The sequence below is a fragment of the Hypomesus transpacificus genome, chromosome 9, assembly GCF_021917145.1.
Source record: "Hypomesus transpacificus isolate Combined female chromosome 9, fHypTra1, whole genome shotgun sequence".
NCBI classification, from domain to species: domain Eukaryota; kingdom Metazoa; phylum Chordata; class Actinopteri; order Osmeriformes; family Osmeridae; genus Hypomesus; species Hypomesus transpacificus.
Genome location: NC_061068.1, coordinates 17,647,155 through 17,791,333, shown reverse-complemented (window position 1 = coordinate 17,791,333; position 144,179 = coordinate 17,647,155). Strand labels below are relative to the sequence as shown.

At 42.2% G+C, this 144,179-nt stretch overlaps 5 protein-coding genes across 11 annotated transcripts in view; all 5 read left to right on the top strand.

Moving 5' to 3' along the window:
- chia.2 (chitinase, acidic.2) overlaps positions 1-5,768 on the top strand; it is a 7,453-nt gene extending 1,685 nt beyond the window's left edge. Inside the window, exons 1-12 of one of the 2 annotated variants that reach the window (XM_047026424.1) lie at positions 1,519-1,587; positions 1,732-1,758; positions 1,916-2,120; positions 2,260-2,316; positions 2,396-2,561; positions 4,119-4,243; positions 4,400-4,523; positions 4,674-4,856; positions 4,932-5,048; positions 5,162-5,294; positions 5,370-5,408; positions 5,561-5,768. In XM_047026424.1, coding sequence (XP_046882380.1) covers positions 1,563-1,587; positions 1,732-1,758; positions 1,916-2,120; positions 2,260-2,316; positions 2,396-2,561; positions 4,119-4,243; positions 4,400-4,523; positions 4,674-4,856; positions 4,932-5,048; positions 5,162-5,294; positions 5,370-5,408; positions 5,561-5,676 — 1,317 coding nt within the window. In that variant the 5' untranslated portion in view covers positions 1,519-1,562 and the 3' untranslated portion in view covers positions 5,677-5,768. Of the gene's footprint in view, positions 1-1,518; positions 1,588-1,731; positions 1,759-1,915; positions 2,121-2,259; positions 2,317-2,395; positions 2,562-4,118; positions 4,244-4,399; positions 4,524-4,673; positions 4,857-4,931; positions 5,049-5,161; positions 5,295-5,369 lie in introns of those variants that run through there. The other variant, XM_047026423.1, reaches the window with a different exon arrangement.
- A 17,229-nt stretch (positions 5,769-22,997) lies between these two features.
- On the top strand, positions 22,998-58,562 carry LOC124470632 (chitotriosidase-1-like). The gene is made up of 8 exons (XM_047024576.1): positions 22,998-23,066; positions 23,160-23,183; positions 23,505-23,709; positions 23,906-23,962; positions 24,178-24,343; positions 48,956-48,981; positions 58,120-58,191; positions 58,538-58,562. Exons 1-8 carry the CDS (start codon positions 23,039-23,041, stop codon positions 58,560-58,562), a joined length of 603 nt encoding a protein of 200 aa, XP_046880532.1. The 5' UTR covers positions 22,998-23,038.
- Positions 55,976-85,638, top strand: zc3h11a (zinc finger CCCH-type containing 11A). Of its 6 annotated transcripts, XM_047024711.1 has the most exons (20): positions 55,980-56,231; positions 56,654-56,704; positions 58,120-58,191; positions 58,316-58,423; positions 58,538-58,860; positions 59,028-59,147; positions 60,833-60,956; positions 61,627-61,815; positions 61,927-61,983; positions 62,251-62,331; positions 62,468-62,575; positions 62,921-62,995; positions 63,089-63,184; positions 78,965-79,474; positions 79,649-79,719; positions 79,844-80,014; positions 80,168-80,492; positions 80,611-80,768; positions 80,862-81,022; positions 83,994-85,638. In XM_047024711.1, exons 5-20 carry the CDS (start codon positions 58,807-58,809, stop codon positions 84,172-84,174), a joined length of 2,481 nt encoding a protein of 826 aa, XP_046880667.1. In that variant the 5' UTR covers positions 55,980-56,231; positions 56,654-56,704; positions 58,120-58,191; positions 58,316-58,423; positions 58,538-58,806; the 3' UTR covers positions 84,175-85,638. The 6 variants fall into 6 exon arrangements, with proteins under 6 accessions (XP_046880669.1, XP_046880667.1, XP_046880663.1 ...); XM_047024707.1 differs by lacking the exon at positions 58,316-58,423; XM_047024708.1 differs by having other exon boundaries at positions 56,654-58,191.
- A 2,365-nt stretch (positions 85,639-88,003) lies between these two features.
- On the top strand, positions 88,004-91,164 carry LOC124470881 (zinc finger protein 112-like). Its single transcript, XM_047025065.1, has 2 exons — positions 88,004-88,243; positions 88,727-91,164. The coding sequence occupies exons 1-2, from the start codon at positions 88,063-88,065 to the stop codon at positions 89,641-89,643; spliced, it is 1,098 nt and encodes a 365-aa protein (XP_046881021.1). The 5' UTR covers positions 88,004-88,062; the 3' UTR covers positions 89,644-91,164.
- A 369-nt stretch (positions 91,165-91,533) lies between these two features.
- LOC124471022 (zinc finger and SCAN domain-containing protein 12-like) lies at positions 91,534-93,665 on the top strand. Its single transcript, XM_047025312.1, has 2 exons — positions 91,534-91,796; positions 92,073-93,665. The coding sequence occupies exons 1-2, from the start codon at positions 91,616-91,618 to the stop codon at positions 92,876-92,878; spliced, it is 987 nt and encodes a 328-aa protein (XP_046881268.1). The 5' UTR covers positions 91,534-91,615; the 3' UTR covers positions 92,879-93,665.
- The last annotated feature ends 50,514 nt before the right edge of the window (positions 93,666-144,179 follow it).

Genomic DNA, 144,179 nt, shown 5'->3' with positions numbered 1-144,179 from the left:
AGTAGGCTATTTATTTAAAACAATGTCAAAAAAGTAAATTCACGTGTTTAGAGGGTGTCTGGTTTTTAATCAACGAAGTAACTAAAGGTCTAACAAAGGACCACGACCTACGTAGCCTATCGATCACGTCAATCATGGCATGTCGTTTCATTTTGATGAAGCGGTGGATGAGGGAGCTGTCATAGTACAAGGCTTAAAGGGAACGTTCTTTCTGGAAGAAGTCACGTGGCCATGTGCATTGCTTTTGCCGTGGTGGATTGTATGATCCATGTTTTACCTCTCGGGCTGCTTAAGTATTATGGAACGCTGAGTTAGTCAAAATTAAATAAGTAAATGGGTAAATAAATAGATAAATACATACATAAATAAATATGGTTATGAAATTAACTCTGAAATAAAACAAACATGGCAATAGATATATAAATAATTATATAGCTGAATTCATTTACCGACATCAATAAATACATTTATTTATTTCAAAATGTATTTTTGTAATGACATCATGTATTTATTTCAAGGGACTTTTATTTCCTAATGCCACATTTAAAAATTTTGGGAGACTTTTACACACCACATTTATTTCCACACATTTATTTCTGTGCTGTTTTTATCTCACATGCAAACGAGTGGGGCGTGGTTATCTTCAGACCAACGCAGCTGCTCACCTAGATTACTAGATAGCAATGCTACCTGTATGGGGGGTGTATAAATACAATACAGAAATAAATGTGGTGTGGAAATATATGTGGAAATAAATGTGGTGGGTAAAAGTTAAAAAAAAATGAATAAATGTGGCATTAGGAAATAAAAGTCCCATTAAATAAATAAATGTTGTCTTTACAAAAACGTCATTTTGAAATAAATAAATGTATTTAATTATTGATGTCGGTAAATGGATTCAGCTATATCATTATATAATGTTATATTTATATATTTATTGCAATTTTTTTTCAGAGTTTATTTCATAGCCATATTTATTTATGTATGTATTTATCTATTTATTTACCTATTTATTTAATTTTGACTAACTCGGTGTTCCATAAAGAATAGGGTGCACGCGCAATTAGCTTGACTACTTAAATCTGACTTGAATTAGTAGGACTGTGTGAGCTGAAATTGGCCTTTATGGAACCTGGAGTCTGATAGCTGAAAGGAAGAAGCTGTTATTGAGGTGCATCATTCCAGATCGCATAGATCTGTAGCGTCTTCCAACGATAGGACCGCTTTCTGAACCCGACGATGGTATCGGAGGGGCGTTGCTGTCTATAGTCACTCATTGAATTCCCAGGTGTGTCCCGACTTTGTGCTGATGTCTCTCTTCCGCATCTCACTCTCTCTCCAACTCTGGTACCTCTTCTGTGCCTTCGTATCTCCACAGGAATATTCAGCAGGGGAGCGCTCACAGCCTGGCATCTTAAAAGCCATGTAACAATCTTATGCTATCTTATGCCATGTAACAATCTAGAAAATCTTAAAATGTACTGAATATTAGTATACCTCTCTGCACTTGACTTTCAGTATCAAACAAAAGGGTGTCTGCCATTAAGAGCTTGGAGATCAAGATGGCCAGACTTACAATCCTAGCAGGTAACTGATCTACAAAAGCACAACATAACAACACCGCATGGTAACGATGAGTGTTGTCAATGCATTTTATTGTCACCACTTCTGCCTCTCTATTAGTAGAACAGTGTAACTCAGATGCTTACTTCTCTTTTCTCTTTGTTACAGGCTTGTGCCTGGTGATGTGCCATATGGGTAAGTAAAAATAATAATATTAGCATTACTTGCATTAGATGCCTCATGTTTTACTAGATGCAAAAATGTAAACATTGTTAAATTGATTTTAATTTGCAACCAGTCTTTTCTAAATGTTCTTTAGGCTCTGACCTCAGATCTGTTCTTTCCCTCAAAGCAACATCCTCAAAGATGGTTTGTTACTTCACCAACTGGTCCCAGTACAGACCCGGGACGGGGAAGTACATGCCTGCCAATGTGGACCCTTTCCTTTGCACACATTTGATCTACGCCTTTGCTATGATCAACCATGCTAACGAGCTAGTCACCTATGAGTGGAACGATGAGACCCTCTATCAGGCCTTTAATGCTTTGAAGCAGAGGTGAGCTACCCTAATCCTAAACACTGTGTTGAGGTGTTTACAACCAGATGCTGCCAGACAGTTTTTCCAATGCTATATTTCTATTTGAGAAATGAATGACTTGTTCATCTCCATCGCTCTCGTCTTCACTACTGTTTAGGAACCCACATCTAAAGACTCTGCTGGCTGTTGGTGGGTGGAACTTTGGTTCAACCCAGTGAGTACCGTACACAACCACAATACTGCCTCTATTGATGTTGTTCGTGTTTTTTTTAGAAACATTTAATTTTCTTCAGGTTCTCGATCATGGTTTCCAATGCTGCCAACCGCCAGAAGTTTATCCAGTCATCCATCAGCTTCCTGAGAATGTACGGCTTTGATGGTCTGGACCTGGACTGGGAGTACCCGGGATCACGCGGAAGCCCTCCTGAGGACAAGGAGAGGTTCACTGAACTCTGCAAGGTGCGTTCAAATGAAATCAAACTTTATTTATATAGCGCATTTCTTACCAGAAGGCAACACAATGCGCTTCAGAGGGGAAAGGGGTGGGGGAGTCAAACTCTTATGTTTAACACTAATTTTCCAGAGGGAAGAAAGAGAAGGATTGTACATACATAACAGAATTCTATATACTTCCCTGACCTCCCTGAAATAAGACGGATCGAGCACTCTCCTGGAGATTGTGAGGTGCCAACATATAACAAAGCACACACATAGCATGAATGAATACTACCTCATGAAAAACATGAGGTGTTATATAAACAAAAAATTAAGTGAATAAATAAAATAAATACAACATTTTACAATGAATGGTATGTTGAAAATATGTGCATTAAGAGTATTTACATTACAAAACACACTAAGCATTTAAAAGTAAGCTACTGGAAAATATTGGATTAACAAGAGGCCTTTATACTTACCTGCCTAGAAGTGCCTATATTACCTGAAAACCAAACAGAATTATAGAAAGCGAAAAAAACATTTAACAGCAAGCTTGTAAAGCTCATTATGCAGCAGAGGTAAAGAGCTAGTGGAGATGCTACTGGCTTGTAAATCCCACTCAGCAGCAACAGTAAAGAGACAGTACAGACTACAAAGTATCTATCCGCGCTGCTGGTTTTTAGATCCCGCTCAGCAGAATGGTGAAATGACACTGAAGACTACGGCATCCCTATCTATGCCGTTTTTTTTTTTTTTTTTTTTTGCAACAATGCATATCAAAGGGAATAATAGGTGAGATCGAAGAGGTATGTCTTAAGATTTCGCTTAAAGGTTTCTACAGTTGTATCCTTTCTTAGAATCTCTGGTATAGAGTATTCCAAAGGCTGGGAGCATAAAACCTGCCTTACCATATCTCTTGGTCCTGGCCTTTGGAACTGTTCAGTGCCAAAAGACCTCAGGGATCTACTGGGTGCATATCTTGAGAGTTTACCGGAAATATAATCAGGTGCATGACTATGGAGTGATTTATAGACTTGTAAAATCATCTTAAAATCTAATTCTGCAAGTAACAGGTAACCAGTGCAGGGATTATAAAATGTGTGTGATGTGCACCTTCCATCTAGTCTTGGTGAGGACTCGTTCAGCAGCATTCTGTATCATCTGAAGTTGACTAATAGCTGTCTTTGGAAGACCAGACAAGAGAGTGTCTGCCTGCTTGTGATAAAAGCATGCATCAGTCTTTCAGTGTCAGCCTGAGAGAGAAAGGGTGGCACCATAATACCTCTGTTTTATCTTTATTGAGCTGAATAAAGTAGTGTGACATCCATTCATTCATATTCATATCAGCCACGCAATTTACCAAACAGTCAAAAGAGCTATAATTGTTGGGTGTCATAGAAATATAGAGCTGGGTGTCATCTGCATAGCCATGGTAATTAATGTTGTGCCTCCTAATGACAAGCGTTATCTTTCAACTCTCATCCTGTTTTGTAGTTTTCAGACCCAAAGGTGGTCAATACATGTTCCACACCCTTAAAAAAGCACTAACCCATAATTCTTTGTGGCGTATGTTTGCAGGAGCTCAAGGCCGCTTATATTGCTGAAGCAAAATCCACAAAAAACTCACAGCTGTTGTTAACAGCTGCAGTGTCTGCTGGCAAGGGAACCATTGACGCAGGATATGAAATCTCTGAGATCGCAAAGTGAGTGTAGCGGACAATTTAAATGTCTACCTTTCTTGCTATAAGATTCGAGTGACAAGTTCATTGCCTACATCTTTGGAAATTCTGTTCACTTTGCATCCAAACATTATATCTCCTTAGTGGTATTCCTTAATATGTTTCTTTGTTAATCTCCAGGTATCTGGACTTCATCAATGTGATGACCTATGACTTCCATGGAACTTGGGAAAAGTTCACAGGACACAACAGCCCCCTGTTCCGTGGCGCTCATGACAAAGGAGACCTCATCTACTTCAACACTGTAAGGCAAAAAAAAGCAGTAAAGATATTCTTATCTCACAATGCTACTACTTTAAATTATTATTAACTCTCAACCACAACTACTTTATTTTAGCAATCACCAGTCCCCTCTACTCCTGTCTTTCCTTTTCATCAATTTTTTCATTCTCAGGACTATGCCATGAAGTACTGGAGAGACAAAGGCACCCCAGTTGAGAAGCTGAACATGGGTTTCGCTTCCTACGGCCGCACGTTCCGCCTGACATCTACAGAAAGTGGTGTGGGAGCCTCAGCAAGTGGCCCGGCCTCAGCTGGACCCTACACACGCGAAGCTGGCTTCTGGTCTTATTATGAGGTAGGAGACTGAATGACCTAAAGTCAATGGATCATGTGGACCACCACTCCAAACTCATAATTTGGTTCTCTACAGATCTGCAACTTCTTGAAAGACACAAAGATACAGTGGATTGAAGACCAAAAAGTTCCCTATGCTACTAAGGGCAACGAGTGGGTAGGATTTGACACCAAGGAGAGTTATGAAATCAAGGCATGTATATCTTGGACATTAACCATATTTGTATTGCTGACAGACTTGCCAGTTCGGGTGAAGGTCTTGCAGATATTACATTTGTCTTTTCTTGTTTCCATGTCATCCTACAGGTTCGCTACATGAACGACAACAAGTTCGGAGGTGCCTTCGTTTGGGCTCTGGATCTGGATGACTTCGCTGGGCAGTTTTGTGGAGATGGCAACCACCCTCTCCTTGGTCACCTCCGCACCCTCCTGGACATTGGTAAGTCTCTGGGACATTTCGGTCCAACACAGGTCATTGACCACCGCAATTCTCTCAAACTGTTTTGTCTTCCAGAGCTGCCCCCACTGCCTCCAACCACCACTCCCAAGCCTGGTGCTAGCACCACCCGACCAACCACCACTGCCACCACCACCACCCACGCCCCAGGACCGGGATTCTGCAACGGCAAACCTGATGGCCTGTATGCCCACCCAGATGACGCCAGTAGCTTCTACATGTGCGCCGGAGGCATCACCCACATCAGGCCCTGCGGCACTGGCTCTGTTTTCGACGACAGCTGCAAATGCTGCGTTTGGCCCTGAGCATAACAGAAGGGATGGCTGCTAGAGCTAGCGTTGATGGTGTTTATATCCTTCATTAAAAAAACATGCAAACAGTAGTATTTTTGACTGATGTCAACTCCAGTGCTAAAAGTTTTGTTAAAAATAAAGTCCTGCTTGAGAAGAAGGTGAATAAGATGCTTTAATCTTGTGCTTCCTTTTCAAGCTTTATTTCCTCTTATTTACTGTGCATTTCTTATTTTTTCCTATAAAACCCACCCACCCAAGTTCAGTATTTTGAACTCACAATGTAGTCAACCGGACAGTCAAACACATTTGTTTTTAAAGGCAGTTAAATTCAATTATGATTAACATCTATTTTGTCCCTAGTCCTTGTGACAACACCTAAAGCATTAACCATTAAGTTTGTCTATGTCTATTAGTGAGATGTAGAAGTACATTTCCGACTTGGAAATGCAGTATGATGTCAAAGTGCCTTTATATTCTATCCTCAAAAGCAATAATGTCTGAATACAGGAATTTGGTGGAGAAAATTATCAACAAAATGGGCTTTCTTATTTTAACTCTCACGCCTGCTTACCTAGTTTTATCTGGTTATCTTACTAAGGAGAATTTCATATATATATATTTTTTTTTACTTTTAAAGTTTAAGTTCCTTGACAATGAGTCTCACACAGCATGTCATACAATATTATATAGATTTATAATAACAATTTAGTAATATTATAATAATAATATATAATACAAGTGTAGACCAAATAAAAAGAAAACGCAAATGGCCGAAGGGTTATCCCAATGGGTTCACATTGTTTCATATTTAATCCAGCTTGTCCAGTCAAATGTCAACTGAATGTTAATTTTAACAGATACATTATAACTGGTGTCCATTTTGCTAAGTAAATGTCCATCCGGAGTCGTAGGCTTGCAGTTTTCATACTTTCCATACAATTCACAGCCTGGAGCCTCTGGGCCCACTGGTCCACGGTAGGTGGGTGGGTGGGGCCTGAGCCAGTTTACTGTGATCATTTTGTGGGCAATTAACATCATAACTGCTCATATAAAATTAGTTTTTCCCTAGTCCCCTTGAAGGTGTAGTTCCCAAAATCAGCTGTTGTGGGTCAATCAAACTGTCTTAAGTTCAAGATCTCACGTATCTCCCTCTTCACCTCCTCCCAGAACTTCTGCAATTTAGGGCAATCCCAGAAAATGTGAGAAAAGTCCCCTGTTAGACCACAACCTCTCCAATAGAGAGAGGAATACTTCTTGTCATACTTAACTATTACTATGGGTGTTCAAAATATTAGCTTCCAACTAAATTCTCTCCAGCTTGGACTACTTAAACATTTTTGCCAGGACACCCAAGAGCTTTCCCATTTATCATCTGCAATTATGGTGTTAGCCTCCATTTCCCATTTACCTTTTATATCCAATGTGTCGATAGATGTATCCATATGAATTCTACTGTATACACAGGATATGATATGTTTTGTTTAAATTCGATACTCAGCTATCTCCAGTACTGTTCAAAATTGCCTGGTGATTCCTTAATTTTGTCCCATTCCTGTGTGGTCAAATAGTACAGAAGTTGGAAATATTGGAATAGCTCATTAGCTTCAATACCATACTTTGCTTGAAATTGTGCGAAAGCCTTGAGAGTTGTTCCTTCAAATAATTGACTTATTGTGGTCAAACCCTTTTCCGCCCCATCTACTAAACCACTGTCTAATTTAGCAGGCAGAAAGTCACAAAGAGCAGATATTGTTGTTGCCCTAGATACAGATAACGGTAAGTTTAATAACAGTCTTATTTTCTTCCAAACCTTTAATGTATACTCAACCCATTCATTTTGTATCCTGAGTTTACGCAATGCATTTGTCGTCAGAAAGGGTAGGGCTGAGAGTGATGTGTTTACTGAACTTTGCTCTATATGTACCCATTTTGTATCCATATCCAATCTCATATAGGACACCAGGGGCCTGTTCCATAAAGGCTGCTCAAATAAGTTGGACTTAGACTTGAACCAGACTTGAATTAGCTTAACAAGTCAAGCGGGGCTAAAGCGGTTCCATAAATGCCAAGTAGTCAAGCTAATTGCGCGTGCACCCTATTCTTAAGCAGCCCGAGATGTAAAACATGGATCATACAATCCACCACGGCAAAAGCAATGCACACGGCCATGTGACTTCTTCCAGAAAGAACGTTCCCTTTAAGCTTTGTACTATGACAGCTCCCTCATCCACCGCTTCATCAAAATGAAACGACACGCCATGATTGACGTGAACGATAGGCTACGTAGGTCGAGGTCCTTTTTTAGACCTTTACTTCGTTGATTAAAACCAGACGCCCTCTAAACACATGTAAATGTACGTTTTTGACATTGTTTTAAATAAATAGCCTACTATTAATCAATACATTACCCAGTGGCCCAACTTTAAAACATGGTTGTTGTGTCGGGAAAATGTAGGATAGAGATGTAGCTAATGGATTTAAGTTAGTTTTGCAAATGTAGACTACTGTTAAAAACTAGGCATATATAGCCATGATAATTATACTCGGATAATTTAGATTGAGATAGCCCTATGCCAGATGTCTCAACATTTGAAATCACAAACTATGCTACAGACCAATTATTTGTTTGTAAACATTCGGGATGCGCGCGCAATGTGGTTGCAGAAAACCAGGAAAAGATAGCATTTTAAATGGCAAAAGGACCACACGGATAATACAAATAGTTAGATTTAAAAAGACCAAAAAGGTAGAGGAAAACAGCCTTAAAGAGAGAAAGCGATTACCCATTGATCTGTCGCATCAGAATTTTGATTTGGGTCACGTAAGTCTTTTGCAACCGACATGCGCAGTTGAGCCTGCTTGACAGTTGTGTGAAGTAGGGTAATAATTGATCTATATAGCCATATGTTTAACGTGGCGTGTTTCAAATCATTGTTCATCATCGTTAAATGCATTAGGCTAAATGTTGTAGCCTATGTAGGCTATTTAAGTTGATTTTCTAAATTGAACTGATGAGAATAAGAACATTAGAATATACCTGATAAATCATTGTTTTTCCCGTTGGGTCAGTGTTACAGGAAGGTCTGTTTAAGCACCAAGTCGCAAGGGCGTAATTATATGGGGGGACAAGGGGACACGTCCCCCCCAATATTTAAAGAAGAACAATTTGTCCCCCCCAATTTGTTCATACTGTATGATTATGCGGGCAATATCGATGGCTGCTAGCCTACGTCTTTCTGTCCAGCTCCGAAAAGATCAAACCCCGGCCAGTTCATTTCCGAAATCCATTTGACTTGCCTCACACATTAACGAAATTTCTCCATGTCATGTTTTCCCTATAGCTTATACGTCAATGAGTGAGTTAGCAGTGCGACATCAGACATCAGATGTTTAGCACATATTTATGGATGGTAAATATCCAGTATTTGGCTAACATAATCCCTGAGATAACGACTATGTGAATTACACTAGAATTTTGAATAAGTGCAAATTTAGATTGCAATACCTATACAGGATGTTGCTTTACAGCAAACTGCGATAGCAGTCAGTGACAGGCTAGTCAAACTACCAAAGCTTTGACAGAGTTTTGGGCTACGTTCCTGTTCTCTGAATTGGGCTATCTAGCAAGTTATGCCATTTGTTATTTACATTTAGTCATTTAGCAGATTCTCTTATCCAGAGCGACTTACAGTAAGTACATGGACATTCCACCCGAGGCAAGTAGGGTGAAGTGCCTTGCCCAAGGACACAGCATCATTTGGCACGGCGGGAAATCGATCCGGCAACCTTCTGATTACCAGCCCGACTCCCTCACCGCTCGGCCATCTGACTCCGGCCTTCTTTCTTCCTTAATCATTTTCATCCCTATGGAATTACGTTGCTGTTGTATTTCGCAGTATAGTGGCCAAAAATGAACGAGACTTCAACAGCTGACGTCTGTAATATCTTTGTAAAGAAAAAAAAAGTATGTTTCTGGAGATGTTAGACATTATTAACAGAGTAGTAGTTAATTTAACATGTTTTAAGGTACAGGACACCAGACTGACATTAATAGCTCTTAACTGACATTGTGAGTGAATGAATATGGGTGGGGTAAGCCCAACACAGAAAGTCCCACAGCTGTCCCCCCCAATGTTTGATTGACTATTTCGCCCATGAGTCACACTAAGCCTGACAGTTAGCCTGACCCTGACTAGACTAGTTTTGCAGCCTAAGTTGCCATAGTAACCGAGTTCGAACTACGTTGAGCTAGCTTTATGGAACCGAATGAACTAGAAATTAGTCCAACTAACTGACATAAGTCTGTCTTATTCGGTAAACTCGCTTTAAGGAACAGGCCTCTGTATTCTAAGTTGTGCTGCCCAGTAATAACTTCTGAAATGAGGCAAAGATAAGCGGCCTTCTCTTTATGTAAGCAAATTACTTTGAGTCTCACTCTAGGCCTCTTGTTCTGCCGAAGGAGGGATCAGATGACTGGTTAGGGAATCGGGCTATTAATCAGAAGGTTGTTTGATTCCTTGTTGTTTGATTGCCAAATTAAGTTGTGTCCTTGGGCAAGGCACTTCGCCCTACTTCCCTCGGGGAGAATGTCCCTGTACTTACTGTAAGTCGCTCTGGATAAGATATCCAGATATCTGATAACTGCTGGTACAGATGACAATGGATTTCTTATAAACAAAATTATATAATCCGCAATCAACGATATGTTATGCATCATGCCCCCCTCATATGCTATACCTTCAATTTGATCATTACCCCTTATTAACCCAACCAGGGGTTCGATACTCAGTGCGAACAAAATAGGAGTCACTGGATTTCCTTGCCAAACCCCCTTCTTAAGTTTGAAGAATTGAGAGCAGTGTCCGTTAACTCTAACTCTTGATATTGGGTCTTTATTTAGTGTTAATCCATCTAATATGTCAAATTAAATCCCATTTGTTCCATTCGTTCCATAGTATAATTTAAATACGACCATTAAACCATATCAAACGCCTTCTCAGCGTCAAGACTGAGAAGCATTGAAGGACGAGCAGAGTCTCTTGCTACTGATTGTATATGTAGAACTCTTCTAATATTATTTGCAACTTGACGGCCCTGTACAAACCCAGGCTAAGATCTTTAAAAATTCCCTCAATTTTCACCGTGCTTGGTGCTTCCTCTGGTGCATCGTACAGATTATTGTAAAAAGTTTGAAATGCCTCTGCCACTTTTAATGGATGTGAAACCTCAGCTAAGGATGTTGGATGCCTTATTTTTGGAACAATAGGGTTTGACTGCTCTTTTCTCAACTGAAAGGCAAGTAGCCGACTTGCTCGATTCCCCGTCTCATAATATATTTAAATAAATAAATATTCAATCTCCAGAATTTAAAATGCCTTTCGAAACCCAAGTTCAATTTCAGATTTACTGGGTCATGATCAGATAGCATAATAGGTTCTATAAGACACTCCTTAATTTTATGAAGGCTCTGCTTTGAAATGCAAATCAGATAAATTCTGGAGTAGGACCCATGAACCGTAGACAGAAAAGTCAAATCTATTGTCGTTGGAGTCTTGGCTCTCCAGCCATTTACAAGCCCCAACTCTTCTAACATATGTTTTGCAGTTTTATATTTCCTGCTAATTTCGCCAATTTCGCATTTAAGACACAATTAAAGTCTCCTCGTAAAATGATGGTAGCTTTAGCTTCCCTTGCCAATATGGAAGCAATGTCCTTAAAAAACAAAGGATCATCTTCATTCGGAGCATAAATATTCATGAGGGTCAGGTCTATCCCACCTATTTTTCCTATGATTGCTTTACACCTGCCCTGAATATATTTTAGTTCCCTATGTACTGCAAATCTGCTGGATCAACTAATCAAAATTGCCACTCCTCTCTTTCTGCTATTTGTACAAGATGCATAGAACACCTGCTCCACCCAATCTCTTCTCAATTTCTTGTGTTCAGCCTCATTTACGTGAGTTTCCTGTAGTAACCATACTGAACAACTGATTTTTTTCAACTAAGCTAGAATCTTTTTCCTCTTTATGGGATGATTGATAATTTTAATATTGTAACTGACAACCTCTAAATCAGACATAAATAATCTTTCTCGTTTTTTCCTTCCCCTAAAATCCCCTGTGTTTAAAATAAAAGGCTATACTTCAAAAATTACCTGATGTACTTGTGTGAACTCAACAGCCAAGTCAAGGATATAAGAACTAAGAACAAACACATTTAAATGAACCAAATAAACACCTTTGACTTCCAAGAACCCAACTGGCTGAAGAAATGTGTCTACCAGCCCCTGCTGTATTATAGGCAGAGAGTTGTGACCTCTAACTCTCTGGGAAATATGCACAGTGCCAATAAAACCACAGACCAAAGAAGAAAAAATCTTCTTCCCATCTTGGGTATTATCATAACAAAGAAAATAGGAGCCTCTCACTCCCTCTTACCTTCAATATCACTCACATATACTCATCATTTATATTCAGTGTGACTAGCTGTTTCAAGTGTCATATGAGGGGATAGATACAATGTCTTATTCCTGTCAACCGTTAACTTAGCACCGACTTTCAAAAGTCTGTTAACGTTACCTGAGCACAAATGTCATTTTCTCAATCCTGCAGAAAAGACTGTAAATCAGTGTCCCTCAGAGATGCGGCTCCTCTTCCTCTCCTCCCGTCCTCCTGCCTTTGCCATGTCACCCTCGAAAGCTCCCGTTCCATCTTCTCTTTCTCACTCACCTGCACAACAGTTCCCAACTCCCCAAGAGTCGACAGAGCCTCGACCAGCGTTGGAAAAGTTTTCCAACGATGGTCCAAGGTAACTCTCAGCTGCGCAGGGAAGCGACATCTGGTGCAAATCCCCCTTCTCCAAAAACTAGGTAAAAACAAATATGAAATTACATTATATATCATATAAACCATCATCATTAAGTAAATATATATTTCAAATATAATAATACAATTAATGATCTCTTAGTTTTTACTTGTTTGGCAATAATAGTTAAATATCCCCATTGACCAAAAAGTTAACATCCATATTGACCGACCACCCCCCTGTATCGGCATGATATGGTTTGTTCCTGCCTTACGGTGCGTTCACACTGCAGCGTTTTTTACCGCTCTGCACCGCTGGCCTTCCCACAGTACACCACGCTCGGGGGCGTGTCAGACAGATTAATTCAGAGTTGTAGTTCGTATAATGTCATGGCAAATGTGCAGACAAAATACAACTTTTACACACATTAAGCAAAAATCCGATATGCTTTCTAGATCTGACATGATCTTATCTACAGCACACAACAGGTTATCTTTCTCCATACTTTTTTTAGCCCGAGTGAAAGATTAAATGCCACCCGCACACTATGTAACGGGTCTTGTGCCCAGCTGGAAAAAAGATGCATCAGACATTAACGTTGACATGTGTAACATTTTATTATATTACTCGAAATCTCTGCAAATCAATCGGTAGCTTATGACTTACACATTCACTGTATGGATAGCGAGTGGCTGCCAGACAGCATTTCAGCATTGAATGTCAATCGTGTGCCGGGTGAGCTAGCTAGACTATGCAGCTGGCACAGAAGAAAGTTACGTAATGTGAAGAAACTGAATGAAAGTACAAAGTACACACCAGGGACGCCGACAACCTCAGCAACCCTGAGCCAGGCATCATTTATTTTGTTTACGTCTCTGTAATCGAACATAGACGTATCATACAATACTGGGTATGAAGACACATACGATGAGTTGCTCTTCCATCTTGAAATTGTCAAACCAAGAAATGTTTACCATGACCAACACTTGCTACGTTACAAGAAACAAGAAACCAACCCGATTGGCCATCGCTAGCGTTTTCACGCTCCTCATTTACATACAGTTGAGAAAATCAAACTTTCGACGCCCCGCTCGCCTTCCCACAATTCCTTACGCCTTCCTTATGCCTTCCTTTCCTCGCCTTCCCACAATGCCCTACGCGAGCGTCAACGCCTGGTTTCATTTCAAATGAATTGGAAGCCGATGCCTCGCTCTGCCCGCCCCGCTGGAGTGTGAACGCACAGTTAGCGCACTAATCACTGACGGTGTTTAGTTGTAGTCAGTAGAAACGCTAGTCCCCAGAAATAGTGATCACAATGTCGCCTAGTAAACATAAATCAGATTTTCATAAAAGGTCAGAGAAAAAAGAGAGTCAGGAAAGACTACAAAGCAGAGATTTTCTATCTGTAACCCAGTTTTAAAGTCTGTGGTATTAACAGAGCCTGTTTAAGGAGAGCCTGCCCACTCCCTATAAAGCCCCATTGTACCAAATTTTGTTGCAGTTCCACCAGAGTTCCACTGGGAGTGATCGTGGTCGAGTGCAAAATGAATGGGAGTCTATGGAGCTAAACGGCTAAATTTGTCTCTTTCGCCTGATTGTTGTTGATAAATCTCAGATTTGATTGTAGTTTTTGCATGTTCAACATAGATTACAAGTCAAAAGTTGAATGAACAAGTACTTATGTCCTTTCGATTTCTTACATGGTAAGTCGTTGTGGCCCATAACACGCTAGCATTCTGCTAACGAATGCTGATTGGTTAGTGAAGGACTGACTACGACCAGAGATCCCGCTTGATGGCATCCGAAGCAGAACCAGAATGTCAGAGCATTAGCAATATTAGCAACAACATTAGCAAGCCAAAACTATTTCTAGCATGTGTATTGACAGGGAGAGCCTAACATGTCAGCTGTGTTGTCGATGCCTCGAGAGAAAAGTGGAAGTAACCAGAGCTTGCCGTCAAGCAGTAGCTCTGTTTTTTTTAGAACAGAAAGGCGACTTTAAAAAATCCAACACCCCGCTAATGTCTGCACTGAGATGCTAGCTAGGTTATCGACAAATCGGAGCAAATTTACAAATTATTATTTGTATTTTTATACATTTGTGTTTTTTGTTATGTTAAAATTTGAGAATGTACATATATTTAAACTAATGGCTTGAAAATTAATAAAAGTATTTTATTTGAAAATCTTCGTTTTTTTTTTTCTTACTGAGAACTATATTGAGCGTGAACTAACATATATGGGGAATATAACCTAAATAATCGTTGCCGTTTTGGAACTGGCCCAGTGTCGGTCCGGATGTGAACCACATCCGTAAAACGGATCCGCGCCGGTATTGGCCCATTGTGCCGTTGGACACCGGCCCGAGTCCGTTTTACGGATCTGGCCCAGACTTTATGGAGGCTCTGGCCCGGATCTGGGCCAGATGATTTTTGCTATCTGGGTAGCCGTTTCATCAATAAAATAAGTAAGTTTTCAGCGACTGAACTGCTTATTTCTTGTCACATTTTAATTCAGATGCTGATTTACACTTACCGTTTAGCTGAAATATGAAAAGTAAAAAATTACAATTGTGAGGTTTGTCTGCCTCGCTTGACATCTTAAAATGACTTCTGGGAAATCAGAAGCGTTCTCTCTGGTCAAGTCACCATCCGATGCATCCTCGATAAAAGGGGCGGATCAGGAACATTTCCGGGTATTTTTGGCGTTCTTGTGTTCTTTGGATTGGAACCGTACTTGGGCAATAAAAGATGACGTCAAACGAGTTCGCAAGAACACAAGAACGGAAAAAAACGTGGATTGATAAACAGCCATTCTCTGGACAAACCTCACAACTATAATTGTTTACTTTTCATATTTCAGCTAAACGGTACGTGTAAATCAGCATCTAAATTAAAATGTGACGAGAAATAGGCAGTTCAGTCGCTGAAAATGTTCTTATTTTATTGATGAAACGGCTAATTAGTAAATTTGCTCCGACTTGTCGATAACCTAGCATCTCAGTGCAGTGCAGACACTAGTTAACAGGTAACCTACTGTAAGTTAGCAAGGGCTACAGAAAACGTAAAATTACAGGTAGACGGACCATTTTTTAGCTTTGTTATGTAGTTTTTGTAGTGAGTCGGTGTTATCATAATGCTGCGAGTCCAGGAAAACCCTAACCATCTCAATTCATCTCCGTCCTTGCGTACTTGCAAGACCATTCTCGCAAGGAGGCTTGCCAGAACGTTCAAAAGAATGTACTTGCGTTCTCAGCGTTCTTCGGATTGATAAACAGCCAAGATACAGCGCGCACAGCATTAAGGCCTACATGAAATTGTGTTGGTCATTAAGCACTATTTGAGCCAGCCCTTGCGGCACTATTCACGTTATTGTGCACAATGACGTTGTGTTGGTACCTACAGATTGACCGGTCATTCTGCTCAATACTATATAGTTAGGCTCTCAAAAGCTTTGGTTTTCTGCACAAAATTTAGTTCTGGTGTAGGTCTACCTTTGCCGATGAACTCCAACTTTTCATTAAAAGTTAACCTAGAAAACGGCGCATAACAAATATGAAACAATGTCCTCCTCACTAGGGGTAACGTTACTTGCAGCTTCACTTCTGAAATGAACGAACAGGCTAATTAGTTTATTAGGCTTGTGATCGCATTTCTCCGTTCCCACAGCGGGCGGAACTTGTCATAAAGTTAGCGATAACAAGGCCCACCCATTAGAGGGAAGATATGAATGGTCAATTTTACTGTTAATGGAAATGAGTCATTAAATTTCTATTAAGCGGCCTTCTGTAGAATTCATAGCTGGACCACCAATCACAGAGCTAGCTGCATAGCATTTTCCTCCCAACAACAGAGGCAGCTAAATTCTGATCGGGTGACAAAACTGGATTCTTTCATTTAACTCTTCACATTACAACATAAACTGAATAGGGCAGGATTGAAGGGTTTATTTCAGAAATATTATCAATTTATGGATTGATAAAATACAATTATAACAGATTACTTTTAAAATATATATTTTTAGAATATATTGGGCCCTCTCTGAGAGCCTAGAGGGCCCTGACGGTTCCCCACTGCTGTTGGCTTAATGTCCATAGTGAAATAAGATAGCTAGCTACAGACTAGTTTAAGCCTACATTTCATCAACATTTAATCAGTACAGGGAAAGGTTTAATAAGATATTCATATAAAATCATTGTCCAGACTCCCTGCCCCTTTCAGCAGACTTAACAACAGATGACTCAGCAGCACCCCAGTGTCCCATAACTGTACCCCTCCCTGTCCTAGTGAAGAATGTGAGCAACATGTGTTAATGACATGCCAGTTAGCATCATTCCAAGGAGTCTGTGAGGATTTCTGTCTCTCTTGCTCTTTTTACCAGAACAAAAAAGAAAATTATTTTCTCACATAATGATCATTATGAAATCATAAAAAAATAAAGTACTGTCTGTACTTGATGATGGGCAGTTTGAAACAGTGAGTATCTTACCTCAGCCTGCATGTAAATTACAGACAATATTAAAATAATCCAGTTTTATACGTTCATTTAGATTGAATTATGGCCGTTAAATGCCATCTATAGCTACAGACTTTATTATTCCCAGCATGAAGGGCAATTTATTTGAGAAACTTGCACACACACACACCAAAGAAATTGATCTAATTTATGTAATTAAGTGGTGGTGATACAGAACTGTATGTCATTTGGGTCAATGTTCTGTACTGTTAGTGTCATTTATTGGTATATGGCATATTTTACATACTGTATATATCACAGTATATATGACATGCATTCACATGCACAATACATCCTACAGGGCCAGGGCCCTCTCAGGGAGAGGTAGAAGGAGGAAGAAGTGTGGAAGCACAGGAAGAAGGGAAAGAAAGTTACAGTGATGATGAGGATGAGAGATGCATGGTGGAAAAAGACAGAAGTCATAAAAAGGATGTTGACCCATGTTTGTGGCCGGCAGATTTGACTGATAGGGACAGGGAGGCTTTTGTGAGGGCACTGACCAGCAGAGATGATGATGTACACATGCAGACTTGCATGTACAAATCACCAGCAGTAAATATTGTGCTAGTATTGAACTACAAGAAGCAAGACAGTTGCAAGCCTTTAATTAGAGTTATGTAAAGCTTTTGATGGGACAGTTAGGTCCTAGATTTGTGTTGACAACAGCTGTGCAGAGGGGGCCCAATTAGATTTTTTGTCATGGGGCCCAAAACTCCTGGTGGCTTTAATAGGTTGTTTACCAAATCCAGCCATATCTCCTTTTCCACTTCCTTCAGGGACTTGATAGATTCTCATATTGTTGCGGCGCATTCGGTTCTGCAAGTCATCAGCGTCTCACCAGGTGCCGGAGCACCCACTCATGTCGTTGACTAGTGTCTTCAGCTACGCCGATTCTGGTCTCAGTCTTTTCAACCCTCTGTTCAAGTTTCTCCATCCGTTGTTTAAGGTCCGTTACCGACGTTTCCAATCTAGACAGCGAGGCCTTGGTGTCGGTAAACGACTCCTGATTTTCTTTCCTTAATTCTTTCAGTTCTCAAAGTATCTCCGCCATGTTCATTGCTCTTTCTTCCCCTCTAGCTTCGCCTGGGGCAACATTAAACAGCGGCCCTTTTTTTCCTTTTGCATCTTTTGGGGATTTTGCTGCTTCCCTACGTTTCTTGTATCTCTGAACGTGCTCATGTCTTCCCTTATGACTAAACTTATCTCATTTATCGTCACAATATTATTATAATCTTGCAAACAGAAAAACAGTTCTGCCGTCCTCCAGAACTACAGACCGGTATCACTGCTACCTTTCTTCTCAAAAACAATTGAACGTGCTGTATCTAACCAACTGTCTAACTTTCTCTCTCAGAACAACCTGCTTGACCCCAACAAATCGGGCTTTAAGACTGGCCACTCCACAGAGACTGCCCTTCTTTCAGTCACCACTGCCCTCCAGTCTGCCAGAGCGGCTTCCAGGTCATCCGTCATCATTCTGCTGGACCTTTCTGCAGCGTTTGACACGGTTAACCACCAGATCCTGCTCTCCAGACTTTCTGAGATGGGCATCACTGGCACTGCACTCCAGTGGATCTCATCTTACCTGTCAGGAAGATCCTACCAGGTCTCCTGGGGAGGCAAACTGTCAGGCCCTCGCCAGCTCTCCACTGGTGTCCCACAGGGCTCCGTCCTTGGCCCCCTCCTCTTCTCTCTGTACACCACCTCACTTGGACCAATCATCACCTCCCATGGCTTCTCCTACCACTGCTACGCTGACGACACGCAGCTGTACCTGACGTTCCCCCCGACTGATCCGGGGATCTCAGCTAGGATTGAGGCCTGCCTCGCAGACATCTCTGCCTGGATGACCGAGCACCACCTCCAGCTGAATCTCGCCAAAACAGAACTTCTCATCATCCCGGCTAAACCCTCCATCTCCCATGATCTGTCAATCACCCTGGGATCTGCGACGGTGACCCCTTCATCCTGTGCCAGGAACCTTGGGGTTACCATGGATGACGAACTCTCCCTCACGGCCCACATTGCCGCAGTCTCCCGGTCTTGTAGATTCACCCTTTACAACATCCGGAAGATCAGGAGATACCTGTCTGAGCACTCCACCCAGCTGCTAGTCCAAGCAATGGTCCTCTCCAAGTTGGACTACTGCAACTCGCTGCTCGCTGGTCTCCCAGCATGTGCAACCCGCCCTCTTCAGAGGATTCAGAATGCAGCGGCCCGCCTGGTCTACAATCTACCCAGACGCTCCCATGTTACCCCGCTCCTCATCTCTCTCCACTGGCTACCCATCAACGCCCGTATCAGATTCAAGACCCTAGTACTGACCTTCCGAGCAGTGAACGGGACTGCACCCGACTACATGAAGTCTCTCCTGCAACCTTACACCCCCACCCGTCACCTACGGTCTTCCTCAGACAACCGCCTAGTGGTCCCACCGCTCAAGACTGCCAGGTCCCAACACAAGCTCTTCTCCTGCCTGGCCCCCCAATGGTGGAACCAGCTCCCCACCTCCATCAGGGACACCGACTGTCTCCCCACCTTCAAGAAAAGGCTCAAGACACACTTGTTCCGGGAGTACAATGGCACTTAGGAATGCTTGGCTAGACCTGTTGTTAGGTTCCTCCAGGATCACAATGACTCTTATTGAGTGACTTGTTGCTCTTGTAGGTTAGTTATAACGAAGTTAAGTCTTGTACTCGCTGTGAAATATTTTACTATTGATTGTTCTTCCACAGGTACAGTCCTGCACTTTTTTGTGGTTCATGTTGTTTTAATTTGTAAACTTGTATGACTGCATGCGCTTATGGGTCTTCCCTTTTGGCACTTGTTTTGTTTTTTCACAATGTATGATTCATGTTTTGGCTGCTTGCAATGTTTGGGACTACCTCGTTGTTATGATCAGTGACCTATGCTCTTTTGTAAAGCTCTCTCTTGGAAGTCGCTGTGGATAAAAGCGTCTGCTAAACGCATAAATGTAAATGTAAACAGCCAAGCCACACCGAATTTTGAGGGAGCCAACAGTCCCTGCGACCTTCTCAGAACATGGCGTCACCGGAAGTCAGAATTTTAGATTTTAATTTAGCTTTCCCATTCCAGGGTTGCTGTTAATAAGAAAGGGCACTACCGCTTGGAATGGTCTACTAAAACATTTGCATTATGTTTACCAGACTGGATGGATCATGTCTAGTCTGGAACTAATCGGAGTTTGGTTACATTATACATTGCAAGGGCGTAGGTTTGGTTTCAGCTTTGGTAGGGACACTACTACTACACCAATCTCCACTACCAATTGCAAGACAGCCACCTCAAGGGTTCAGATACCATGGTCACCCCAGGGTTCAGTCACCATGGAGCCCCCTAGGGTCAGTCACTATGGTGTCCCCCAGGGTTCAGTGCCTTGTCATCTCCTCTTCATTGTGGCATTCTTCATTTCCACTGCTACTCTCATGACACTCAACTCTCCTCCAAAACTATCACCTCAGCCACTCACTATCCTCATCTCGTGCCTGGCAGACTTAAAATATTGCATGCATCAGAATCAACTGCCCTAAATCTGAAATTATCGGCGCACATTCTCTCACCCACTCCCCCCAGACCTTCCGGTTAGTGTTAGCCCTATCCCTAGCTCACGGTTAAACACAGTATTCGCTTAAAAATATTACTCACCACTTACAAATACAAAATAAACTATACAAATCTAATGTACTATTATTATTTTTGTTAGCTAGCTGTTGAGTTATTTAAATAGGTTGTCACATGGTAAAAAACAAATAATTAATTGAAACTGTCTTTGAGGCAAAACAAAATGTAATGGAATGTTTTACATGTAATCTTGCTGGCTCTAATTTTATGACAAACAAAACAAGTCTTAATGCAATAGCCAACTCCACGAAGGTACATTATAAAATAAACAATGCAGTGTATAAAAAGTCATCATCCAATGAATGTACTGAAATACATATTATCCCGCCTCAGGTTTTAAAGACAAAGTTGAAATTCCTGTTATCCAGAACAGATCTAAACAGAACTTAGCATTTCTTAGCGGTTTAGAGGGGAACTGTGCAATGTTCAGGACACATTCTGTTCCTGTTTCTTGTTTCTCATAACCATGCAGTCACAGTGACTGGAGAACAGAGAAGTGACAGCATGATGCCAGAAGCACTCAGAGGTGTTACCTAAGGAAGTGACGAGATATGAAGACAGCATCACCCAACACTACGGAAAGTAGGAGACCTATTCAACAAGAGGACAGGCGGCCTCAAGGCCGGCTCCAGGTTACAAAATACAATACCAGTTATACATATTGACATAATTCTAGGAGGTTTTATATCCTGTGCTTTACAGTTGTGGTATTTGAGAGCATTATCAGAAGTTATGCATTTTATTGATCTATTAATCGATTTCAGATTCAAAAATACAAAATGACCATTACTGAAAATCCAAATCTATTTAAGAGAAAGGCTTAATAAAAAATTGTGGAAAATGAAAAGGAATTATGGTTTAGTGGTACTTGATTCACTGTATGTTATGTACATCATGTAGTTTTTTACTGTATATCCATGGGTGAGATGTTGCAAGCATCTCTATGATGAGACCCTGTAGCTGAAGGTGTCTACGTTTAGTGTGACACTCCCTTTGTTTAACCTGTCTTTCCATCTCTGATACTGTGTCACCAAAACAGATCAAATTTTTCACTGACAATAACAAAAGATGGAGCTACAGTGTCATATTGGGTTCCCCCTGCTTTTAAAAAGCCGTTTGTGCCCTGGGTGTAAAAGAAAAAATAGGTCACTCTGACACTTTTAAGAGAATTCAGAGGAAAAAGTGTGTATAGCTCTGTTGACTGTATTGTAGTATGCACTAATACACCATGAGAAAATCTGCAGCACATAGAACATTTTACTCATAGGAATATAAATGGCTTTACTTGACAAAATGAAGACTTCCAAATCCCAACATTTTGTGGTGGCCCGTTATCGGCGTTAACGCGCTGCTTTAACGTGAGACTCTTTTTTTTGCCATTAATCTATTCTCAAAGTTGGTTTGGGAGCTGGGTCTACACTACGCAAGCTATTATGACTTTTGATTATGGTTCGATTCCTGGCCGTTCCAAATGACGTTGTGTCCTTGGGCAAGGCACTTCACCCTACTTGCCTCGGGGAATGTCCCTGTACTTACTGTAAGTCGCTCTGGATAAGAGCGTCTGCTAAATGACTAAATGTAAAATGTAATGTCATGTGTGTGTATGCCTTGTGTATGAAATTACCACATCAAACGTGACGTGCTAACATAGATGCAGCTTTGGAGCCGCCGGGTTTGCTTCAGGGAAAATGTATTATTAAGAAGCTTCCCAATGGAAACCTCGACAAGTTTGCACCTTGTGCTATGCGGAATTAGTTTACTGTAGGAGTTCTACCAGTCTCAAATACCACCTAAACGCAAAGCATCCCTTAGCTAATGCGTAAGATGCCGGGTCAAGCACTGATGTAGCGCAGGGGAAGAGTCGTCGTCAAACTACTGTTTGAGTGCAACCGAGGCAAGCCCGTCAGCACAGCTGTATCAGCCAAGCTAACTAGTCTCCTCGCTCACCTGGCTTGAAAAACCCGTTCTCAAAGACTTACTTTTAGTCATTGTTTGGGTAGCACACATTCTGAATGCCTTCGGTGGAATTCAAATGAGCCATTTTAATCTAGATTAATATAGATTAACGCCAAGATTACAGTGAGATTAATCTAGATAAAAAAAAAAAATCTATGCCCACCACTAGTATTTTTATAATGGTTATTCATGCTATTACGTACCATCACAAAAAGTATCTCACATATGCTTGATGACACCTCTATAAACCTAACCTTAACCTAACCCCCAACCATTACAAAGTCCACTGTTCATTACCTAAACTCTGCTACGGGTATGTTTCATGGCCATAATGACACAGTTTTCATTAGGTTCTTCATCATTCTGTAAGTAGAGACATCAGTGGGACGTTCCACTGTATGTTTACGCTGTCCTCACATTCCTGCCCACTCCCTCCTTCCCTCCCCTCTCGATCTTTCCCCAGACAATGGGACTTGTTCACTTGCCAAAACACAGTGCACAAGAAAGAATAAAAATGAAAGCAGTGATAAAGTGTTTCATCTGTGAGTTTTTGTCACTTTTTATGTTATGGTATTTTGTGTTCTACATCATTCTACATATTTTGTTCAATACAGCAGTATATTTGTGTTTTATAGGTCTGAATCTACTCGTTAACATGGGTGAGTATAATTCTCTGAATATTATTGAAAACAATTATTTTAACTTGACAGTATTGTTTGTGATGAATATCTCAATACAAAGATACACTGTAAAAACCTCACAAGAAAAGGGCTAGGAACAGATTTAGGTTAGCTTTTCAATTATTTATTTAAGAGAATATTTTTGCTTAATTAATTGTTATTTAAAACTTTTGCCTGAGACTTTTGCACCGTACTGTAAATGCTAATAATGGTTTGGTGACTTTTGTATACAATATAAATGGATTTATCTGCATGCTTTAGAAACATACTTTTTCATTCATGCTTTTACTTTCTCCTAAGTGACAGCCACCAAACTGGTGTGTTACTTCACTAACTGGTCCCAGTACCGATCTGGAGAAGGTAAATACCTGCCTGAGAACATGGACCTTCATCTGTGCACTCACCTGGTCTTTGCCTTCGCTGTCATTAATTATGCTAACAAGCTTGAAATCTCAGAGTGGAATGACCCAACACTCTACCGGTCCTTCAACAGCCTCAAGACGCAGTAAGAATTGTATTTAATTAACTTAGTTAATGCTGATTCACATGTGCCTCTTAGTTTTTGTTGGTTAATTTAAACGTTTGTATTATTGTATTGAGTAGATATGCAGTAGCAAACACAGACACACACAGATATTGTGAACTTTAATATATTGTCTGAAAGTTGGTGACTTCTCTCCCATCTCCCTGAATTTGTGCAGAAACCCCATGCTGAGGACTTTGCTGTCTGTGAGAAAGCACAGTGATGGAGATGCCCAGTGAGCTAGAGCTTTTCAGCCTTCCATGCCTTCCCTCCAGAAATAAACTGGCACACATGTAGCTAGATTCTGTTGTCTTCTACGGTTTACGATTACATATTTCCAGCAGCATCAGTTTTACACATTCTGCTGTACATATTTTGGCGTCAGAATTTGTGTTTTTATTTTATGTTTTATTGTTGTTCAGCGTCCAAAAATGTCAATATTTTGCTTAGGTTCTCCATCATGGTTTCCAATGCTGCCACCCGCCAGACGTTTATCCAGTCGTCCATCAGCTTCCTGAGGAAATATGGCTTTAATGGTCTGGACCTGGACTGGGAGTACCCTGGATCGCGCGGAAGCCCTCCCGAGGACAAGCAGAGATTCACTGAGCTCTGTAAGGTGCGTTATCTATCATCTCCAGCCACCATCACAGCTAGTGTTGTTTTTGGCAGCCTGTTTTAGTAATTTTAGTCTTTGTGTCAAGCTGTCATTTTAGTTTTTATTAGTTTTGGTCACGTTCATACTCTTTTTAGTCTAGTCAAGTTTCAGTCGACTAAAAGTCTGCGCATTTTAGTCTTATTTTAGTCAGAATTATCTATCTATTTTCGTCTAGTTTTAGTTGACGAAAACTGATGACATTTAGTCTAGTTTAATTTAGTCTCTTTCTAATCAAAACTGAAGTAGTCTAAGCAGTAGTCTCCAGAGGCATGTTAATGCCAAACCATTTGTTTAATGTATTGGTTTAGATTGGTTTATTTGGCCAACAAGGGATGCTTAGTACACATGCAGTCAGTCAGGTAGAACTAAGAACCCACTTTACACTCTCTCATACAAACAAATACACACGCACACACACAGTACACAGTCACACATGGTAACCCACTTTACACTCTCTCACAAACACACACACACACATGCTAGTCACACACGTTTGTCTCAACCAGCCAACGTTTAAAGCTAACGTTAAAATGAGACACATTAAGCACAGCCTCATGAGTTAGCTCATAATAATAACGCGACTAAACTAGACGAAATAACGTTATAACATTTTGACTCGTTTTTAATTTGTAAACTACATTTCTTCTCGTTTTTATTTGTCAACAATATTGCATTATACATTTAATTATAGTCATCGTCACGTGACCAGCATTTACGTCTCGTCTCGTTTTGGTCACTTGTGGTCACTTAATATTGTCGTCAACAAACCTTTATCTAGTCAATTTTCGTTGACAAAAGTGTCGTAAAAAACAGACGTCCTTTTGAAGGAGTAGTAAAAAGTAGTTGGAGGCAAAATATCTTTCAATAGCCCAAGGCAGCTCGATGGTTTATTTGGCAAGGCAGAGTGTGCGTTCACAAACACATACAGGAGAAGACAAAGACCTAAGCCCCAAACTCCCAGTATAGCCCAAATTAGGATAATTCCCCCACCCTGGGAACTTCTATGACGGTATCACACCCACATCCTGCGTGCTTGGTGTTTTGGCTGGTAAAGTGGTTGATGAACTTCTACAACAGCTGGAAAAGCCCATTTCTACTGACTCCCCCTCAAATGTCCCAGGCCTCGGTCCTTGAAGCAACACAACTCCACTTCAACTCTTCTCGACCCGAACTATCCCATCCTTTATCACTAATTCTGGCAACCCTAATTACTAAATCAACTATCCAATTGATTTAGTATACTTGTCACTGTTTGGACAACAACAGCCTATTTTTACCAGGATCCAGATTCCTTTCTTATGATGAGGTTGGCCTGTAACGTTCCGGTCAAAACATGCTTTGATGAGTGGAGTTTTAGGAACTGCAGAGTATCATAACTGCGTAGTAGTCAGCCATTTTAGGCCCATCACTCTGACCTGGTGTAACCCTGCCTAAGTTACTTGCCTAGCTGTCCCATAATCATTAATTTCCCACGACATACCCTCCCCCGGGGGTTTTACCAACCCCCACACAACTTCAGGGAATGATTATGGCAAAGATAAACATAACACAAATACAAAAATGTATTATAAAAAAAATATAATTGAATATAGAAAATAACAAACTTCAACCTAAAGCGCGCCCTTAACGTACAAAAGGAAAATGGTAATATAGAAAAATAGTACTGAAATATAGTAAGTACTAAACACTTAATATACTGTGCTGTGCTTTTTATTAAATGAAATGTGTGTGAATAACTCCTAACTTGTTTGGTCAAAAATATGTGGAGTGTAACTGAGCATCATTGTTTGGAGCAATGCTCAGGTGCTAACTAAGAGAAGTAAAATAACTTTCTGAACAATCCCTTCGTGCTTGATCCCTCTGGTGGACAGTAGATTAGGCCTCTTTTCTTCACCCCCCTCAGGGGCCCTATCTGCCTCTTCAGCCACAGACCTGACCCTACCTTGCTTTACTCCATTCGCCGCGCTGGGGAGGTCATAGAAACTCAGATACAACTGGGCGTCTGCGAGAAGTCAGAGTTAGTTTTGTAATTCTATGGCGTGGATCACAGCTATGGTGGAGGGGCGTTGTGAGACCACCAGGGATCGGAACATAGGAATGCAATAACTCCAACAGCATTATCATTATCAATATACCTAAACAGATCAACACAACTACCCCAACTTTGGCAAACTGAAATCCTAATTTTTCCCAATTATCTTCAGCCCAGAAGAAACAATCTTTCCCATGGCTGGCATTCTCCTTAACCTCCTGTCCGAATGACTTCAGTTTGATCATGGCTCGTGTGAAACTGACATCTGGGGCAGTGTGATCAGGTATATAAGTGCAGCATACTCACCAAGTGCATTTATCTGTGTAGGGTATAACCCTCTACTGTATAACCTTCTACTGGTTGTAGTAGATGTAGTTAACCCATTCAGCGTTCTTTGTTTATGGCGGTCCATGGAAGAATGGATTCCCAACCTAATGCTATCTCATTAGCTTAAACTCTTCAGAGATCCCTCCTGGCTGGCTTATAGCATCAGTCACTGTGCCTGACATGTTAGCTTGTTTTAAGCAGCTGGGCCCTTGGAAGGGTTGTCAGGGGTTAGTTCAAACTTTAAAACATCTAGTTACAACTTTCACATTTACATTTACACCTCCATTGGCAGGTTTAAAGTTACATTCAATTACTTTTACTGGTTGGCATTAGAAATGACTTTAGTTAGATACTCATAGAGACATTGCTGTGCATTCCTTCTTCCACTACAATCCCCTGGCTCTCACTAACCTCCACCTCCTCCTCCAGCCAAAACGTGGAAGGAGAAGAGTCAAGCTGTATGGAAGTTGATGGCCAGGAACTCAAGAGGTTGAGTCTCCGCTCTCGCGGCTGGTAGTTCCTCCGGGCACCAGCTCGAGTCATTCATTGACTTTGAAGGGGGACTAGTCACTAGTCCTCAGGCAGTTGTTGCTTTTGCCCAAATGGCTTCCAGCAGTTGCGTTGTCTGGTCTGCTGGAAGAGACTCATAGTGTCTCTGACCTTGGCCGGGTTTCCCAGATTCTTTAAGAAGCTCTTAACGCAAAGATCTTCTTAAAAATGTTTTAAGAGCGTTCGAGAGCGCCCTTAGAACGTTCTTAAGACGCTCTTAGCCTTAAGAGCGTTTTAACGAATCTGGGAAACCCGGCCCTTAACTGTGCCTCAGCCCTCCAGCACAGACATTGTCCAGATTCAGTGCGGATCTGGTTCCTCCAATTTGGTCCTCCTACAACTTATAAGTCTGGGATTTTTTTTTTTTTAACATGTGGAATAAACAGTCATACCGTTTTTTCTTTCCCCAATAGTGGCTTCTTTTGACTTATTATTGTTTAAATGTATTATTACGTAACAAATCCTAATTTAATTTTCCCTACCTCTTATAATAGACCTCAACAAGTTTCACCCCTCTCGATCAAGCCTGCCAATTGATGTGTATGCGCCATTATCCCATGCCCCATAACGATGACAGTGGCTTTCTCAGACATTTACTTGGGAAAGCCTTGAACTGCTGCCACCCCCCTAAATCAAGATGGGAACCTCCTCTCTACTCTGACAATGCTACAGATTAGTGAGCTACGGGTTGTTTCCAACCCCCCTCCCCTGATACCTGGGTGAACATAACAGTGGCATAATGATGGCAGTTTAATACATACAAATGGAAGGGTTGGGTGTAGTCGGGTACGGTCACTGCAGGTGCCTGGTGTACGAATGCCTCCTCGCCCTCGCCATTCCAGGTCAATTTAGTCGATAGCAGGGTACTCCCTGCTTTCATGATCATGTCCCATAGTGGTGCTACCATGCTCTGGTGCCCATTCCAAATCTTCGTGCCAGGTGCTCCTTCGGTTTTTCAGTATTACTATTTCTTTAGGGCGGTTTCATTTATAAATTCAGATTTAAAGGGTGAAACAGTCTTCAGAGCCTGTCCTACCATGACTGAGCTCAAAAGGAGCATGTTGATATACATAAGAATGGTGTTGGACAAAGTACTTTGGTCATCGCGGTACATTTAGCAAACTAGGTGCATGGGTCGGATGCTACTGTCTCAAGTGCATCTGAGTGAGCTTTCTCACTTCACTTCTGTCCTTTTCCCACGTCTTCCCCTCATACTCTCTGAACTTTTCTATTGCATGGACCACATGATCAGAGAATTCAGCAAAAGTCATTGATGTCAGACCCATTACCTCATCCAGTCTGCCTTTCACTTGGGCTGGGAGCTTGTTGATCACACTCTGCCTGAACATGGCTCTCTGGAGTGCATCCTTCTCCGGGCTGTCTCCCAGCTCAGTTCTCCATCTTCAGGGTTTTAGCAATGTGAGCTAAGGGAGTTTCAGTGTCTCCCAGGAGCTCTCCTGTGAGGAGCTCAAGTTTCACCCGAGTGGGAAACTTGTTCCTAAAGGCCAAAATATGCTTCTGCGTCTCCGTTTACGGATGGGCGGGCGCACGGATACGCACGGATACGGATGGATAGACTGCATTTATGGTTCTCTGTAGGCTGTGGGTGCTGAAAACAATTCACCTCCAGAAGAGTAGGTGGCGCAACGGTTTTTGTAAGACGTTGTCGAGTGTTTATTTACCTAGGTTACCGAGAAGTCAGAGCAAATTTACAAATTAGCCATTTCATCAATTAAATATGCAAATTTTCAGCAACTACACTGCCCATTTCTCGTCACATTTGAATTCAGATGCTGATTTACATGACTGTTTAGCTGAAATATGAATTGTAAAAACTTACACCAATGGCGGTCAAAGGATTGTGTTCGTCCTGTTAATCACGGCAACCCCGCCCCTGACGCAAGCGGTTCTTAATACTGACCAAACACAGCCAAGGGGGTCTCCGTAGCCCTCCGAAATTACGACGGATAGTTAGAAAATTCAGGAGGTGCACGTCAAGCTCTCCGAGGCTCTCCGAGGGCTGACGGAGAGCTCGTAGAGGGCGTTCCACAGAGACGAGGGCGTTCCCACGTGTCCGTTTTTCAAAAAACGCAGAAGCATACATCGACCTTAAGATTAGGGATGTCACGAGAACCGATACTTACGGTACCTTCCGATGCTAAAATAACAAAACACCGACGATGCCCATTTTTTTGAAGCACCGTAAGTACCGTGAGCGCCGATGCCAGATGTTAGCATCGGTGCTGCGCCTTCAGGAGTGTTCCAGTCGACGTTTACATTAAGAAAAACAAGATAACAACTGCTGCTTTAGCGATCGCCCCGCTTCGACTTGTTGACAAGAAAGGCAAAAAAAGTAGTTTGCGTTTGAGGGAGATGACCGTGGCGTTATAATTAATCCGCAGAAGCCATTATGCAAAAAATGCTACCACAGTCTTCAGACCAAGGGGGAATACTTCCAATTTAGCTAAGCACCTGAAAGATCGTCATCTGGATTTGTTTAAAGAATTCAAGGCAAGTTCTGATTCAGTTCCAGAAGAGGCGCAGCACCGATGCTTTCATCTGGCATCATACAAAATAAATCAATGTTCGTTGAAGTCGCGGCAAAATTCTGAATACATCCAAAGAATGCTCTTTTTCTGTTTGTTTAATCTGTCATACTAAAATACACGTTACATGATGTTTGAGATGGTGGGCACGTGTGTTACAATGGCTTATGTACATAGTTTAGGTTAGTTGTAGTTTTAACGTTAGCCCATAGCTTAGAAGGTAAACTCATGTCATGTTCATCTTGTTAGCTGAATGGCTTAATTGCACTTTATTATGTTGTGCTATGCTCTATTGCACATGTTTTGTATGTCTTTGTAGGACATTTTGCTATTTTTCAAATATTTTAAAGAAGTTCATGGTTCAAGTAGCCTACATGGAATCTTAGACAATCCTCTTTTTTTTACCATGGTATCGAAATTAGCATCGAGAATCGTGTTATTTTAATGGTATTGGCACCGACTACTGAATTTTTGGTATCGTGACACCCCTACCTAAGATGCTGCCACAGTCCTGGACGGCAGGCGTTAAACAGATCCCCATCCTGTGACTGCTTGAAGGTCAAACGGTGGAGTAGGCTCCCCTCGAGCATCTCCCTCATCTCCCCCACTCCAAAGCTCCTGCTCAGGATGGCCTTGATATCACCAATGGCCAGCAGGTGGCCCACAGTCTCTTCCTCGAACGCATGGATCCACCTCCCTGCTCTCTCCCGGAGGTCAGGAATCCGTTCCATTAATCCAATCATGTCCATGGCTGCCTAAGGAATATAGCGCAGTGCCTCTGACCAGGATTGGCACTTGATACTGGACTGGTGGTCTGACATTTCCCCATGGCCCCAGACGCTTGGTTTCCTCTTCATCAGTACTGGAGTATTCTGTATGGTCACTTCCTAACTCATTGCCTGTCTTTCCCTGGAGCCCCCCCTTCCGCATGACAGTCTTTTTAGTGCGGGGGCGTTCAGCTTCTTTCAGCTCAGCTCTGACATGAGCATAAGCTCCCTTACTAACCCTCACTGGTCTCTCATCATTATCAAAGTCACTGGGCGTGACATCTTCTTGGTCAGAGATAGCAATTTCTCTGACCTTGCCACTGAACTTGACTCTTGGCTCTACCCCCGTACGACCATGGCCTGCACGGTGGCAGCTTCTTTGGGGGTGTGGGAGTAGGTAATGTCTTAGGGTCCTGGAGACTCTCTCAACAGGCCTTGGCGGCGGTTCTGTAGTTCGTTCCTTTGAATCAGAAATCAGCAAGGGATTTATTCGCCATGAAAGTTTGCACAGACAAGGAATTTGCTTTGGCAGAAAGGTGCATACAATAAACATATAGGAATCTTAAATTTAAATATGTGGTCTAACTATACTAAGGATACATAAACTAGCAATACTAAGTGGAATACAATTAAATAAAATATAAGTGGGCATAAAATAAAATATAAGTTGCCAATTTACAATATAAAATACAATATAAAATACAAATATTACAGGAATTGAATGTAGTGCAAAATGTAAATAGTTTTAAGACATTAAGTCATTAATATCAGTGTGAGCTCTTGGCCTTGTTGAGGAGGCCAACAGCGGAAGGGAAGAAACTGTTTGTGTGGCTTGAGGTTTTGGTCCTGATGGACCGCAGCCTTCTGCCGGAGGGGAGTGAATGAAACAGGGAGTGTCCAGGGTGGGAGGAGTCCGCCACAATCTTCTTCACTCGTCTCAGGGTCCTCGAGGTGTGCAGGTCCTCGAGGGAAGGCAGATTGCAGCCAATCACCTTCTCCGCAGTGCAGATGATACGCTGCAGCCTGCTCTTGTCCTTGGCAGTGGCGGCAGCGTACCAGATGGTGATGGAGGAGGTGAGGATAGACTCAATGATGGCTGTGTAGAAGTGCACCATCATTGTCTTTGGCAGGTTGAACTTCTTCAGCTGCCGCAGGAAGTACATCCTCTGTTGTGCTTTCTTGGTGAGGGAGCTGCTGTTCAGTTCGCACTTGAGGTCCTGGGAGAGAATAGTGCCCAGGAAGCGGAAGGACTCCACAGTGTTGACTGGGGAGTCACACAGGGTGACGGGGGTGAGTGGGGCTGTGTTCTTCCTGAAGTCCACAACCATCTCCACTGTCTTGAGAGCATTGAGCTCTAGTTTGTTCTGGCTGCACCAGGTCACCAGGTTGTCCGCTTCCCACCTATAGTCGGACTCGTCTCCACCAGAGATGAGCCCAATGAGGGTGGTGTCGTACGCAAACTTCAGGAGTTTGACAGACGGATGACTGGATGTGCAGCTGTTGGTGTACAGGGAGAAGAGCAGAGGAGAAAGGACGCAGCCCTGGGGAGATCCAGTGCTGATGGACTGGGAATCAGAGACTTGTGTTCCCAGCTTAACGCACTGCTTCCTGTCAGACAGGAAGTCTGTGATCCACCTGCAGGTGGAGTCAGGCACGTTCAGCTGGGAGAGCTTGTCCTGAAGCAGAGCGGGGATGATGGTATTAAAGGCAGAGCTGAAGTCCACAAACAGGATCCTGGCGTAGGATGCTGAGGAGTCCAGGTGCTGTAGGGTGAAGTGGAGGGCCATATTAACTGCATTGTCCACAGACCTGTTGGCTCTGTAGGCAAACTGCAGGGGGTCCAGTAGAGGGTCTGTGATGGATTTGAGGTGTGCTAGCACCAGGCGCTCAAAAGACTTCATTACCACAGAGGTCAGGTTGACGGGTCTGTTGTCATTATGTCCAGTTGGCCTGGGCTTTTTGGGCACAGGGATGATGGTGGAGGACTTGAGACAGGCTGGCACATGGAAAGTCTCCAGGGAGGTGTTGAAGATGTAGGTAAACACCGGAGACAGCTGGTCAGCGCAGTTCTTGAGGGTGGCTGGAGAGACAGAGTCCGGCCCAGCTGCTTTGCGGGGGTTCTGTCTCTTGAACAGTTTGTTCACTTCTCTCTCCTGAATGGAGAGGGTCGTCACTGTAGATGGGGGAAGGGGGGGCCTCAAGGGTGGAAAGGGGTTGTTCAGGACTGTCCAATTGTCTTTCAAATCTACAGTAGAACTCGTTCAGGTCGTTGGCCAGGCGGGAGTCGTTAGTGGAGTGGGGGGCTCTAGGCTTGAAGTTGGTGATCTGCCTGAAGGCCGTTATATGCTACTCCGTACTATACGATTACGGACACATGGGAAGGGCCTACGCATAGTTGGAACGCCCTGATACGCCCTCTCCATCGTATGCGGGGCCGACGGAGACCTTTCCCGTGCACCGTTTAAATTCCTGTCGATCCGTCGTGCCGTGCTGTACGCGGCGGATACCCCTTGGCCGTGATTGTTCCGCTACGACAGAGGTCGCCAACCTGTCGATCGCGATCGACGTGTCGATCTCGGAGACTTTCCCTGTCGATCTCCAAAATAATTTCAGAAATACTGATCTCCGACTAATTCATGAACGCGGAGGATTCTTAAACTGAACGCGCGTTCTCTTGTACCTGGATTTGCATATTGGCCTGTGCGTGTTGCAAAGCAATTCACCGACAGAATAAATGGGCGTTTTTTCCCGAAGACGACCTTTGAGAGACCTGCTATCCCAGGATACCTGTGGGCGTGGTTGCCGTTGGTTTGTTTATTTACCCGGCCGTGTTGTCCACATAGTGTTAGCAAGCATGGCAGAGGCACCACGAAAGAGGGCGAAAAACTACAGTTTCCATCATGAATGGGAGGAGGAATTCATCTTTACCTTGGTAAAAGACAAGAGTGTGTGTATGTTGTGCCACCAGCCACAGGCACTGTCTAAGCGAGGGAATTTGGAGCGGCACCACAACACTAACCATCCCAAATTCAAAGACTGCTATCCACCAAAGAGCGCAATCCGCGCCAAAAAAGTTCAGGAGCTGAAAGTGGAGTTGAAGGCTCAACAGTCGCTTTTCTCACAACCTACGTCTCAAAGTAAGGCTGCAACTGAGGCGTCATTTCGTATTAGCCACATTTTGGCTAAACACAAGAGACCTTTTACAGATGGGGATTTGTTTAAGGAACTATTGACCGTCACCGCAGAGACTGTTTGCAGCACCTTCAAAAACAAAGAGGACATAAAAGCTGCATTCCGTGCTGTGCCTCTTGGTCCTACAACAGTGACACGAAGGATCGAGTTACTGTCGGATAACGTTGGTCAACAGGTGTTGGAGGACTTGTCACTCTGTGAATATTTTTCACTGCAGTTTGATGAATCGCTGGATGTAATGGACACGGCTCAGCTTGTTGTATTTGTCAGAATGGCTTTCCAGGACTTTACAACAAAGGAGGACTTCCTCACTCTTCTCCAATTAAAAGAGAGAACGAGAGGTGAGGATATTTACAACGTTTTTAAAAGCTATGTCCGTGAAAAGAACATCCCCATTCAGAAACTGGTGGCAATCACTACCGATGGGGCACCGGCAATGTGCGGTGTGCACGCTGGTTTTATAGCACTGTGCCGTAATGATCCGGATTTCCCCGACTTCATGAAGTATCACTGTGTGATTCATCAGCAAGCCTTGGCTGGGAAAGTTGTGGACTTTTCTCATGTCATGTCACTGGTGGTCAAAGTGGTAAACTCGATTCGAGCAAAAGCGCTTCAGCATCGCTTATTCAAGGCGTTATTGGATGAGCTCGATTCGGCGTATGGAGACCTGCTTCTGCATGCTGATGTCAGGTGGTTGAGTCGCGGAAAAGTGCTGCAGCGATTTGTTGACTTGCTGCCTGAGATTAAGACGTTTCTGTCGAAAAGGAACGAGGAGCACGAGGAACTTTCAACGGATGCGTGGCTACTGGACCTGGGGTTTCTGACGGACCTAACCGGAAAACTGAACTCGCTCAACCACGAACTCCAGGGAAAAGACCGGCACCTCCTCCACATGATCAGCGCAGTGAATGCGTTCAAGGCCAAACTCTGTGTCTGGACCACGAATCTGAGGAAAGGGACGCTGACACACTTTACAAACCTGGAAAAAATGTCACAGTCCATCAAAGACTCTTCTGACTTTCACCCTGAGCAGTACTGTGTGCACCTGGACAAACTGGCAGCGGAGTTCAGTCAACGTTTTGGTGTGTTAGAAATCATGAAGGATATTGCTGCATTTCTTTCAAACCCATTCCTGCCTATTAATACAGAGGAGGTTGCAGACCAATTCGAGAAAGCATTTGCTTTGCCAAGTGGAGTGGACATGGAGATGCTTGATTTGCAAAATGACATTGAGCTGAAAGCCAGGTCAAGGGACAGTGACTTTTGGGGACTTGTCAGCCGAGAGAAGTTTCCTCTCCTCAGTGCATGTGCACTTAAAGTGAGTGCCTACTTTGGATCGACCTACCTCTGTGAAATGGCATTTTCACAGATGAAAATCACCAAATCCAAGTACACGAGCCGGCTTACTGACAGACACCTCACAGACTGCCTCAGACTGGCTGTCTCTGCTTATGAGCCAAACTACAAGGCACTCACAGACAGTGTTCAGTCACAGCCATCACACTGACTTGTCACATGAGAAATTTGTCAGTGTTGTGTTGTAACTTCAGTTTATAAATAAAACCGTTCATATCCAGCCTGCTCATTGCAAAAGTGTTTTTTCTTGTTCATATTGTTCACAAAGTGTTTGATTTCATTCAATTACAATAAGGCCAAATATAAAGTTAAGTTGTAAGTTCAGTCTGGAGTCTGTTCTGTCTCTCAACGCCTCAATAGGTAGATCTTCGGCTCACCAAGGCAAAGGTCGGTGATCTTTGGCCTAAAAAGGTTGGTGACCACTGCGCTACGACATCATTTCCAAACGACATAATTTCCGGAATCTCACATTTCTGTACCTCGCGTTTCCTGTTTCATTCCCTATATCACAATACCGCCATGTTTAAAATCCACAAAAAAAACTAAGAAGATGGAGATCACCAACACCGAAGAGCGCATTGCTGAAGAGGTACGCAAATATCCTCACCTCTTCAACACGTCGATTAAAGACTACAAAGATGCGTGAATGACTGCCAATTCGTGGCGAACAATATCTGCAGCGGTAGAGCTGGACCCTAAAGACTGCGCAACGCGATGGAGGAGGTTGCGAGACAAATTTGTGAGGGCCAAGAGGACTTTTAAAAGCAGAAGTGGCGATGCAGGAGGGAAGAAGATGCCTGCCATCCTTACGTTTCTGTCGTGGTTGGACCCGTTCGTCAAACATCGGGAGACGTCCTCTAACTACGACAATAAGGTAAATATTTCTCGCTTTCTGAACAGCCTCTTTGTGCTTGCGGTAGCAGTGTAATCAGAGTGAGGAAGCCACACTGCAGATAGAAATTGTCGTTGTATGCAATTTTCATATTGATAACAGAGCAACTGCCTGTTCTTAAAGGGCTTACATGGTTGATGTAATGAATAGAGTTATGTAACTTTCATCATGGCCATCATGACCAAAACATCACGTCACCTCAACAGTTTTTCCCCCATGCAATAGCCCTCCTAAATAGCTCTTAAACACAAACTTTATTGCACTTTCTTTAACATTACTAGTGTTGCACTACCTCCATTCTTATTTATTATTTGGCTCATACTGGTACTATCTGTCTTTGTACTGTTGTTCTGTGTTGTCTTGTTGTTATTTGTGATGCTATAGCCTGCATGGAGAATACCAAATCAAATTCCTAGTGTCTGTATACATGGAGAAAATAAAGTTGAATTGATTGAATTGTAGCCAGATAATTTCATATTGCTAACAGACCAACAACTACCTTTTCTTTTATTATTATGAACAGCCGACAGAGCCATTATGCAGGGAGGAAACAGCCACCTCAGCACATGAGGCCTCCCCCGAGTCCTCTTCATCAGCACATGAGGCCTCACCCGAGTCATCCTCACCAGCACCCTAGGCTTCCGTTGAGCCAACCTGCCACCCACCACCCAGGTTTCTGACTCCATGCACCCCTCAACCCTCCAGGATTCCGCCCTCTCCATCCACCCCTCAAGCCTCCAGGACACCAAAGAGAAGACGGGTGGCGCAAGACCAGAATGTCATTGAGGCAATGGCAATGGTCGAGGAGCGCAGGGCCCAAATGTACAGGGACTTTGCGCCTGTGGAACCTTCTCCACCACCATGTGAAAACACTTCTTTTGGCAATAGTGTAGGTGTCTTGGCAAAGACACTGCACAAAGACACGGCAAGCGAGATTAAACTTCAGATTTACACCCTGCTGTATCACAACCAGGCTAACCATCCGCGCTTTGTAAATACGTACCACCATCTATAAATAGTTTTTATATTGCATTACTTATATATATACAGTGTGAACATTTCTTATTTTGCACCTTGTTTTTATTACCTTTTTGCACGTGTTTATATTACTTATTTCGATGTTTCTTGTACTTATTTTCACTTAGTTGTTTTATTACTTATTTTGCACTGTTTGTACTTTACTTTACCTGCACTATTGCGTATTTTGTTTATTATTGTTTGAATATACACTTATATATTATTGTTGTTTGAATATATCTTTGTTTTAAATAAAACACTTAACTTCAACAGTTTTTTTTTTTTTTTTCTTTTTGCATGGCGAAATCAGAAATCAGCAACAATGAATTTCTCACACCTATAGGACTTGTCTAGGCCCAGGGCCATATGAATCCAAATACCTGTGGCAGTAGACAAAAGACAGCCATCAGTTGATAATAGCTCTAACACACACAAGACAGGAACATGTCTGATGACTCTCTACATCAGGGGTGTCAAACTCATTTCGCATCGTGGGCCACATACGGCCTAGGGAGATGTCAAGTGGGCCGGACCATTAAAATTATACCATACTCTGCTATAAATAACCAAAATATCATGTCTTTCTTCTGTGTTATCTAGTTTAATTGATATAAAGACCATATCGTATAAAGTCCGTCCAACCGCTTTAACAAGTAATGATCTCTTCGGTGGTGTAGTTGGTTAAAGCGTTGTACGATTACATATTGTTAACGCGAATCTGGGATCCCAAGTTCGCGCCCCAGTCCAGTGAATCTCGTACGATATTCTTTAACTTTTACTGTGAGAAAATGACATAATTCTAAAGGCCTACGGATGTATCACAACATTTTAATGTGTGAGCACTAATATCAGATCAAAATGAACACATGTAGCCTTAATTAAATATTGAATAACGTAGGGTAGTCTACCGTCGGAGACAACCACTACGCCTCATTCAGCCAGTTTAAACGGCTGCTAGATGACGCTGTTCATTTTCAAAGCGCCGATAGTTCGGCTTTTTGGGCCGGCACAATCCGGAAGAAACCATCAAAGCTTCACAAGGCATCGTTCGCCCATCCCTAGTAGAGACCAAGGTATTAAATGATACCGTCTGCTGTTTTCAGTCTGTCTCAGTGATGCGGCTTGTCTTCTACTCTGATGGAAAGAGTGCGCCCCTTAGCGGATAATCCATGAATTGCAGCGAATTAAAAATATTAATTCCATGTCTTTTATGCATTTTTTCCACTTTCAAATTATCCTGCGGGCCTGATCGAACCTCCTTGGGGGCCGGTTCCGGCCCGCGGGCCGTATGTTTGACACCCCTGCTCTACATGGACAAAAGGCCAGGAGCCAACAGATATGTGGGATTATGGTCTGTTGTATGAAATTCATCTGAATGTAACAGGGAAGATCATTAGGTCAAGTGCCACAGGGCCGCTCCCTCTTGAGTCAAAGAATTGCATCACATCATTTCTCACACCTATTTGCACCTTTGCACTTTGTAAATAGCACTCTAGTACTATACAAGAGAATGGTTGGACCAAGGCACTCTTCTTTTCAAGAAAAAGCTTTAATGTAGATGCTTGTTCATATTAGAACTCTTTATGCCAACCATGTTCTAATTTCCTTTTTTTCTTTAAATCCTTCTAATTTCTATGGTCTGATGTATGAAAGACACTATGGTGCTTCTTTGCACTTTGTAAATAGCACTCTAGTATTGTTGGTCTAGTATTGAATGGTTTGTGTTGTGCACCTTGTTTGTAGGCAAAGTAAGGATAAAATAACACACCAAAGGTTTTGAGACAGTTGAGTTTTTTAAATTTACAATATTTACAAAAATCCAGCGTATCAGGTTATGGGAAGTGTGCCACGCGACGCCATGTCGTTCTGCCATGCAACCTCTCCTGCAGGTGTCAGAAAGAACTCCATAAAGTCATTCCTGACAGCCGCAGCAGCTCTGTTGGCACGGCCCCTTGATATCTGTGGTGTCTGTGTCAGATTGGCATCGCCAGCCACCACTCCTCGCCACTCACCAGGCTGTACCGTCCCTCCCACCAAGTCTGTATCCATGTAACTGGGCAGTATGTACCGGCTCTCGGGTGGAGTCACATCATCTGTGTAGGCCAGGTAGATGTGGAGAAATACGCAGGCCTTCACCACATCCCCAGCCTTGTCAGGCATGAACTCCATTGCCCTGCCAAGAATCCTCCAGCGTGCCGCCATGATGCCAAAAGCATTTTCAATTACCCTCCTGGCTCTTGAGAGGCGGTAATTGAAAATGGTCTTCTCCCTGCTCAGGTCTGCCCCTGATAATACAACAGAAAATACATGCAGTGTTACTACATCGTTGCACCACCATTACAAATAAGATACTACGTTCTGTCAAATCTATGCAACTTGCAATGCATTATTATGGTTTGTGACATACCTGGAATTAGACGCATAATGTTGTTGTGCAGGGGAAAGGCAGCACCAGCAACGATCACGTGCGGGGCATTGATCTCGGTCCCGGGAAGAAACGACGATGGCGGCAGGTTCAGCTTGTTGTCAAGCAGCTGTGACCCAAATGCGCTCTCCCTTAAGACGCCACCATCCAGGGCCGTACGCAGGGCCCAAAAAATACTGAGGTCATGAGTCAGAACTTCTAGGCGGGCTCGTGGGGCATGCTCCCCCGGAATTTTTTTTAATTACATTATTTAAATATGGCCATTTTCTCTTATTGAGTCTTAAGGAGCAAAAACATCATCATTATGACTTTTGAGTATGGGGCGGTGTGGAGCTTTTGAAATTTTGAGGTAAACATGGGGCATTCTGAGGCTTTTTGAAGGACCTTTATGGGACTCATGAAGTAAGGGCAAGTTACCACAATTTTTTTTAAATTATTATTATATGGCAACGACGGTACAAGCGTTCTGATTGGATAATGGGTAGTCACCCCAGCCGCGTATTGCCCTCCTCGCCGGTCAATACGGATCCGTATTGCCCTCTGACGTCAGCTTAAAAATGAGCGATATCGAGAGTCAGCTGCTGAGTTTTACTATCCAGATGATGCTGAAAAGCTTTGTCATCGAAAGTGATGATGAAGACCAGACTCTTTGAATCACTTGTGTCGTTATTTTGTGATGAAATTAAAGCAATTTTAGCAGAACCATGTTGTCCGCTTTCTATCAAAAGTAATGAGTTGCTTGGCAACACATGAAACACACCGTGAGAAGACTTGAGAGCTAGCTACAATTAGCCTAAAGGTACCATTTATTTTCGTTTACAAAATGAAAAGAATCTAAAATTGCCATATAATAAACTACTTACTAACCTCGACCGTTCGGTCATGCCGGGAAATACTGTATCAAACTGAGGCTGGAACGTATCGACCGAGCGATAGCGTATCAGTTTGATATTTCCCAATTGCCACTGAATTTCATTTTCAATCAGTCACATCAATGACATATCAATCGCAAAATGAATGTTGATTCAACCGGTGGAAATTGATTGACAACCGGTACTGACGGAGTTAACCAAACTTTGATTTGATGTTTCCTTATCTGAGTAGTACGCTGCTGCAATACAAATATTTCCACATGAAAATGAATCTTTCTTCTCACAGTCATCTGCCACTTAAACTTCTCTTAACCTACCTACATGTTTAGTTTGCTGCGCTCCTCTTCCAGTGACTGTAACTAACATAGGCTATTCACTAACAGTAGCGGTATGTCTATGGCGGTAACATCAGCGTCCGACTTGTGTTTGGTGGTTACCATAACGACAATACGTTTTGTTGATGACGCGCAGCACGTATGTCCAAACTCTTGAGCTACTCGGCTCTTCAAGTATAAAATCACGTTACGGTTTGTGGGAGACCAAGATCATCGTCCTGCAGTCAGTTTCACGTGTACTTTGTTTTGAGTTCATATACCACGATTTAAGCAAAAAAATAAACAGAAATACGAAAAAAAATACCGAGGACACGACCTCGGTGTCCTCAATGGTAGTTACGGCCCTGCCACCATCGCTCTGCCGTCCATAGCCTCCTACGTCAACCATGGTAAAGCGATACCTAGCATCGCATGTTGCCATCAGGACAATGGAGTGACTACTTTTATAATTAAAGAAGTCACTCCCGGCATGAGGTGGTGCCCTGATGGTGAAATGCTTGCCGTCGAGGCTTCCCACGCAGTTTGGGAAGTTCCAGGTCCGCCAAAGCTCCGCTGCTATAGCTGCCCAATCTCTGGTTGAGGGACAGGGTAGGTAGTGTGGCTGTAGAGCGGTCCACAACGCCCGGCAGACCTCAGTCACAATGCCGGACACCGTGCAGGATGCCAGTTTGTAACTCGCCGCAACAGCTGTTTGGCTTGCACCTGAGGCTAAAATGCGTAGGACCACAGCGAGTCTTTGGGCGGCATCAATAGGCATGCTGTGTGTGCCCTGGTGCCGTATGTGTAGTTCCACACGATGAAGAAGTTCGTCGAATTTGCCAGCCGACATGCGGAAATAGGTGAAGTGCATCTCTTCGTCAACATCCCTCAGTGGTCGAACATGTACGATGTAGTGGGCGCACAGACCACCTACGCCTCCGTCTCCTCTTCTGTTGTCTCATAAGTTGCATTAAAAGCACTTCCTCTTCCATGTCAAGCAGCTCCAGCTCCATCAACAGTCTTTGTCTGTTAGCTGCCATCGTTCACTGTGTGTGAGGAAAGCCGGGAGGAGGTAGGCCTACATAAACACTCGGCGACGACGCTGACGACTTCGACAGAAAGGTGTTTTCTCTAAGGTCGTCTTCTTGAAAGACGTCTGTGATGAGAACTTCTTGGAGAGAAAGTTTATTGTGAGCTAGTTTATGCTCTACTCTAGCGAATTCAGAAACGTGAGTTTGTTGTCTGTGCACTGACTGCCACAGTTTAGTGACCTAGAGTAGTAGGACATTGTAGTTTTGACTGTACATACAGTTTGTATGGATCTTTTTGTTTCCAATTATATCAGTCTTTTTGTTTATCATTTTTCACATTGGATTATACACTTGGTGGTGGAGAAATGAATTCACAAAACCAGAGCCTTGTCTATATCGTATCGTCTCGTCACATGATCAAATAGAGACTTGCCATTGCACAACAACATACATATTACCCAGCAATCATCATTGCTAATCACAAAAATACCAAAGAAAATAAGAACGTATTCATTTCATGTAATCGTTTTTTAATAGTTTCTATAGTGTATATAAGATAAGCATATAATTTTGTTATAGAGTGCTACTATTTTCCCCACAAATAATACCTACCACGATAGAGATAAGTTTGCTCTTTCAGGTGTTTATATAGCATTAGACACAGTTTTTAATATAATAATATGTGACTGCACCTGTTGCACTCATCGTTTGACTAGTGACAGCTGGTAAGAGTGTCACACGTGTGATGAGAGGTGGGAGATAAACAACGACGATTTCTAACTTACAAAGACACAACAAAGCAACGTGTTTTCGACAAAAAAACGCTTCTCCACCTACTGTTCTGGCGGTGAATTGTTTTCAGCACTCCCAGCCTTCGGAGAACCATAAAGGCAACAGAAATGCTAATTAATCCGTCCTATCCGGCGGCCCGCCCATCCGTAACGGAGTCGGAGTACCATACTGGCACCTTGAGGCCTCTCCAGACAGAAGCAGAGTCGTTAGCAGAGAATTGGTGTTCCAGTCTCTGCGAGTACAGTCGTTTAGCCTCTCTCACCGCCTTGCTAAACCTGTTCTTCGACTCCTTGAATCTATCCTTGTCCCCACTCCTAAACGCTGCCTCTTTGTCCAGCCTCAGCCTTCTGAGTTTAGCTGTAAACCAGGGTTTGTCGTTGTTGTAGCTCACCCTGGTGCGTGTTTGTATACAGCAGTCCTCACAGAAGCTGATGTATGATGTCACAGCCTCTGTGAGCTCATCCAGACTATTGGTAGCAGTCATGAACATGTCCCAGTCAGTACAGTCCAAGCACGCCCGCAGTTCCTCCATAGCCTCAGTGGTCCACTGTTTCGATGTCCTCACAGCAGGCTTACAGCGCTTAAGCTTCTGCCTGTATGCAGGAATCAGGTGGACCATGGCGTGGTCTGAGTGACCCAGTGCTGCTCGGGGAACCGCATGGTATGCTTTACTGATAGTAGAGTAGCAGTGATCCAAAGTGTTCTCTTCTCTGGTAGGGCATTTGATGAATTGTCTGTATTTGGTAGTGATGTGTCGTTCGTGAACGATTCGTTCATTTTGAACGAATCCTTATAAGGACTCGGGAGTAACGAGTCCTCTCAACGAGTGATTCGTTCATTTCCCGACTCGGTCTTTCTACGAGTCTTTGGATCATTTTTCACGTGACCTGTATAGGCTGTAGCAAGAGGAAACGAATGATTAGTTCCTTCCCCGACTCGGTCTTTCTACGAGTCTTTGGATCCTTTTTTCACGTGACCCGCATTGTATTTTTTAGTAGAGGAAACGGTTTCCTTATTCCCTTTCGCGTGGCCGCTGTTTTAGTAAGACGTGAATGAATGATATTCGCTCAAGTCATCATACTGACTGGTTTTGTTATTTTCACTTTACATTTACACTTACAGTTTAGTGCAGTGTAATTGTTTGACGTGATAATTAAATGCTAGTGTGATAATACATGACCAAATCATACAAACTCATGATACATTATTTTAATGCAGGAATTTATTTTGAAATAGTATTTGCTGGTGCACATGTCATGCACTAACCTACAGTGGACGTATAGGGGCTATACGTCCTTTGCAGTGGACGTATAGCCCCCAACCCCCCCCCCCCCCCTGAAATGAACAAATGACTCGAAAAAAGATTTGTTCATTTTACTGAACAAGATTCAAAGAACCGAATCAGTAAAAAGAACCGAACTTCCCATCACTAGTATTTGGGGAGTTCTTGAGTTAGATTGCCTTTGTTAAAGTCGCCTAGCGCAATAACCAAGGAATCTGGATTTTCATGCTCCACGCACAATATCTGGTTTGCGAGTACACGTTGAGCCTCGTTGGCGCTAGCCTGAGGGGGCATGTAGACGCCGACCAGTATGAATGAAGCAAACTCACGTGGCGAGTAAAAAGGTTTACAGTTAATAAAAAAGGTTTCCAGATCAGGAGAACAATGCTGCAGAATCACTGTCACATATTCACACCAGCCACTGTTAATAAAAAAACAAATACCACCGCCTTTCGTTTAGCCAGAAAGCAGGGAGTCACGATCCGCTCTCAGCAGTTTGAAACCTGCTAGCTGTAGTGCAGAGTCTGTGATCATTTCACTCAGCCATGTTTCCGTAAAGCACAAAACGGAAGATGAACGAAAGTCTGTCTTTCCATACCAGTAGCTGAAGTTCGTCCAGTTTGTTGCTCAGCGAACGAATGTTGGAGAGAAATATCCCCGGTAACGAAGTTGCACCAGTAGGAGGGAACCTATTGTTTTTGTTAGTATTCCTATTATTATTATATTTCTCCGCTAAATGGCCCAACAGCTCAAAAAGTCCTGGACCTGATTTTTTCCAATTTGGCCCAATGATACAACAGGTCACTCAATACTCCCAGACGGCTAGTGGCCCATGTGCGCCCATAGGTGGCGCAACAAAACACGCCCAAAGTCTACGTGATTTCCCCAGCGCCCCGTTACTCCAAAATGCCTGAAAATTGGTATACATGCCTTATTTATCATGGGGAACAAAAAAGCCTCAAGGACCCATATTGTCAGACTTATGAATGTTCTTGTATTGTCCAAATTTGGTACAACCTCCAAAACCCTTCTACACATAAACCATAGACCCAATCGACTTGAAATTAGTTACAGATGTGTAGAATACATGTCTTTTCATAGGGTGACATGGCATAAGAAATGCAATACAAAATGGCTGAAAGAAGTGTATTTATGTAAGTGTACAAATTGCCTCAATATTTTTTTTTTTTATAAATCAAATATAATTTTGACGGATTGTTTTTCAAACCTAATAGGGTTCAAGACTACATCAATCTCTAGTACCATGAACAATTTCATCTTGGTATGTCAATATATGATTGAATTCAATTGAATTGCTCCACAGTGCGCACGCTCCAAATTCTCACAGACTCATCCTGCCCCTTGACACAAGGGCTGTGTTCGAAATGTCTTAAAATGCGTCCTTCCTTCCTTCCTTTTAAGACAGCGAGGTCTGTTCGAAATGTCTTAAATCTTCTCTTTCTGTCTAATAAGATACCTTGAAATACGTAACATAACGGTCATTTTTTAAGAGAGCATCTGAGCTGCCTTGCTGTCTTAATGGCAGCACGTATTACCCATAACTCTGTGCGCGGGGTTACCGTGAGCAACAAGTTAAACAGAATCCTTTGACCGCCATTGCTCTAAGTTTTTACAATTCATATTTCAGCTAAACGGTACTTGTAAATCAGCATCTGAATAAAAATGTATCGAGAAATGGGCAGTGTAGTTGCTGAAAATGTACTTATTTTATTGATGACACTCCTAATTTGTAAATTTGCTCCGACTTTTCGATAACGTACGGTACCTAGCATCGCAGTGCAGAGCAGACACTAGCTAGTTGCTGCGTTTTATCATAATCCTATCAAATGAGTGAAATACAAACACAAATGTTATGAGCTATTGAGCCTATATCTAACACAAGTTTAAATACAGCTTAACTTGACTTAGTGTGACAATAAACTCATGCAATTGACTGCCGTCTGACAAAGTGCGCTAGTGCGACCACACAAGTACACGCAGCGCGATGACGTACATCCTGTCTTAATAGGCTGTTCGAAAACAACGGTTTTTAAGATACCTTACCCCGAAGAGAGCTGTCTCGTTAGACACCTGTCTAGTAAGACATCAAGGATTAAGACAGCTGTCTAAATTTTCGAACACAGCCAAGGGTGACCACCTGTCCCGCTTTGTGTTGTGTCGCACATCATTTTCACCCCTTGTTCCGCAGGTCGCACATAAAAAATGCTGTGCTATACAGCGAAAAGAGGGACAGGTGTTCAACCTACTGACACACGCGCGAGCTTGGCGAGATGCACACACATCCTTTCTGGAAATGGTTTGCTGACCAAGCCCCACCCTCACCCTCATTTCGCTTCCAATCGCAGCTCGCCGTTACGAATATAAATTATTTTTCGGCGGCCATTGTTGTTTTCAACTGGAATTGCCTTATAGCCATGCTGGAGGCAGCCACGTTCGGTAAGTCCTATTTTTACACATTTTAAGCTAGAATCAATGATTGGGTACGTGAAAGTACACTACTCTTGAATTATGGTGAAGGTTTGAGCACTTTGAGACCTTTAGATCGTGAGTTTGAAGTGACGGAAAACCGAACTCGAAAAGTAGCTAGCTTTTCTCCCTGTGTAATTAGTGAATCATGAAGCATCTCGGCGAATTCATCCAAAAGGTAGGGAGGGCAGCTTTTATCAGAACAATCGATTCCCCACAGACCTGTCGGCTCAGAATTTTGATTTGGCTCGTGAAAGTCTTTGTAATAAGCCTATGCGCCAGGGAGACCGCATAGGCTTAGGCGGCAGCCATGTTTTGGTCGCGTCATGTTCATAAGTTCACCATTTCACAGTTCGGTCGACACCAAAAATGTGTTTGTTACCAAACCTCGAGGAGGGAAGCCTTTAGGAGATGTAGGAATTGTACTTATAGCCAGATGCTCCGATTATTTTTGTGATTTGTGGAAAACTTGCAAGTGGAGTGAGACTGCGTCCCGAGGGTACATTGTTTTGACTTAGCCTCAATGACTCGGCTCGCTCACTCACTGGCAGTGTGTAAACGATATCGTAATTCACTAAATTCTAGTCCTAAAACGTCAGGGAGGGCTGCTTTTTGTAGACAAGAGTCTACTGAAGATAGCCAGTATATAGGATCTTTCAAAACAGTAAGTACAGGGACATTCCCCCCAAGACAAGTAAGGTGAAGTGCCTTCCCCAAGGACACAACATCATTTGACACGGCGGGGAATCGATCCGGTAACCTTCTGATTACTAGACCGACTCCCTCACCGCTCAGCCATCTGGCTATTTAACGGTCTTTGACAGTCAGAATCACTGATTACAGACAAAGATCGAGCTGGTCTTTGGTCAGATGTGTATATTGACCAGTTTGGAGCTAAATACTCTTGCCAGAGCCTGGAATCGAGGCAAATGTTTTGAGTGACTTTGCATGGCCGGGTCTCCATCAGTTCAACACATTTGGATTCAAGCTCAAGTAATGCCACTGCATTACATTTACATTTATGCATTTAGCAGACGCTTTTATCCAAAGCGACTTCCAAGAGAGAGCTTTACAAAAGAGCATAGGTCACTGATCATAACAAGAGGTAGTCCCAAACATTGCAAGCAGCCAAAACATGAAGCATACATTGTGAAAAAACTAAACAAGTGCCAAAAGGGAAGACCCATAAGAGCATGCAGTTATACAAGTTACAAATTAAAACAACATGAACCACAAAAAAGCAGGACTGTACCTGTACAGTGTACAACAATCAATAGTAAAATATTTCACAGCGAGTACAAGACTTAACTTCATTATAACTAACCTACAAGAGCATTTCACAGTCAAAACTGTAGTTCAGGGGTCGGCAAGTAACTTGGGCCACGGGCCAGTATTTTTCCTCGCCACTAGACGGCGGGCCAGAGTCTGGGTTACTGCCTATTTAGACGCTGCGATAGGTGCCCTTGCGATACGTGCACTCGCAACAACTAGGCCTATATGGAGAATGGGTATGTCTACTACAAATAGCTAACGATAATAAACCATGTGCATGAGCCCATTGGTGGTCTGTTAACGAACTGTATCAACATGGTCGTCACTGTCATCCCAACGTGGTGGGTCGTCATCGTTGGTGCACATAAATACTGTCATCAAGTGAGAATAGGATTACTAGGACCTAGTCAAGGTTTTAATGTGAGGTGAAATCGGAACTTCACATTAATGCGAGCAAAAATTTAATTTTTTACCTGGCTTTTTCAGTTCCTCCTGGGATCTTATCCCTTCCATTTTATTTTTTTCGCTTCAGCTTAATCTAGCTAACTCCCTCCACAACAATAAATTATGGTTTGTGTTTGAGAAACATGCGCGACAACTGAACTGCACTTTTTAATGCACGGTCTGATCATGCGCTTAATTAGATTAAAACATAATGTAGCCTATTAGCTTACTTTTCAGTCACACAGTAACTTAACAAACTTAAGGCATATCCTGTTATTCGGTGTGTGAAAAAAACAAAGAGAAAGCAGGCGATCTTCTGGCCCAATTTATAAGCGGGCAAAGCGGCCCACCGTGAATTCTCCCTATTCTCCCGATGGCCATTCCGGGCCTGAAACTATAAATTAATAAGCAATGTCGTGGGGGGTGCTATCGGGGTGCTTTGGTCTTTCTTGGGGGTGCTGAAGCACCTGCTAGCCCCTTCCTAGCGCTGCCATAGAGAGCGCTGCCCATGATTACTAACCATAACTGTGCTTTCACCTCAGGCGATCTGTCAGCCGTGAGGTGTAGCGATCATATGGTAGCGATGACATGGCGAAAAAATACTTCAGAAAAGTCAATAAGTGTATTCGACTTCATGCAGCGACGGCAGCGCCGACAGCCGGCTGCCTTGAAGCTGAGAATGCCATTGGTTACTTCAAGTCAACCGGGCTGCAGGCGACGCCGGCGCTGCATGAAGTCGACAACATCTAATGACACCATACCCAGTTTCCGGTTTCAAAATAAAAGTCGACGGGGAAAAAAACGTTATAAAAAATATATCATTGGAAATATTTTGACGGGCCAAATAAAATCGCTGGCGGGCCACAATTGGCCCGCGGGCCGCCTGTTGCCGACCCCTGCTGTAGTTTATGTCAAGTGTAGATGTAAAAAGCTTCATTTTTCACAACTGACATGGATCCTGTCTTCACTTTTACAGGTCTGGAGGGTAATGCCGAGGCCTGCTCAACAGAGTTCAACAGAGGATTGTGATCCCTTGCTGGACTACCCCCCTCTAGTTGGACAGGATCAGAATCAGGACAGCTTCTCTTCAGCCCTGACCCCAGGACAGCTTCATCCAGCTGGCCTGCCCTGACTGCCTGCCTGCAGGCCCTGCTTGCCCCTGCCTGCAGGCCCTGCTTGCCCCTGCCTGCAGGCCCTGCTTGCCCCTGCCTGCAGGCCCTGCTTGCCCCTGCCTGCAGGCCCTGCTTGCCCCTGCCTGCAGGCCCTGCTTGCCCCTGCCTGCAGGCCCTGCTTGCCCCTGCCTGCAGGCCCTGCTTTGCCCCTGCCTGCAGGCCCTGCTTGCCCCTGCCTGCAGGCCCTGCTTGCCCCTGCCTGCAGGCCCTGCTTGCCCCTGCCTGCAGGCCCTGCTTGCCCCTGCCTGCAGGCCCTGCTTGCCCCTGCCTGCAGGCCCTGCTTGCCCCTGCCTGCAGGCCCTGCTTGCCCCTGCCTGCAGGCCCTGCTTGCCCCTGCCTGCAGGCCCTGCTTGCCCCTCCAGAGACAGACAGTCACCCCACAGACACAGTAGCTCTGCAGACTGCTTTTTTGAGGATATTGATGAAAAAGGACAAACCAGCATTTTTTACTTTGATGAAAATCGAATTTTTTTTATCCTTTCCATGTCCCAGAATGCCGAGCTGCTGACTTTTGGTGTCTTAAGTAATGAAACCAGTTCAAGTTATAGACTTTTGACCTGAATCCAATGATTAGTCATCTGAATAAAAACCACTCAAGATAAGTACTGCTTCTTGGATGATTTGTGCTCCACATCAGTACATCTCACACATTTGCCTTTGTTTCCATGGGATTCATGGAATTGCTAGTTTCTGCTCCACCATTGTTTAATACAAAATATAATTTAGGACAGCAATTCCATTTTTGTGTTATCCTTTCGCATTACACACATTTAGTAGTCAATGTACTTAAACTCAACCGATTGTTGTCATTTTACCATACTGTTCATATTCAACAGACATCAGTGTTTGAGAAGATTACTGTATATTTCCACTTTTGATCTGTATTTCCATCGTAAATTTGGTCTTTAATTTTAATTGGAAGGGGTATTAAAAGGTCTTAAAAAGTCTTAAATTTAACTTGTTTACACCTGTAGAAACCCTGTGAAGCCCCCACCCCCCACTCCAGAGACAGTTGGTGACAGAGAGGCGCAGACATTAAGTTAAACACTAATAGTTATGCCTTAAGAGTAGAGTAAAAAATAGAGACTAAATGTGTAAATGGATGTTGAAACTCAGGTCTCTGAGTTGGTGCATGTCAGTTTAGGCAAAGGTTGGCTTTTAAACCTCTAGTTTTAAAAATAATTCAGATTTGATTGGAACTCTCTCTTTTATAAATGTATAGTTGGATTTGACATTTAACAGCCATTGAATTCATTAAGCAAGTTGTTTAACGCAAACAACCATAACATAGTAGGCTACATATGGTATACAGAGCTGCAGTCAGATTTGCCGAAATTGTTAGCTTGGATGTTATCTTGTCATATACATGGGGTCTTGACGATGATGCGCACGCAGCTTCAAGGCAGAAAGACGCGTTACATTTCAGGAGACGCCGGGACCTTTGCGTGTCAGTAGCATCCAAGCCCCCGCCCCTCGGCTTGAAGCAACGGCCCCGGTGGATGTAGGTGGTATTGCATTACGGTTAGGTTTCCGACTCTTCCGGTCGTTTTTATTCTATTAACTCCAGTCAACATTTACAAAACTATCTCCCCCAATAATTGTTGTTTGATTCTTGAACCTGGCTCATACTACTAGCTTTTTCATATAAGAATTTTTCCCGATTTTTGCTAAGTTTGAACCCAATCCGAAATGGGTAAACTAGCAACCCATTTATTTGCTTAGTCAATGAAAGTTGCCTGCAAATGTGCTGGCGGATACTAACGGCACGAGCACAAAAGTTCACATTGGCCGATAGCCGATTTACATGAGCTCTCGGAGCTCGGGGAAAAAAAGAGCCACTGTTTAAAGCTAGACAGGAAGACACGGAAGTGGAAAGATGCCCGCGTCCAGTATCGCGATCTCGCTTGCCTCACTGCGCCACTGAGCACTTTTCATAGAAATGAATGGGGACGCCATCTTGGAAGACAAAAGTAGCTTACTCTAGTTATATTAGGTGCGTTCGACATGGACTGCGGCTGCATGAAACGACCGGCGAGAGTAGCCGCTTGCAGGCGGGGAGGAGTTGAAAACGGCTCTGTGAAGTCGGACATTCCAGCTTCTCGTGGTTTGCTGCGTTGATGTCAGTCATGGCCGATCAAGAGCTGTTGGCTTACTTTACTTTATTTATAATTTAATTTAGTCTTTCCGGAAGTGAAGAGGTTGACTAAACCCCCTTTCTTCAACACATTTTTAATTAAATTAAACTTTTTTGAGCGTTGGCGAAACTGAAGGTGTCAGAATATTCCAAAACACGCGTCAAAGTTGTCGTGTGTGAGTCTGGCCAATCATGAAATAGCTGTGTCGTCACGTGCAGTTGCTCTTTAGAAAATGCGCTCGGCTACACAGCCGGCAGTTCTCGAATCGATCTCACGGTACTTTGATGGCGACGTCACAGTGACGTGTCCTCGGCGCCGTCTCAAGTCGGACAAAAAGTCTAACCAGAATGCACTTTTTCAAGTCAGCCACCTGCAGCCGGCTGCGGCGCCGCATGAAGTCGGGTCATGTCGAACGCACCTATTAACTCTATGGTAGCATCTCGTCATATCACACAGTCGGAGCACAGCTAGATCATCAGCGTCAGCGCTCTTTCATACCCAGCATGCAGTGCGGCATGCAAAAAACGCCAAGACTTGTGGTAAATAGTTAGGTTACAACAGCTATGCAAGGGATTTTAGTTGTTGCGGTCGTTAAGTTAGATGTTTGTAATATTGTTGTTTGTTAGTTAAAATAATCTTGTTGGTCACCCTGAGAGTGCATGTTGTGTGGTTTAATCGGAAGTGAGAGTCGGCCTTCTTACACTTGTGTCGGCAAGGAGATCATCAAGGACTGTACTACAGACCTTTTGCCAATGAGACGATTCTTCATTGTAGTTGACTGTGGTTGACTGTGGTTGTGGACAGCGGTCTAAGCCATCTTAGAAAATTCTGGAAACAGTGTTGAGAGCAATGTGTTTTGATTGTGGGAGCCAAATTTTGGTCGACGTCTAAATTCATGCGTCCGCTACAGCATTTCTGTTGTGGATTGACTTGTGCTGGGAGGGAGGTAAACGGCATGGATTGGGGGATAGTGTGCGGGCAGGTGTGTTTGTATATAGGGTGAAATGGAATGAGAAAATGTCCACATTGCCTCAATATCTTTGTGTCAATAAATCAAATATCATTTTGACTGATGGTTTTCAAACCTTATTGGGTTCAAGATGACATCACTCTGAAGTACCATCAACAATTAAAAATATGATTGAATTTGAGTAGTTTAAACTTTGGCTGAATCTAACAACTCTTAACACAGAAGAAACAGCTTACTTTTTTATACAGTAACTGAACATTACAATATTCAACACTGAGAATAGCTCAATGGACTGGGACAGTGACCTGCAAAGTATAAGGTTGTGGGTTTGAATCCAGCTGCAGTCTTAAATTTGAATATCTGTTTAGTTAAACAGGATGACATGTAGGAAAGACCGCCCTATGCTATGTATGCTGTAAACTATTGTTACGAGTGACTTGGGACTCGAAGGACTAACATTGGGCTGTTGTTAAGGTTTGCTTATGTTGTTTTGGATATCTCCATTAAGTGTGCATGCGTGGAAAACTTAGTTTTAAGAAGCCAAGACCAAGTCATGTAGCTAATTGCGTGGCTACGAAGCTAAAATTAAATAAGTGTATATCTAGTTAGCTACCAACTAATGGCTAGACCTGAGCTTCCTGTGCAACGTTTCAGTAGCTAGACCAGCTAGTTAGCACTGATAGCACGGGACAGTGCAATATTATTGCTAAAAAAATTACCAAATGTTGCTGCTTGCTTCTAGCTTGCTAACCAATAAACTGCTGAACACGTGTTCTTGTAGTCTTTTTCTTATGAAACATTTTAGTTATTTGAGTGCGCACTAATATGGAAGTCTCTCTCCCCTTTAGGGTAAATGTAAACAGGCGTACAATACTTTATCGCTCATTATACCATGGTCTGGGTGAATACTCAATTCTGATTGGCTGCAGGGGTGTACATTATGTAAGGGATAATGCCCGACGAGGTGTCCAATATCATCTGATAATGGACGATGCGGAGGCGTGAACCGTCCGACGCGCAGCGGAGTCCATTATCATACATATAATGTACACCCCTGCAGCCAATCAGAATTGAGTATTCACCCAGACCATGGTATAATTAAGCAATAAGCCCCAAGAGGCCGTGGTTTACGCTGATTTTAGAACAGGTAAGGGGAGTTGTTAGGCACGACGCGAAGCGAAGTTACAATTAGAAAACAAAATAGTTTAATCATAAACCGTCATTCTTGCTGATACAAAGTATAGTTCCTACATAAATCGTTGCCACACAACAGCCAGATGGACATCTTTGCCTTCTTTTTCAATTTGAACTATTCAATGTGCAGTAATATGGAATGTTAAAGAATGTTATGAGGACAACCTGTGAGGTTCTGCTGGATTTTTGCATTTTTTGCAGATACCAGCATAAAGGATATGGAATAATTAAACAAACGAGTTAATTGCTCGTTATACCGTTTGTATTGTATGGTTATTCTGTAATTCCAAAATGAAACAAAACAACGGAATCCACGCATTTCCTCATCACCTGGTTCTGACATCAAACATTGACAAATCGATATTACCAGCCTATTTTTCATCTTTTGCAGATATTAGCATAAATGATATGGAATAATCAAAACAACGATTAATGGCTCGTAATACCATTTGTGTTATATGGTTATTTCATTATTCCAAAAAAAACGAAACAACCAAAAACAAGCCGTAATACTTAAATGTGTGTTTGAGTTACTAAAATGACAACGATTTTACGGCTCTATTTGGCGTTTGTCAACACGGGTTGCAAAATAGAAAAACCAATGGCCACAAGGTACACGGACCCAGCAACTCTACACATGGCCGATTATTTTCTTCTTAAAAATCTTGATTTTATTTGGGGACAATGACGCTCGATAGCTGGCTAGTCTTGTTGTTAAACATACTGTCAAATTATAATCACTGTTTGGAGAAAATGTCAACTTTCATGCGATCATCTCACATCCATTTGCTGTTCAACTCCCTCCACAGGCTGCGGCCATACTTCAGCCTAGTAGCCTACTAGTAGTATATGGCCGATATTGTTCGTGAAAATCTTGATATTGATTTTGGGACAGTGACATGGCTGGTTAGCTAGCAAATCTTATTGTCAAACATACTGTAAAATTATATTTACTGTTAGTCAACCGTACACAATGTTATTGCCTTTGAATCCTGCTAGCATAACGTTATAGCTTTTGGGCTAATAGCTCAGCCAAGGGAAAGCCGGTGTTGATTCTATGAGCTGAGCGGACTAGAAATATCAGTTGGTTAAAGTTGAAAAACGTTAGATTTCTATTGCAAAACACCTTAAAACACATATTAATGTTTGTAAAAAAAAATCGTTGGCAAGTGACCATGGTATAAACGGGATAATGCCCTTCGAGGTGTCCAATATCATCTGATAATGGACTCCGCTGCGCGTCGGACGGTTCACGCCTCCGCATCGTCCATTAGCAGATGATATTGGACACCTCGTCGGGCATTCAGTGTTGCCAGATTAGATTGACAGTTTTCCGCCCAATAACAATTTAAAACCCGCCCACTTCTATAAAAAACCGCCAAAATCCTTACTTTTCCAGAAAGCCGTGTAAAACCATGACATGTTCAATAGAAAATACGCCACAAACATTCAAAGCTTTAATCTGCAAAAACGGAGATTAAATTTACAGATCACTAAGAGCAGAATGAGAAAAAACATTACACCTGAAGTTTTTAGCTCAACACAATAAAGTAATGACATTCTGCCATGACATGTAACGCTAGATTAAGCCACAATTAAACTCCAAAATCCAACCTATTTAAAATGTATATAGCTCTCTATTTTTTTTTTCAACAAGCACAGAAACACTACTAGGCCTCCTGTATTTGTTCCGATTGTTCTCTCCCCTTCGCGATTGTTCCTCTCTATCCCTTATACACAAACACAAAAATGAATTGCTAGAATTTACAGTATTGTTGATATCGCAGTATCCATGGATTCCAAAGCCCCACTCCAAATGATTGTCCCTACAGTCACTGAACAAGCCAATTAGCTTACTGGCTAATAGATGGAAGAATCAAATCTCCCCAACATTTGCCGGGGAGGTTTGAAAGTAGCGGATGTAACACATGCCAATCAAATAGTTTGTTTGAATGTTTTCAGCCTTTAAAAAAAGCGCCCAATTGTAACGAAACCCGCCCAAATTTGATCAACCCGCCCAAGGCTATTTTGCCCCGCCCAGCATTATCAAAAGCAGCCCAATTGGGCGGGAACCCGCCCAATGTGGCAACACTGCGGGCATTATCCCTTACATAAAGCACACCCCGTGACTCCCTCTCAACCAATCAGAATGCTTGATTTCATCTACCTGTATTATAATAATTACATCATAATTGTAGATTTTCATTCAAATGTGCATATTGATGATGGATTGACTTTGAGAATTTAAAAAAGGCATTGATTTCCCATACACAAAAGTAGATCAACTGCTAGGTATCTGTATTGGTATCGGCAATATTGGCCCTGTATTTACTTGGTATCAGATCGATGCCAAATTTTGCAGTTTTGCCCACCCCTACTGTGGAACGATATAGATTTGCTGTTCTGGAATTGACTTTCTAAATCACTCCAAATCACATGGACTCAAGTTTGAGACTGCAAATTTTCACCTCTTGGGGGCGGAGTTTGACCATTTAAAAAACGTATTCCCAACTTTATTTAATTTAGGCTATCTTTTGTGCGAGCATAGCACAGTAACTAGCTACCAAACTACCCAATAGCAAATAATTAGATTGACGTGACGTGCCTTGACCTAGGAGGATCAGTCGTGGCAAATATTCTCATCGGTAAAGAAAATGAATACTGTTGTGATGCGTTTCTTACCTAAGCCGACGCCATTTTGATCTCAGTTCGAGTGGGCAAGAGAACGCGGCGGTCGTGTTGTTCTTTCAAGAACCAATGTTTTAACTATTTGTAAAACGGGTAAGATATTTCGGTATTTGTTGGTGTCATTAATCAATTCGAATATAGGGTTACTGTTTAGTTTACGGACTGGCTACAGAAAATTGACTTAAGGATAATATAGACACCAGGCCACAGGTCAGACATGCTCTGAGGGCCTTAGTGACGTTCTTAGTAGCCCGCTAGCTGGATAGCTCACTTAAACAACTAGCCAACTATCTTGACTATTTTATCAAGCAACTGTTAAAACGATTACCTTTTCTAGCCAGTTGCTGGATAGGTACATACCTCCAGAGAATGTGATGAGTACGTGAATTACATCTTACATATGATCAGTTGTTAGCTATCTAGAGCTAGTGCTAGCTACATTGTCAGATAGTGATGTGTGTACTTTAGCGTTACGTCATAAAAACTATATTCTAAATGGGATTTTGTGCTTTCAGTAACTGTAACGTACCGCTGAAGATGAAAATCTCATGCGCCGAGTAATTCTGGTAAATTTGTCTTGATTTGTTTCGTGCAAATGCATTTTGATCTTGCTAAGCAGATGTGTGTTGTCTAGCTATTTGCCATAATTTCACTCCGTGGACAGTTTATTAGGTTCCACCCCGTTTTAGAAAAACCCTGTGGTGCCATGCAGAGACGCAAAATGCATTCGGTTACTGTTCGTCTGATGAATAGAATGGGCAAAATTAGATATTTAAACGACTCCGAGATTACGGCTGGTACTATACGTGCCGGTTACACAGTCCGTGAAACGGCAATCCCATTTGTTCATGGACGACAGTGTCTGGTGTACCAAGAAAGGTGTGCAAAACTCAAAATATAGTAACAGTCATGGGGTCGCAAACATCTCTGATGATAAAAGTTGGAGAAGTGCGAGGATGATGCGAACAAATAACAGCACAGTATGACAATGGTGTGCAGAACGGCATTTTGGGACGTCAACCTAGTAGAGCATCTTTGTGGAGAGATGGAACGGGCTACGTGGATTTTCCAGTATGTAGTAGTCCATGAATACCTGTCTCTTAACCTAATAAACTGGCCACTGATGGTATAGCTAACAAGATTGGAACACTTGACTTGGCTCATTGGTAGTAGTTTATGGTTAAACCCCAATGTCTAGCTTATCACTTAAAGATAGTTACTCAGCATCCGTTTCAAGATGCAAGGTCAACATGTATTTGAAAATTGAGAGTGAGTAACTGTTTGGGTCAGATGCTATCCTTTGACCTCAAAGCTTTGCAATGGCGAAAGTCCTCCTAAATGTGAAGCTGCAACATGGCTCATTGACTCACATTGATGTGAAATGTTATTGATGACAGCTGCTGTGTGTTTGTGTGCCAGTGTCTGCCCTTTAATGACCATTGTTTTCAGCTGCCTGGGGAGTCTTCTTGTCTTTTCAAGGTTTAGCAGCGGCTCCTCTTTTCGGTGGACCTCTGGAAGTGGATAGGAAAGAATGTAGATCCCGAGAAGATTCCCCCCCCCCCCCAAAAAAAAAGCAGCATTTTCCCTCTCCCCACCTTGTCTGCCCTCCACCTTAGCCCACCAAGTATTGGAAGACCTTGGAAGAATTTTTTTTTTTTTTGGATCCACAATTATTTTCCTTAATTGCCCCCCTCCCATTTTACTTGCCAAATCTTGCCAGTCCATCCCTCCCAAGTAATTTTCTTGGATGAAAACCCAGAGAGGAGATGCAGCTTTTTTCTTTTTCATCTCGCTTTTTAATCACCTTAGTTTCTCTATCCAGTTATTCCTTTCTATAAAAAAACAAAACAAAAAAACCCCATGGACACTCTGTTAAGCTTTATCAGTCTGGCATCCAGGCCAGGTGTTCTCTGGAGGTCCTAGGACGACTGTCTCTGGCACACCTTTACCCTCTTATCTCACGGACCAAGTGTTCCTTCAGGACCTCTATTGCCACGGAGACGCCCAGTCAGAAGTGCTCAGAGAGGAGGAGAGATCATCTCAACCACACCAGGTAAATGTATTGCTCACATTGAGCATCCAAACCCTGTTAGGAGTCACTTGTCTCTCAGGTGTGGTCAGTTGAGGTTGTAATGGCTCCAATCATCACCTTCCACTTACGCATTGACTTCTTATAGAGGAAGTGCTGTTAAGAACTGTCAGAGGGCCAGGGCTCTAATGACATGTCTGTCCCTGGACCAGACCCCATGGCCTCAGAGAGGGAGGAAATACTGTGTACTAAGCAGGTGACCAAGATGCTGCTTACTAACCGAGTGACCAATCTTACTAACCAGGTGACCAAGACACTGTGTACTAACCAGGTGACCAATGGAAGACTTCTTCTCCTGCTGTGTTTCTAGGGAGATTCCTGCGGATCCTGAATAGACCCACCCTGCCGCCATCCCACTAAACAGGGCCGTGACACCATCATCCACACCCTAAGAAAAACACCAGCTGTGACGCCAGCATCCACCCCCTGAAAAAAACACAAGCCGTGAAGCCATCATCCACTGCCTGAAAAAAACACCAGCTGTGACGCCATCATCCACCCCCTGAAAACACCAGCTGTGACGCCATCAACCGCCCCTGAAAACCCTTAAAGAAGTTTACCAGTCCTAAAGGTTTGATCATGACGAACAATGGAGACGACTGCTACTTCTTCTACTACTCCACCTGCACCAAGGTAACAGTTCTAAGGACACAGTGTCACAGCTCCAGAACCAGTAGCAAACCTCCACATAGTTGGACAAATATTTCTTAATCTCAGATTGAAAACTCTTTATGAAGAGTTAAGGAGTGATGAGTAATGAGAGCATTTGTATTTTATGTGCTTGCCTGTTGGTCGCCCAGGGAGACAGCTGTCCGTTCAGACACTGCCAGGCAGCCATGGGCAGTGAGACGGTCTGCAGCCTCTGGCAGGAGGGACGCTGCTTTCGTATGGTCTGCAAGTTCCGCCACATGGAGATCAAGGTCAGGATGAGTGTGTGTCTATCTGTGTGTTTAGGAACATCTGCAAGAACATTTTAATTGAAGTGTGAAGTTACTTGATGGCATGGATGCTGTGTAGGCACAGCTGCCAATAATTATTCAGGAAATGGAAAATAGCCCTCTTCAAGCTTTGCTGTGTGTGTCTTGAGGGGCAATTAGTGAGGGGTGAAGAGCGTTCCTCTCTTGAACCCTGGGTCAGGGGCTTTCTATTCCCAACTCTGGACTTTTTGGGAGCAAGACATGGCCTCAGTAGCGGACTGGCCATCGGGAGCACCGGGAGAAGAATGATGGAAAACCAGGCTAAGAAACGTAGGATGGGGCTGAAATTAAGAGACAAAGAAATCACCTTCACTAGACAAGGTTTTACCAATTGAAAAACGGTTATATTTGTTTTACATAAAGCTCAACTATTTTGCGCCCCAAATAAAGGCCAAAACATTTGGCTTGTCCGCCACGCGCCCTCGCATTAAGGATAGAACTCCCAAACTTGCATCACATCGAACACTGAATATGCTTGCATTATCAGGGCAGCTGTGGTGGCGTATATAGGGGCCAGTTCTGGTGTCCAGGGCCTATTTTTACTTCCAGTACGTCCCTGCCGCCCCCTTGATAAAATATGTTCCCGCGGCTATGGAGCAAGACACTGGCCACATTGACACCAGGGCCCGTTCTTCGTACGTCGCTAACTCAGTTAGCTGGATTTGATTGTTGACTATTTGTCATTATCTTGGATTGATCGGTTCTTTGAAGCTCATTCTGGACTTGCTGTCATAGCAACAAGTCATTTAGCTTAAACCTGCTTGGGAGCAAGCTTATTTTATGTGAACAAGATTTGATTGCGGCTTTATAAGGATAATATATAAGGAGAAGTGATACAGGAAGTCATACAGCCATGTCCTTTCCGTTTTATGACAATAACCCTGCGGAAGGAGCAAGAATATTTATCAAGATTTACATTTACATTTATTAATTTAGCAGACGCTTATATCCAAAACGACTTCCAAGAGAGAGCCTTGGGTAAAGTGCATAAGTCACTGATATAATAATATATTATATATTATATATATAATAAATATTGCGGATTTAACATGAAACCGAATTGATGTCGAATAGATCCTTATGCACAGCCCTTTTTTTCCGTGAGGGTGTCATTTACTTCATTAATTTGTTGAAACCACATTACATTATATGACATTAAAGATGATAAACAAAGTAATTATGAAAATACAAAAAAATAGGCCTAGCCTACTCTAATAAGCGATAAAACATCTAACGTGGTCACTACATGTAATTTGGTCTGCTACTTTTTGCCAGCCCTCTTTCTTGGATTTTGCAGGTGATTTTGAGGTGTTCTGATTAAATCTTCAAATTCGGAGTACCTTTTGAGCAAGCTCTTGCTCTGTTTGGCTCTGTTGCGGAAAAAACGGGGCGCTATTTTTGGCCATGGTGACCAGCCATAGAATTATGTGAGCAGCCAATAGCAGCGTTGCTGCTATTCTACGTTTCTAGTATCGATACATACCGACAGTTTTGGGTCCTGGACTTTTATTTATTTTTTGGATAAGTTAGCTGAAAAAAGGCCAGAAGATTTTAGAAGATTGACATGAGTACCTTGTAGCTGACCCTGGGAATGGCCCCATCTGCACTCTCTTGGTTTCCTCCCACAGAAAAATCGCAGAGAGATTGCCTGCTACTGGGAAAACCAGCCGGCCGGCTGTCAGAAGTCGCACTGTGCGTTCCACCATGAGAAACCCCGCTTCATTGATGGACACTTTGTCCCCGCAGATAAAGGTAAGAAGGAGGGATAGTGAATTTTGCTCGATTATAAAACAGAGGAGATGGGTCAGGGCTTGAAATTGCTGCATATTCTCCTACAATTGTATCTGTGCAACCTCAAAATATATTTGGGATCAAAAAATCATTATGGTGCAACCTATTTTCTGTACAAAATGCTTGCTAATTAGCCTACTGCACAGTATGTGCTTACTGTGAGCTGCTACCTCATACCCTCTACCTGTATACCGTTTTATCCAACTTTAGATAACCAGTTAATCTTCATCTTCACGTTCTTAACTTTAATGCAGATTTGAGACTGGTCAAAATAAGCCGTCAGTCTCTCCTTGTCACTGCGCTCTGTTGTCACGTAACAGGGAGCTAACTAGCGCTCAACATTGGACGAGCTGAAAAGACTATGAAAAATGTTGGTGGGTGCTCCAAAATATTTGCTGGTGCTCCTAACTTTTAAAAGTTGGGAACACCAGTGCCACCAAGTAAAAAAGTTCATTTCCAGCTCTGTGGGTGGAGTCACATGGGATATTACCAATGATAAGTGATTATACCAGCGTGCTATTCCTACATAGATTTTTGTTTTCTTAGTTTTGTGTAAAACATTTCAAATGCTAAAACCGTGTTAAATGTAGTTGTGGCTAGTGCTTGAATGGAAATGTCGGGGTATTTTCAGGCTCTGCCTCTAAAGAAGTGGAACAGCCCCAAGAAGAGCCTGCCCCCCCACCTCCTCCCGCCCCTCTCCCCAGCGCAGCCAATCCCCAACTCCGAGGGGTCATCAAGGCGGAGACTCAGGAGAGTGTTCCCAGCCCCACCCACCCGCCTGTGGTCATCAACCCAGCAGATGACGATGAGGACGAGGATGGTAACCCCTCTCCCTTAGCTTTCCCACTAACCATGCCAGGTTCATCGTGTTGACCTATTATTTTATCTCCTTGAAAGTAGAGTGGGTGACTGTGTTGTGTGCTGCCTGCAGATCAGTGCTCCGAGGACGAGACTTCTCCCAGGAAGCTGGCCAAAGTCTCCAGCTCAGGTGAGAACTAATGCATGCATGACCATCCAACATGTTGATTTTCTACTTTTTACTCACTGTTCTGAGAAAGTGTCCCACTTCAAGCTATGCCCACCGAGGGTGTGTGTCTTGAGTGGGCATTAGTGTGGGAGTGGAGAGAGTTCCTCTCTTGAACCCTGGGTAAAAAGCCTGCTGTCTTGTTGCTGGACCTGTCAGAAGTAATACTGGTCCCATAAGCACCACATTTGCGTGTTTACATGTTTTCTTATTGCTTTATTTTGTCCACAGATGACTCTATGAACTTTGGCATCCGGACCCTGGAGGAGATCCGCCTGAGGAGGGCCCTAAAGGCCAGCATGAAGAGATACGGTACGGTGCTCCATATGCCTGAGTGCACTTGCAGCTAAAAGCAGGTGTCTGCTTTGTCACTCATAAAGACAAACATAGCACCCAGACAGACAAGCTTGTCAGTTAGTGTTGAGGTTAACGTCTGCTGTTACTCCAGGTACCCCACTAGAGAAGGCCCCCCTGTCTTGCCAGGTGACCAACGGAGGCGGTAAAGAGGAGAGCATGAGCTTGTATGGGGGCCCCGCCCTCTTCTCTGCCATCAGCGGTAAGCACCCACAGTCTGCCTTTTAATATGTTGGTACCTGACAAAGATGAATTGTGTTTTTTTGGTAACATGCCAGTTTCCTCCCTTTAGGTTAGCATAGGTAATATTGCACTATGGTACTTCACTTGTCTTTGGTTAGTATAGCTTTATAAGGTTAGTATAGGTTATTATGTGTATTATGTGTATTTAGAGGTTTAGTATACTGTATTGAATATTGTATATTATTGTATATTAGGAGGCTTACTATATTTTAGCTTATCATGGATGTGACTATGTTCTGTGTGCCCAGTCTGACCCTGTGTTGTTCTGTGCATCTGACAATAAATCACTTGAACCCTCATCCAGACGTCGCCGCCTGCAGAGAAGTAACTGGAAGACGTAACGTTGCCGACAGACTGGGGAAAAGAATCCACAGAAGAGGTAGGGTTAAAAAATAAAGTATAATCTTTCTACAAAAAGTGTTTACAACATGTTATGGTCCCAGTCACAAACAGTCATCTCCAACATGTCCAGATGTTCCTGCAGATGACTGTGACCTGCCACTGAAACGCTGCCTGGCAGCACGCCTGGGCGGGGTGGTGGGTGAGGACGAGGGCAATCCTTCTAAAGGTGAGGGAAACAAACTTTCTCTCAAACCCTTAAGCAGGGTTCGTACGGTCATGGAAAACCTGGAAAAGTCATGGAATTTTAAAATGGTTATTTCCAGGCCTGGAAAAGTGCTTGAAAAAAATTAAATCCCAAAAGTTTTGGAAAAGTAATGGAAAGTTCTTATAATCATATTTTCATGTTGTTCATTTACGCTGAGTTTTAAATAATTCACATTTGTTTAAAAGAAATGCGTTCAAAATATAAGCAGGCATACGCTCTCATACTAACTGAAAAGTTAGATGGCCATAGCAACAGTAACTCAGAGAAGCGCGAGGGATAATTCAAAATGCCAGGAAAGTGTAGCTTTAACGATGCTTGGCTACAAATGGAAAGATACATTAAACAGACAAAGACCCGGGACGAGCAAAATGTCGGTTGTGTGGTGGAAAATCATTCGACATTTCAAACATGGGAGAGGCGGCATTAACTAGCCATTCCAAAGGTAGCAAACATCAGAGCGCTGCTGCTAGCAAAGCTACAGCAGCCCGGTGATGGGTGCTGCTAGCAAAGCTACAGCAGCACCCATCACCGGCTTTCTCACCACAGCGAGGTCCACTGCTACGCCTAGCAGCAGGGCGCGATAACCGATGCTGTGACAAAAAATGAAGTCCTAACTGCGGAGGTAATGTAGGCTGAAGGGGCTTATTTTCCCGACTATGACCGGCGTTCTATACATTATGCCGCTTATTACACGGCTACTTGCCAAAAAATGTACTTAACACAGTGTGTCTTTTTACAATTTATTTGTTACCGTTCGTAGTGTTGATCAGCAGAAAAATAGTTCGACGTTGAACTTCATAGACGTTGAACATTCTTTAGGCTTCAAATCAGCTGACGTCGCTAAGCAACGGAGTACGCTGGGGTTGAAAAGTTACCGGAATGCTTGCGGAGTGCTACAAAAGATGTGAATCCGAGGTAAAAAGGCCACTTCCCTTGACAGCGGCCAAATATGCATAGCAAAGTTCAAATGTAAAAAAATTGTTCACCGCAGAACGTTGGGAAGCCCCATTTAAGTGAATGGAGCATTCTACAGTATTACGAACAGCCGTGTAATACAACTTTTTAACGTGTACACCAAGATTTCACAAAAAGTTTGGTCATGGAAATTTGGTTTAAAGTCATTGAAAAGGCATGGAAAAGTCATGGAAATCCGTTGGTCAAAATGTGTATGAACCCTGCTTAAGCCGATGGAGAGATGTATGAAGTATGATGAAAGAAAATAATAATTATCACATTGTAGCATATTTTATTAAATATAAACTTTCCTTTACACATTTCATAACCTGTAAAATGTGGCTCTGTCACAGGGTAGTTGAACATGGCCATTGTTTTCCCCAACACAGTTCACATCCAGAGGTAGAACATTTCACATCCTTTTTTTAGTTTTATAAAACTTGAACTCCTTGTATTCCAAAGCCTGCAGGTCTGGTCAATCGATGGCCACCTTGCAACAAGTCTTTATAACAACTCTATAACTCATCTATGGAAGAAAATCTGTGACATGTTTTGAATTTTAAAAGGCATTGAATACTTAATATTGACATTTAAACACCACCAAACTCATAGCATCAAAATATTTGTTTGTTGATTGTTAATATTTTGTTGGTTTGTTGGGTTTGAATTCACCACAAACAATTTAGCCGTGGCGGCCCGCCTAAATTTTTGCCGTCACGGTATCAAAAATAAGGCTGTACAAAACGTTTGCCCGTCTATCAGCCGTGATTGTTAGAGTGCATGTTGGAGAATTGCACGGATACGCGCTTAACAGCGCAGGTGAGATTGCGGGTGTGCGTCCTTGAGAACTAAGTCGTATAACTTACGTTGTTAGTTCATTTAAGCCTGTCTTTGTATTAGTCTATAGTTTTTGCAAATTTAGTTAACTGGTGATTTTCGTTGTTTGTATTCTTCCCCGCTAGCGTAATTGCACATCTGTTGATTCGATAGCAATTGCTGCCCTTGCTCAAATTTGTATTTTAGGTGCATTATCATGCTGAAGTAGTTTTAATTAATAAATAGTGAGTATATTGTTATTTGCTACAGAATGCTTACCCTATCAAGATCAAATGTAGCAGACAGTGTATATGCTTCCGAGTGGCCTACCTTAATCGATAGGCTAGGCCACTGACCATTTTCAAAAAGTTGTTACGTAAATTATTAATTGGCAGCATTTACGCCATTTAGAACATACTTTATGAGTGTAAGATGTCTTAAGTAGGCTAACTTTAAGTCTTTAGGGGAAATAGGACGGAAATATGTGCAATATTACATTAGCTATTAGACTATTACATGAACCTGCTCCAAAATATAGGGTTACCACTTTGTTTTGCCCGGGGGGGGGGTCAGATAGACCTAGAGTTGCCTCTGTCTCTCACTCGCACTCCTTCAATATGCTCGCTCAATTTAACATGCTACGTGCTTGCGAACATAAATCTCAAAACACACTCAAACTGCATGTATGACTGCCTGCAGCTACACTAGAAGTGGAAATATATGCTAAAAACGTCTCCATCTTAAAGTATGCTAAATGAAACCGAAAAATGTCTTCCCTTTATTTTCATGAACCATGTTAATGGCATAAATTTGGGTCTAGCCAACTACCTTAATCACGTAAAAACATAATATTTTGTGATGATGTTCACCATGTTTTTATGTAAAGCACTTTGAGCTGCAATTCTTGTATGAAAAGTGCTATATAAATAAAGACTTACTTACTTACTTACTATGGATAACGCATGGTTAATAATAACATGGTTGATTTATGGTCAAACCGAAGTTCAACGGAAGTTATTCATTTAAATGCAATACATACTCCAACCAGCGGGGGTGGTAACATCTGGATGAGAGGGCCCCAAGGAGAGAGGTCCGGTCTGAGGCATTGACAGTAAAAAGAATGGACGGCATGACAGCTCCTCAAAGGTGCATGCGCCGTCCATTATTTTTACAGTTTATGGTCTGAGGGGCCTAAGGAGAGAGGTCTGCAGTTGTACCTCTAATTCTCTGTGCAAGAAAAAACGTCTGTCAGTCAAACCTAAACTTTGCTTGTTGTTTCCCCAGCTCCTAAACCCGTCAGGGATAGACTGGGGAGGTCAGTTAAACCAAGTGCTCCAACAGAATCAGGTGCACCTTGTGAACACCTTGTTTTATATGTATGGTTAATGGCAATGGGTAGGTGTATAGTTATTAGCAGTAGGTAGATGTGTGTTCAGTATGTATTAGCTATGGGACGATTTGTTTTTCTCACAATTCAATATTCAATACAAAGTTCACAGTTCGATTATTTTTGATAAAGTTTGGCAAAACTTCCAAATCTCTCTTTAGAAATGTTTTCTAGGCCCAAGCCTACAAAAAAAATGAACAAGAAACATTTTAGACATCCTCAAAACAGGGTTCTGAGTAAATGCATTTTTGAATCCATCAAAGATTAGCTGAGATACAACCCAACTTCCTGTTTGCCGGCTTTGCCACAGACTTTTGATTAGCTGTACCGATCAAACCGTTGTGAAAATCAAAAATCATTTTGATAGTCATGGCAATCCTCACACAAACTTGTACCTGGCTTCTTTTGCAGTGGCTTACAGTCTCGCTAAACAGAAAACCAGTGACATGGCAGGATTGTTGGCTTTGGCTGGATTTGAACCTTTTATGTTGCCCTTGCCAGGACACTAATTTATCCTAGTGAGCTATTCTCAGTGCTATAAATTACTGTGTTCAGTTACTGTGTAAAAATATAAGCAGTTTTTAAACTGGCAATTGGTTGTCAGATTTGTCCCATATTTCATGAGACATGATTTCACTTCCTGTTTTGGCGGCTTCATCGCCAGCTTTAATCAGCTTTACCGGAAAAACTGTTTGAAAATCAAAAACCATGTGATAACGTTTGTGAGACTTGATCGTAAGTTTTTCCTTTTGCAGCACCACCTACAGGGGAAATGGCATGACCTATTGGACCTCTTTAGAACAGAGTCCCTAGTCCTTATACCAAATTTGGTGTCAATGCAGTACAGAGGTGCTGAAATATTACCTCACTTCTATTATGGAGGCTTGGTTGACGACTTTGGCTGTTCCGGTCAAAAGGTTGAGCAAATCCAAAAAACATGTGATTTCTTTTGTGAGGGTTGGTCTGAATATGATCTGTGTCAAATTTGGTGAAGATTGGACAACTTAATAGGAGAGGTAGCGAAAACTTTATATTAATTCAAAATGGCGGCCACATCAATTTGGCTGGTATCACAAGTTAACATGTCAGACAAGTTATCATGTTACAAAGCAATCACTTAAAAAGGCAACACACAATCCTGCCTATTGTAGTGCCCCCTTTGAGGTCAAATGACACTACCTGTCTCTAGGGATGGGTATCGAGAAGCGGTTCTTGTTTAGAACCGGTTCCCAGTGAATCGATTCCTTGGAATCGTTAGCAAAATCCCTTAACAATTCTGTTAACGAGTCTCTGTGCCGTTGTGCATACGCAAACTTTTATAGTTTATTCAGACTGCAGCAAACATGGCAACTAAGAAAAAGCATTCTAAAGTTTGGTTGTATTTCACATGACAATGCCATATGGTGTGTTGAACTCGTCTTGATCCAGGGAATCCAACGGTACTTAATTTTTTGAAAATCAGTCATACGGTTCAAAAGTTGCGTGTATAAACAGAAGTCCAACTTTAACCCGTTGGTGGCGCTAGAGTGGTCTAATGGGAGACATGAAACTTGGTGTAAATATATAAGGGACTGTCTTTAACTAGAGAGGGTACAATTTCTGTGGAAATTGAAGGCTGTGCTTGCTTGTGTCGGTTGCAGAGGGGTCAGTTTTTTAATGAAAAATCTGATATTTAAGTATATTTGGTGGCCAAGCCACGAAGCGGCGAAGCCACATAAGTGATTCTACCTTTTCTTATTATTATTATTATTTTTAGGGGCCAAGCAGCGAAGCTGCGAGGCACCTATTGTAATTGGTAGTATTATTAGGGGCCAAGCAGCGAAGCTGCGAGGCACCTATTGTAATTGGTATTATTATTATTATTATTATTCTTAAGACTGGGTGTCTAAGGCAGCCCCTAGAAGCGCTTGGTCGAAAGTTGTGAAATTTGGTACACTCATTAGGGACAGTCCCCTGGTCCAAGTCACAAAGTTTCATGTCCCATACTTTGGCACTCTAGCGCCACCAACGGGTCAAAGTTGGAGTTGTGTTTACACACGCAACTTTTGAACCGTATGTCCCATTTTCAAAAGTGAGGTACCATTGGACTCCCTGGATCAAGCCGAGTGCAATGCACACCATGGCGTCAATTTCCGGTTATATAGATTTTCCGCTATTTCCGGTTTTATCAAAAACCTTTAAAAGCCTACTCCTCCTACAAATTTTGTCAAATGTTCTTCACAATTACCAGATATGATCTTCAGACCAAGCCTCACAAAAGTTATCGAAGGATATTTGATTTTCAAAACCGTTTGTCCGGTACAGCCAATCAAATTCTGCAGAAAAGCCGCCAAACAGGAAGTGAAGCCATATCTCAGCAGTTCTTTGAAGCAGTGACACCAAAGTTGGTACGCCTACTCGGAACCTTATTCTAAGGATGTCCTCCAAAAATGGTGTCATGTGACTAAAAGGGGGCGTGGCCGGAAGCATAAACGTGTTTTGGCTAATAACCGTTGAAGTGTTTAACTTAATAAAGTAATTTCTTTGTCTGTTGATGTCTTGTGAGATATCAAGCCTGGCCATTGATAACTTTTCATAATAACCGAATTGATGCGGCCGCCATTTTGGATTTCATGGAAAAGTGTAAAAACCTTTTACACGCCCCAAATGTTGTCCAATGTTTACAAAATTTGGCACAGATGATCTTCAGACCAAGCTTTACAAAGGTGTCGGGATGGATTTTACATTTTCAAAACCGTTTGTTCGGTAGAGACGATCAAAGGCGGCGGCGAAGCCGCAAAAGACACGTGAGAGCGTAACTCAGCAACCATTTGTGCGATTGTCACCAAACTTGGGTTCCATTGTTCCCACGAGGAGCAGAGGAGGCCTGCGGTGTTATACCAGAAGAAAACACTGTAAACAATCACTACTTTGGAACGCAAACAGATATTTCAACCAAACTTGGCGTGTTGCATGAGTGCAACAGGTTGTTGTGACTTAATTGTTGCGCAAGTGCTATGGAGGCCTTGTCCTGCTCTGGACTGCTTGGCCCCTCCCCTGCTGCTTGCAGCTATATTTATTATTACGCTTCTTCTGTCATTGGAGTCTATGGCAGCCCCTAGAACCGTATGGTAAAAAGTTGTGAAATTTGGCACACTCATTAAGCACAGTCCCTTCTTTATATTCACCAAGTTTCATGTCTCCCATTGGAGCACTCTAGCGCCACCAACTGGTCAAAGTTGGACTTGTGTTTACACACGTAACTTTTGAACCGTATGACCGATTTTCAAAAATGAGGTACCGTTGGATTCCCTGGATCGAGACGAGTTCAACGCACACCATGGCGTCAATTTCCGGTTATATAGATTTTCTGCCATTTTGAATTTTGTGAAAAAAACGTTTTTTTGCTTCTCCTCCCTCAATTTTTGTCAAATCTTCCCCAGAATTGGCACACATCATCATCAGACCAACCCTCACAGACGTTATCAAAGGATATTTGATTTTCAAAACCGTTTGTCCGGTACAGCCAATCAAAATTGGCAACAAAGCAACCAAACAGGAAGTTGGATCATATCTCGGCTAATCTTTAAGAAATCAACCCCAAACCTGGTGTGATGACTCGGAACCCTCTTCTGAGGCTGTCCAATGAATTTGGTGTCATGTCATTACTGGGCGTGGCCGCGGGAAGCAAAAATGTGTTTTGGCCAATAACTGTTGATTTGTTTGCCTTTATTAAGTGATTCCTTTGTTTCATGATATCTTTGGACGTCCCGTGTGTGACCCATCATCATTTATGATAATAGCCGAATTGATGCGGCAGCCATTTTGAATTCATTGCAAAAAAAATTTTTCTCTACTCCTACACATGTTGTCCAATCTTCACCAAATTTCGCAGAGATTATCTTCAGACAAAGCCTCACAAAGGCCATCACATGATTGTTTGATTTTCACAACCGTTTGCCCGGTACAGGCAATCAAAATGTGCAATTAAGCCATCAAACAGGAAGTTGGGTCGTATCTCAGCAAATCTTTGATGGATTCACACCAAACTTGCTGCATGCACTCGGAACCCTGTTCTGAGGATTTTTAAAGTGTTTTATGGGTCATTTGACTGCTTGGCCACCACATTGCTGCTTGCAGCTATATTTTATATTAAAATGCATACTTATTATATATAAAGATTACATTACAAAAAAAGCATATTTTTTGCTACTCATTTACAATTCAAAATACTAAGAGTGAAGTGTAGAATTACATAGTTGTCTTCTCATTTCTCTCACTGGTAGCGATCATTGTCAGTAACAACTTAAAATGCAATGTAGCCGTGTGTGGAGAAGCTGCCCCGGTAAATTGTACTACTCTACAGTATAGTACTAAACTACTGCTGTGTTCGTCTTGGTAGCGCTTGCGTTGGTTGAATTTGATTTTATGTTTCGTTTTACGGTTTAGGCTGAAATTAATAATTTTCATGACAGATTGACAAAGTTTAGTCTGTGGCAATGAAGTTCAGGTTAGTAGTCAGATAGTTTCACCTATTGAAAGACTTTTGATTTGAGGAACCACAGGTAATGATAACTTAACCAACAAATCGTTTACGTGTAATCTAATGTCATAATAAATCCTACAACGAAAATTTATTTGTGAAGCATGTTTATTTTAACAATTGAAAACGGATGCTTCATAGCCTGCTGTAGTACGTGTTGCCCGGGCAACAGAGGCTAATGTCATGATGCTAATGTTCAGAGAAATAGTAGACTACTGTTTCCGAAAGTAGATGTACTTCCTTATATCAGCTTATATTGTACATTACACTTCACAATTGTGTTTCATATCACAAAGTAAAATTTGTAAATAGTCATCACCCTGGCCTCTGTGGCATTTCTGCAGCTGCCTTGCAGTAAAGCTATAGTTAGCCTAGCTATCTCCCAGAAGTTACCGAGCTGCTAAATTAATGTTCCGCTAGAGGTAGTCACGCGTGTTTTCGTGACATTTGTGACTGTGGCTTGCAAGTTAGCCACCGTTAGCGGCACTTCGCCACAAAAATTACGTTTTTGTGGCGAAAAGTTAACTCGTTAAGGAGTAGCGTCGCACATGTGATCGTTCGAAAGGGGGCCCCACAGAGTATCGTAGCACATGTGTGATTATGAACATTCCAACCAACTATTTTCCGATAGACAAAAACTATATGACAAACTAGGGCTGGGCGGTATGACGGTATATAATAGGGGTGGAACAGTACATGTATTCGTACCGAACCGTACGGTACGGGCGTCACGGTTCGGCTCGTGAAATTACACGGAGAATACACGGTATAAAAATTAATAAAACTCGCGTGCAAATTAATTAATGTAATGCGGAACTACTTAAAGATATTCGTGTTCTTTAGGGACAATCTGTAGCCCCGCCTTAGAAACTGTGAAACTGATTGGCGCCGCCACCTGTGTAGCCGAGCTGTTTCCCTGAGTGAGTCAGAGATAGCTAGCAGCAGTAGCAGCACTAAAGACGTAGCCTATGCAACACTAGTGCTAAATATGAATGTTCGTAGTGTAAGTATAGCGAAAAATAGCCTAAACCAGGGGTCGGCAAGTAACTTGGGCCACGGGCCAGTATTTTTCCTCGCCACTAGACGGCGGGCCAGAGTCTGGGTTACTGCCTATTTAGACGCTGCGATAGGTGCCCTTGCGATACGTGCACTCGCAACAACTAGGCCTACATGGAGAATGGGTAGGTCTACTACAAATAGCTAACGATAATAAACCATGTGCATGAGCCCATTGGTGGTCTGTTAACGAACTGTATCAACATGGTCGTCACTGTCATCCCAACGTGGTGGGTCGTCATCGTTGGTGCACATAAATACTGTCTCATCAAGTGAGAATAGGATTACTAGGACCTAGTCAAGGTTTTAATGTGAGGTGAAATCGGAACTTCACATTAATGCGAGCAAAAATTTAATTTTTTACCTGGCTTTTTCAGTTCCTCCTGGGATCTTATCCCTTCCATTTTATTTTTTTCGCTTCAGCTTAATCTAGCTAACTCCCTCCACAACAATAAATTATGGTTTGTGTTTGAGAAACATGCGCGACAACTGAACTGCACTTTTTAATGCACGGTCTGATCATGCGCTTAATTAGATTAAAACATAATGTAGCCTATTAGCTTACTTTTCAGTCACACAGTAACTTAACAAACTTAAGGCATATCCTGTTATTCGGTGTGTGAAAAAAACAAAAAGAAAGCAGGCGATCTTCTGGCCCAATTTATAAGCGGGCAAAGCGGCCCACCGTGAATTCTCCCTATTCTCCCGATGGCCATTCCGGGCCTGAAACTATAAATTAATAAGCAATGTCGTGGGGGGTGCTATCGGGGTGCTTTGGTCTTTCTTGGGGGTGCTGAAGCACCTGCTAGCCCCTTCCTAGCGCTGCCATAGAGAGCGCTGCCCATGATTACTAACCATAACTGTGCTTTCACCTCAGGCGATCTGTCAGCCGTGAGGTGTAGCGATCATATGGTAGCGATGACATGGCGAAAAAATACTTCAGAAAAGTCAATAAGTGTATTCGACTTCATGCAGCGACGGCAGCGCCGACAGCCGGCTGCCTTGAAGCTGAGAATGCCATTGGTTACTTCAAGTCAACCGGGCTGCAGGCGACGCCGGCGCTGCCGGCGCTGCATGAAGTCGACAACATCTAATGACACCATACCCAGTTTCCGGTTTCAAAATAAAAGTCGACGGGGAAAAAAACGTTATAAAAAATATATCATTGGAAATATTTTGACGGGCCAAATAAAATCGCTGGCGGGCCACAATTGGCCCGCGGGCCGCCTGTTGCCGACCCCTGGCCTAAACTTTCCTAGATTTTTAGCTGCGGTACAAATGCTGAGGGCTTGCTGATATTGCTTTCTTATTAGAACGTGCATTTAGTCTAGCAGACGCTTTAATCCAGAGCGTAGGATCTATGAGTTGTTGCTAACGTGTGCTGACGTTGTACACACCCAATAAATGCCAAATTTCCAGGCCTCTCTAGTTTCTACTCTGCCACGATTTTCTGTAGCTTCTCAACAAGGTGAGTGCTTGTGTGCTGCTCATACAGGGGCCGTGTCTGTAGAACTGACGCTTTCATTTCCCACTCAGTCAATAAAATGAGCAGTCACCGTGAGGTAGCTTTCGGTAGCACGAGAAGTCCAACCATCAGTCGTTAGTGAAACAGAGGGTGCAGCTGACAACTCGCGCTCCATCAACGTCCGTGTTTTGTTGTATATGTAAGGGACCAGGGCCGGCGTTGCTGCTACTGTATCCCTGCCTGTGTTTGCGCTGTTGCTCAGCTAGTAGCCTATCGTGTCGTGGTGTAGGAGGACTGATCGACAAGCGCATCATACATTTAGCTAAGACTTGCATGTACAGTAGTTAGTCTGGAGCCCTGCTTCTGCATTTTTGTTTTGCTTTTCCCCCCATTGTACCGAACTCGTACCGAACCGTGATGTCTGAACCGCGGTACGAACTGAACCGTGACTTCAGTGTACCGTTCCACCCCTAGTATATACCGTGCGACGGTAGAAATGTGTCTACTGGGAGAGATTTGGCTATACCGTTTCAACCGCGGTATACTTTATACTATATTTTTGTATTACACATGTCAGTTAAATGTCTGGTTGTTGTATTGTATATAAGCCATCATAGAAATCGCATTCTTGCGATATTTAGAATTGTAGTTTTAACTTCTATTTGATTTGCTATTTTCGTTTGACCTGAAGCACATTTGCGTTGGTCTTACGGAATTTTCGATGTGGAGTGTATTTTGTCTAAGCGGACCACATTCATGCCGATGCTAATTACTTATATATTTGATGTCCCATTCTGCAGGTAACCAATTCGATTTGTTGTTCAAGTTTAATGTCTCGCGCTGTAAAATTCTTGTTGTAAAATTACACTGGTGGCGTTGCTAGCATTCTTGATCTAGGACAGGGGTCGGCAACCCAAAATGTTGAAGAGCCATATTGGACCAAAAAAACAAAAACAATTCTGTCTGGAGCCGCAAACAAATTAAAAACCTAATATAAGCCTTATAATGAACGCAACACATGCTGTAAGTGTCTATATTAGCTATATTAGCCTATTATCAAAATAAGTAGGCTACAAATACACAATGAGCGTTCATTAAAAAAGCTAGCTAGCTTCCGTTACCTAGCAACCTAGCATAACACTTGTAGCAATACTACTTCCTGCTAGTGTTACTTGTTAGCCTCATCATTGTAAAATTTGAAGCCATATGATAAAGTTTCCATAGTCGATAAGATAGATAGGTACTTTATTATCCCCCGAACGCAAATTATTGGCTGTTTATCAATCCGAAGAACGCTGAGAACGCAAGTACATTCTTTTGAAGAACAAGAATGGTCTTGCAAGGACGCAAGGACGGAGAATGAATTGAGATGGTTAGGGTTTTCCTGGACTCGCAGCATTATGATAACACTGACTAACTACAAAAACTAGATAACTAAGCTAAAAAATGGTCCCTCTATCTGTAATTTTACGTTTTCTGTAGCCCTTGCTAACCTACAGTACCTATTGTTAAGCTAGCGTCTCAGTGCAGACACTAGTTATCGACAAGTCGGAGCAAATTTACAAATTACATTTTCAGCGACTACACTGCCTATTTCTCGTCACATTTTAATTCAGATGCTGATTTACAAGTACCGTGTAGCTGAAATATGAAAAGTAAAAAATTACAGTTGAGGTTTGTCCGCCTCGCTTGACATCTTGCAATGACTTCTGGGGAATCAGAAGCGTTCTCGCTGGTCAAGTCACCATCCGATGCATCCTCGATAAAAGGGGCGGACCAAGAACATTTTTGGCGTTCTTGGTGACTTGTGTTCTTTGGATTGGAACCGTACTTGGGCAATGAAAGATGACGTCAAACGAGTTTGCAAGAACACAAGAACGAAAAAAAACGTGGATTGATAAACAGCCATTGTGTCCAGGTAGACAGATAGCTAGAAAGCTCACGCAGAATTTCTTTTATCGATAAGTTGGATATTGTAGCTACAGTACAGTTCGAGTCTGGTTTTTACTCAAGTGTTGTCTCATGTGAGGCAGTTGTTTTTTTTTTTTGTAATAATTAAATAATAGTGTGATGATGTACGGTATGGTTATTTTGTACCATTTTTTAATTGAATTTACAGAACAATTACTATACCGTGATACCGTAACCGTGATATAAAATTACTCACACCGTAATAGAAGATTTTGGCCATATCGCCCACCCCTATGACAAACGCTAGAGTATGGCTTCAACATTTACAATTAGGAAGCTAACGAGTAACACTAGCAGGTAGTAGCATTGCTACAAGTATTATGCTCGGTTGCTAGGTAACGGAAGCTAACTAAAGCTAGCTAGCTTCCGTTTTGGAAAAATACTCACTCTGGTGTAAGCGTCGGAAATATTTAGAAGTCAAGCAGCTAAAGGTTAAACTTAAACCATGCAACGGAACGTAAATAAAAACACAAGCAACTTAATCGCTACCAAGACGAAACTTTTGACACCGATGTTTTCAATGTAGTCCAAATATTGAGGCATCCTTAGGGGGGCAAAAAGAATAATAATAATAAAAAGATATATGTGAGAGAACAAAGGTTGTGCCTTTGCCGAAGGCAAAGCTTCCACATAAAACATCCACACACATAATGCAAGAAATCCGATACGCATAATCCAAAAAACACAAATACTAATAGTTCTGGCTCTTTATGTAACCTAGCTAGGAATCCCCTCAGAGTAAAAAATTTAAAAAAAGTTATGACTATATGGGTTATGTTTATAGCAATGTGGTTCTACCCAGCTACTTTAATCCTTTACAAACTTAATATTTTGTGATAATGTTCGCCATACCTAATGCTAGCCGCAACGCAAATTTTCGCTATGTTAAACTCTATTGACTTTACCTAAGTAAAAGTAAGTCATAGGGCTACATATAAATGCAATACATCCTTTCAACCAGCTTTGGCGAGATGCCACTAATGCTAAAATCCCATTGGTTTACATATTTAAATGCAATACATCCTCCAACCAGCAGTGGCGGTAATACCTAGCTACACCTGAAAAGAGGGGCCTGAGGAGAGAGTTCCGGGCCTGAGGAGGGATGCTGCAATTGGACCCTTCTCGAAAACCCTTCCACTTTCACGTAACTTTTTTAAAGTAATGGAGATAATGACAAATGCCCTGTGAATAGTAAAAAGTAGTAGGCAACCGCCTGGGACCCCCAACTGCCAGGGGGCCATAGATGCCAGGGGTGACCTTGAAAGACTACATAAAATTACTATATGATCAATAATAACTATAATCAAAATACAAATCGATTAAAAGTCACAACCTTCCCCAAAAGTATCAACAAAGATACCAACAGAGCATTAATTCTATTTGTGTCAAGGCAGGCTTCCCCTCACACCCCATACTACTGTGTACTATTCCATCGATTGCAGCAACTGCGCAGCAAAGCACGTCATCAGTTGGTTGAGACAGTAGAAGAGTGAAGTGAATGCAAAAAAAAATATCCCCGAGCGGATCACAAAAGGGAACGGCTGTGTCTATTACCGCGCACTTTAGGAAGTACACTGCAAAACAGTGCACTTACATATTCAGTGCACTCCGTCGCTGATGAGTGCTGTCTGAAATGGAACACTTACGTTAAACACTTGGCGGAAGTGACGGATGTAAATCTGCTTGCGAAACCTGCCAAAATGAACGCGCTTCTCCACCCCAAGTGGAAAAAGCTGCCGAAAGGGCTCCTCCTCTTCTGCTATGTAGCCAAAATGGCACCCGTTTAGGGCGAGTAGTGTCTTATCGTTGTACACTGTTTTTTTGGACCGTTTGCAGTGCGCCATCCGGGTACTTTCAGTGCATTGAATTCTGCTGGTTTTGTGAGTGAAGCGCCCTAAGCACTGAATGTCAATGCTCGAAGTGCACAATTGCGCGGTAGTAGGAACAGCTAAAGACAAAGGAGGAGAGTAAGCAAGTAGTTGCCAAACTGAAACCACAGAAGGAAATGGTATCCAATGATGCGGCAGCTAGCACAAGTGCTGCTCAGTGAAGTTTGCCTAGCAACAGCAGTTAGGCTAGCTTGCTCGTAGCACAATTTACCGGTGTCAGCTTCTCCAAGCAGGGCTCTAGACCGAGACCAAATTTGCCATTGTTACTGACAATGATTGCTTCCAGCAAACTTTTTTTGAATGAGCCGTTTCCCCCTAAATAAATGTCATGCTTATTTACATTTTGGGGGGCATATTGTCAGTTAACAGATGGTACTGTTTGAATTGCGATTCCATCTGAAATGCTGCTGGTGACAATGTTGTTACAATATAGCTTGTTTCAAAGGGGGTTCCTAATAAATTAATGCAACATGAGTTGGCTAAATGCTTGAAAATATCACTAGAAGGGAAAAACATGGTGTTGAGGTGACAGTCATACAGTTTAGGAACGTTTTACACTGGATTGCCCAATATCTTCGTTTGATCCAACTTTTCAACTGAGGCTGCTATAGCTAGTTTATCAATATTCCCTCTTGCAGAGGAAGACAACCGTTTCATTCTACACTTCACTTTTTTTTTATGTAAATGAGCAGCAACAAATGTATGCTTTTAAATCTATGCTATCTTCATAAATAGTAGGCTAAGTACACATTTTTTTATAAAAAAAATATACAGAAATATCAGTTGTAAAAATGACAGTTAATAAACGGACCCATCTGCGACCGATGCTTGCAAGCACTCCCTAAAATTTCCCCAGAAATTGTACCCTCTCTAGTTATTATAAATTATTTTATGGATTGAAAAGAGTGAGAATAGGTGTTAAGGGGGGCCCATAACAGCCGTGGAGAAGTGCTTTCGTGAAGGCCCTTTATATTTAGGTTCCAGTGTTCTAAGCATTTGTTTAAAACCTTCATTATCCACAACAAAAAATGGGAGCATGTCGTTGGCTATACATTTGCCAATCGGTTTGGTTTTTTCTTTTGCTCTTTTTTTTCCCGGAGGTGATAGCAAAATACTTTAGAAAAGTTGTTTGCCCAGATGACAGATTCTTAGGTGCAACATGTGCATCAATCTCTTTTTGATGGAGTTGGAGATGGCACGTCATATTAGTGGTATTACCAGTAATGTAGGGCTTACATTACATAGCTTACAAATAGTGTTCGTCCTGTCTACTACACCCTTATCATTCTCGTACGTCACCGGCAATCCGAAATACTTACATACTGCCGAACGCAGCAAATGTGGAGCATCCTCAAATTCTGGTGTTTCGCTACCACTTGCAGCCATCTTCGATAGTGATATATATATAGCACGTTTCAGTGGGAGGAAGGCCCAGGCACAAAACAAGGGGATGGCGCCCCGCTTGCTGTATGGTTTAAAAAAAAAAAAATTGGATTTATTAATTTGACAAATCTGGTGCGCGGGTCCCTTCAACTGGTCTGCGCGGCTGCGCATGCGCGCAGCTTAGAGGGAACATTGGTTATATGTAAGGTTTATTAGCAGTAGGTAGATGTATGTACGGTTAATAGCGGTAGGTATGTGTTAAAGGTGTTCTGTAACGTGATTCTGTGCACCTCCCCAGACTGCCTCACAGCAGAGCCTCGTGGTGAGCCTGAAAAGGCTCCCCCAGAGATCCACATCAAGACACTGGAGGAGATCAGACTTGCTAAGGCAGCCAAATCCCCAAATCTGAAAACTGAACCTCCCATCACCACCACAGCCACTAAAACCTCTCCTAAAGTTTCCAAGAGGTCTATTATGGTCAAAACGGCCTCCATTGTCCAGGTCAAGACCTTCTCTGAGGTCCTTCACGCCAAGAAGAAGCTGCAGAAGGAACGTCTCCAGAAGACCAAGTCACAGTCCTCTTCTGGAGCTCCCAGTGGCTCCCCCAGCAAGGGCCTCGCGGAGGAAGCTGTGCCCGGCCGCGGGCCCCCTCCCAGAGCGGGGGTGAGGGTGAAGACCCTGGAGGAGATCCGCTGTGAGAAAGCAGCCAGGATGCAGGCCAAGTGCCAGGGGGAGGATGAGGGGGAGGCTGGGGGCAAGGCGGGCAGGAAACCCCAGTTACCACGCATCAGAAAGCCTTCTTCCCCTGGTGAGATATTTGTAACTCATAATGTGTGTGTTTGTGTGTGATATTTTCTTCACAGCTACAACATATAACATCCTCTTTGTGGAAGCCTTGCCCTTCACCACTGGGTTAATGGGTGTACTTAATCGCGAGCAGCCTTGCAGGTGTGTGACTGCTACTGTGTTTCCCCTCCTGCAGAGGGCAGCAGTGACTCTCAGAAGAGCTGTGGGCTGGCTGAGAGGCCAGGAGAACCTACCATCACCACAGAGGTAAGACCACCCAACCACGTTCTCATGAATACTATATCCTACATTCAGAAAACTTTATTGTCCATCCCTGTAGGGGTAGAAATGTTTGGTTTAAAATATGTATTGTGTGTATGTTTGCATGCAGGTCAAGGTCTGTGGTGCGTCTGGGAACGGCGTGAAGGTGAAGACCTTCCAGGAGATCATGCGTGAGAAGCAGCTCCGTAGGCAGGAGGACCTGGCAGCCTCCAACAACCCTTCAGACAGCTCGGTGGAGGCAGAGACCGCTCGGTCTGAGCCCCCGGCCATCCAGAGGAAGGTAATAGTGATGGCCTCCTTTCTTTCTCCTCTCTCTACCTCCCCTTCTCCTATCTTCCTCTCCAGCCCCCCCTCTCATTTCTTCCTTTCTTCCAGCTCTTCCTTCTTCCCTCACCTCATCCCCCCAGTTCTAACCCTCCTCTCCTTCTCTCAGGTCAGAGTGCTGGCAAGCCCCTCCGGCTCCTCCTCTCCGCGCCTCGTTCCGGAGCTGGCCCCCACTATCCCTAATGCTGTGCCTGTTGGCCAGCGCGTCCTCCTCAGCCCAAAGGTGACTCCTCCCACCGTCACCACTGCGACCTCCCCCCAGTGGGGGCCCCCCCCTAAGCTGGCGGAGTCCTCCAGCCCCGCTCCAGGGAGGAGGGGCTTCCCAGTGCCCTCCCAGGAGGCCAGAGGAGTGGCCCCGCCTGCACTGGACAGCACTCTGCTGAACCAAGATGGTGCCCAGCACGAGTCCCCAGCACCAGCCACCGGGGCCAAAGGTAAAAAATATATATTTATATTTTTTTATGTACTATAGGTTTATTTATATATTTATTATATTGAAGGGGGGGTTTACAGGCTATTATTTACGTTTTGTTTTCTACTGTGGTTTTTCAGTGCGGCCCAAACTGAACGTGAAGCCGTCGGTAGTGAAGCCAGCAGCCGAGGTGAAACCGGGTCAGAAGCGCAAGGCAGCCGAGTCTGCTGTGGCAGCGGTCAAGCCCCTGAACAGCGCCTCCAGAGCACACGACAACATGCCCAGCAAACGGACAGCGGTATGGTCCGATACTTAACCAAACACATTTGCTTGCGAGCTGAAAGCCATAAAAATAAAAATAAAATCCTACCCTGCATGCTTGCACCCCCAGGTGTCCCTTCAGGTGTCCACACCCTCCTCCCCCCAGATGCCCGCACCACCAGCGCTGGGGCCGAGCCCAGGCTTCAGCCCCCTGGAGGAGGAGCTCCAGGCTTCCCACACGCTCAACACCGTCCTCCCCAGCAACACAGCTGCCTGCAGTGTCCCTCAGAGGTAAGTCTGCCTGCTGGAGGAAGAGGATAGCGCTTAATTTAGGATGGATTAGAGTATGGATCATAGAATTATTAGAATGGGTTTCTTTGTATGGATGTGTGTGTGTTTTATGGTATGGATTAGTGTGTTTTTTAGTATGGATTAGAGCAGTGGTTCTCAACCCCGATCCTCGTGGACCCACTGTCCTGCATGTTTTTATGTTTTCCTGCTCCAACACCTGATTCAAATGAATGTTCGTTGACAGGCCTCTGCTGAGCTTCATAACGACCCATTCATTAGAATCAGGTGTGTTGGAGCAGGCTAACATCTAAAACATGCAATAGAGTCCAACTGCAGACCTCTCTCCTCATGTCCCTCAAACCGGAACAGTCTCCTCAGGCCCCTCTCATCCAGTTGTTACCGCCTCCGCTGGTCAGAGAATGTAACATGCTAAACTTTGGTTTTAGCATAAATCAATAGTGTTTAACACAGGGAAAGTTAGCTTTGCGGCTAGCGTTACCATTGGCGAACATTATCACAAAATATTAAGTTTTTTAATTACTAAGTAGCTGGCTCGACCATGTACAGTGCCCTCCAAAAGTATTGGAACAGTGAGGCCAATTCCTTTATTTTTGCTGTAGACTGAAAACATTTGGGCTTGACATCAAACGATGAATGTGAAACCAGAGATCAACGTTTCAGCTTTTATTTCCAGGTATTTACATCAGGATCTGATGCACAAATTAGAAAATATCACCTTTTTGTTCGAACCCACCCATTTGTCACGTGAGCAAAAGTATTGGAACATGTGACTGACAGGTGTGTTTTGTTGCCCAGGTGTGTCCTATTACATACATTATTCAATCAATAAATACCACTGAATGTCTACACTCAGGTTCAGATTGGGTAAGATAGGTTTTGTCTATGCAGACTGTATTCAGAGGTGAAAACAACATGAAAACCAGAGCGCTGTCTTTGGGTGAAAAACAAGCAATTGTGAGTCTTAGAGAAGATGGAAAATCAATCAGAGCCATTGCAGAAACATTGGCCATAGCCAGTACAACCATTTGGAATGTCCTGAAGAAGAAGAAAACTACTGGTGTACTAAGTAACAGACGTCGAACAGGTAGACCAAGGAAAACATCAGCAGTTGATGACAGAAACATTGTGAGAGCTGTAAAGAAAGACCCTAAAACAACTGTTAGTGAGATCAGCAACAACCTCCAGATGGCAGGAGTGAAGGTATCACTATCTACTGTTCGCAGAAGACTTCATGAACAAAAGTACAAGGGCTACACCAGAAGATGCAAACCACTCATTAGCAAGAAGAATAGGAAGGCCAGGCTGGAATTTGCCAAAAAGTACAGAGATGAACCTCAAAAATTCTGGGACAAAGTTTTATGGACTGATGAGACAAAGATTAACTTTTACCAAAGTGATGGAAAGGCTAAAGTTTGGAGAAAGAAAGAAACTGCTCATGATCCCAAACACACAAGCTCATCTGTGAAACACGGTGGAGGTAATGTCATGGCAGCAGCAAAATGAACTCGGAAGTCTACAGAAACATTTTGTCTGCCAATTTAAGGAAAGATGCAACCAAACTGATTGGCAGAGCCTTCATCATGCAGCAAGATAACGACCCAAAACACACTGCCAAAACAACAAAGGAGTTCATCAGGGGCAAGAAATGAAAGGTATTAGACTGGCCAAGTCAATCTCCAGACTTAAACCCTATAGAGCATGCATTTTACCTGCTTAAGAGGAGACTGAAGGGAGGAACCCCACAAAACAAACAACAACTGAAAGAGGCTGCAGTGAAAGCCTGGGAAAGCATCAAAAAGGAAGAATGCAAAAGTTTGGTGACGTCAATGGGTCACAGACTTGCTGCAGTTATTGAAAGCAAAGGATTTGCAACTAAATATTAAGTCTTATTCACTTAAATATGTTTTAAGTATATCTGTTCCAATACTTTTGATCACATGACAAATGGGTGGATTCAAACAAAATGTGATATTTTCTTAGTTGTGCATCAGATCCTGATGTAAATACCTGGAAATAAAAGCTGAAACGTTGATCTCTGGTCTCACGTTCATTATTTGATGTCAAGCCCAAATGTTTTCAGTCTACAGCAAAAATAAAGGAATTCGCCTCACTGTTCCAATACTTTTGGAGGGCACTGTATGTCATAAACATAGTTTATGAAAATAAAGGGAGGGAATTTTTCGGTTTCATTAAGCAGACTTTTTAGCATAGTTTGGTGTGGTATGCTTCTCTACTGTTTCCACATTATATATAATCACAGGGTGATCCACTTGTGATTCTGTAGATGGCACACTTTTTGGTTATGAATACAATAAAAAGGGTTTACGGTTTAATATATTTGTGTCTCAAAAAAAGGGTATTATACATATTTGGAAACTCCCATCTCTCCTGAATAAAAAGCTGTTTAAATCAATCAGATATCTCTATCACAACTGAAGTTACATGATTCTGAAGGGGTCATTGACTGGGTTTTTGGGGTATTTCACACTGTTCCTTAAGGTCTCCGAATAGGTTCAGGGTTTAGAGGGGAAATTGGGCCCTAGATGGAGAAGAGTTTGTGCTTTAACCATAGGGAAGTGCAAATGTTATGAACTGGTTACAGAGGCCTAACCCTAGTTTTGTGGCTTCAGGAGAGAGATCATATTTGAACCCCATTGGCTCACAGAATTAGGGGTCTCAGGAGGGAGGTTAATCTCAATCCCCATTGGTCACAGACCTCTAGGGGCCTGAGGAGAGAGGTCTGTAGTTGTAACCGTTTCAACATGCAGCACAGTGGGTCTCGAGGACCAGGCTTGAGAAACACTGGATTAGAGTGTTTGGCTTGATATGTTAGTAGGTAGTGCATGACATTTTGCTACAATGCCAAAATATTGAGGTGGTGTTCCATGATTCCTAGCTGTGTTTATGGTTCATCTGGGGATGTTGACCTGTTGTCCTGCTCCTCCCCCAGTCCTGTGACCAAAGTGGCGGGCGAGGGTCGCTCCCGACGCCTCAGCCTGGCCACCTCCTCTGGGCTGGACACATTTGAGGATCTGATGAACGAGTTCACCGACAACCTGGAGGACGAACAGGACCGTGGCAAGGCCGGGGATGACCTGCTCCGGGAGCTGTCTGAGATGATAGACAACTAAAGGACAGCTACAGGACAAGCCTGCTTCAGTATGTGTCTCAGATGATAGACAACTAGAGGACAGGAGCTGTCTGATATATTAACAACTAAAAGACAGCTAGAGGGCAGGCCTGTTGCAGAAGCTGCCTGATATGAAGACAACTAAAGGACACGCACCGCTACTCTCAACCTTAATCATCTGAATATTAAATTGGACTCTCATTTAAAAACCCATTGTTGAACATAATGAGTTTCAGCTGTCAGAACTCATCTACTGCCATAGCCTTCCCAGCACCTTGTAGTCATGGGTATTAATTAACATAATTTGCATATTACCAGACTTACACCCACATGGACCCATTCCACTTCAATTAAGGTTTGTAGTATTTCATACTTTAGACAATTTATCTTTGTTTTTATTCTGTCTTTACATTTTAGTTGTTTCACTCGTTTGTTTTCTCAGGAACAGTCTTAAATGCATTTACATTTTTCTGTACTTCTAATTGGTCTAAATTATACTAGTGATGTACTCGTCCCTTAAGAATTGTTTTGGTTCTTTCTGTGTTTTTCTGGTGTTCTTATAGAGAACCAAACAAAGAAGAGAACCTGTCTAGTAAGCATTCTCAGGCAACTGGTGACCTTATTATTGGGCATATTTGGTCCTAAAACTGATGTTGAATCATGTACCTTTGTTGCAGAAAGACTCAAACATGTATACTGTGTATGCTCGAGTGAATTTGCTTTTTAAAGGGACCCATAGCAAGCGGCCGGACACACTGCAATGCTGTCAAGTCTCATCGAGGGATCTGAATTCTCAACAATCATGTACAGTTTTGTGTCTTTTTTGAGGTTTGAGCTAAAATGGTGTTGAGAATATAGAAACATTACTTAAACGATTGGTTAAAGGGGTACCTGTCCGAAAGCAAGTATTTTTATGTAAAAATTTGAATTGCTTATTTTAGATTCTTCACTTTTGTGGAATGGTCTACCTTTGTGATACATCCATTTTTGAGCATTAGCCCCACTTCCTATAAAAACAATATTTATTAGCTGCACATTTATCATAAATGTATATCTTGTGCCACACATTTAGCACGCAAGTCATGTATTTGGTATCTGCTTTTAACCTGAGTGGTAAAATTGTTACCAACATTTTGAAACAACTACTTGCTGTTCCCTCCCCCCCCAAAAGAAAAAAGAAATAAGAGGGGGAAAGAAAAAACAATCTGGTCTTTAAATGTGAAACAATCTCAGGGACTCTGTTTCTGTCTGTTAGGCCATATACATCCCATGAGCTAAATCAAACTGATGCTTTCTATTGAGCTATGCTATAATGTGTACTGTACCATTAGCCATTGAGGTTGACTGGTTTCATCATGATGAGTCTGGATGGAAGCTGTTCTGTACATGCTTGCTGCACCTGGTCTGATGACCTCAAGTAACTGTTATGAAACTGTTTATAATAAAGTGATTTTATGACACCTTACTTGCTTATTTCTCAAATCTATACAAAATGGGCTAAGATACATGATGACCAGAACTGTGGACTGACCGGTTTACCTGCATAATCCAAAACAACCAATTTAAAAACCCTCTGAAGGTCAGAGTTGTAGCTGGCTAGGGATCACCAGGTGTGTCACCATTCTGAGGGAAATACTGGAGGCCAGAAATGGCTGTAACATCACCATACTGAGGGACCTCCATAAAAAAGGTAATGTCATGTGATTTTCTGGTGCTCAGTTGTGTCCTGAACTATAATTGTAGATGAAACAGTGAAGCAATGAAAATGTGATTCTGAAAATGTGAAGTTATTTTGTTTTCTCTACCAAATTTGTGTTTGATGGTATAACCAATAAATTGTAACATTTCAGTCATTATATTTAACCTAAGACAATGCCATGCATTTGAAGTTTGATTTACACCACACCAAGTTGTAAAATAAATGTGTTAATTATGTTTAAACAAGATGTAGGTTGTTTGCATTAGATTGTGAACCAATATTGTATACGGCCTTCACTATTAAATATTGTGGTTTTAGGCTTTTCACTAATAGCCTTTGTCTCCACAACAACAATGCAGTGAGACTAGATTAAGCCTCCACACTTCTCACTAACAGTATGGGGCCTATATGCTGCCACACTGCTAGGATAAGATTCAGAGATAGATATGCTGGAGGCATTCTGTACAACATTATTTTCCATAGGAGGTATACTGTACAACATTATTTTCCATAGGAAGCACTGGAAATTCTTTTTGTCTGACAGGACAGCCGTTTTCTGTGAAGCTGTACAATCAGCATTTCGAAGGAGTAAATCTCGTGGATCAGAGTGTCGCTATCCCCACAGATGCAAAAACAAACGGTGGTACATCCTGGTTATTTTTTACCTCTTGGATGTGACCACAGAGAATGCCTGGCCCCTTTACAGAATGCCTGGCTTGAAAAAGAAGGATCTTCTGCATTTCAAGGCATCTGTAGCTTATGCGCTAATCAATGCAGGTTCCATCCAGACACCCACAAGAGGAAGACCCGGTGCTTTGAAGAGCAGAGCAGTGTCCAAGCTACCCCCTGAGAGCAGGTTTGGCCCTGGAAAACACTTGCCCCAGCTCACTGAAGCAAAACATGCAAACAGATGCCATAATGCTGCATGCACATGTAAAACCAAGTACATCTGTATGCAATGTCTTTGTACCCTGGGTGCTTTGTCAATTTTTGTATAAGATAGACTTGGTGAACTGATGTATGAGTCAGTAAAACCGAAAGAGACAATTAGTCTGAATAACACCTGAAAGAGTGAGGTTCAAAGTGTTTGCATTGCATTGAGAAAGATGTTCAAATATGTATTTAAACTATTTCATTACTTTAAACAGCTTAATATATGAATGTGTTAATTGAATCAGAATTTTTGTTTATTGGTTTGCTAAATCCATGTTTCTTCAGTTTCTTATTTCTCCACAACGCAAATGCATGCTGTCCACGTGTGGACAGCATGTGGAAAAAAAGAGGAAAACAGTATTGTGTGAAAAACTTTGTTCACACATAAAAAAAATGATGTTCAACTTTATTTTTGTATGACTAAAGTAAGTAAGTAAGTAAATGTTATTTATAAAGCACACTCAAAACGCAGCGAGGCTGACCGAGGTGCCGAACAAAAGCACAAAAACAGAATCCAAATAAAAAAAAATTAACACTATAAAATACACAGTAAAACAAAATACAAAACAGTCAACAACAGAAATTGTTATTCCTAAAGAGGAATAAAAACACTTGAAAACATGTTTTCCTAACGAAGGTTGTCATAATTATGGAGGCCATTTCCGCCAGTAAAAAAAATAAGATGACAAATTAAGTCATAATTATGAGATACTAAGTCAGTAGTATCTCATAATTTCGACCAAGTATCTCATCGTTAATCATGACTCAGTATCTCATAATTCGATTTAGTATCTCATAATTATAACTTAATTTGTCATCTTTTCTTCTTTTTTTTACTGGCGGAAATGGGCCCATACATAATTCATGCATCAAAGGCCATTCCTAAATTGAAATCATAGCTGGTTACTCCACATTGTATGAAATGTTGTAATGATGTAATGTATTTTGTGCGTCTCATCATAAATCCCTCGATCAGTTTGCTCTAAATAGATGCATATATTAAGTTTGGCTAAAGCACTTCATATAGCTATTCAAATTATTCATTTCCATTTCACATCGGCAAATTGTGAAATTGATCCTAAGATTTAAAGAAATCGGAGGTACAAAGATGCAGATGGCAAGTAATAAACGTTAAAATAACCTTCGCAAGTTTTTGTTGCATTACGGTAACAGCAGGCATTCCTTGTCACGTGACCACTCCAAGCATCTTTTTGGTCCATTTTAGATGGTAGTGAGAGCCCTGAACGACACCCAAAAATGACCAAGTTGCAGTTTTTAAATGTGTTTTTGACCGAACGCCTTATGCTGGCTGCCCAAGAGATCTATAAATCTGTCGAAGACACGATTTTGGAGTACCAAGAAGAGATTGCGCTCAGAGAGAGAGAAAACGACCATCTGAGACGCAGACTGCGAGACGCAGGAATTGAAATATGGCCAGGTCAGTCAGCGTCGAGCTAACCAACTAGCATTAGCTAGCAAGCTAACTAGCTTGTCGCGCATTTCTTAGCTATCTAGCTAGCATTAGGTAGAATGCAATTTAAATAGGTGTCTGGCTCCATTTAAACGTTTCAAATTATGTGAACGTGATAAAAAATGTATCTTCCTTTTGCTTACTGTAAAGATGGTTAAACATTTAGCTTAGACAGATACTGTGGATGTCTAGTTAGTTAGCTTCACCTCTAGCATCCAGCTAACTTGCTAACGTTAGTTAGCCACCTTTGTTCGTTAGCCAACCAGCAAGTACTACAGTAAGCTATCCCCATTTTTACAACTATAATTATAGCCAGTTATCTAACATGGATCTAATATCAATCATATGATCGCCGTTACAAATAACGTAATGGTATGCTATGCACTTGTTTTCCACTAATGTCTTGCACTATAAATCACATTTGCCACGTCCCTCCCTCTTCCTCTCCAGACCGCCAGTCCATGGCGCTGCTGGATGAGGAGGATGCTGAACATCCGCGTCGTGAGTGGAGTCCCAGCATGGGTCATGAGGAGCGACTTCCTCTGCAGATCAAAGACAAAAGAGATCACCGCAGCAGCCAGGGAGAGGAGCAGCTTCGTGGGCATGGCTCTTGCAGCACGCCTGAGTCTATGTTCACCCCTCCCCGTGTGAGCAATGAGTACCCCCAAGATCCCCCCCACACGTCTAGCCTCCCCCAGAGCCAGGGCGTGGAGAACAGGGAAAGGGACCCTGGTGCCAGGACCTCCAGGCACGTGAAGGCTGAGAGCGGGGGAAGCCACAGAGGCTCGTCCTCTTCCAACAGCGGACCTCAGCCCCTTGCACCGGTCAACCCCAACTGCTCCAACGAAAACAACATTGACATCATAGGGGTGGAGAACGGCGGACAGTTGGTGGGCTCCAAAGGGGGTGCTGGGGGGAGTAGGGGAGGCCAGGGCTCGCACATGCGAAACCAGGGTGGCAACCCTGCCGTGGACTGCCACCAGAAATCCCCCCTCCAGATCCACGTGTCGGCCTTTTGCTGCAAAGTGTGCGGCGAGGCGTTCAGCCAGGCAGGACACCTCCATGTGCACGTGCAGGTGCACACGCGGGAGAAGCCGTATCGCTGTGGTGTGTGCGGGAAGTGCTGCAGCTCTTCGGGACGGCTGCAGGAGCACCAGCGCAGCCACACAGGGGAGAAGCCCTTCCGTTGCCAGATCTGCGGGAAGGGCTTCACTCAGATGGCCCACCTGAAGGTGCACATGAGGATCCACACGGGCGAGAAGCCCTACAGCTGCCCCGTGTGCGGGAAGTGCTTCAGCCGCTCCGACAAGATCAAACGGCACCTGCAGACCCACAGCCGTGAGGGAACCTACTTCTCAGGCCAATGAAGGAGGACAAGACGGGCGGAAAAACAACTCCAACTGAAAATTCTGTTTTGAGATAATGGGACATTTTTCACAAGGAAAAGCTAAATTCGCTGCCGCTAAGATGAAGCTTTTTAATTTCAAAGAACTAGGGATTCTTCGACTCTGTTTAGAGAATGTTGTATCCTAACACTTCATGCCATAGTCCCATGCAATAGGAGTTCCATTACATAGTCAATTTAGTATGTTCCATTTCCTTTTTATTTTATTTTTGTACTTGTCACTGAATGAAATAGGGAATCTTTAAGACACAGAATTTGATGAGTTTATAGATAGCTTTTCTTAATTATTTAGTCTTTCTGTAGTAATAAATTTAGCATGATTATGAAGTCTTCCATATGCGCCTTGAAACTGAGATGTGTTCAGAATTGCAACAACGAGCAGCATTCCAAAACTAAGTTTCGTCTGGAAGTATTGGCATTGGGCTGTTAGGTCATAAATGAAGCACTGTTTGACACTCTTCAATTTCCAAAGTCACCTTGGATGAACAGCGGAAATATTTTTTTTTCAATCCTCAAATTTGTCCAACGTACAGATGTGTTGTGAGGTCATTCTGAGCCCTCTATGGGAAGCCTTTGTAGTCTGGTGACATGACTCTCTGTAAGAGGGAGTGGTGTTACCCAGGCTAATGCTTATGTACAGTTAGCCATCAATAGCCTCCCAAGCACTTGATAGTGACTGAGCATGAGCCTCCCTATGTCATTGTTGCATAACTGACTACTGCCATCTAAGTTTATCTAGAGCTGGTTGTTTTATATTACGAGGGTTCTGTTGCAAGACTGCTTTACTATGTGTATGATAATAATGTGTCAACGAGGATGATGATTTTTAGTTCTGTAAATGACCACTTTTCCCCCAGTTCTCCTGTATAGGGTCTATGTGTACTGTGTATGACCTGTGCTATGGCTTACAGCCAACATGGTGCAGAGACACACTCCTCAGCCATATAGTATTACCTTATCCTGAAATCTTAGCAAGACGCTTCTTCATGAGGGTAGGCAGGGACAAGATACTGCATACATTCACTTAGCAAAATCTTATAACATCGATTATTTCCATGTTGTCTCTATTGACTGGGCTAGTTGGAGCCCAAGGGTATTGGCCCTTCAAATGTCCTGTAGCAATTAAGCTAGCAGCAACCAAGTTAATTGTAGAAAGCAGTTTTGTTTCTCTGTCCCACCCTCCTGAACAGGCTGTTGTACAGTTTTTATCTCCACTCAGGACTGAGGCTACGCTAGTACGCCCTCACACCCGACCAGCATACCCTCCCACCTCCCCCACACATTCCCTCCTCCCTCCCCCACACATCCCCTCCCTCTCCTTTCCTCCCCCACACACTCCCTTTCCTCCCTCTCTCCCTAACACTCTACTCCGGGAAGCTGCAGCTCCCCCCACACACACGCAACATTACTGTACAGTGTTGAATCATTGTGTACTAAATGTTATTTTTTAATAAAGTAGTAATTGAGTACCTTGTTATCGAAACAACCTGTTTTCATGTCATCACGGCACACATTTTTCATTTACAGTGACAGTAACTGTTAATTTGAACATTTCCTTGTTTCTACAGTATGAAATTCCAAAATGCAGTTTTGAAGACAATTTGGTGGATATATTTCATCACGCTATCCACAAACCATGTCACTTCTTACTTCGGTCTACATTATTTTGAGCTATTTAAGAAAAACGTATATATAATAATTGAAAACGTGCGATTAGATGATTTATGTACGAACTATGCTATTGATGACAATTATATTTAATTCATGACATCCTCAAACATAAATAAGAATCATCTAAAATCAGAAGACATTTACCAGCTTTTACGGTAATGGAAGACATGTTTTGCATACGTCACTAGAAAGCGTCCACTCTCGACGCAAGCTGCTTGGTTTGTTGTGAGGTGGATGTGGCTAGCAGCCAAGCTACCTTAAAAATGACAAAATTACAATTTTTAAATGTCTTTTTGACTGAGCGTTTGATGTTGGCTGCACAAGAGATATATAAGGCGGTGGAAGACACAATATTAGAGTACCAGGAAGAAATAATCCGAGAAAAAAGGGAGAACGATCAACTGAGACGCAAGCTTATCGAGGCAGGGACGGAGACATGGCCGGGTTAGTAAAATAAAACATGATGAAATAGGACACATTAGGCTAGTTTACAACGTAAGACTTCTTTACTGAATTGTTTATTTAGCTATTGTGTATATTATATTCAAATAACTGCCAATTCCACATAATATTTCACAAGTAATTTTACGTTGGTTGGAATATCCTTTAGTTTCGCAGTAGCATTGTTACAAAGACGGATTAGCGAAATCCCTACTGTTATATGTCGGATGTGACTCCTTAAGAGTTTAGCTAATGCGTCTGTTCACCAATGTTTTGCAGAAGGGCCATCCTATGAGTGTGAGCAGCAAGAAAGGGGATTCAGTGAGCAGAAAGTGGAACCAGAACCTACAGATACAATAGGAAAAGAAGCCTGCACAACTAAGGGGGGGAAGCCACTCCGTGTCCAGTCTCACACGTCAATTGCTTCTACCAGAAATGCTAACTATGATCCAAACTCTCCTCAGTCTACCTCACACCATCTGCAAAGCATCTCTCAAGAAGGGAGCAGGGACCCAGTGGCAAACTCGGCATATAAACATGTCAAAACAGAGACTGAAGGACTGTCCTCAGCAACTCCCACGGACAGCCCAGGTGGCGATACGAGTCTGAATCTGGACTGTTCTTCGGCTCAGAGTGACACTTGTGTAAGTATGATAGGTTTAGAAGGTGACATTGGACTACTGTCTGGGTTTGAGGCCCTTCAGATTCCTCACTCTGAGCATTTTCTGCAAACACATGACTCGTCGTTGCGATGCACGGTTTGTGGGAAGTCCTGTAGACATCTAGGCCACTTGAACGCCCATGCACGTGTCCACACCAAAGAGAAGCCCTTTCTCTGCGGCCTGTGTGGTAAAGCGTTCAGCTCCTCTGGGAGACTGAAGGGCCATCAGCGCATTCACACGGGGGAGAAACCGTACCAGTGTCACTTCTGCCGGAAGCGGTTTAACCAAACAGCCCATCTCAAGGTGCATCTCAGGGTTCACACTGGAGAGAAACCATTCAGCTGCCCTGTGTGTGGGAAGAGCTTCAGCCAGTCCAACAAAGTGAAACGTCACCTCGTAACTCACTCCAAGGACAGGACGTAGCTTCTTTATTTGCAAAGAGGGTCACTTTATAAAGTGATACACTTTATACATATGTATGCTCAATGTTTTTCTTTGCTGATCAAGAACATTTTTGGTCATAAATTAAGCCCCCAAAACATGGTTAGTGGAGTATTTATTGTGCATGAGGTGATGACATCACCTCTCTCATGAGTGAGTTGCTGTGAGTGGACTAGCTGGTTGTTGTAAACAGAATGTTTGTTTTTGGCATGGTCCTTTAATCATGATTTATATTTTTGTAAATAAATGTTGAAATTAAGCAAACATGTTTTTATTTCTTAATTGCTTGGATGGATTAATGGTTGGTGAAATGCAGCTACCCAAAGGGTTTTGTTTACAATTTCAGATTATATACAGACATGCTCAAATGTGTTGGTACGCTCATAGCTCACTGAAATACTTCCCCCTGAAAAGTGATGACATTAAAAGCTATTGCATCATGTATACATGCATGCATTTGGTATGTCATAGAATAAAGGAAAGAAGCTGTGAAAAGAGATGTTATTGTTAATTCTACAAATAAATGCAAACATTTTAAGGTAAAAGCCATCTCCAAGCAGTTTGATGTTTCATGCGACAGCAGTTGCAAATATTAAGTTTAAGGGCTAAGGAACTGTTGCCATTCTCCCTGGGCGCAGCCGTAAGAGGATAATCGACCCTGATTGAACAAAAGGGTAGTGCAAATGGTAGGAAAAGAACCAAGGGTAACTGCCAAAGAGCTGAACCCGCCTGAACTGTACAACAGCCTGTTCAGGAGGGTGGGACAGAGACACAAAACTGCTTCCTACAATTAACTGACGGAATGTCAGTTTGTGATCACACCATCCGTCACATTTGGAGCAAAGTGGCTTCCATGGAAAAAGACCTAGGAGGATTTCACTTTTGAAAGAAAAACATAAAAAAGCCTGGCTGGAATGAGCAAAAATGTATATTGACAAGCCACAATCTTGCTGGGAGAATGTACATTGAAAAGATGAGTCAAAACTGGAGCTTGTTGGCAAGTCACATCAGCTCAATGATCGCAGACAAAAAATGAAGCTTTCAAAGAAAGAGCACTATACTTGCAGAGAAACATGGAGGAGTCTCGGTTTTGTTTTGGGGCCCTGTGCACAGGGTGCCTTGATCTGTGTAAGGTACAATTAAATCTCAGACTGTCAAGGCATTCTGGAACGAAATGTACTACCCAGTGTTAGACAGCTATGTCTCAGTCATGGGTCCTCCAACAGGACAAAAACACAGCTAAAACCACCCAAGAATGCACTTTTCTGAAGTGGCCTTCTATGAAACCTGATCTGAATAAAATTGAAGTTCTATCGAAAGAGCTGAAACTTGGAGTCTGGAAAAGGAACCCATTAGACCTCAGATAGCTGGAGCAGTTTGATCAGGAAGAGTGGGCCAAACTACCAGTTAAAAGTGCCTCATTGAGAGCTACAGAAAACTTTTGAAAACACTTTACAATGATGGTGCATGATTCATGAATAAGTGTTCATTAAAGCTGTGTGTGTGTATATACACACAAACCCCTGCAAATCACTGCTGAAGTGTTGAGTGCGTTAACATCAGCTCAAAAACTGCTTGTCTGGAGCATCATGAAATTACTTTCAATGGGCCTAGCATGATGCTAGACCTTTCTCTCGCTGCCATTGGACGTCAGTGGAGTGGAGTTATAATCCACTGAACAGCACATGCCCAAATACATAGAGGAACTACAATTGGGTGTGGTTGTTCAGGATGGGGCCCATAGTTCCACTGATGGAAGTTTTAATGCTAAAGCATGCAATAACAGCCCAGCCACCTCTGTTATTTTAAACTGTGGCAACTGTTTGATGAATGCCCTGTCCTGTTTCAGATTGACAAGACTTGGGTAGAAAGGGGGACCGTACTGAAATGGTTTGTTGAGTTTGGTGCTTTGGAATTTTAAAGCTTTACCAATTGGAATATGATTATCAAACTAATGTAAATCCAAACTTAGAATAGATGTTCTATATAGTTTGGGTGTTTTTTGTTCTTGTCAATCCTCTTGGCCATATACATTTTGTGTCTGCATGTAGTCCTGTTAGCCATCTTGCAGAACAGGCGTGGAAAGAACCAAAGAGTAAATCCCCAATCAAGCAGAAAGTTGCCATCTTGTTGATTTCTTTATCAATAAAATATAATAAAATGCAAATGTTGCTCTGGCATTGGATGGAAGGTATATCCTTATGAATTCTGTATCCGTGTGCAAATGCTACAAACAAATTGGACAAGCTCAATGTTATAAACCACAATGTCTATGGATATAATTGAATGGCTTCAGACACAAGAAGTGCCTTCTTACACTTTTGTAATAACCTATATCCCTAACACTTAATACCATTTAATTAAATAACAATTCCTATTTACCCTCAATGTTTTACTACAAGAATTGCTATGTAGTTACATGGTTGTTAATGTAACCTTAATGTAAAATGTTCAGTTATCTTTATTTTCCTGTTCAGTTGAGTGGCTGTCAAATTTTGTAATTCTTCATTCAAACACCTGGGGGCGCTTTAACATTGTCTATGTCCTCTTGGGTTGTCCAAAATAGTTTGGGTCATGATAATGTTCAGTCTCTATAGTTAAATTAATTTACACTCTAACACCCTTCCTTGTACCAAGAAATCATAAGAATAAATGAGAAGCCCTTACTTATAGATAGAATTCCTGCTGCAAACTTTTCTTATCTTCAATACAACTAATTTTTGCATACTGATATCACAAACCTTTTATGAGCTTAAACAATTGCGGTGGGCATTCCTTCAAATAATGTCACCTACTTTCAATTGCGACACTCAGAGGATTGGGACATGGGATGATATATAAAATTTGTTCCGGGAGTACAACGGTACTTAGGAATGGTTTGTTGAACCCAACGCTAGTTTCCTCAAGGATCACAATGACTCTTGCTTAGACTGTTGCTCTTGTTGGATAGTGGTAGCTGATTTAAACTGTTGTATTATATTTAATCCTATTTTTATTGCTTTCCTACAGGTACACTTGCACTTAGAGATTCATGTTGTGTATTGTCATTTGCTTAACTACATGCTCTTATGGTTTCTTCCCTTTAGCACTTATTTTTGGTTGTTCACAATGTGTACTTCTGTTTTTGGCTACCTGCAATGCTTTGGGGCTATCTTGTTGTTATTATCAGGGACCTATGCACTTTGTAAAGCTCTCTCTTGGAAGTCGCTTTGGATAAAAGCGTCTGCTAAATGAATAAATGTAAATGTTGTCATTTAGAGGATGGCAATCCAAGAACATTACAATACATTACAATGAGTCAGCTGGTAGTAAATATGACATGATTGAATAACACCACCGTGTTATTACCCTGCTAATCAGAAGCATCCCCATGCAGGCTTGTATCTTGGGAGCTTGTTTTTAATCATAATAATCTAGCAAGAAGATGGCTTCAGTGTTCTAACAGTCCCTGGTTAAATATATTTTAATGGTGGTGTTAAAAAAAAACACTGTACAGTAGCAACATGTTTAAAAAGAAACTATGTACAGTATGTTCAGGGATGGAATTTAAGGATACTTCACTACCCGCTACCTCTATATAATATCTACCACCAGCTACCTTTATATAACATCCACTACCAGCTACCTCTATATAACATATACTCCCAGCTACTTGTTTAATCTACTACCATGCTACCTCCATATTGCCAGCTTTCTCTTATCTCTATATCACGCCTACTAACAGCTACCTCTACATAACATTCAACGCCCGCTACTATAATATATATAGTATCAGCTACCTCTATAACATCTGATGATGATACTCCTTCACATCAGCATCTGCCCTCAAACCTCTTATCCTCTCCAGAGTAGAGTTGCATGCAAGACAGTTCACAGTATGTCAGTTCAAAAGCTTATACAGTTTAGCTTCTCATATAGTCCTGTCCAGGCTTAGGGTTAGATGATTGTATGCCCCTTTTGAGAAACCCCTACTGCGTAATGGGGTTTCCACTATGCTGTTTGACATGAGGAGTGTTTGCCAAAGTTGCTAGATCCTGCTAGTCTCATTGTTAACAATTGCTTATGACCTCATTAACTGTGAATGAGATTAACATTGGGCTGAGGTGTCTCCATACAGAAGGTACCATCTTCCTCTGCACCCCTCCCTTCCCCACCCACTTCCCCTCTGCTGTGAGATGCACAGAACACAGATGTGTGTATGACAAAGAAAGAGAGAAATAGAGAGGGTGGGTGGGAGAAAGAGAGAGCGAGCCAGGAAAAGAGATAGGAATGTGTGTATTGATTAAGTTCTCTGTCATTTCTTCATAATTGTATGCGGATAACATTGAATAATTTAAACATTCATGCCATAAAGTGTATAGTATAGCAGTGTCTCCTCTATGTTGATTTTGCCATGGCGGAATCAGAAATAGGGCTGTACAAAAGGCTGTCTATCAGCATTGACTGAGTGCATGTCAGAGAATAGCCAGTCGCGGAGCCAGAGGGGTGGCTTGGGTGGCACTGGACCCCCCTGATATCGGACTGGCCACCCTAGGTGCCACCACAAAATGTCATTCGCTATCCCTGGCAATTGGATGCTGATTGACATTGAATTTATCTTGTTAAAAGAAGCGTTTCTTTTGACATCGGGCAGCACATTTTTTCAATCGAGGATATTCCACAGTTCACCAGTCATTCCAGTCAGTCACAAATCACTACGGCAGCGTCTGATACAGCACCAGCGACGGAAGACTAGAGCATCATATTACAGTTATAAGGTTTTAAGATTTAGCATTGGGGGTTGAGGCTTCCTGAAGAAAATGTTATGAAGGTTGAGTAGCTGGGCCGCAGAGCCATAGAAAATGATGCATATTGGCAATTTGGTTCCATAACAGATTCAGATAACAGAAATGTCTCTGTTTTTGTTTAGCCCTTAGCACTACCTTAGTAGCTAACAGCGCAGTTGTCTACTGTGGTGTAGTTGATACAACTTAGTTTTTTTCATTTTCATTTATATAGCACACTTTTAAAACAACAACAGTATCATTTAGCCATTTGTAATCTATTGTAATGACCTGACTAGGTCAGAAAGGAACAATCGTCCAGGCATAAGATGACGTTTATCAACCACGGGCTACTAGTAAGCCAAACAGCTATTTGGCCATAGACCACGCTAAATAAAAGAAAGGTAGCCCACCGAGGGCGTAACCATGGTTTAAACACGGGGGGGGGGGGGGTCCAAATGAATACCCTTTCCCATAATTTCTTTTTTTTAAGTGCATTGCTTACAATTCTATATTTATAGGCCTATATGAAAATGTGCACATTTAGAACATAGTTTCGAGGACTACATTGACCATCTGAATTCACATCTTAAGGAATAGTGTAATTTCTCAGAGAAAGGGAATGCCTGCATTGTCACCACGTCATTTTATTCGAAAAACAGACTCATGCTTTTATGAAGCTACTTGTTTTATTTGCTTACACATTTAGCTCGGTAAGTTACTTACTGTCAAAAAAAAAGGCGTATGTTTGGCTGCTGGTCCAGTTTTCTCCGCTTTTTAGGTAACCTCAAATCCTCCATTACTCTACCTCCTCTCTAACAAGTTAACTGACGTTATTTTCTTTGAACTCAACTGACTGACGAAAAAGTGTTCGGTAACCATGACAACGCAGAACGGCACAAGGTGGATTCAAACGAAATCACACAAGTGTACAATTAACACTTATGTTTTTCTTAACATTTACATTACATTACATTTAGCAGACGCTCTTTTCCAGAGCGACTTACAGTAACTACAGGGACAATCCCCCCGAGGCAAGTAGGGTGAAGTGTCTTGCCCAAGGACACAACGTCATTTTTGGCTCGGCCGGGAATCGAACTGGCGTGTTCAGATTACCAGCCCGATTCCCTCACCGTTCAGCCACCTGACTCCCTCCCTTAACAAATGGAAATAAATTGAAAATAAATAAGACATAACAAGAGACCGATCCATTGACAGGGTTCATAAAAGGAGAACATATATTTTACATATTTTCTACTGTATACTGGGGGGACAGATTGGTATTTTCTCAATATTGAGGGACACACGACCCCCCCAAAGAATGCGTGGTTACGCCCTTGTAGCCCACAAAACAATCGACCAATTATCACCCTACGTCACACAACTGTCAAGCAGGCTCAACTGCGGATGTCGGTTGCAAAAGACGAACTTCTCCCCGGTCTATTACACTTGGAGTGTCGATTAGGTCATCATATATCTCTGGATTACAGGGCTTGATATTAACTTTTTGAGGCTCTTGGCCTTTGGACAAATACTTTTACGTTGTGCACACTGCCAGTGAGCGAGTCTGACTGAGGCTAACGTCAAAACAGTGTAACGGGGACGTAGTCTCACTCAGATTGCCAGTTTAAACAAATCAGAAAAATAATCGGACCAGCTGGCTAAAAGCTGAATTCCCATATCTTTTGAAAGCTGCCCTGCTCGACTTTTTAGATGTAGAATTGGCTGTAAAACTGTAAAATTATGAACTTTGTGACATGACGTGAGGACATGGTTGCCGCTCGACTATGCGGTCGATACCGGGTGACATTCTCACTGAAATTTCAAGACTTTCGTGACCCAAATAAAAATTCTGATGCAACAGATCAATGGTCTGTTTGCTATTGTATAATGCCTGTTTCAAATACGTATTTCAGAGTAGGGCTAGCCATGATCTTGTATCTTAAAGGCTGGTAGTTAAGCCTCACTTTAAAATGTTGGTTGTTGATTCATGAGTGTTCTTGTTTTGATGGCTGTGGCATTTTGTGTGTGAGTGTACACTAATAGTTATGTTTAAGTAACCTCTAACCTGGTTAGACCCGGATATATTAATGAAAAGTGAGTGATCAAAGTCTCTCCAGTTTGTGAGTACAGTTCAGTGTGTGTAAGAAAGAAATGAGTTGCAATTCAGATGTAGAGACAGTCTAGGGTCCAGGTTAAGGTCATCTGTGGCCCGGCGCAGAAGCCTCCCCGAGGCCCCCCCCACCACAAAATATGTATTTAAATATATATATATATATATATATATATATATATATTATTATTACTATTTTTTTTATTTTTTTTTAATATATATTAGAGAGAGAGAGATAGAGGGATTGGTAATTAAATTATGACAGACACAAATATCCATACATTGTAATCACGACACAAGCCTACTGAATGAATGAACGGACGATCTAACAAACCAATATTTATCAAGGAGGAAATGTGGAAATTAGGTTAAACTGAAACAAGGAACGTGGTGTATAAATGTATGAAATGTATGATGAAAATTGGTTAGCAATTTCGCCAAGCAAATACCAACAAATAGGTTGCTGCAGATTGTCTTTCAACTACAGTTGCAAAATCAGCTATGGGACTGAGCTTGAATAGCTTCGGTGACTTTTTGTAGGTCAAAATACTGTCATTCAAAAGGAGATGCAGTCTTTCGACGGACCCTCCAATCATCACGCGGAAGCCCAGCGTCCAGGCCAGCATTCCTCCATTCACCCCCAGAAACGCTGAGCGTCCGATGCGGGACATAATCTCAGCAATCATCCAATGGCCGTATTCTTTCGAAGCACTGAAAAAAACTTTTAAAAGCAGCCCCTTTCAGAAGTCCATGGAAGCTGAGCTTCGACAGGGAAATGTACTATGACGCTACGGGAATATATGAGAAGGAAATCAGTCAGTCGACCTACTAATATATGTAGCTGATTCTTAAAGAACTCGTCTTCGAGATGAACGTGTTCTAACGCATTTAAAATAACACAATAGTAAATATTTGACAATTAATTGTCAATTTTAGGGGACGCTCTGCTTCCCTTGCAGTCTTAAAGAAAACGCCACTCATTGTAATACATTGTAACAAGCACCCCTAGCCAGCCACGATGTCAAATAAATTGGAACATGCAGTCTAGCGTGCAAACACACAGCCCAGCAAACACATATACAAACAACTCAATCTAACAATTTAATTATCAGGATGTGGCCGCCTACTGAAAAGAACATAGGCTATATAGTCCATTCGTCTACTTTTTTGAAGGCAAAGTCACGAATCAAATCGTTGAAGTCAATTTAGCGAAGCAGGGCAAACTAGTTTGACATCATCTTCATGCGAAGCCATTGTTGTCTTGCATGCTTGAGACCGGTGGTATCACCCGATGCATGACTTTCTGGATTGGCACCCCCCTCGCGGGAGCGCGCGCGATTTAAAGAGTGAAGGATTTCGCAACCAAAAGAAGGGGAGACAGGAGTCTCACATTATACTTTCTTAGATGTTGAATTCAAGAGAAGGATGTCGGTTATCTGTGTAAATATCAGATGCTATTTTCAAAACAAAATCCTTAAAATTCGTCATTCAAACGGTATAGTAACGAACGCGAACCAACATTCTTGCTCCACGACATCGCATTCTGAGGAAATATACCCCAGTGTGATCATGATTACTGCTACACAAAATGTATTTTGTGAAGTAGGTTCAACCCACCGTTGGGTGGGTTACTCAGACAGGTCGAAAACAACAGCTTTCTGATCCAGAATAGGTTATCAACTGTCCTGAAAAGGGACTGAAGGTTCACATCATGCCTATATCCTACAAAAGACAAGTACTAAAAACGATGTATGAGCTATGTGTCAACATCAAAAGAAATGTTCTCACCATCAAATCCTTTTTTATGATAGGAAATATTACTCTTATTGTTTAAGTCAATTAAATACATGAAAAAATTAAACATAGTAATCCCACACCCACCATGGACTATTCTGATTTCAGACCTGTCCACCCTATACATACACATATATTGGTATTATATTTATGCTATTACATTTTCATAATGCTCGAGTAGAAGGGAAGAAACTAATGCAGGGGGAGAGCATTTCATGCAGGCCTTGTTTTCCATTTGATGTAAGTGCAATGCACTCAAATGCCTGAAACTTACTGTGGTTACTCATACTAGTGCTCTCATTGGACAGTAAGAATCATTTGATGCAGGGACATACAGAACAGACAATAGAGGGGGGTGCATTTCATGACAGGCTTGTTGTGTTGTATTCCTTCTTGTCACAAAATGCACCCCCCGCTAACTCTGACTAGGAAAGTGTCAAATGCCTGAAACTCACTGTGGTTACTCATACTGGTGCCCTCAGTGTACAGTAAGAATCCTTTGTTGCTGGGATATACAGAACAGACAATAGAGGGGGGGTGCATTTCACGACAGGCTTGTTGTATTCCTTCTTGTCACGAAATGCACCCCCCGCTAACTCTGATTAGGAAAGTGTCAAATGCCTAAAACTTACTGTGGTTACTCATACTAGTGCCCTCAGTGTACAGTAAGAATCCTTTGTTGCTGGGATATACAGAAGAGACAATAGAGGGGGGGTGCATTTCACAACAGGCTTAATGCACCCCCTGCTAACCCTGACTAGGAAAGTGTGACATGCCTGAAACTTACTGTGCTTATTCAAACTAGTGCCCTCAGTGTACAGTAAAAATCATTTGATGCTGGTATATACAGAACAGACAATAGAGGGGGGGTGCATTTCACAACAGGCTTGTTGTATTCCTTATTACAAGAATTACTAAATCAGAAACAGTACGATTAACATTCAGTTTAATAGAAGTGATGGTGCCCAAATTAAAGGACTTGCATTGTTAATCAATTTTCTAAGATCAAGACATAGCCGGGTATTTAATAAACAAATATTTAGTTTCTTAAACGTCGTACACACAAGTACGTTGTCAAAAATGTTTCTGTTTACATGAACCCGCATACGCCCCCGAGCGCCATCATAACTATGCCAAACCTGTAGGCGGCAGTGTAATGTGAAGGATAAAGCCATGCAAACCAATCGCAAATTTCAAAATCAACAACTACGAATAACACGACTGACTTCCTTTACCTTTCAGGTGCGAGGTTCATTTGTTTGAATGATTCACAAATGCGATGCACAAATGTATTTCGTGATTCAGAAATGTAACGCAATTCACAAATAAATGACCCCATTATGCTAGTTGTGTTCGACTTCATGCACCACCGGCGGTGCCGACAGCCGGCTGCGTTGAAGCTGAGAAAGCCATTGACTGCTTCAAGTCAGCCGGGCTGCAGGCGACGCCGGCGCTGCATGAAGTCGAACGCACGTGTTACTATAAACAGGACGCTCTCATGACGTGATGCTTTTTTAGTCCCATACTATGAGCTTTGAGAACCTAAAACTCAGTTTAAGCTAGTGCACACGCAAACACAAAAACAGAGTTTTCAGAAATCTCCACTTTGGCCGGAGTTTTTAGAAATGATCGTTTTCCGTGATAAAACCTCAGTTTACATGTAAATGAAAGGCCAAACCGCATGAAAATATATGTGTTTATCTTCCGTGTAAACGGGGCCTAAAATCGCATGCCTTTGAACCTATACATTAAATGCAGGGCTGCCAACTCTCACGCATTGGCCGTGAGACACTAGCCTGACGTTGTCATACTCATAATTCTAGTCAGAATATGAGTCTGAGAACTCTCCGTTGGGCTTTGACTACAGGGCGTGTTTCAAACGAGCCTGGAAAACAAATGCCTCTTCGCTCAATTGGATAGATCTACAACCAATCAGAGCAACAGAGTATGTGACGTATGTTAGGCATCGCATAGTTGTTGTCAACAGAACTAAACTACAAGCAGACTTTAAGTATGCTTGAAGAATGAATACAAACGACTTTTTGCCGGTGTTGTAAAATTAATTTAAGGGTAGGGGGAGTACTTGTTCACACGGTAACCTTTTTGAGCGAAACAATAAAGGGCTATACGAACAAGTTCTCCGTTTAGGATTACAACTCCACAAAAGAAAAGGAGAAACCACAATGGCCACTGGGTTTTCATTGTGTCCCATCTTCTTCGCGACCATCGGGGCCAGCTGATAAATTCAACTTTTACCGAATCCCGTAGGAAGGACGGCAAAAACATATTTTCCATATGTATATATATTATATACCAAAATCTCACTCCCAAGGTTTAAGCAAAAGTTGGCAGCCCTGACATTAGTATGAAAAGCCATACCATGGTAAATACTGTGAACCTGCTTCACAAAATACATTTTGTGTAGCAGTAATCATGATCATACTGGGGTATATTTCCTCAGAATGCGATGTCATGGAGCAAGAATGTTGGTTCGCGTTCATTACTATTCCGTTTGAATGACGAATTTTAAGGATTTTGTGTTGAAAATAGCATCTGATATTTACACAGATAACCGACATCCTTCTCTTGAATTCAACAACTAAGAAAGTATATGTGAGACTCCTGTCTCCCCTTCTTTTGGTTGCGAAATCCTTCACTCTTTGAATCGCGCGCACTCCCGCGAGGGGGTGCCAATCCAGAAAGTCATGCATCGGGTAATACCATAGAGTTAATATAACTAGAGTAAGCTACTTTTGTCTTCCAGGATGGCGTCCCCATTCATTTCTTTGAAAAGTGCTTAGTGGCGCAGTGAGGCAAGCGAGAGCGCGAGACTGGACGCGGCCATCTTTCCACCTCCGTGTCTTCCTGTCTAGCTTTAAACAGTGGCTCTTTTTTTCCCTAGCTCCGAGAGCTCATGTAAATCGGCTATCGGCCAATGTGAACTTTTGTGCTCGTGCCCTCTTAGTATCCGCAAGCACATTTGCAGGCAACTTTCATTGACTAAGCAAATAAATGGGTTGCTAGTTTACCCATTTCGGATAGGTTTCAAACTTAGCAAAAATCGGGAAAAATTATTCTATGAAAAAGCTAGTAGTATGAGCCAGGTTCGAGAATCAAACAAAAATTATTGGGGGAGATAGTTTTGTAAATGTTGAATGGAGTTAATAGAATAAAAACGACCGGAAGAGTCGGAAACCTAACCGTACATGCAATACCACCTACATTCACCGGGGCCGTTGCTTCAAGCCGAAGGGCGAGGGGTGGGGACTTTGGTGATACAACACCGGCATCGACAAGTGACGCTCAGACAACGTGGACTTCACTACGGATGGGTAAATGCATCAAAAATATTTATTTTCATTTATTTTTTTATCCCGTGCCGGGGCCCCCTAGTGGCCGGGGCCCGGGGCAGCAGCCCCTCCTGCCCATTACACAAACGCGGCCATGGGTGGGGGGCCTAGGGCGCCGAATGTGCTAGGACCGGTACTGATTCACCTGCTAGCTAAATTGCACGTGGCTGTTGATTCGATAGCGATTGCTGAACGCCCTTGCTTACGTTTGTATTTTAGGTGGATTATTATGCTTATATGCTTAAGTAATGACACTGCATTAAGATAATGTAATTAATTGTGTGTTTATTGTTATTATTTGCTACAGAATGCTTAGCCTATATGTCAAAATCAAATTAGGCAGACAGTTCCGTTTCATACATAAAACATTCGGACAGACCTTCCTAAAGGAAACACGCTATAGAATATAATACTTGTTTATCGTTTATTCTAGTATAGTATTAAATTTAATTTGATGGGAGATGGAGAAGCAAAGATTAATGAAAAGGTTTTAATGAGAATACAACTGAAATGACAAATTCAAGTTCTGGAATTTGCTGAAAGAAAGTAACAAAGAGGGAGTGGAGAGAAAAAGAGAGTGGAGAGATAAAGGCTCAACCCAGAGAGAGAAAAAGAAAATGGAGAGAAAGAAGCACAAACCCAGAGAAAGAGAGAAAGAGGCAAAAGAAGGAGAGATGAATAGACAGTTTAATTTAGTTTAATATAACCCAGAGAAAGACAGATGTGTCAAAAACAAGTAACAGTAGGGGTGATAGAAGAACAACTGATGGAGAGAATGGAGTTTCTCTGGGTTTACAGGAAACCCTGGTTCTGCAAGTCATAGAGCTACAGGTTAAAAAGAGACACAAATCACCTCCCGCTCTAATGAGGAGACCTGACTGCACCAACAAGCTCAACCAAACAACAACAATGAAATTCCCCCAGCCAGGCCCCAGGCCCCTCTCTCCTTGCCTCCACTATCTCTCTCTTTCTCTCCCTCTACACCTCCCTCCCCCTCTCCACCCCTTCCTCTCCCTCTCTCCCTCCACCCACTCCCTCTCTCTCTCTACCCCTCCCTCCACCCCCTCCCACTCTCCCCATCCCCCTCCCTCCCCCTTTCTCTGTCCCTGAAGCTTAATGGGACATATTTGGACACCAAATAAAGTCTGATTTGGAAATATAGATAGATTGATACTGAAACGTACACATTTTCTTCATAAATTGATCATTTAGTTATATTATTTTGCATTTGGAAAGCCTGTTACCATTTATTGCCTTAAGGGAGCAAAATATTGATTGCATTAGATCAGGGGTGTCAAACTCATTTTCACCGAGGGCCACATCAGCATTATGGTTGCCCTCAAAGGGCCAGTTGTAACTACGATGTAAAAACATAGTGTTTTAGTTGTAGCTTTTGTGAACATAGGGCCTATTCTGCTTCAATTGCAGTCCGCCTTTTAATTCTTGGACAATCTGCTGTTTTTCTTGGAGGATAGATTTGGCATATTTATCCCCGTATTTGGTGTCAAAATGCTGACGGAGATTGTACTCTTTAACAACCGACATCGCCTTATAACACAAAATACATTTTTGTTTTTTCTCTTTGAAGCACAAACATTCGCTTTCCCATCTTTATTGAAACTGCCTTCCATCCAGGGCCGGATGCAGCCTGCTTTTACTTGGGGTGCAGTGAATTTTTTGGGGGGGTATCATGATTACGGAAGGGGATCATATTTTTTTTTATATTGATAGGCCTACCATTTTTGAGACTGCCTATCGATCCGAGTGTTAATCAGGCGCGGATCCAGGCATTGTAAACATTCAGGGATTTGCCCAAATCTAGGATGTATTCTGGGTTTGTTGTGATGCTAGATAGGGACTTCCACACTTAATGTGAGAGCGCACAGCACGAAAGCGAGATTTTTTGTCCTTCATTTGACCTTTAAGAGCGATACCAAGGGTTGAATGCCCAAGGACCTTGGCTCAAAATGTGCATGGGGTTTGCAGAACCGGCTGCTGTCATTCAAACCATGCTCGCCTTCACCCAGTTAAACTTTGCGCTAAACACAAATGTGTATACACTGCTTTCTAGAGGCAGGATATTCACCGTTGCCACCCGGTGCCTTCGTTTCCTGCTCCTCTGCTCCCCTGGTTGGGTCATCGGTTGTCACCACCGCCAACAGTGTTTGGAGTCTGCGGGGGGTTCCTCTTCATATGCTGGGCAGACGCCCTTTGACAATCCAATTCCCCGTGGGGTCTAAGCTCCAAACACCTTTTAGTAAATTGAACTACTTGTGAAACATTATATTTAAGGGCACTTGACTCAAGACCAAATCTGCCTATTCACACTTGATTAGGAGGGGGTGATGAAGAAAGTGTTTTGTCCGTCTCTTCATAAACGGAGTGACAAAATTCAGTTGAGTTCTGGATTAGTTCTGGAAAGTATTTATCATTCTACAGATTGGGAGAGAAAACCTGACCTCTGACAATAAAATAACAACACAGCACCATGCTTAGGTCTCGATCATGTCTCTCTCGGCTCTGAAGGCCGGAGGACCATCTTTTATAGGGCACAGGAATGTAAACATAGATAGTGATAGTCAGGCAGTAATGACGTTACAACAGTCTCAGAGAAAGAGATTCACAGCTCTAAACACATGACCACTCACTCTAGAAAGATCATAGTCGGCGCTCTCCTTGAAGTCATGACAAGGAACGTTTACCCAGTACTTTCTCCTGATCCCGAACATCTATTAACCTGACACAATCTACTCTTATCAATAGCAAGCTTACATGAGAACATACTAATTAGTATCCAATGACTAGTTCTATTGATTAGTGAATAACGTAAACACACAGGAAATCGCAATTTCTTCCACAGTCCCCCCTTTTGCCGTTTAACGTCAACACAACAACCATTCATCAACTGTTTATCTGTGGCCTGCTGTAGTGCCTTACATTTCACAAGTTTCATAACATTTAAAAACCTTAACAATCAAACAATACATCATCGGTTACAACTCAGCACAGCATACATGATTATAGGATTTGAAGAAATATTAGGTAGTACCCAATCACAGTTGAAAAGGTACAAAGTCAATTAAGTGAATAGCTTTTTGCTTAGTTCTCAAGATAGGGCTCCCAGAAATGACCTTAACGCTCCTTCTATTTCCCTTATTCAAAGTTGCATGGCATTATACACTTTGGCGATATTGTGACTTCTGATTCATCCTAGTAACAGGCATTTCCTAAGACCCCGCAAAAGAACCAGCTTCTAGCTATTCACTCCTTAAGCAAACAGCATAATGACAGTTTTTCAATGATTCTAGAAACATAAGACATATTTCTCTGCTGGACATACCCACTGGTCATGCTCTCGTGAGCTCAACACAGCAGAGTATCGATCTAACACTCTTCATTAAATTCAGAGTATTTCAAACAGTATAAAAAGTAATAAAGTAACCCTCTTTAATTATTGTTAACTGATCTGTGGTCAAGGACAGAACTATTCACATTGCATACATTTAGTCATTTAGCAGACGCTATTATCCAGAGTGACTTACAGTAAGTACAGGGACATTCCCCCCGAGGCAAGTAGGGTGAAGTGCCTTGCCCAAGGACACAACTTCATTTGTCACGGCGGGAAATCGATCCAGCAACCTCCTGATTACTAGCCCAACTCCCTCACCGCCCAGCCATCTAACTCCCACAGCTCATTCAGCATTGTATATCAGTTGGAAAATAGAAGAAGGCAAATGGCCATCTTTATTACATTGGCAAAGTAGTCACTTGGTACTTGAGATTACATATCAGACATTTCAATCATTCCCAGGGCAATAAAGTAATCATAAGTCTTGCTTGCTTTTGTCTGTGGCTTGATTTGGGCTACCATAATTTTACTGGCAGCCTTACGAAAGCCCACTGCACAGCACTGTACACTGCAGGCAGTACACATCTTCCAAGCACAAACCACAATCAGCACAACAACGATTAACATGCCCAATCCAGTGATTCCCATTTGAATGATATTTGAAAAAGAAACCCCCAACAGAGGAGGTCAGTCAGCGCAATTCCAAACTTCAGGTTCCCCCAAAACTGAAATTAACTCTACAACGTGAGCAGCCATACTTGTGATATTAACAGATTAATCTTCGATAAAAATACAACAGTCATGACCTATCACAGCACAGGTACCTCCCTGAGCTGACAACAGATAATCCAGTGCCACTGGATATGTAGCACTACCTGCCTCATGGCCTTCATCTCAGAAGCAAACACAGTTAAGGCGTCGGCTGTCTCATTACCAATGGACTCCAACCTTAGTGCTAAGCTCCTAATATCTGCAAAGGCAGTGATAACACTATACGCAGGGAGAATGGCAGCTGAAAAACGTGAAAAGTGACTATTGAATCCACGTGATCCCAGATTCTTATAATCGGCTTTAATAATACTTATTTTGTGGCGGTACCACCAATGTTTTGGCAAGGGGTGCAGGGGCAACCCATTTAAGAGTATACTCTTATCTCCCAAATAAACTTACCGCTATGTATTTTTTCCCCCCCGAAAAATCCACCCGGTACGTCCTTATTTTGGACGGTTCATTTATTTTGGGGGGGGAAATTGAGACATAATTTTAGAAAATTCCATGCATTTTTTTCGAAAGGTAAGATAAATTTGAACTCTTTGATGTGAAAACGTTAGCTACCTTAGCTAGCTAGCTACTGGCAAATAGCTTACATTAGCTAACAATGTTAGCTACCAACTGAAGGTCGTCAGTGCAAGCTAGTAAATGTTAGCCAGAGCCTCATTATGGCTCTGATGTTAGCTCTACAGTAGCTACTGTAGACTCACATAACGGTTCCCATTCAGCACACCAGCATGACAGTTACAACCTATAGACAACGTGCCTCTCATCGTAAAAAAAAATAATCCCAGGGTATTTACTTATTTGGTGTATTTGGGACTTTAATTTGGGTAAGAGTACAGGTCTGTACATTGTGGGCTCCTACAATAAACCCAAGGTAACATGTTCCTGACCAGTCGGCTGCTAGGAAATAATAAGCACTTTTACCACATCCCCTCATGGTGCCCTTGTTAGCTGCATGAGGAACCCAAAATGGTGATGCCCTTATACTTTGTATTTTTCCAACTACCTTCCCATAATTATTTGAACATTTAATCAACCATATACTACATCTTCTCTGTAGTACGCTAAAAGTGTATGAATAGCATAGTCAGTAACATCAGGAATTTATGTCACCCGCCCAAATGGTATACAGGACAAGTAACATTGAACTCAGATACAATTAAACTTACAAATTGTCCAGTAAAGTGTGAGCATACATAGAAACAGTATTCTTGCATGTATTTTTCACAAAACTCTCACTGTACCACTGTGCCATACAAATAACCATGCAGGTGGGGCATATTCAAGAGATGACTTTGTTTGTTTGTTACATCCAACCCTACACAAGGCCACTTCTTGATCTTACACTTATCAGCCATTGACAGAGGGACAGATATCCCATATAACAAATGAGTGTCAGTCTCCTTCCTTAAATCAAGGAGAGGTCTAGCCTACACAGCATAATCAAGGATCTACTAACGACAATACCTGGTTGAACCTAGAAAAGACTTGAGTTGTTTTGGTGTTCTAGGCTTCGGTATCCAACGGATAGCCTCCACTCTATCAGGCGTAAATAGACGCTCTGTACCTTTAAGTGTATGGCCCAGATACTTGACCTCCTAAGACCATAACTGCAGTTTAGCCTTTGAGGCCTTGTGGCCCTTCTCAGCCAGTGCCTGTAGCACAGCAATAGTGTCCTGTTGGTAGGAGGCAAGATTCTTAGAACATATCAAAAAGGTCATCAATATACTGCACCAGAGTAGAGCCGGCTGCTAAGGTGACATCCTGGAGGTCCTCTCATAATGCTTGACTAAACAACGTAGGTGATTCGGTCTACCCCTGTGGTAGAACGGAAATGTATAGTAGACCTGGCGAAACGTGAATGCAAACAGATACTGGCTCTTTTCTGCAATGGGAACAGAGAAGAAAACAATAGTCATTCACAGAGCTAGAAAGTAACAGGGTTACTTGGTAAGCATCGTAACAGGGTTAGGCACAACAGGATGTATAAGACAGGCATTATCTGCTTATAAACCCATGATAAACTTCCAAGTTTTTTATTAGCCTTAAAGGATCAATTTGACCTTAAGTCTACCTATGACTCCTTGTTTCAACAAAGCATCAATAACTGGGACAATACCTTTCCCTACTTCTCTATTACTAGCATACTGAGGTACGGTTCTCAAGAGTCGTACTACAAACAATGATTACAACTGGGGTAGCATTCTTAATGCGCCCAATATGATTAGCGTGTGTGGACCCCAGGAGCTCAGGCCCAGCTTCTAGCAAGGCCACATTTGTGGTCTTTAAAATCTCTGCATTCCACTGCTGGGGGATGTGTATGGGATTTCTAGGCCAAGTGTTCTTTATCCTAAGGAATAGACAAAAAAATCAGTTGTGCATATCATTTCGGTTCAGTTTGCCAAACACATTCCTTTCCCACAGATTTATTTGACACCACATAGTTGAAAGAAATACATCATCATTCAAAGATCCATCTATCCACCCATAAGAGCTAACTGAAAGTTGTGTCCACAGGAACCCCAGAAACTACCACTACCATCTCATTGATTTCGGGGACTGTCTACAGTTGAACTGGCTGACCTAGTAGCTCTGTTTTTTACTTGAAAAAGAGAAGCTCTCTGCCTCCCCTATTCTTGATTATTATTATTCTGATTGTGGTTGTTTACTGTCTGAGTGTCCTTGAGCAGGCCACAGCAAGCTCTTCGTTCTGAAGAAAACGGAAGGGGTTGAGTGCAGTAGTATGGAGTACGTGACTGAAGGATACTGACTATTTTCTGTATACCGTGCCTGGACTAGGGATGGGCATAATTAATCGACGATCGATTATCGATCATTGAGAATTTTGTCGATTGCATTATTTGTTCATCGATAAAACTGTATTTTGTGTGCGTAGTGTGAGTCTTGAAGGAATGCAATGGATGTCGCTATGTGGCAGCAATAATTTTTTTTCCAAACGAAGCCAATGTTTAGAAAAAAATGCCACAGGCCTACTCAATTACCGGCGAGTTTCAAAAATAAACACGAAGAGGTCACGGTGAAGTGTAGCGTGAGACCATTTTGACTTAAAAATGACTTTGTTCACTGCCAACACTGCAAAGCTGAGTATAAATACAACTCCTCCACGACTCAAATGATGTACCACTTGAAGAACGTACATCCGACCCTGGTTAGTGGCGGTGCATCCTGCTCTCGGTGTTAGCATGGAATATGTCAAAATATGTCCAGCCCCTCAGTATATGTATAACAACTATGGTAGTAATAGTTGTGGTAAATGCACCAGAATGCGGGAAATTGAATCTACATCTTTAAAAAATTCTGGGGGAGAAAAGCCCAGACCCCCGGCAAAATGTGTCCCCCCCACTCTCAAAATACTGCTGACGCCCATGCATAGCAAAATAATAAACTAATCTAGCATAATAAATACATATAAGATCATCAATAATACTATAGTCACTCTGGCTCATGTGATTTTCTGTTACAGACTTACCCGGTCCCACATTAAAGAAAGGCAAAATTATCTGGCCCTCGCAGAAAAAAGTTTGGGGACCCCTGCATTAAATAATCATAAAGCTATTTGTTTTTCAATTGTATTTATTGTTTATTTATGTATGTGTTATGTATTAATTATGGATCATATTCATGCAATGTAACAGGGGTGTTATTAGCTCTACTGGGGAACAGGCCTTTCATTACTCATAAAAAAAAAAATCCAAGCTTGCATGGATTACATACATACAGCGCAGGGACGTACATTTGATATCAATTTAGGCATGCATGGACATCAATATTCAATGCGTGTGCGCGGTAGTGGGCAAACCATAATTTGAGTGCAAATACAGTTTGTTGAGCTTCATTCATATAATAATATTTTGAACTCATGTTATTTTGTGTGAGTCAAAATAAGATGATCGGTAGTATTATCTTTCTATCGTTTCGTAATGTTTTCTTTGTGTTAGGTCTTCCCTCAGTCAGCCTCCAGCTCGTTCACACCCTCTACCTGCAGCTCCTTCACAAATACCCACACAACCCACCTCTCCTAACGCAACTCCACTCGTAGAATATACTCACCTGAGTACTAGCACCTGTTGCCCATTAAGCACTCCCTATTTAGGGCTCCCATCTGCCATTGGTGCCTTGTGAGGTATTGTTGTTGTGATCGCTTTCAGTACCAAGCCATTTGTGCCTTAACCTCTTGTGCCCTTATTTTTGACCAGCCCTATTGACCAGCCCTTTTAACCAGCCCTTTTTGACCTGCCTTGGCCCTAGTTTGCCATGGATTACTCTTCTTGCTTGTCTTCTGGTACCTTTGCCCTGTCGTCTTGCCTCAATATGTACCAAACTCTGCCTGGCCTTGTTTTTGTCTTTTGCCTGTTCCTTTTTTTCGGGAAATAAACGTGTGCGCTCTGCGCTTGTACCAGTATTCGTAACACTAAGCCTATAGCCTAGGCTATCTCAATTCTAACTTGCTTGCCAACACCTGGATTTATATGTGCAGCTGCAGATATTATAACAAGCACAGAAGAGCGCACAGATATGACATTCTGCTTGCGTGAATCAGTTTGGTTTTGGTTAAACTGGTTGATTTCACAAGCGTTGATTGGGAGACTGTTTATTTTTTCAATGATCTAAATGAATGCACTAACTAATAAAGTGAATTGTTAAAACTCAAATGTGAGATTTTATTGGAGTATTGCAGATTTATACTGGGGCCCGTGGCCCAGTAAAAAGGATCTAGCGCACTGCCACGGTAGTCATGCACGGTAGTCAAGCAGTGAACGGGACTGCACCCGACTACATCAAGTCTCTCCTGTAGCCTTACACCCCCACCCGCCACCTACGGTCTTCTTCAGACAACCGCCTGGTGGTCCCACCGCTCAAGACCGCCCGGTCTCAACACAAGCTCTTCTCCTGTCTGGCCCCGCAGTGGTGGAATCAACTCCCCACCTCCGTCAGAGACACTGACTGTCTCTCCACCTTCAAGAAAAGGCTCCGGACGCACTTGTTCCGGGAGTACAATGGTACTTAGGAATGGCTTGCTTGACCCGATTGTTAGTTTCCTCAAGGATCACAATGACTCTTGCTTAGAGACTTGTTGCTCGTGTGGTTAGTAGTAACTGAGTAAAATGTTTGTACTCACTGTGATATATTGTTTTTAATGTTGCTTGTTTTTCCACAGGTACACTTGCACTTATAGCGGTTCATGTTGTTTAATTGTAACTTGTTTAACTACATGCTCTTATGTTTCTTCCCTTTGGCACTTATATTGGTTGTTCACAATATGTGCTTCATGTTTTGGCTACTCGCAATGTTTTGGGGCTATCATGTTGTTATTATCAGTGACGTATGCACTTTGTAAAGCTCTCTCTTGGAAGTCGCTTTGGATAAAAGTGTCTGCTAAATGAATAAATGTAAACGTAAATGCACATGTGCTCAAATGAGTGAGACTCAGTTAATTACTTGTCTAGTCCCTTCCCAGCTTGTAATTCACACATACATTTGAAAGGTCAACTGATTAGGCATATCAATAGGTAACCACTGTGCTGCCTCTATATGGTCCCAGCTTAACAGGGTTAAGGTTTGCCTGGTGTTAGCCTTGCTGATATTTCCAACTTGGACCGGTTGGAACAGGTACTCCCAGTTACTTTAGCATCCTTTCCAGGTCACACTATCCATTCCCCCCCACTGCATCTTACCCACAATGCCTTGCCCTCCCAGTACGTGCCCTCAGAAGCCATGCCGGTCCCCCATCGGGTGACAACATGACTTTTGACAACTTCCTAATGAGTGTCCGCCTCCTCCAGCTAATCCTCCTCAGGGAGGGGGTTCTGGTACACCTCTGGACCCCACGTTAAAGAGAATTTACTGGCTGGGACTGTGACCTGTGAAGGACGGATGTTTGCGTGTGCTGTAATCTGGTGCCTTCTGGCACTGCGTGGGTCCTGTCACAGTGGATAACCCTTAGGGTCACAGGTTCATTTAAACTCTGAGAACACTGGAATAACTTGGGATATCCCTCACAAACATGTTCCATGAAGTCATCATCAGCTGACTGAGAAACAAACTAGTCTGACCAGTGCCTCTGGCTTTACACACAGCTTTCTCTCTTTCTCTTCATCTCCCCTCAATCTCTCCTGCAATCTGACTCTCAAACAACTCAAGGTACTTCATTGTTAACTCAGCTGAATGAAGAAAGACACAACATACAACTGTCTCTCTCCCTGTCTCTCATTCCCCCCTCTCTTCCTCTCTCACTCCCTCTCTCAACCTGGGTTGTGTCTTTTCTCTCTGTTCTTGATCTGGTCAAACATGCTGAGAAAGGTACTGTGTAGGACATGTTGCTTAATCTTTTACAGCACCAACTTTGTCTGCTGTCAGAATAACAAAAACTAAGCCCCTTCCACCGTAGCCAAAATACAACCCGAATTCCGAAAAAGTTGGGAAGTTTTTTAAATATGAATAAAATGAAAACGAAAAGACTTTCAAATCACATGAGCCAATATTTTATTCACAATATAAATAGATAACATAACAAATGTTTAAACTGAGACATTTTACACTTTTATCCACTAAATGAGCTTATTTCAAATTTGAAGCCTTCTACAGGTCTTAAAAAAGTTGGCACAGGGCCAACAAATTGCTAAAAAAGCAAGACATTTTGAAAAGATTCAGCTTTGAGAACATCTAACAACTAATTAAGTTAATTGATATCAGGGCTGTAACATGATTAGCTATAAAAGGGATGTCTTATGCTGGGGACACACCACAGGATAATCGGGCCGATTTCGGCCCTTCCAACAATCCTAGGTAATGTCCCGATTATCTTGATGGTTCCGCAGATTATTTTATCAGATGTTCCCTTGGTGTGAGGTGTGTTAAGAGTGACCACACACTGTAGGAGCAAAACGGCTAAATCTAGGATTTTTTGTCCTCATGTTTGTGGTCTCTCGCAGTTTGAAAATCTTATAAGATTAAAAAAATTGTTTAGTGTGTACCCAGCATTAGAGAGTCTCTCAGAAGTAAAGATGGGCAGAGGCGTGCGTAAAAAGATTGTGGAATACTTTTAAAACAATGTTCGTCAAAGTCAAATTGCAAAGGCTTTGCAAATCTCATTATCTACAGTGCATAACATCATATGCTCCCCTCCAGACGACGTCAATTTCAGGGAAGGCCTTCAGTAGGACAATGCAAAACCACATACTGCAGCTATTACAACAGCATGGCTTCGTCGTAGAAGAGTCCGGGTAGACTAAAGTCTGAGCATTTTTGTCTTATTTTAGTCAGACTTATCCATGACTATTTTTGTTTAGTTTTAGTCGACGAAAACTGATTACATTTTAGTACAGTTTTAGTCTACGAAAATGGATGACATTTAGTCTAGTTTAAGTCAATGAAAATTTTATTTTAGTCTCTTTTTAACAGAAGTAGTCTAAGTTTTAACAGAAGTAGTCTAAGCAGTAGTCTCGGGAGGCATGTTAATGCAAAAAACATTTCTTTAAATGTATTTATTGGTCTAGAATAAGGTATTCAAAGTCATGTTGTTGATGCCAAATTCAGTTCAGTGTGATCGTTATGTGAATGACAAAGCTACAGTATTTGGAGAAAAAGGGATGCTTAGTACACAATGCAGTCAGTCAGGTAGGGACTAAGAACCCACTTTACACTCTCTCATACAAACAAATACACATACACACACAGTACACACACTAGTCACACATGTTAACCCATTTTACACTCTCTCACAAACAAACACACACACGCTAATCACACACGTTTGTTTCACACTCTCAGTCATTTTCAGCTCCAGTGGCTAACGTTTAAAGCTAACGTGTAAGGCTAACGTTAAAATGAGACACATTAACCACAGCCTCATGAGTTGGCTAATAATGATAACACGACTAAATGAGACGAAATAATGTTATAACATTTAGTCTCGTTTTTATTTTGTAAACTACATTTCATCTCGTTTTTATTCGTCAACAATATTGCATTATACATTTAATTATAGTCATCATCACATGACCAGCATTTACGTTGCGTCTCGTCTCGTTTTCAACACGTTATAAAGGTTTGTTGACAACGACATTTAGTCATAATTTTCGTTGACGAAAGCAACACTAGTACACAGCACCCGTGATGCAGTTGGTGATTAAGACGTCAGCAAAACACACAAATACATATTACTCAAACAATAGATAGTGCACATTGGTGGCACACACACAGATTCCTGAAATTATACACAGATAGTGGAGTGCCCATGATGCAGCTGGGGATAACAGTTGTTCTCAGTGGCTTTGGTACCTACAGCATATTTCTCAGATCACAAGTGAAATTCTGTAATCTCTGAAGTACTTTTTCAACCTCCACACCATTTCTCATGCTGAGAAGTAAGGGATAACTTGTCCCGCTATATACAATTACAGTAATGGACGAGGCACAGCAGGCTCGGCTCAAAAATGAATTGGATAGGGGGGCATTTGGTTTCCACAAGGGGGATTTTGTATATAGCTCTCTTATAAAGACTTAATGGGCTTAAAAAATAATGGGCATTCCATTTGGGGGGGGGGGGGGGGTGGCATTGACAGGCAATTTTTATAAAACCTTATTCTTATTCTTTTGCACATCATAAAAGCTATTTCTCAGACTTCTGACACATTATAGGTTAAGGGTTACAAGCGACACATTGGCAAGAATACAATCAATGAAAAACGGATGGATCAAGAAGTGATGCAATTTACTGGTGCCTACGTCGCAGTAAAAATCCCATCCACCAAAAGCAACCATATATGTAGTAAGTCATGTGCCTTGTGCCCCACTAACATAATTTGTATTACTAACATGCATTGGAAGTCCCTCAGACAGATCAATCAGTCATGAGATAAAGTGAGCCTTGCACATTCTAATACGCTGATCAAGGCAGTAAATCATGGAAGCTGCACTGATAAAATGCAGCTTTGACAGCGAGAGTTAGAGAGAAAGATGAGGAGAGAGTGAGGAGAGAGAGTGGGAAGGGGAAGAGATAGAGGGGGAGAGAGGGAGGAGAGTGAAGAGAGGAATAGAGAGAGGGAGGGAGAGGGGGAGAAAGTAACAGACAAAGTTAGAGAGGGAAACTGGAAGAGATGCAGTCAGAGCGTTAGTGAGAGACAGAGTGGTAAAAAGAGAAGGAAAGAGAGGGAGTAAGAGAGAGGGGTAGAGTGGTAGAGAGAGAGGGAAAGATAGGGAGTGAGAGAAAGAGAGGACAGAATGGTACGGGAACATTTTGACAAGTTTTACATCAGAGGAAAAGATGTCTCTTCTTTCTAGCAGGAATGTTGTTTACATAACTACCTCTCTATTTACAGGCCTATTATTGGATGGAGGCCTATTATGTCCCTTTGTATCCCTACAAATCAATGTTCAAGCCATAGTGTGAAGATCTAAAGAGCTGCGGCCTCATTAGCTGTAAGGAGGTTAGTATCCACACTGGTTTTGAGGGACGGGGGTACACACTCACAATCACACCCACACACATGCACGTACACTCACATGCACACACACTCGCAGCTCCTCTATGACTATAAAAGTATGTTCAAGTAAAAAGAGAGATGCACATTTGATGCTCAGAAACACATGACAACACTGAAAGAATGGTGTTCTTTTTCATCTTATAACTGTGCCCTCAGAAAATGTTATGATTATCAATATAATTGTAATTATGTTAGTAATAACGTATCATAGTAATTGTAATAAAGTATTATTTGTATTATAACTTTTGTACCTAAGCCTTGGACAAATAACACTGATACTAAATAACCACGATATAACCAGGTTATACAGACTGGTAACACATCTAACTGGTTTACACATCCCAGGTTATATAGACGTGTAACACGTCCTACATTATATACTGTAGACTGGTAAGACATCCCAGGTTGTATAGACTGATAACACATCCCAGGTTGTATAGACAGGTAACACATCCAAAGTTATATCGACTAGTAACACATCGCAGGTTATATAAACTTGTAACATATCCCAGGTTATAAAGAGTGGTAACACATCCCAGCTTATATAAACTGACAACACATCACAGTTTATATAGACTGATAATAACACATCACAGTTTATATAGACTGATAATAACTCATCCCAGGTTATATAATCATTGTGGAGCCCTTGCTCTGTGACACGCTTTCTCCCTGTTTACTAGGGCAGACGAGGCTTCAGAATTTGGATGCTCAACAAATCCAATTATACCAACTTCTGTCCAATAACGATTGTTTCCATTCCATCTCTCTTGCTCTACTGCACAAAGATACCATGGCAATGATGGCCACCACTTGATGGCCAATGTCATTTCATCGGAACTCTGCCCTGTTTTCCCGGATTCAGAACACCTAGCTGGGCAATCACTTCAAAATCACCTACGTCGCACGGCAAAGCCTTTCAATTTTCCAGCACACAGCACAAGCCCTCTCATCTCCCTCTCCATCTCTTTCCCTTCCTCCAGTCTCAGCGTACTCTCACCCAGGCAGCAGGAAAGGTGAAAAAGTGTCTCAGAAACAGTTTACAAGACTCTGGGGCCTGGTCGACCAATGGCCATCGACCATAACAATGAGTCGTGCCATCGACCATAGCAAGGAGTCATCTCGGTTTCCCTCCCTTTGATGAGCTTACATGCTTGGAACAGACACAAATGTGCTGTGGGTGTGCGCAAGTATCAAGATACTTGATATATGAATGTCTTAACTGTCCTACTGGTATTTTATCACACACCCATCATGCACTCTCTCTGTTTGTATGGCCCTCATTAACTTTAATCTTGACCCTATAATGAAATCCTTCAAACAAAGCTCAATCATTTGGCACTTTCAATGAGGCAACATTTGGCGTTTCTTGATAAACCGCTTTCTTTTGACTGGAGCAAGCTGGAAGGGTAAGGAGGACAGAATTGCAACCACTAGCATTTGTAAATGGCCCCAGCTTGTTATATACAATGCAATTGTAGTTATTTCACTGCACAGACAGATGGTGCATTGATGAACCAGATATTTTCTGTACAGTAAAAAGTTGGATAGTCAATTATTTTTTTTATATACAAGTTAATTCTAGTTAGAGAACCTCATTTCCATTGGGAAATTAAGTATCTTGAAGAAAGCTGTTTTTGAGTCATTAAATCCTGTCTCCCACTCTCACAGCCGTTTAGGACCTTCTTCATGACCACAAATCAGTTGTGGGATGCTGTAGCGGTGAGGATTTACATTGTGGAACTGTTCCCCCAGGAGGTACCATAACCATTCAAATCAATCACATTCTAGCTGTCTAGAAAAAGTAATCTAGGAAACTGGCTTTTCTACCTAATCTGCAACCAAATTAAATTGCTATAATAAACTGTATTGCTAGCTAGACAATCTGAATATTTCAGTCCTTTGCGAATTGATGAACCTTGTTCTGTAACACTGTAAAAAATTTATATTTTTGAAGACCGCAGATCTGTTTATCACACATACATATACACATACATAAACTCAGAATCAGCTTTATTCGCCAAGTAAGTGTCCACAAACATATCAATGTTGAACATTTACAACAGTTCTAAATAATTCTAAACAATATTATATAATGTAAAAAAATATATATATATATATGTTGTACTTTCCAAGATGGCGCCGATGAAGGCTGCCTCGGTCGTTAGGTGCGCTCTTTTTGTCTTGTTTTGTCTGTTAATTCAGTGTTCTTTCAAGATTTCTGGGGTTCTCTAACAAGAAAAGTACTTCTAAACATCAGGACTACAACTCCTGTGGATTTATTTCCCACTTTTCTGCTTCCAGCGTCAGAATTAGTGGGAATCATAGTCAAACACACCCTCGGCTTTGCCCTAGCAGCGAAGCGCCCTAGGAGAGGCAAACGAGCCGGTGCACTGGTGCGACTCCGTCGGCGTGGGGCACACACAGCGTTACCGGGGATATTTCTCTCCAAAGTGCGTTCACTGAGCAACAAACTGGATTAACTTTAGCTATTGGTGTGGAAAAACAGAGACTTTCAGTCATCTTCCGTTTTGTGCTGTACGGAGACATGGCTGAGTGAACTGATCTCAGACTCTGCGCTACAGCTAGCAGGTTTCAAACTGCTGAGAGCGGATCGTGACCGTGTGCTCTCTCTGGCAAAATGAAAGATGGTGGTATTTGTTTTTACATTAACAGTGGCTGGTGTGAAGATGTGACAGTGATTCTGCAGCACTGTTCTCATGATCTGGAATCATTTTTTATAAACGTTTAACTGTTTTACTCGCCTCGTGAGTTTGCTTCATTCATACTGGTCGGCGTCTACATGCCCCCTCAGGCTAGCGCCAACGAGGCTCAACGTGTGCTCGCCAACCAGATATTGTGCGTGGAGCATGACAATCCGGATTCCTTGGTTATTGTGCTAGGCAACTTTAACAAAGGCAATCTCACTCAAGAACTCCCCAAATACAGACAACTCATCAAATGTCCTACCAGAGAAGGGAACACTGGATCACTGCTACTTTTCAATCAGTAAAGCATACCATGCGGTTCCCCGAGCAGCACTGGGTCACTCAGACCACGCCATGGTCCACCTGATTCCTGCATACAGGCAGAAGCTAAGAAGCTCTCCCTGTACACCAACAGCTGCACCTCCAGTCATCCGTCCGTCAAACTCCTGAAGTTTGCGGACGACACCACCCTCATTGGGCTCATCTCTGGTGGAGACGAGTCTGATTATAGGTGGGAAGCGGCCAACCTGGTGACCCAGTGTAGCCAGAACAACCTAAAGCTCAATGATCTTAAGACAGTGGAAATGGTTGTGGACTTCAGGAAGAACACAGCCCCACTCACCCCCATCACCCTGAGTGACTCCCCAGTCAACACTGTGGAGTCCTTCCACTTCCTGGGCACTATCCTCTCCCAGGACCTCAAGTGGGAACTGAATATTGGCTCCCTCATCAAGAAAGCACAACAGAGGATGTACTTCCTTCGGCAGCTAAAGAAATTCAACCTGCCAAAGAAAATGAAGGTGCACTTCTACTCAGCCATCATTGAGTCCATCCTCACCTCCTCCATCACCGTCTGGTACACTGCTGCCACTGCCAAGGACAAGAGCAGGCTGCAGCATATCATCCGCACTGCTGAGAAGGTGATTGGTTGCAATCTGCCTTCTCTCGAGGACCTGCACACCTCGAGGACCCTGAGGTGAGCGAGGAAGATTGTGGCCGACTCCTCCCACCCTGGACACTCCCTGTTTCAGTCACTCCCCTCCGGCAGAAGGCTGCGGTCCATCAGGACCAATACTTCACGCCACAAAAAACAATTTTTTCCCTTCCGCTGTTGGCCTCTTCAACAAGGCCAAGGGTCAACACTGACTGTAATGACTTCCTGCTTAAAACATATTGCATTTACACAATTGTATCTTGCACGTTTGTATTTTTTTTTTATATTTGAATTTGTTGTATTTTTATATTGTAATTGGCAACTTACATTTTATTTTATGACAACTTACATTTTATTTAATTCTAATTCCACTTAGTACCGCTAGTTTATGTACCCTATGTACCCTTAATATAGATCAGTCGTTCTCAAAGTGTGGTCCGCGGACCACTGGTGGTCCGCCACTGCCCCCGTAGTGGTCCGCGACGGCCACAAGTAAATTATTGCGACATTTCTACATACAACTCGGAACGAAGAAAACAGTCAGTAATAGCCTATTAAAATGGGCTACACACGTTCCGCATTCGGACATCGCAGCCTCTGCATGGGTTTGTACCAGAGCCTCTCTGGTTGTACCATGTGAGAGAGTTCTCCCCTCCCAAATAGAGTTGGTTGGGTCCATAGGCCTCCAGCTCTGAAAAAGTTGGTAGTACTGGTATAGATAGTCCACATATTGAATTTTTTGGTTCCTATATGTTTATTGTATGCCCCTTCCTGCCAAAGTAAATTCCTTGTCTGTGCAAACTTTCATGGCGAATAAATCCCTTTCTGATTCTAATAAGGAAATGATAGGTGTTCAATATGAGCTAAGCTTAGTTCAGGCATGGCAATCGACCAGCACCCGTCATATCTCCCATCGCCGAATACTCAGCCCATAGGTTTAGCTCCAATAGGCGGGACTATAAGTCGCCACATGCACCCTCGATTACCTTAGTGTTCTGCGCTGCTGTCATTGCTGGTTGCTTCCCGTTACGTCTATTGTGTTGGTCTGTCTTTCGTTTGGGTTGCCGTGTCCATCTCTTCGGATACGGACGGCGTGTGTGTTTTTGGGTAGGTTTGGAGCTGCTCCCTGATGGTTCTCCATCCGAGGAGCCCTGCACCAACGAGGTTGGCAAAGACTCGGGGAGCCGAGTCAGCCTCAGTTCCCGGTTGGTGGTGAAATCGGCCAAAGTTAAGAACTGGCCGGTGTACAGGACGACTAGGACATAAGACCGTCATGGGGTTCGGCCATGAGGAGCTGTTCCTGTGTTTTCCTGAGTGCAGTGAGGACGCTCCATTCCCGCCCCTGCGTACTCCCCCGGGAAGGCTCCGGCAAGGGAAAGCAGGGCTCAGTTTCCTATGCTGCTGCGTTGCCTGAAAAGGGGGCTTGTGTCCAGGAGGCTGCCCCAACCATGAGCATGAGCGGTAATCCTGTGCTGTCAGCCCTTGGGGACATCAAGACAGCGATTGCTTCCTGCATTGCCGTCCTGGAGGCTGGGCAGGCAACTGAAACCGGTGGGGAAAACCATTTGTATTCCACTGACCCAATAATAAGAACGGTTGAATATGATGAAACGATAGCGTATGTTTGCAAACAAGTCTGCAAGCTGGTTATAGTTAACTAGTCTGCACTGTCTGAACATAATTGATTAGGCCTACTGTCAGCTGCAACGGTCAGTTAAAACTAGTGCTGTCAGTTTAACGCGATATTAACGGCGTTAACGCAAACCCAAATTAACGGCGTAATTTTTTTTATCGCGCGATTAACGCTCTTTTTGACTTAGCAAACTTTGTAGTTTTTTTACACGTTCTGTTGCGACAACCACTGACGTTAGAAAAACTACAATACCACACCGGATCTAGCTAGACCGGAAACAAAACAACAGGCACGCCACACCCACTTGTTTGGGCTTGTGAGCCGGCTAAACAGTCGTAGCAGAGCCCGTTTACGGATATTAGACATTCTCTGGTAGTAGGCTAACGTTATGTTTTGAGTTGATTGCCAGCGCCAGACGCCGAAATGGATGCCAATAAGATTCTGAATGGAAAGTTTACTTTTAAAAGGTTGCCAAATGGTTCCATTGACAAGACCAAAGTGATCAGTGTGTTCTGTCGTTGTGAACTGAGCCGGAGGGAATGAGCTATCATCGCAGCACGTCGTGGTGTCGAAAATATAATTTTGATGGCACACAGCCAAGCACACAGCTGATGCGAATTCTCCGCCTGCTCGTCAAAGCCAGGCGATTGAAATGTTGTTTTAAATTAAAAAAAAAAACATTTGCACGAAGCAATCCGAACCACTTTTCCATGTTGATAAGAGCATTACAATTTGAAAAAAGAATGGATGAAAAAGAAATCAAGGGACATTTAAAATAGATACAAATGTGCGATTAATTGAGATTAATCGCGAGTTAACTATGACATTAATGCGATTAATCGCAATTAAATATTTTAATCGTTTGACAGCTCTAGTTAAAAGTAATAAAGCAAGGCAATTTCATAAAAATGCGCAACACGATATTCGTTAATATACCGTTGTACGGTCTTTGCCGACCAGAGAAGCCCGTAGCCCGTAAACCTAAGCAACACAGCCGCTTGTTTGTTCTCTGCGGGATCTCAAGGCAGAGATTCTATAGGCATCTATACTACGCATGCTGCATATGATAGGCAAGTAATGCCACTACTCTCAAGCAATATAGTTGTACCTTAGCCAATCAGACAATGACACTTATTCTGCTGCAAACTGTCGTTCGCTTAAGCCCATGAAATGTTATATAGTGGTCTCATACCGGCGTGGCAGCTGCCTCTTGGCCACATCGTTCTCGGCGGCATCGCTGGATGATTAGGCCATACCTGGCATTAATTTCCGATCTGGTACTGCGGAACACTGTCTATGTTGCCTGTCTGTGTTGCCTTGTACCTCCAGAAATGGAATGTGCGGCTGGACTGGTCGGTGAGAGACCTCTAATCGATGAATGTTTACCGGGCACATGCTCTCCTGCTCCATTTGCAGATCCCTGGTTCGCTCAGTGAACCTATGTCCACACACCGCATTGGTCGGTAAAAAGGCACCACACAAAGCCGAAGGTTGGGCCCACAGCAGTCCACTGTTAGCCCAATGCTGTCTATAAATTTCAAGGACTGTATGCCGCTATGCTAATTGCAAATATTTGCATGCTTGCAGTTACTGCGGTGACGCTCATCCCCGAGCTGTGTGCCCTCGTCGGCCTGGCCCGAAGGGCAAATGATTACCTGGGTCAACACCTGAGAATGTTTGGAGACTTTGTGCGTGGTAAACTGTACTTTTCAGTTTGGTTGACATTTGGCTGCCACAGCAGCCCGCGCATCTTCGGCATGTTGCTGAAAGCGTTGTGTTGGATGTTGTTGAACGAGCGTAAAATGCACTTTACCTGCTCGATGATTTTTATTGGAGGATTTTTCGTGTTGCATTTCCGTGTTGCGTTACACAGTCGACGAGCTATGTGTCCCGTTGTCTGACGAGAACTGTAGGCCCGTTGACCTCGCTCGAGTTCCTGGGCATCTAGCTGGACAGCACACTAATGCAGGCGTCGTTGACTGCAGAGAAGCTTGAGCGAGTTCGCTCCGTAATGGGGGCCGCCTGTAGAGCTGTGACCATGAGCAAACGGAAGTTACTTTCTCTGCTAGGCCATCTAACCTTTGCAATGCCCATTATCCCTCAAGTGTGCACCTTTGATTCTCGGCTCCTAGACCTGTGGAAAACCGTAGCAAATCTGCAGGACACCCGGTGGGTGTAGGTCGGATCTGTCATTCTGGGCGCAGCTGTGCGCCGAGTGGCACGGCATTCCGCTTTCACATTGTATAACAATGAGATGGACATGTCCGCCGCTCTCCAGTCTACATGTGGCCCCTCGGTCGGGTTTGGGGGTTACCTCATCGAGTGGTTCTGTGCTACGTGGCCCGCGGGTTTCCTTTCCCTATGGCCTTCCACTGGAGCGCTATTCAAATGCGCTCAACAAATTGTATCCAATTGTGTTTTCTTGTATTTGTGGGGGCATTTATGGTGTAGGAAACATCACCGTGTTCTATGACATCGAGGCGGCAGTCCACACAATCAATAAGGGGAGTTTGGTGCCTTTTATCAACCGACGCAAGAGAACTAGAACTAGAGAGGGTAACATTTCTGGGGAAATTGTAGGGTGTGCTTGCTTGCGTCAGTTGCAGAGGGGTCAGTTTTTTAATGACATTTTTACAATTGATATTTCTGTATATTTTGATAGATTTAACAGCATAATTTTTTTGCTGTTCATTTACAACTCAAAATACTAAGAGTGAAATGTAGAATGAAATAGTTGTCTTCTCATTTCCCCTGCAAGAGGGAATGGTGATCGGCTATATACAGGGGCGGATCTACCGGGGTCACCCTAAATGTAGCCTTGCCACCCCAGTTGGCAGCTTTGAAAACAAAGAAAAGTTGTGGCTCATCGAACATTTGCAAGAGCGAATTTCTAATATCCGACTGCAAGCAATTCTTCAGGGCTGAATCTGGGCATTTTTGACAAATGTTTTAATATTGGCTACAGTAGCTGGTCTAACGTGAACGTTACTGTATCAGTTTCAGGGTTGACAGACTTCCCTTTGATTGCTATCACAGACCTATTACCTACAATGGTGGCAATGGGCTCTGTTTACAGGTTAGTTATTTAGAAAGAATAGAGACGTAATATGAAGTTTATTTAAATTTAGCCTCAGACCAATGCATTCGATTTGAAATTCTGCGAGTTTTCGTCTGAATTCTGCGCTCGCGATTTACGTTTGGGCCTGCTATTATCCCACTGCCAGTGAATGCAGCATTAGACGACTCCAACCACCCTCCCCACTGCGCCGAGACCAAACTTAAATACATTTTATAGTCGAGATACAACAAACATTCATATTCATACCTCCGTTCAGGCTCAGTGTCATATTTAGGGACCGGGGTAAAAGAGTAGAGAGCCTGAATGCAGAAAAACCTAGCAGACATTTGAATACACACAATTGTCAGTGTTTCTTCAATATCTTTGTCAAAATGGACCATACAAACTTTTAACTTGTTGCACATTATTCTACTAGTAGCTAACCAAGTTGTCCAACCTTTCGGTTTGTTGATACAGTTCATTATTGATTAACCAATAGCCAATAAATCAATGAAAACACTTTTGAAACAATGTTTCAGTTTCCTCGATATCTTTGATTGCAGGCTTCAATAATGTGCCATAATAATGTAGCCTAATGTTTTTTAGTTAAAATGTCTTAATTTGGGGGCATTCCAAATAAACACTGATTCCAAATAAACATTGATTAATATGACTGCAATTAAATCAGCATATAAACTTCTGCCACGGGCGTGCCATCACTCAAAATCTCCTGCCACCCTTTTTCCACCCCATGAATATTTTTCTAGATCTGCCCCTGGCTGGCTATATAGCAGCCTCAGTTGAATCAAAACGAATACAAATTGACCTAATCTCTATGACTTAAATGTCCTTTTAAGTTTTTCCCTTCTCGAGATATTTTCAGGCATTCATGCTACTCATATTGCATTCATTCATTAACCTGTTAACGAGTGAGTTCTAAATATTTCCGAGTGAGTTCTTTTTGCAAAACGGAAGCTAGCTAGCTTTAGTTAGCTTCCGTTACCTAGCAACCTAGCATAATACTCGTAGCTATTCTACTACCTGCTAGTGCTACTTGTTAACCTCCTAATTGTACATTTTAAAGATACATATTATAGCGTTTGTCATATAGTTTTTGTCTATCTGAAAATAGTCTGATGGAAGGTTCAGAATCACACGTGTGACGGTACTCTGTGGGGCCCGCTTTCGAACGATCACATGTGTGACGCGTAAGGGATAATGTATAGAACGCCGATCATTATCGGGAAAATAAGCCCCTTCAGGGCGAAAACAAAACCCCTCCGCAATAATGACTGGCGTTCTATACATTATCCCGCTTATTACACGGCTACTTGCCAACAAAAATAACTTAACACAGTGTGTCTTTTCACAGTTTATTTGTTACCATTCGTAGTGTTGATCAGCAGACAAATAGTTCGCCAAACACGTTGAACTTCATAGACGTTGAACATTCTTTAGGCTTCTAATCAGCTGACGTCGCTAAGCAACGGAGTACACTGGGGTTGAAAAGTTACCGGACTACTTGCGGAGTGCTACGAAAGACGTGAATCCGAGGCAAAAAGGCCACTTCCCTTGACAGCGGTCAGTTGTACATAGCAACGGTCTGTTTTCAAAAAATAATTGACCGCAGAACGTTGGGAAGCCCTATTCAAGTGAATGAGGCATTCTACAGCATTTAGAACAGCCGTGTAATAATGCTAACTAACTTAATAAAGAACCCCCTTTGAAGCTTATTCTAACAACAACGTTACCGGCAGTAGCTATCTCAGATGGAAAAGCGATTCAAACAGTACCATCTGCTAATTGAAAAAATGCCCCCAAAAAACTGAAATATGCTCCATTTATTTAGGAGAAAATCGCTCATTCATAAAAAGCTCACTGATAGCGATCAGTAGTTGTCAGTAACAATGCAAAATGCCATGTAGCCCTGCGTGGAAAAGCTGCCCCGGTAAATTGTACTACTACAGTACAGTACTAGACTACTGCTGTGTTTGTCTTGGTAGCAATTGCGTTGGTTGAATTCGATTAACGTTCTGTTGTTTGGTTTAGGCTGAAAGTAATTATTTTCATGACCAGATTGACAATGTTTAAGCTGTGGCAATGAAGTTCAGGTTAGTAGTCAGATAGTTTCACTTATTGAAAGACTTTTGATTTTAGTAAGGGGAGTGCCGAACATGTTCTGTCGCCGTTTGACTTCTTAAACAGCTGTGGAGATGTTTTTGTTAGCTACTAGCTCTAGTGTGTCTTGCGTAAGCAACAGCGTTGCAGTGAGCTACACTGTTTTGAAACCACAAGTAATGATAATTTCACCAACAAATCGTTTACTTGTAATCTATTGTCATAATAAATCCTACAACGAAAATGTATTTGTGAGGAATGTTTATTTTAACGATTGAAAACAGATGCATCATAGACCGCTGTAGAAGGCTATGTGATGTCATGATGCTAAAGCTTCAGTGAAATATCTATTTCACAGTCTACTAGTAGACTACTGTTTCCGAAAGTAGATGTACTTCCTTAATAATATCAGCTTATATTGTACATTACACTTCACCCTGGCCTCTTTGCTTGTGGCGTTTCTGCAGCTGCCTTGCAGTAAAACTATAGTTAGCTTAGTTATCTCCCAAAAGTTAATGAGCTGCTTAACTAATGTTCTGCTAGAGGTAGTCTCACATGTTTTCGTGACGTTGGTAACGTCAGTGACTGTGGCAAGCAAGTTAGCCACCGTTAACTTCACTTTTCGCCACAAAAACGTAATTTCAACTTAAACCATGCAACAGAACGTAAATTAAAATACAAGCAACTCAATCGCTACCAGGATGAAACGTTGTCTATGTAGTCCAAATATTGACAGATCCTTAGGGGGGGCTAAAATAAATAATAACTAGAAAAGGCTGTTCCTGCGAAACAGCAGTGAGAATACTGAAAACCTGAATGGGGATAGCTGACCATGCAAAAAAAGCTTAAAATTGTGAACATTTAGTAGAAAGTTATAAGCTGAAGCTTCAAAGCGCCCGAAAGGTATTTTTGAAAGGGGCTGGAGCTGGATGAAGGCTTAAAACTACAGAAAAGAGAAGAAAAATGCAAAAAGAGAAATAATTCAGAAGAATTTGAAAATGTAGTATAAAGTCATTTGCTCAGGTTTCAAAAGGCCTGCAATGTATGTTAGAAAGAACCTGCAGTAAGGGATGAAGGCAACCAACAGATGAAGGCAGAAAAGTACAGAAAAGATAAGAAAAATGCAAAACAAAAAGTGAAAAAAATCAGAATGAAGAGAAACAATGCATACAAATTTGAAAATTTAGCAGAAAATTATTTGCTGGAGTTTCAAAAGGCCTGAAATGTATGTTTGAAAGGACCTGCAGCAAGATGAAGGAAGACAAGTACAAAAAAGAGAAGAAAAATGCAAAAGTACTGGCAGTTGGAAGGTACTGCTGTGAAAGGTATTTCTGAAAGGACTTGGAGCAAGATGAAGGCAGAAAAGATTAAAAAAATAAGATAAAAATTATCAGAAAGATGAGCTGCAGGAAAATGTTAAAATTTAGCAGAAAACCAGTTGCTGAAGTCTGGGTTGAACGAATTTGAAGGTAAAAGGACAACACTGGAATGACTTGAACTTGCTGGAAAAAATGCTGAATTGATAAAATGGCTGAAAGAAAGTTATAAGTCCTCGCAGAAAAAGTTGAAGGTTTAAAGAAGGAGATGGGAGATGAATTATGTTCATATTTTGAATTATTTTTCAATCCTTATAAAATGAAGTCACCTAAATTAGTTGACAAAAGGGAACAATTAGCAGAAAAGTAATTGCTGGAACTCTTTTCAGAGCTGGAAACTACTTGTGGAAGGACAGTGGAACAGTGAAGAGCGTTGGCCAATCGGATTGGTTTCTTGTAACGTAGCAACCGTTGGTCATTGGCAACATTTCTAACCCAGTATCTAGGTTTCAGGTTCAAGACGGAGGAGAAACTAATCATGTGTGCCTGCACACCCAGTGCTGTTCATCCACTTAATTTAATATTACATCATAATAGTAAATAGTGCCAGGGTTGTCATTGTCACTGGTGAGTTTTTTATACGTAAATAATAAGATCATGCTACATCTAACCAGTGGATCATTTCTTGCAAGTGTGTCAAAGTAGTATGTATTAACACCGTACTGTAGGCTTGAATAATAACCAAAGGCGTGAAGCTAGAGAGGATGCAACAGGGGCGGATCTAGAGAAATATTCAGAAAAATCTACAGTAATGCTGTAGAATGTCGCAAAAGGCCAATTCAGCAATAAAAACTGTGCTATCTGGGGAACGATATAAATAATATTGTATAATTACAATTCATGTAACTGGGAAGAGGCCCCGGGGAATACCCAGGACACGCTGGAGGGACTATGTCTCTCGGCTGGCCTGGGAACGCCTCGGGGTCCCCCAGGAAGAGCTGGTGGAAGTGGCCGGGGAGAGGGAAGCCTGGGCCTCTTTGCTTAGGTCGCTGCCCCCGCGACCCGACCCCCGGACAAGCGGCAGATGACGACAACGACATTTCATGTATCCTATAGACAATTTTTGGGTTTGTAAACATTTGGGATGCGCACGCAATGTGGCAGCAGAAAACCGGGAAAGGATTGCATTTAAAACGGCAAATCATACAAATAGTTGGATTTAAAAAGACCAAAAGAGTTGAGGAGGACAGCCTGTAAGAGAGAAAGCGATTCCCCATTGATCTGTCGCATCAGAATTTTGATTTGGGTCATGAAAGTCTTGACATTTGAGTGAGAATGTTGCCCGGTACAGACCACATAGTCGAGCGGCAACCATGTCTTCACATTATGTCACAAAGATCCTAATTTTACTGTAAATTCTACATCTAAAAAGTCGAGCAGGGCAGGGATAGGCAGGGAGGACTGCCTATCGTAGATACGAACCTGCTAAGATAGTCATCTCGGATTTCTTTAACGAAGCCTGTTTCATTCATCATTTGCCTGAGAAAGCGACCTCCGTTAGCCAGGCTAGTTTTGCCTGATCACTTGGTCAGGCTATTTAAGGGTATCGGGGTCAAGTGACTTTTGTGCATTGACAAGTGAAACGTAAATAGTTCAAAAGGTTAATGTCAAGCCCTGTAATCCAGTGGACAGGGATATATGATGATCTGATCTACACTCCAAGTGTATTATACCCGGGAGAAGTTTGTCTTTTGCAACCGACATGCGCAGTTGAGCCAGCTTGACAGTCGTGTGACAGGGTGAAAATTGGTCTATACACACACACCATCAAAACTAACTCAGTTTATGCTGTCCACAGAGTAACCTTTAGAAAAAGCGGGAATATATGGCTTCTGTCATGTTCTGTCCAGGCAGATCGCTATAGTATCTTAAATGATTTCTTATTGAGATTGACATCATTCAGAGCCAATGAAAATAGGGGGCACCTACGTGCCACTCCGTGCCCCCCCCCTTTGGCTCCGCCCCTGGGATGCAATGGAATATTTCCTACATAAGCTACATCTACTGCTTCAAATTGAAAACTGAGACCATGTTTTGATTAAGGACAAGTTCCTTAACCTCTGTTGTCAATATCGCCAATAAAAAAGTAAATACTCTTCAGTTATGAAGCATTTGTTGGTAGGATTAACGCCAGCTGCAGCAAACACTTACCCCAGCCCGGTTTGGCTGTTCGTGACGGTCAGCTATGACTGTCTTGAGCCTCGATTTTTGCAGATTTCTGTGAAACTTGCTAAAATAAAAACGATCTAGCTAGATTATGTACACTTTGAGGTTAATGTACATACCTTGTTTGGCCAATTTGGTCGATAGTGGAAAAAAAGTAGAACCGTTGTTAGTTATGGAGAGCCAAGCGCTAGCTCGATTATAAGAGAATAACAAATATTTACCTAGCATCCACACCTCAAACAAGTTAACCTAGACGCAAAACTGTACGTCCAATATCAAAAAATAAGGATATTGTCCGAGACCCAAGACTGCGGAAACCATAGATATCCTTTGTATCTGTGCGGTCAGAAAAACAACTCTTGGCAGTTTTCAAAACGTCTACCCAATTCTGCTTTCATGGTGTGTGTCTGTTTGGTTGCCACGGTGATGGCGCAGCTGTGATCGTTAACGAGCTGGGCAGAGAGAATAACCAACATTTACCCAGCATCCACACCTCAAACAAGTTAACCTACACACAAAACTATACATCCAATCCAAAAAAAAAGGATATTTCCGAGATCCAAGACTCTGACGAAACCAGATATGTCCTTTATATGTCTGTGTGGTCAGAAACTCGACTCTATCGGCAGTTTAAAAAAACGTCTACTTACGAATTTCTCTGACGAATTTTACCCACCTCTCCATTGAAGTTAGTGAGAGAATTTGAAAGGCTGCTCTCGCTTCAAGGCTCATGGCTGAAAATCTGTAAATGTGAGCTCTTTAGTAGTTACATTGGCTGAAAGAGGACAAGTTTTCCTACATTTTAAGGTAAAACTTGTTTCTGTAAGTTAAACTATATGAACGCCAGAGGAATTTGTTTGACAATTTAGTTGAATATCAGAAGAAGAGCAGCCAGCTGGCTGTTCAATCATAAAAATCAAGAAGGAGCAACAATTTTCATGTATTTTGAACTACTACAATTTCAAATTGGCTGAATATTTGAAAAAGCTGAATCATTTAGGAATAGTTGAATGTCTTGTGAACATTTTAAAGGTTGAATGGTGTCTCTGGCTGAAAGTATGCTGAAGTAGTTAAGTTTGAAAGAGGAGGAATCCTTTTAATGATTTGAAAAGATTTACCATTACTTTTAATGTGAGAATAATTTGCACAAAAACCTTAATTTTTTTTAAAGTATAAAAGTTAGAAATACCAAAAGTCATAGCCAACATCTACTGAAGGAGCTGAACGTTTTAATTCCAAAATTGTAGGAATCGGTGAAAGTATGCAGGACTAGTTAAAGGGGAAGAAAACGGTGGGAGAACTAAGAAGTTGGAATAACTAGAAAAGGCTGTTCCTGCGAAACAGCAGTGAGAATGCTGAAAACCTGAATGGGGATAGCTGACCATGCTAAAAAAGCTGGAAATATTGAACATTTAGTACAAAGTTATAAGCTGAATGTCTTGTGAACATTTTTAAGGTTGAATGGTGTCTCTAGCTGAAAGTATGCTGAAGTAGTTATGTTTGAAAGAGGAGGAAGCTTTTTTAATGATTTGGAAGGATTTGGGAGAATAATTTGCACAAAAACCTTAATTCTTTAAAAAGTATAAAAGTGAGGAATGAGAAAAGTCATAGCCATCATCTCCCAAGTAACTGAACGTTTTGATACCAAAATTGTAGGAAGCAGTAAAAGTATGCAGGACTAGTTAAAGGGCAAAAAAAAGGCGGAAGAACTCTGAAGTTGAAAAATAACAGTCTCACAATAATAATATATGTGAGAGAACAATGGTTGTGCTAGCCGAAGGCGTGAGCACCCCCAATTAGGGCACACACTCCGACCAGGTGAATTTTAAGAAAAACACAGTGACATTATTGACGTGACATGCAACTGATCAAACAAATTGCGCCCTGTGTCGCCTCCGGAAGGATTATACCATGGCCATGTTGCCTATGCCTAAATCTGCCACTGCCCTTAACCCTAACCCTGACCAAGGCCCTGAACTGTTACCCTTAACCCTGACCATCGACATGAACCATTACCCTTAACCCTAACTCTGACCATCGACCTGGATTGTAAACCTATGCCAACCAAATATATCAGTGGATCTTTGTATAGGCTTGCCACTCTCAGCAGCCATGCTGAGAGTGCAGCCATGCAGCCATCCTTTCAGCTGGATGTGTAGCTGTCTTACAGCCTTTGAACAGACGCCACCTTGGCAGCTGTGCTGCTCATCAGGGCTCAGTTAGCAGGTGAGAAGATGGCTGGCAGTTTGGCCCAGATGCCCCTCCCTCAGCACAAACACTAATGAGGGGAGGGAAGCAGAGAGGAAGAGACACTGGTGATAGAGGAGAGAGGGTAGTGACAAAGGAAAGAGCAGTAAAAGATGAGAGAGACAGAGGAGGATTTGTGACAAAGGTAGAGTAGAGAGTAGTGGCAAAGTAGAAAGAGAGAGAGAGACACACTGACTTAACTTGAGGCAAGAGCATTAAACAACAGTCAATGGAACAGTCTCCCTCGTCTTGGCAGAAAATATACAGATGCCTCAGGCTCACCTTTAGGTAATGACCTGAAATATGCCAAGGCCTATCAACAATGGTGCAGGCATCTTGTCCTTTAAAACCTTATTGTGTCCATTTGAAGTGCAATGTTTCAAGCATTTTCAGTAGAATAAAGACCCTGAATTAATTAGGAATTATTTGATCTGGCAGCAACTTCACTTTGGAAGTAATAGCCTCAGCATACAACTTAGGTAAAACCAATTTACTAGACAATGTGACGTTGTGAAGGTGAAACAAAAATACTGTTATTGTTTTATTGTTTGACATGGATACAATGTCTCCCATTCTACAAATGAACACTTCTAAATTATTTTGTAATTTGAGATCTCAGTTTACACACACGTTTATGCTCTTCAGTTGATGAAGACTAGACTGTCTAGGTCATCCTTCCACATCTTTCATGATTCTCTTTTTAAGATTCACTTGCCATGCTAGCTACGTCTCGGCAAGACAATGAATGAAGAAGACCAAATACTCTTTTTGTTTATCTCTGCTACATCACATCCTGTAATATTTGTATTTTGTATTTTATATTGTAATTTGTCAACTTATATTTTATTTTATGCCCACTTTTATTCTATTTTAGTGTATTCCACTTATTACTGCTAGTTTTAGTATAGTTAGACCACATATTTAATTTTAAGATTCCTATATGTTCATTGTATGCACCTTCCTGCCAAAGCAAATTCCTTGTCAGTGCAAACTTTCATGGCGAATAAATCTGATTCTGATCACTGCCCAACCTTAAACTACCGTCTGTGTTGACTGATAGGATGTAAGGTAAACGTTCTGATCAGATACAGACTTTCAGAGCAACTTAGAATCTCGTTCTTTCTCGAGTCATGTTTGCATTTTTCTCGTCTTAAAGAGCTACACACGGTCAAATATTGCACATGTCATCCCTATCTCCTCATCACCAGACTTCACTTTCACAATTTTTTTACGTAGATCTGTGTTTTCAGACATTGAATGTGATCCTTAGATGGACTAACTCCAGGTAGCGAACTCTCTAAAACCTCCTGTGATTGGATTTATGGAATAATTCATGAAGGATACACACACTTTCCACCCACTTTTTCCAAACACAATTTGGTAAGGACTATGAAGCAGAACCACATGATTTTAGATAAATCACCGAGTGCGTCACAGAAGTAGGGGCCCTAATTCTATTTTCGGTCAATATTTGTGACCAGATCCTGAGTGTTGAGTAGGTAAATTTGGACTCCTTTGTTTTTGTACTCGGCAACTTAAACAAAGGAAATCTCAGCAGATGATGGATGGATGGATGGATGGGGAGTTCAAACTCCCCATCCATCCATCAATCATCTGCCGCATCTGCCTTGAACTCCCCAAATACAGACAATTTATTAAATGCCCTACCAGAGAAGGGAACACTTTGGATCGCTGCTACCTACAGTAAGTAGAGACTATCACGCTGTCCCCCAAGCAGCACTGGGAAACTCTGACCACACCATGATCAACCTGATTCCTGCATCCATGCCAGAAAACATCTTTCAAACTTAAATCAAGCTTTTCAACCATTTTCAAAATTCACCAAATTTTTGTTGAACAATGTAAAAACGGCTCTTGACATCTAACAGATTGCCGATCCTTGGGCTCGTTAGAAACATTCTATAGGTTGTTTCTTTGTGGCATGTGGTTTTTATGTACTTAGTTTCCAATTAGTGAGAAGACACTCAAAGTGCACTGACATCAAAGAGTTTGAGGGGACATTATGCTAAATTAAAAACTTTGAAGAACTTGAGATTTACAACAGTATGTGGGCTGTCCCTTTTTTATTCAATGAAAAATGTAGGCATTCCCTTCATGCTCATTGTTCTTGTCACTGTGATCTTGTGTCTAATATGTAATTATCTCAAGTGAATGAATATTATACTGACCCTGAGACATTCATCATGAAATTTCATCCCCTTTTAATTCATTTCTGTATCATTACTTTGACAACACATGCAAATGCAATAACAGAGCCAGATAAAAATTCCATGCCCAATGCCAATTATTTCTTTAACTAGAAATGAACCTCACAAATCACAAACGCATTAAAAAATACACATTTTCCAATACTCCCCACATCTCTCATGCCTTTAATATCAAAAGTAAACTGCTTTTCCAAATTCAAGGATTTTTCACATGCTGAACTGTTTAGACATGACTCCCAGGAAGTGATGAATATGCATGGCTACACCAGGCCAGATGGTGTCTTGGTGGCGTGTGATTGACACCCCTACAAGTCGTGAATATTCCATTGTGTCCTAGTGAATCAATTTCTGAATTACAATGAGGATAGTTACAGCCATCCCCAAGGCCTAGGAGTAAACAGAAAATATTCTGCTCTGCATTCCAGCACAGGCCAGGGTTGCTTCATCATAACAAGTTAAAGTATGATGTAAGTGAAATGCACACTGTATTTGGCTGGACGATAATATTAAGTTCTGACAAGTGATTTATTATTGACAGACACCTACATACATGACTAGTAAAGGAGTAAATAAAAATACATACATGGAATCTTCCTCCTCCCTCATTCATTCCTCCTTGTCTACCTTCTCCTTCTATTTTTCCTTGTCCTCTCATTCATATTCAGGCTGCAACTCTATACATACCCTGTCTGTATCTCTCTCAATCCTGCTTCCCACCCCATCTCCCTCTCTCCTTCTGAATCCTGTGTTACCTGCTTGAATTAAATATGTGGGATTTGTCCTGAAGGTGAGCCACAGGAGGTCCCCTAGACACTGTACTTTAAAGACAGGTACTTTTACTATCGTCAAGAACAGAAGTTAGATAGAAACCTTGGCCCATCATATCAGGGTGTAGAGAGTGGAGTAAACTGCTGGGAGGGAAACAAGGCTAATATGGAGTGGGGGGTAGAGAAACGATGCCTGTGATGGTACTTCCCCTTTTCTTAAACACAGTAAAAACTGTATATTGCAAGATGCTTCACCACAGTCATCACTGACCATTCACCCAAGGCCTCTCTGCCATCACTGCCCCTCCCTGTTCCCAGAGCTCTGACATCCGTCTGGTGTCATCAACACAGTGCTATGCTGCTCTGTGTCACTGCAGGTTGAAGTCTGCTGAAGTGATGCTCAGGGTAAGAATGATTTGACTAAAAGAGTAAGTTTGATGAAATACTTTGTTTCCTGGAAATGTCCAAGGGGTGGACTGCTCCTTTCAAAAGAGAGAGTTAGGGATTAGGTTAGGGAAGAAACTGTGGCCTGTGGAATAGTGTGACTATACAGACAGAAAAATACAGGACAGACACTTTTTTTTTGTTTTAGACTAAACCATTTCATAAACATTTACCTGATCTGTTTTGTGTCTAGAGCTTGTGGTTCTGGACTTTCTTTCATGTCGGGGTAGGCTGACTGATGCTGTTAGATATAACGAGATGAACATACAGACAAACATAGTCATAAAAGGACATTTCCGTTTAGTTCAAAATACGTAATGTTCATAGTCTCCCCAGTCAAGAATGTGTCCTAATTTAATTTCCTGGATGTCCGTCTGACCAGCGTGGGCATGTACAGGCATACCTCTGTACATGTCATCCTCTTATCTCTTTCCCCTATCCAAACAAATGTTCCTGCCAGATATATTGTTGAATCAACTCTTACTTTAGCAGAGCAATGCTTTTCAGACTGCAATAACACCCCATCCCTCCAAATGGATGGTAAAATCTTCTATAACTGCCCTATCCTCGCAACACAATGATCCTGAGGATATAACTGCCTAACCTTACACAATGATCAGAGTCAAAATCCGGTTTATTGTAAAGTCAGTTTACACATATGGGAAATATGCTTTGGTAGATTGGTGTATAACATAGTAAGTAGAAAAATAGGACCGTAAGTAAAAGGCATAAATAGAAAAATTTGACAATAAGATTGGACTAATTTTACAAAAGAATTGTATAAAAAGTGTACAATATTTACTTGAATAAATGATGAGCCGTACAGTTTGTGCTGGGATGAGCACTAAATGTGTGTTAATCTAATACATTAGACATGTCTGTTGATTTCACTTTAATTTAAGTCAGTGTCAGTGGGGTTAATAGGCCAGCTGTGGATGGGAAAACACTGTTATTGTGGCATTAGGTTTTGATTCTGATGGACTGAAGCCTAGTGTTGGACAGCAGAATTTGTGTACAGGGTGAAAGGGGTCAACCACAATCTTTCTTGCTGACCTGGGGTCCTGGAGGCGGACGAGTCCTCGAGAGATTGCAGGTTACAGCCAATCACCTTCTCAGTAGAGCGAATGATGTGCTGCAATCTACCCTTGTCCTTGGCAGTGGCAGTAGTGTACCAATAGTGATGGAGGACGTGGGGATGACTCATTGATGGTTGTGTAGAAGTGCACCATCATTGTCTTTGGCAGGTTGAATTTCTTCAGCTGCCACAGGAAGTATATCCTTAGTTGTGCTTTCTTGGTGAGGGAGCTGATTTTAAGCTCCCACTTGAGGTCCTGGAGAGGATAGTGCCCAAGAAGTGTAAAGACTCCACAGTGATGACTGGTGAGTCACACAGGGTGATGGGGCAGAGTGGGGCTGGGCTCTTTCTGAAATCCACAACCAACTCCACAAATGACTCAATGTCACATCAAACACCAAAGATGGAAGTAAGAAAAAGATTTTCAAGGGATTTGAGGCAACATGCTTCTTGTCTAATTCCAACACAAATGCAACATGTTATGTCACAGATGTTCCCAACATGCCTGACAGAGGCCTCCCTCACCACCACTAGGTACTGACCCTGTCCTTAGTTGGAATACACAAACAGGAATGCTTCAGCACGAGGACGTGCTTGGACGGGCTCGCACCATTCGTCCACAGTGATCAAACAATCTGTCCATTCAGAGAGGGCCAGAAAGGGGTGACAGAGTAATGCACTCGTTTTGCCAACAATCACACTTCCAAGCACAACTCAACCCAACTAGATCACATGCTGACCCGATTGAACTGCAAATTATTTTTTAAACTCAATGGTGTAGTTTGAGGTGAGTGGTTGTCTCTTCACAAGCCAAGGATAAAATAAAAAGAATGTGAGAGTTCATTTATTCTATTCATTTGAAACATTAGAAATCATGGGATTGTTCAAAAGCCTTTTATGCAGTTAAACCAGTTTCACAAACCCACCATCTTTTTGAAGTGTAATTTAAACGTCTGTCAAATCACACCACAGACATAAACTTATCGAGGCTCAGAAAACACTGGCAAGATAGCTTACATGTGAACTGATTTCAAGTTGAGTTGTTGAGCAGTGGTTGTCTTAAATGTCTTTTTTTATGTTTTTCTTTCTAAAGACCCTTTTGTGTGTCTGAAATCAAGTGAAATAATTTTGTTTTATCTCCTTTGGGGGGGGGGGGGGGGGGGGGGGGGGGGGGGGGGGGGGGGAGAGTTGATGCTCAACATTTTATAACCAATTCTCCAATTAACCAATTTATCATATTCTTCTGTAGGCCTATATGTTAGTGCATGTAAACCAGCAGATACTATTTTAAAAGAAATTCCTGCATTAATAATGCATCATGACAGTTTGTATGATTTGAAATGCTCATTTATCACACTAGCATTTAATTATCACGGCAAACAATTATAATTACACTACACTGAACTGTAAGTAAACTACAAAAAAGTTTAAATAACGAAACCTGCAATTATTACTTGGGAACAAATCAGTGGGGAATCGTCAGGGCCCTAATATATTCTATAAATATATATTTTAAATGTAATCTGTTATAATTGTATTTCATCTATCCGTAAATTTACAATATTTCTGAAATAAACCTTTCAATCCTGCCCTATTCAGTTTATGTTGTAATGTGAAGAGTTAAATGAAAAAATCTAGTTTTGTCACCCTATCAGAATTTTGCTGCCTCCGTTGTTGGGAGGAAAATGATATGCAGCTAGCTCTGTGATTGGTGGTCCAGGTATGAATTTTATAAAGCGCCGCTTGATGGAAATTCAATGAAAGACTAATTTCCATTGACAGTAAAATTGACCAATCATATCTTCCCTCTAAATGGGTGGGCCGTGTTATCGCTAACTTTATGACAAGTTTCGCCCGCTGTGGGAACGGAGAAACGCAATCACAAGCCTAATAAACTAGCTAGCCTGTTCGTTCATTTCACAAGTGAAGCTGCGAAAAACGTTCCCGCTAGTGAGGAGGACATTGTTTCATATTTGTTATGCGCCGTTTTCTAGGTTAACTTTTAATGAGTTTTGTAAATACCTGTGTCGTCACTTGAACCCGTGCAGTTGCTCTTGAGAAAATGTGCTTGGCTACACAGCCGGCAGTTTTCGAATCAATCTCACGGTACTTTGATTGCTACGTCACAGTGACGTGTCCTCGGCACCGTCTCAAGTCGGACAAAAAGTCTAACCAGAATTCACTGTTTCAAGTCAGCCGCCTGCAGCCGGCTGCAGCGCCACATGTCGAACGCACCTAATGTGTACATGTAAAATTGCCTACCACAATTTTACATGTAAAAAATGCAACAATGTATTCAGAACTTCTCTAATAAAGCTTGATGACCTCAGATATTTACTCTCCTTGAGTAGATCTTTTTGTAGGCCCTCAGTGACTCCACAACCCAGAATTACTTTGTTAATTACTTGGCTAGGGAACAGCCCTAAATTGAAGCCATACAGGTTCAGTAATTGATGTTGTAGATGCCGACTATCTGCTCCAGTTAAACTACACAACATAAGGTTAAGGTCTCGGAGTCTCCTGCATTAACAAGTTCTGCCCAATTAGCAAGCTATTTTTACTCATGTTTTGTTGGCGATTGAATGGTAATGCAAACTAGCTAAAAACAATGTTACATAGCTAAGCTCAAATGGTTTTCATAGCAACAGACATCAACAAAAGATTACATCAAAGATAACAATTACGCCAAATCTGACTGCAGCTTTGTATACCATATTGTGTTATGGTTGTTTCAGTTAAACAACTTGCTAAATGAATTAAATGTCGGTTTAATGTCAAATCCAACTAACTATGTATAAAAGAGAGATCAAATCTGAATTATTTTAAACCTAGAGGTTTAAAAGGTTACCTTTGCCTAAACGGACATGCACCAACTCAGAGAACTGAGTTTCAACATCCATTTACACATTCAATCTGTATTTTTTTACTCTACTCTTAAGGCATGACTATGTTTAACTTAATGTCTGCACCTCTCTGTCACCAACTGTCTCTGGAGTGGGGGGTGGGGGCTACCCCACACACATGGTGTCTACAGGTATAAACAAGTTAAATTGAAGACTTTTTAAGACCTTTTAATACCACTTCCAAAGGAAATTAAAGACCAAACTTACGATGGAAATACAAATCAAAAAATGTGAAATATACAGTAATCTTCCCAAACACCGATGTGTGTATGAACAGTATGGTAAAATGACAACAATCGGTTGAGTTTAATAACATTGCGAAAGGATGACACAAAAATGTAATTGCTGTCCTAAATAATATTTTTTATTACACAATGGTGGAGCAAAAACTAGCAATTCCATGAATCCCATGGAAACAAAGGCAAATGTGTGAGAAGAACTGATGTGGAGCACAAATCATCCAAGAAGTAGTACTTCTCTTGAGTGGTTTTTATTCAGATGACAAATCATTGGATTCAGGTCAAAAGTCTAGCACTTGAACTGGTTTCATCACTTAAGACACTAAAAGTCAGCAGCTTGGCATGCTGGGACATGGAAAGGATTAAACATTTAGATTTTCATCAAAGTAAAAAATGCTGGTTCGACCTTTTCCATCAATGTTCTCAAAAAAGCAGTCTGCATAGCTACTGTGTGGGACAGCTACTGTGGGGTGACTGTCTCTGGAGGGCTGGCAGGCAGGGGCAAGCAGGACCTGCAGGCAGGCAGTCAAGGCAGGCCAGCTGGATGAAGCTGTCCTGGGGTCAGGGCTGAAGAGAAGCTGTCCAGCTAGAGGGTGGTAGTCCAGCAAGGGATCTGTTTTTCTCTTAGCATCCTCTGTTGAACTCTGTTGAGCAGGCCTCGGCATGACCCTCCAGACCTGTAAAAGATCCATGTCAGTTGTGAAAAATGAAGCTTTTAACATCTACACTCAGTGCCGGTCCTAACACATTGGGCGCCCCGGGCGAGTTTATCACAAAAAATGCCCGGTCCGCCCGTGCCTAAGGCCACGTTTACACATAGCCGGGTATTTACAGAAACAAATATTTCTGCCTCTCCGTTTTCAAAAATAACGTTGTACACACAAGTACGTTTTCAAAAAAAATTCTGTTTACATGAACTCGCATATACGCCACCGAGCGCCAATCATAACTATGCCAAACCTGTAGGCGGCAGTGTAATGTGAAGGATAAAGCCATGCAAACCAATCAGAATTTTCAAAATCAACAAACACGACCGACTTCCTTTACCTTTCAGGCACGAGGTTCATTTGTTTGAATGTGATGCGATGCACACATGTATTTCGTGATTCATAAATGTAACGCAATTCACAAATAAATGACCCCATTATCCCTAGTTGTGTTCGACTTCATGCACCACCGGCGGTGCTGATAGCCGGCTGCGTTGAAGCTGAGAAAGCCATTGGCCGCTTCAAGTCAGCCGGGCTGCAGGCGACGCCGGCGCTGCATGAAGTCGAATGCACCTATTACTATAAACAGGACACTCACAGGACGTGATGCTTTTTTTGTCCCATACTGTGAGGTTTGAGAACCTAAAACTCTGTTTAAGCTAGTGCACACGCAAACACAAAAACTGAGTTTTCAGAAAATTCCACTTTGGCCTGAGTTTTTAGAAATGATCGTTTTCCGTGATGAAACCTCAGTTTTCGTCTAAATGAAAGGCCTAAAACCGGCCCTGTCTACACTTTACATAAACTACAGTTTTGACTGTGAAATGCAGTGGCATTACTTGAACTGGAATCCAAATGTGTTGACCTGATGGAGACCCGGCCATGCAAAGTCACTCAAAACATTGGTTCGATTCCAGGCTCTGGCAAGAGTATTTAGCTCTAAACTGGTCAATATATATACCCATCTGACAAAAGACCAGCTCGACCTATGCCTGTAAACAGTGATTCTGACTATCAGAGACCTTTAA

Bases quoted from the DNA above. Each gene is read 5' to 3' on its own strand.
- LOC124471022 (XM_047025312.1), top strand. From the start codon at position 91,616: ATGACAAAATTACAATTTTTAAATGTCTTTTTGACTGAGCGTTTGATG. The intron at 91,797-92,072 runs GTTAGTAAAATA...AATGTTTTGCAG, and splicing joins AGGGACGGAGACATGGCCGG to AAGGGCCATCCTATGAGTGT.
- zc3h11a (XM_047024712.1), top strand. From the start codon at position 58,807: ATGACGAACAATGGAGACGACTGCTACTTCTTCTACTACTCCACCTGC. The intron at 60,957-61,626 runs GTAAGAAGGAGG...GGGTATTTTCAG, and splicing joins CTTTGTCCCCGCAGATAAAG to GCTCTGCCTCTAAAGAAGTG. The intron at 61,816-61,926 runs GTAACCCCTCTC...TGCTGCCTGCAG, and splicing joins TGACGATGAGGACGAGGATG to ATCAGTGCTCCGAGGACGAG.
- LOC124470881 (XM_047025065.1), top strand. From the start codon at position 88,063: ATGACCAAGTTGCAGTTTTTAAATGTGTTTTTGACCGAACGCCTTATG. The intron at 88,244-88,726 runs GTCAGTCAGCGT...CTTCCTCTCCAG, and splicing joins AGGAATTGAAATATGGCCAG to ACCGCCAGTCCATGGCGCTG.
- LOC124470632 (XM_047024576.1), top strand. From the start codon at position 23,039: ATGAAAGCAGTGATAAAGTGTTTCATCT. The intron at 23,067-23,159 runs GTGAGTTTTTGT...TGTGTTTTATAG, and splicing joins AGTGATAAAGTGTTTCATCT to GTCTGAATCTACTCGTTAAC. The intron at 23,710-23,905 runs GTAAGAATTGTA...GAATTTGTGCAG, and splicing joins TTCAACAGCCTCAAGACGCA to AAACCCCATGCTGAGGACTT.